Below are 106,331 nucleotides of genomic sequence, written 5' to 3'. Positions count from 1 at the left end.
GATCAAATCTGCTGTAAAACACTAATAATCTAATAGCAATCATAAGTCCAGTATTGCAGGGTCAAAATAAAGCTATTATCCAAGAGTGCTCTGAGCCTACTGCCCCCCACCATCCAGATCAGATCGCATTGCGCAAGATTTGTTTATTTCTGCTGCGCTGTCTTGTTTGTGACGTGACTCATCAGTATAATGTCGTCATGTCTCGCATTTGCAGCAGATGAGCGTGGATACGCAGACGAGCGCGTCTGTCAGGGAAAATGAAACGCGTGCCACTTTGCTGCGCGACTGACGGCTGGATGCGCACTAGTCACATCCCTGTATGTGTAGCCCAGAGCGGAGTGTGGGGGTCCCGTCCATCATGAAGGCGGGGGGACAACGGAAAATCAGAAGTGATGAGTGGGTGAGTGGATGAGTGTCTGCTCCTCATTCTTACGATCTCCAGCTGCCACATCAAACGCCTCCTGCCCGTCTCCGGCTCTTTCTCCCATCAATTAGATTTAATCGCCCCGGTGGGTCACATATTGCCCAGATGCGGGTGATCCTGGGCCCCCAAGATAGTTTTGGTCAAGAAAAGTAGATTACAAAAGATCAAAAGAGCTACCAGGGCCTTTAAGAGCAATTGAGAACGCACCTCACTACTCTTGGTCCATAATAAATATGCCTTGGGTCACATTGGGAAAAAAAAAATGTTGACCTTAAAGGGATAGTTCACCCATAAAATGAAAATTCTCTCAACATTTACTCACGCTCATGCCATCCCAGATGTTTTATTTCTTCTGTAAGCACAAAATATGATTTTTCAGAAGAACATCTCAGCTCTGTAGGTTCATACAGTGCACGTGAATGGTGACCAAACCTTTCAAGCTCCAAAAATCACATAAAGGCAACATAAAAGTAATCCATAAGAGTCCAGTGGTTTAATCCATGTCTTCAGAAGCGATCTGATAAGTGTGGGTGTGAAACAGATCAATATTTCAGTCCTTTTTTTAATATAAATCTTTACTTTCACTTTCACATCCACATTCTTCTTTTGTTTTTTGGTGATTTGCATTCTTCTTGCATATCACCACCTACATGGCTGGTCAATGGTGGGTGTTTATACTAAAAAAGGACTGTAATATTGATCTGTTTCTCAGCCAAACCTATCATATCCCTTTAGAAGACATGGATTTAACCACTGGAGTGTAGGGATTACTTCTATGCTGCCTTTTCGAGCAAAGTTCTGGTCACCATTCACTTGCATTGAAAGGAACTACAGAGCTGAAATATTCTTCTAAAAATCTTTGTTTGAGTTCAGCAGAAGAAAGAAAGTCACACATCTGGGATGGCATGAGGGTGAGTAAATGATGAAAGAATTTTCATTGTTGGGTGAACTATTCCTAACTGTGCTTCATGTGGTAAAATCTAAATTAACTGGTTTTATTCAAGTAAAAAAAACTCATTAAACATTACTGAATCAACCTGAATACATAAGGTTACACCACCAACATATTACCAAGATACCATATGTACTTCCTTGAAAGTGAATAGCTACAAATGAACTACATGTACATTATTTGTAGTTATTTAGTGAAGCTTGTAAATACACTTAGCTACTATTAATGTAGGCCTTATTAACTATAGTAACAGTTAACTATAATAAAAGAAGAAATTATATATTATATTATAATATATTATGAATAAATTATATTTTGCATTAAAAAAAAAATAATAAAAAAAAAACTTTTTTTAGGACCATTATGATTATTTGTAAAATAATTTTCATGACAATTAAGCATAATAATAAAGTGTAATCGTGTCTGGATGTTTTACTTTTGCAAATTCTCAATAGTGATTAGTGCAATATTGCAATAGTTTGTAATTTTCATAGTGATTCTCATAAAAATCTGATTACCGTAAAACAGTAATTCTTTAGATTTATTTTTTCTATACGTAAAATATAATTTCTTTTTTGCTTTTGATTTTGGGGTGAATATATGACTAGGACAAGTTCTTGACAAGTTCCTGAGACCCTAATAGTGAAAATAAAGGGTTCATTGCTGTACAGGAGCACCATTACATACAGTATATTAAGCAACTAACAGCCTCTGCTGGACAATTCCTAAATGTATCCCATGGGAATAGCTTTTGAAAGCACATTTTATGAAGTGCATTTTGTTTACTAAACAAACAGAAGTACACATTTTGACAGCAAAAAAAAAAAAAAAAAAAAAAAAAAAAATCTACACTCTGGTCTAGTACAACTGATGTGCTTTATTTGGCAGTTTACAGCATGTGCGATGATTTGATTATGTGGTCCATCTGAGTCTTAGCTGCGGTATATGCCGTTTTGTGCTTTTCCCAACAGCTATTCAGTTGTGGACAAGACTTTGGCTCTTTACAACAGTAAGAGAAATTTCTCAAGAACCTCTTAACATAGCAGTTACATAGAAGTAACATGAAGAAGAACATAGCCATTACAAATTGCGACTCCAAAAAGGAACAACTGGCGTAACTAGCATGTTAATACACTTTTTAAAACATTACATTCTCATCCTTCAGGTCATAATATGCCCGTCAAGATATCACTCCAATTCTGTTGAATATACCTACAACAATAATAGTCCAGATGGGTGTCCATATACACTAAACATGTAACATTGATATTGGCTTTTCAGGGGTTAGACGCCAGATTTTAACACTGAATAATAAAAAAAATAAAAATAAAATAAAAAAAAACAATCACCATGTTGTCATGTTTTGACTTTATATAGCGCTACTCTTTATTTCCAGAGTCTGTAGGAATAAACCTTGTAGTATGAGCAGTATTGAACTGTCGCATGATCCTGGGGGCTGATCTGTCATTGCAGACTGCTTTCCTGAGACGCACCCCCCTGCGGATGGTCTTCAGCATGTCTCCTCCATCCTGGTCATGCCTTTGATCCTGCTGGTTGTCCTGGCTGGGCTGGAGGTCTGTGGGGATTGGGAACTGGCCTTCACCAAGAGCATTAGCATTAGCAACCAGCTCTCCAATCTTCTCCACCAGACTGTGGCGGTTGGCAGCAAGTATCCGGTCTTCTTCAGAGCTGAAGCCCATAGCTCCAGGTCGCTGGCCATACATGCTCCTCTCTTGCCCACCTCCAGCACCCCAAGCTGGGTTAGACAGGCTCATTCGCTTGGGAGAGGCCTTGTACTCCAGAATGTCCAGCGAGTCGTCATTGTACAGGCTTTCTTCACTTCCATTGTGCTCCGGGGGAGGGCTGGGAAATCTGGGTGAGTCTGGGACAGTGGGGGTCTTTACAGGGATGATAGGTGGTCGAATTGGAATCGGACCACCACTGGAGGGGGTGCGTCTCACATTTGTTTTAGAAGAAGGGGTTCTGCGAATGGTGGCTGTTCCTGAAGATATGACACCACTTCCTCCTTTTCCATTGGTTGTGGGGGCACCCTGGGCACTCAATCCTCCATGCAGCCCAGCAGTGCTGGCAGGTCTCTTGGACTGGATCATACGTCTGTAGTTCTGAGCCAAGTTGCTATGGCGAGGGACGGTGCAGGACTTGTCAAAGTCTGTCTGAGAGTCATTATCAGGATCCCCATTCATAGAGTAACAATCATATTCAGATCCTGCAAAGAGAGAGGGGCAAGAGAGGATGTCATTAAACTACCTAGGCCTTATAAACACTGACTTCAAACAATGGATACTCTTTGTCTGTGTTCTTAAATCTGTTATCATTACAGAAAAGGTGTCCTTCGAATACAGACAATTAAATTAATGAAACTGTGTCTGTTCCAAAATCTGGTGAGCTACCAATGCAGATAGCATTTTAAGGCTTTCTTCTGGGCAACTTATAAGGTTGCACTGCATGTATTCTTTGAGGAGAGGGCAATCTCATAATGCACTGCAACGAGCTCACTGAAAAAATAGGGATGGGCAGATCGATCCTAAAATATCTATACTTCAGATATCGATGTTGTAACGAGAATATCAATCCTCACATAAAAATATTGATTGTAAAGTTGTTGTTTTTTAAACTAGTCATATTATTATTTGATTGCAATAAACATGAACATTAATCATAAGCTTCAAAGTGAAAAAAAGAGAATTATATTAACAAATACTTGCTCAGGATGGTAACTATTTATTCTTCTACTCATCTTAACGTGTATAAATGCTGAAAGACATGAGCAGTCACACAGAAAGCGATTGCGCTAATCAGTCACAGCACTCGTTCAAACAAGAGGAAGAATTGCTTGGTTGAGGTAATAGAAAAACAGAGAAACTGCTTCTGGAGTTATTTCAAGCTAAATAACAACAAATCTAAAGGTGTCATTTGTTATAATAGGTTCATGTGATGTTTGTTACAAGTTTATTTAAATTAAAGGTTGTTAGAACACTGATATTGTTCTGTAATTGTTGTTAATAAATGATACACTTAAGAAAATGAACCTTGGTTTGCAAACACCATGGTTTTACTATAGTAATATTATAGTAACCATGGTTAATTTTGTGGTAAGTATGGTTTAATTAAATACCATGGTTAAACTACGGTTTACTGTCGTAAACCAATGGTTAAGTTTCGTACAGGTAAACAAAACATAAGTTTGATAATTTTCTATTTTAGCCCATAAATGTAAACAAATAATGACTTGAATTATGACTAAAAATAATTTTTAAAATTACCCATTTTATCCCAAGAAATCACAAAAAAATCATAATAGATTTAATAGATGTATCATATTGGTATTGGTATTGTCGATATTAGACTTGAAATTATTGGTATTGGATTGAAAAGAAAATAAGTGATATTGCCCATCCCTAGTGGAAAAACTCCATCCAAGATGTCGGACTAAGTGAGAGAAAACCCCTACTTCCGAATATGCATTCTTTGCTTAATAGTATGTCGATGGAGTAGTATATCCTCACTATTTACAGTGCATTCAGAAAGTATTCAGACCCCTTCATTTTTTCCACATTTTGTTATGTTGCAGTCTTATGCTAAAATGCTTTAAATTATTATTATTTTTTTCACATCAATCTACACTCCATACTCCATAATGACAAAGCAAAAACCAGATTTTTGACAACTTTTCAAATTTATTAAAAAATAAAAAACTGAAATATCACATTGACATAAGTATTTAGACCCTTTACTATGACACTTGAAATGTAGCTCAGGTGCATCCATTTCTCTGGATCATCTTAGAGCTGATTCTGCACTTTGATTGGAGTCCACCTGTGGCAAATTCAATTGATTGGACATGATTTGGAAAGGCACACACCTGTCTATATAAGGTCTTTGGGCTGAAAATGCATATCAGAGCAAAAACCAAGTCATGAGGTCAAAGGAACTGCCCGCAGAGCTCAGAGACAGGATTGTGTCGAGGCACAGATCTGAGGAAGGCTACAAAAAATGTGGCTGCACTGAAGGTTACCAAGAGCACAGTGGCCTCCATAATTCTTAAATGGAAGAAGTCTGAAACAACCAGGACTCTTCCTAGAGCTGGCTGCCTGGCCAAACTGAGCCATCCCAACGGTGAAACATGGTGGTGGTAGCATCATGCTGTGGGGGTGTTTTTCAGCAGCAGGAACTGGGGGACTAGTCAGGGTTGAAGGAAAGCTGAACACAGCAATATATAGAGATATCCTTAATGAAAACCTGGTCCAGAGCGCTCTGGACCTCAGACTTACAACAGGACAATGACCCTAAGCACACAGCCAAGACAACGCAAGCATGGCTTAGGGACAACTCTGTGAATGTCCTTGAGTGGCCCAGCCAGAGCCCGGACTTTAACCCAATCGAACATCTCTGGGGAGACCTGAAAATGGCTGTCCACCGACGGTCTCCATCCAACTTGACAGAGCTTGAGAGGATCTGCAGAGAAGAATGGCAGAAAATCCCCAAAATCCAGGTGTGCAAAGCTTGTTGCATCATACCCAAAAACACTTGAGGCTGTAATCGCTGCCAAAGGTGCTGTAAGTTAAGGGTCTGAATACTTATGTCAATGTGATATTTCAGTTATCAAAACTCTGGTTTTTGCTTTGACATTAAGGGGTATGGAGTGTAGATTGATGTGAAAAAAAAAAAAGTAATTTAAATCATTTTAGCATAAGGCTGCAACATAACAAAATAAGAAAAAATGAAGGGGTCTGAATACTTTCTGAATGCACTGTAAAAACACTAGGCAAGAAACACCTAAATGACCAACTACATCTGGTTAGATTCTGAAGTGCGCATCCACTGAACACTGTACTATCCAATAATGCCTCAGGAGCTGAAGAGATGTCAGATTTAAATAGCTGAATAAAAAAAAAAAAAAATCACTGTGGTTAAGTTGTGCTTGTTTAACAAAAAAAGAGAAAATTATTTTTGCGGACCTACAGAACATACATTTTTACTGGCCAAAAAGTACGTTCTTTATCAAATGCAATACATACTCTAACAGTAAGCAAATTTGGATGCAGCCAAATTGATTATACATATACCTATAATACATTCAGTACCAAGAAATGTTGATGAAAATAGTTAATTCTAATAAACAATATATAATTTTACACACTATTTGAATATTATTTACATATACAAAACTATTGTATAATATTTGTGTGCTATGTATTTTTATGCTTATTGGAGTATCACCTTTTTAGCTTAGCAACATGCTAACGCTAGACTCTGTTGAAATAAATTGTAAGTCAAAACTTACATTCACTACATGCCAGTACTATATGTATGACGCAAGGAGTTGCTGCCTATGTAGAGCATTCCAAATCAGTCACTTATGAGGTTCTATTTCAGTTAGGATGCTAAAGGGAGTAGGCAGTAGACAGCAAGGCAGCTCACTATGTTTGGAAACCGAGCATATGTTTGTAGTTGTCAGTCTTTAAGTCTGTATATATTTTTTTTTTTCTCCAAACGAGATGGACACATATATTGCATTTCTGTAATTTATGGGCACCAGTAGTTAGAGTGTGCATGTGTGTGTTTATGTTTGTCCTTATAGTTTACCCTGTGAGGGGATAGTGTCCTCTGAACAGGATGGAGTAGTGTTCTGTGTACTGTATCCACTGGAGTACTGCAGAGAGTCACAGCTGCTCTTCTGCTGCTGTTCTATACTCAGCCCACGAGTCAGAACCATGGCCAGCTCACTAGCAGCAGATGACATCGGCTTACCATGCTAAGAGAAACAGACAGAAAGACAGAAGCAGGCCAATGGTTAATTAATATTTGATAATAAATAAATATATGATATTTAATGAATTAAAAAATGGCCAAAGGAATAAAGGACCATTTTAAGTCTCAATAATAAGGATGACCCCGGATGGCCTGGGGCCAGTGTGAGGGAGTTTCGGGCCACTTGACGGAACTGTTACTTGCCCAATAGGGCCAGTGATGCATTCTAAGACATCTTTCGTGTTTTTATGCCTTAAACTTATACACACTTAAACATTTGGGTTTCTGTGATGTATTGAATATTGTTACTTTTGCAAATTTAGCTGATTTCAATATTGAACAAAGGTAACTATAAATAAACTAGTTAGGTTAGGATAGTGTCTAAAGGTCAACAGATTAATAGCAAAGAGTAATTTTCTAACCACCTTGGCAGTGATGTCTTTAGAACTCATTCTGACCCTGTAAGGATCCTCAGGGTGAATCATTCCATTCCCTCCCATGCCACCAGAGGGCTCTACAGCCTCAGTCCTGCGTTGCTGGGCAGCAACTGTTTGCTCATAGTGACCTGCCTTTGACCAGTCCTGCTGCAAGAGGAAATTGTCTTCAGAATAATGGAAATATAACCAAAACAGGACAGAACCTGTGTATGGATCTGCAGTTTCGTTTATTTTAGATATGATTTATTTGGAGCAGTTTGTGGAATATTAAACTAGCATATTAGTAAAAATAACAAGCAAACCTGAGCCGGATGTTAGTTCATTATGGAAAGCGGATGATATGGAAATGAAATGGGATGACAAACAAACAATTAATAATGTTTTGCAAGGCATAACAGAGAATAATAAAGCAAAGAAAGGGTGACCAAATGGTCAAAATGAAAAACAAACCTTCCAGTAAGGAACCTTTGATATGGGTGAAGGGGAGTTTGATCCTGGGGATTGGTTATAAGAAGGGGACGCAGGAAGTATGTAAGAGTGAGGCCTGATGGAGTCATTAAAACAGTGAGCAGGGCGAAAGGTAGCAAAGGATGAACCAAACTGTGGAAACGGAATGACAGGTTGGCCCAATCAAAAATGGAAGAACCACAAGACAAAGGCTTCAATGAATACCCCTTACCAAATAACAGAATAATCATATACAAAATAATTTGGATCGCACACTTAACCATTTCATGCATGAATAATAGAAAAAAACCGGATACACCGATAGAGATAAAGAACATTTTTTCTAACATTCCATGTTTCCCAATGTGGTAATCAAAACTTTTAAAGTTAACATGGAATAGAGTTCAAACTTATTTTACTTCCCTAATGTGACATATTTCTGAGTGAGACAGGATATTAAATGGAAAAAAACGTCAATGACTAACCCCTAATGTCATGAGAAAAGGAAAGTCGTTTCAGAGGTGGGGCAAGTTATTGCATTTTGATTAAAGCGATTACTAAGAAAAACAAATTTTGTAAATTAATTGTTCACAAGACCACTATGAATGTGTATTGTGTGTAGCCCTTACCAAAAATCTAAACTAGCCACAAACTTGCCACAAATTTGCAGCAAATTTACCGCTCGTTATTTTCACATGCAAATGAACTTTTAATTTGCCGCAAATGTTTGCCAGAAGTTTGCAGCTCTTCGCCGGTAGTGGTGAACCTCTGGCAAATCTTTGGCAACAATGGACAATTTGCACAAGTTTAGCTCATTTGCATGTGAAAATTATCAGTGGCGAATTTGTGGCAAGTTTGGGGCAAATTTGCCATGAACGCTCGATTTTCGTAAGGGTGTGTATAGTTCACCCAAAAATTAACACACCCTCCTTAAAGGAGAAGGCAGAATTTTTTTCCAGAAATTGTTTTGCGTTGACTCGCAAAAGTTTTGCATTCCCTCGCAATAGTTTTGCGTTTCCTCACAAAAGTTTGCATTCCCTCGCAATAAATTTTGCATTTCCTCACAATAGTTTGCGTACCCTCACAATACATTTACCATGGTTTTACTACAGTAAGCATATTTTAACAATGATATTCATAGTGAAACCATAGTGATAATACAGTAAAACGAAAACAATGGTGGTAAAAATAATAATGTTTTGGTAATTATGGTTTTACTAAGCAAATACCATTAACCTAAGATTTTTATAATAGTAATATTGTAACCATAGTGTTTGGCGGAAATCCTAGTTTTACTATTGTAATATTTTATTAACTATGAAAAGTAAGTTGAATTACCATGTTTTTTTTTTTGGCAGAAACCATGGTTTTTATACAGTATGCTGTATCCGTATAGTAATCATGTTTTTACTATAGATTAACCATGGTTAATATTGTGTATACCATGGTATTTGTAGTAAAACCATAATAACCACAAAATTATGATTTTTATCAATATAGTTTTCATTTTCCTGTATTATTACTATTAGGGATGTCCATTTTTCTGAGAATGATTATGAGTACAGATACATTCTTTGTGATACTCACCAATACCAAGTCCGATGCCTGTTTGTTTTTTTTCTTTTTTTTTTTCTGAGCTCCATATTAACAAATTATTTCAATTTTATCATCAAAATGGTGTTTAAATAAATGAATTAATAAACTTGAAATTGTTTATTTTTTTATCAAATGAAGTGCTTGTATACAGAACCTCACAGCAAAACCCAAAATACAGCATTGGAGTTGTATTTTGTCAAATAAAGTGCTGCATAACATAGCATCACAGATGTGAGATATTCCTTAAATATAATACAATTACCATTGATTTATTATTCTAATTATTATTATTAGTAGTAGTAGTAGTAGTAGTAATACAATGAATATTATATAACTTTACAATAGTGAAATATTTCTGTCATACCTTTTTTTTTTTTCATTTAAATTGAGCATTTATTTTGATGGAGCTTTTATTTTTTAGTATTTCTGTGTAATGACAGTAGCTTTTCAGTCTGAAAAAGCCGGTTGCTACATGACTCAAAGTGATTATTAAACTGCAAAAGCCTGCTATTTAATTAAATAAGTATGTACTCTGTATGTGCCTCCCGCTACAAAGTGAATTTGCAGTCTGTTCACTGTCATCTGCTACAAACAGAGTGCTCGATGCTAATGACAGTGTTTTTCCTGTATGAGCCAAGGAGGAGCTTTAAAAGGTACATGCGGTGTAGCCGGCATTGGCACAAAACTGTCTCCAAACATTCACTAGTGCTCTGCTTACATTTGAAGCGCCCTGCACATGCAAAGTAAACTATATATTTATCTCATTTAACTGCAGCTTTTGCGGTAAAATAATCTCACTAGGACATAACGTGATTAGAATTTGTGCGCTGATTGTTTACGTAATTACATTCGTACGTAAGATGGTATAAGTTTTTGGTATCGGAGCACTTTTATGAGCTTGAGTACGTGTACATGAGTATGGTATCGGACCCGATTCCAATACCAGTATCGGGACATCCCTAATTACTATGGTTTCACTATGAATATAAAGGTTAAAATATGGTTACTGCAGTAAAACCATGGTAAATGTATTGTGAGGGCATGTAAAACTTATTGCGAGGGCACACAAAACTATTTCAGAAATAAAATTCCTGCCCTGTCTTCTAAGGGGCTCTATACCCTCATGCCATCCCAGAAGTGTATGACTTTCTTCCTCCTGCTGAACACAAAGATTTTTAGAAGAATTTCTCAGCTCTGTAGGTCCAAGTGGTTTAATCCATGTCTTCTGAAGCGATATGAAAGGTGTGGGTGAGAAACAGATCAATATTTAAGTCCTTTTTGACTATACAATCTCCTCCCTGCCCAGTAGGTGGTGATATGCACTAAAAATGTGGATCACCAAAAACACAAGAAGAATGTGAAAGTGGAGATAGATAATAAAAAAGGACTTAAATATTGATCTGTTTCTCACCCAAACTTATCATATCACATCTAAAGACATGGATTTAACCACTGGAATCTTATAAATTACTCTTATGTTGCTTTTATCTGCTTTTGGAGCTTCAAAGTTCTGGTACCCATTAATTTGCATTGTATGGACCTACAGAGCTGAAATATTTTGGGTGAATTATTCCTTTAAAAAAAAATTAATAGGGCCCATTTTTATGTTGACTTATACTGTCCTCATATGAGGACACCATGCATGAAAGGGTTAAATCAAAAGGAAAATATACATAAATTACTGTAAGGACAAATTATGGAAAATAAAGAAATACTGGCAAAATGAGTCAGTCAATTTACAAAAGATTGTATAATAGAGCTCATGCATCAACTCTTAACATGCTGTGTGCTAGTAGAGAGATTAATTTATTACTTCAGTCATTTAATTTAATTTCCAGATTGTAAATAACACTTACTACTGTGGGAGAGCCACACTCACTAACTGACTGACAGGTTTCTGAAGCCTCTGAGGATGCAGAACTGGATGACTTCTGTTCACCAGGGGGAGAGTTTAGAAAGCATTAAACAAAAGAGTCGAACAAAAAACACCAGTAAACTAAATGAATTGGCTAATGACCTGGCTTGTGATGTCAGACGGCATAGGGGAGGGAGGTTTGGAGTGCACATCCTGAGAGACAAATCCTGAATCATGAGAGGAGACGCTGCTCAGGCGATGGGTGCCACCTGGTGGCAGATGCACCAGACTGAAAGAAAGGCAAAGAAACATACACAAAACACAATGAAAACTATGTAATAAATGAATTATCACATTGAGATTGCTGAGGAAAACAGTTCACATATCTATAACAGTTATCAATTTGACAAATTGCTAAAACAATAAAACTTTACACTGATCTTAAGTCTTAAAAGGTAAGAACCTGCAAAGGTTGCTCTTTCTGGAGCCGATACTACTGGGAGAAGATGGTGGAGTCTGGTATGACCAGTTGTAGTCAGAACCCTTAAGATCCAATATGGCCTAATGGAAGAAATGAAATGCACTTAAAGAACCAACTGTGTATGTTTTCAAGTCGGTTTTAGGCTGGACTGTCATATGTGGTTTAAGCACCTGTTCACTGGCCTCTGGTAGTTTATGTGGGTCAGTGGTCAATACAGTGAGGTCATCAATAATGGCCTGGAGATGTGTGGCCTCTCCCAGCATGGCAATCTCACCGTTCTGAGAAAGCGGAAATATAAACTCAGATTGATGCACTTTAATGTAACATATCATGTTTTATTCATACATATCATGAATAAAAAACAGAAAACAGCTCAGCTGTGCTCTAAACTGAATACTTTCTTACTACTTACTGTATACTGCACAGTATACACTGTAATCTGCCTTTTATTGTTTTAAAAACAGTATGTGAAACAGTACGTAGTATATAATGATAAACATTTCAAACATTATATAACATTGATCACACTACCTTTGCATGATTAGTTAAGCAGGTGGCATACAGATATAATCTTGGGAATAAATAATGTTATTTTGCTTTTTAAATTCAATTCTGTTTAAAGGATTTTCTTGGCAGTCCAATCAAATAATGATTCAAAAAAGAGATGTTGTGAATCTTGTGAGAATTTTGCATAATTTTGTAGTAACACAACAAAAACATTTTGTATGCATTTTTTTTTTTTGTTAGTACATAGTAATTAAAGACACCTAAAATTAAGTGGGACACAGTATTCCTTCCACAATATGTGCTCAAAATATACCCCATTTGATCATAAAGATACCTTTTTATTTCTAAATGATCACCATTACAAATCATGGGAAGATGTCAAAGCTGAAAGGTATTAAATACATACTTAATAGCAACACAGAAAGATATGTCATCAATATCTGTAAAATAATTAGGCAACTATACTTAAAGGGTTGCAAAAATGAGTACACCCTTGATTAAATTTAACAAACGTGTATAATTCTAGTACTTAGTACGTCCTCCAATTCTTTTAAGCATTGCTCTGACCCTACTTGGCATTGAGTGCACAAGTTCACAACACATTGTCACGTCTATCCTGTTCCACTCCTAGAGGTGCCTTGATGTTTGATGGGGAATGCTTCTCAACTTGCCTCTTCAAAATGTCCCACAGGTGTTCAATAGGGTTGATGTCGGGTTACATACTTGGCCACTGCAGTACTTTCAACTTGTTTTTCCTTAAGAATGCAGCAGTGGCCTTGGAAGAATGTTTAGGGTCATTGTCATGTTGAAAAAGTGCTTGATGACCCAGGGTGTGGAGAGAGGGTAGCATCTTCTCTATCAAGATTTTGCAGTACATCTGAGAATTCAAGATGCCATTGATGAAGTACAATTCCCCCACACTTTTAGCACGCATACATCACCATTAAAGAACTTTACCACCACTGTGCTATACTCTGGGGATCATGCACTTCTCACTGTACTTCTCCCCTTTGCGACGCCATACATTTTGGATGCCATCAGATCCAAAAAGATTGACTTTGGTCTCATCAGACGAGAGTAAAGTTTTGTCAATGCAAAGGCTAAACAGGCTTTCTTGTAATTTGGCTTCAGCAGTGGCTTCCTATATGGATGGCAACCATGCATTCCATTTTTGAGCAGGGTGCGTGTCTTATTGAAGCGTGTCTCCAGTTAGGTTCCCATAGCTTTTGCCAGCTCTCAGGCACGTGTTCGCAATTCTCCTGCCCTGTTCTTAATGAAAATAAATAAATAAATAATAACAATTTGGGGGCCTGGGTAGCTCAGCGAGTATTGGCACTGACCACCACCCCAGGAGTCGCGAGTTCGAATCCAGGGTGTGCTGAGTGACTCCAGCCAGGTCTCCTAAGCAACCAAATTGGCCAGGTTGCTAGGGAGGGTAGAGTCACATGGGGTAACCTCCTAGTGGTCGCGATTAGTGGTTCTCGCTCTTAATGGGGCACATGGTAAGTTGTGCGTGGATCTCGGAGGGTAGCACGAGCCTCCGCGGTGTCATGCACAACAAGCCACGTGATAAGATGTGTGGATTGACGGTCTCAGAAGCGGAGACAACTGAGACTTGTCCTCCACCATCCGGATTGAGGTGAGTAACCGCACCACCACGAGGACCTACTAAGTAGTGGGAATTGGGCATTCCAAATTGGGGAGAAAAAGGGGATAAAAAATAAAAATAAAAATAATAATAATTGTAAAAAATTGCTCATCACGAGATGAAAGCTTAAAGCGACAGCATGAATGTTTCAGGGGGCTTGACTTTTTTTTTAAATATCATTTTTTGCTATTGTGTTCTGACTTTATAACAGTGATTTGCTAATCCTCTTGTACCCTTGCCCTCTTTTCTGCAATGAAATAATGTTCTTTCTCAAGTCTCCGGACAATTCTCCCCAGTGTTGTCAGCATGAAGTCTGAGTGATTCAATGGGTTAAGTTACATTTTTAATTGTTAATTACACCTGTTTGAGTGTGCTGATCAATTGCCCTTAACTAACACCAGAAAACATTTAATTTTTTACTTTCAAGAGGGTGTACTCATTTTTGTAACATTGCCTTTTATCGTTTTGATAAGAAAATCATATTTTCCTGTTCAGTATTGACATGTTTCATTGCTGACTTATAAACCAGAGTTGCCAGAACATTACATGAAATAGAAACCCCAAATATGTCCTATTTGTAAAGAGAGATAGTTGAATTTGTTAGGTTTCTGAGGGGGATCTACTCATTTATGCTGTGTACTGTATATTATATACTGCAGAAATAGTAAGAGTAGAATTGTAGTATGCTATTTCAAACAGAGCCCTTGCTTTCCACTTGTGATGGGCGCTTTCGAAACACTGCTTCATGAAGCTTCAAAACTTTTACGAATAATTTGTTTTGAATCAATGCTTCGGAGCGCGTATAAAACTGGCCAAGTCACGTGATTTTAGCAAACGACATACTGTTTCCAAATGTTTCGTGGTTGGATGCTAGGGGGCATTGATCCCACAGTGAAACCCTGAGTCAGTGTTAAATGCAGGCTGTAAGTGATCTAGATTCAGTTCAGCAATAACTTAGGTCTATTAAATAAGACTGACTCAAACAAGAGTTGCTGATTTGAATTCAGTCATTTTAATTTCCCTGTCGATCACCTTGAGTTGTCTCCCCACCTATCTAGATAGATTGATAGATATTTTATGATATTTAAAAAGATTTATTTTTAACAAAAAAGTGACGGTTGAATTTCAACTATTGTACACGATAACACGCCTTTACTTTCTTTTTTTTATTTATTTTTATAAAGTTACCCAATTTCATATGGTTACAAATGCTGTGTAGTGGATAAAACACTTGCCAATTATTCTCAAGCACTCCATATTTGGGGTGGAATAATAATGAAAATAATTAGCATAATGTTCTGTTCTCATGTTACGTCTAGATATTAAGATGATTTGAAATCTGTCGTAGTCCCTGGGACTAGTCTCGGCATGTCGCAGGAGTGCGCACAATATCCGTTCGTCGTGTGATCTGAGACTTCTCGTCGCAGACCAGTTGCCGACTCAAAACATCAAAAGAAACGAGCTGGAGTCCTGTAGTGTACAATTGGCTTTGCATGCAGTGTTTCGAGTGCTTTCGAAACAGTGAATCCTTTTCCGAAGCAATTGGTTCAATTGATTCGAAGTTCCAGAAAGCTTTGTTTCTCCCATCGCTACTTTCCACTAGATTCCTAAATGTAACCTTTGACCTAGAACCTGAACTCATTCTCACCACAACAGGCTGCAGGAAGTTGATGAAGTTGCAGAAGCGCCCCCTTTCCTCCAGGAGGGCTCGGCGCACCGCCTGCTTTTCAGTCTCTTCCATCAACAGGTACATGTCACTTACATCCTGCATGGCACTATTTAGCTGAGGCTGCAGACCTCCTCGACCTGAGAGGAAGACAATGTGAGAGAGATACAGTGAGAGAGGAGTGAGATAAAAGGCAATAAAAGGGTGGGCGGAAAAGTGCGGAAGGGATAATCAATCCATTATGTAAAATTAAGGCCCTGGCCCAAAAGCCACTCTAAGCCCTTTCTCTAAGTCCACACTTTGTTTACATAATACCCCATAAACCCCATAGTAGTCACGATTACAAAGTAATTATTTACTGTAATCTAATAACTTTTAGTGAAAAAGCAGTGTAACAGATTACATTCTTGTAATCAGTTACTGACTTTCAGGTGGTTTTCACACTGGGCACATCTGATGCGGTCCGAATCCGAGTGCGATTGTTCTCAGCGCCACACGTAGCTTTGGTCTGGTTTCAGACTTTTCAGATTCGGTCGAACTCTGGTCACTATATTTGTGTGTTTTTTAATAATTTGGTGTCATTATGCACACCAGAGTGAAGAACACTTGCGCCTCTGTATGTTGCATGCCATAATTTATCAAATATGCATGTCTGGGAGAAGGCAACTATTTATGATGATTGCAAACTCTCTTTTTGAGGAGACAGCTGATGGTGAGCAATGTATTTGCAGCTCTGCTTAAGTACCCCTGCCACTCATGGTGCATATATGTGTGTGTGTTATTTTAGTTCCTGAACAAGTGCGGACCTGAGTACAGGATGCTTTCTTACTCATGCGATCCCTGCCACAGTTCCACTGCAACTGAGCTCAGACCATCTCCTACAGGTACTCTCGGGTTCGGTACAACTGTCCGCAAAACAGCTTTCATATTACCAACTTTTCATGCGAACCTTGCTCTGTTTTGTACTAAACTGCCAGTGTAAAAGCCCCCTCTGTTATGTTACAATTATATTTCTTGAGTTATGCATATTACTAAAATAACATTTCCGTGCATTTAAAACATGAATTACACTCATGTGTACATCTATTTGCGCTTCTGTGAGAGCTGAAAGGCATGCGCACCATATTGAGTCATTGTACAGTAAGGGGGTAATGCATGGTGCTGAGTGTATGACTTGCATACATCAAAGGACAAGGAGGAAATACAGTATAGACTTTTTGAATTCAATGACAAGTGTGACCGCCCTTTTAGTAGATGTTACAGAAAGTAATTTTAGAGAAGTAATTAGTAATCTGTAGTGGATTACGTTTTGGAGTAATTTACCCAATATTGCTTATGTGCACCCTTTAGAATAATAAAATGACAAATCTGAAACCCTCATAACTCTCATAAACTTCACAGACATGTGAAAACGACAATCATCGCAATTCCGCAAGTATGCATCAAGTGCTTGTGCATTTGGGACAAGGCCATAGTCAAACTCATCATGTGTCATCATGCACTAACTGGATTATGAACTGAAAATGCAAATTTTAGCTATGATGTGACATGAAATGTTTGATGAAGATGTTAACATAGATGTCCCAAGGGTCAGCACAACCACAGACAGATTAGGGTGGATAATGTCAACACAGCAACCAGGCATTCTGTCGGCCTTCATGTAAGTAAACTTTCCCGACCACGATGAAAATAAAGGACAATGACAGAGTTGATGCTTTGTATCTAAACAACCCAAGGTTCAAATATCTCATGATTGTACATTGTGATTTACTTTCACAACACAGATGCTTGTTATGTCTGATGTAAAGAATGACAATGAGATGAGTACACTGTGTGGACAATAGGACTGTATGCAGTGTCTCCCAAGGACAATAAAACACTCCAATGAAACACACGCAAAACATTTCTGATGAAATGAAATTAATTACGAGTTAGTCGGCAAGTCATGCTAATCATGGTGAACATGCTGAAGGAACTCCCTACATACCTGGTAGTTCTACAGTTTATATGCAGAAGCCAAGTGAATCATAGTATGGAGGAGAGAGACAGAGAGAAAGAGAGAAAAAGAGAGAGACAAAGATAAAAAGAGCATTGCCATGAAGAAATTGCAATGGTGTGAGGGAATGGACCTGTTTCAGAGCAACACAATATAACATTTTTGATGGGAATAAAAATTAGGCTGTGAGGGATAGACTTATAGTCTCTTCAATGGGTTGTACTGTTGTTTCTATTTCTATGAAAAAACATCTTTGCAAAAATGTTCAGTATACAAAAAAAAAAAAAAATATATTAGATGTAATCTAGTAATCTAGTTCTACAGCTTTATATAGTTCACGCCATTGAAGAGACTAGGGGCTCTATTTTCGTAAGCGCACAGAGCGCAACACTACGCGCCAAGACCGTGCGCTACGTCTTATCCAATTTTCATGAGAGCGCTAATTCTAAGTGCAATTTTCGTGCCAAGACAAAGGGCAAGTGGACATAATGGGAGTGTTTGCGCAATCTGTGGGTGTATGCGCGCAAACTGTGGTTGTATTGTATGTTAATGAAGTGCCGCAATGTGCAATTTGCTATTTTCCTAAGAAATAGGTCATTGCGCTAAGATGTTTCAATACTATGTCTGTTTTCAGCACAGTCTAAATTCAGTTCCAACATTTGCAGTTTGGAGATTACACCAGAAGGTGGTAATAAAGTTCATGTCCGAACTCTGAAAATAAAGTGGAACATCAAATAATGTCCATGACGATCACTGTTGTAGCCATTTTATTAAACACACATTTATGAGATTTGTGTTAAACGTTTTTTATTTTTCAATTATTATTATTATGTTTATATTTAAAATTGTATATATGATATAATTTGTATTGGTATTTTTCCACCTGTTGTGGTAGAGTGATTTGTAAGTCACTACAAAGGGGCCGGTGGAAGAAGTTGGAGAGGGTAAAATGTTTGGATTTGGTATGTTTTTTATTTATTTATTTTATTTTATTTTTTAAATTTACCACTTCGTGATTATATTTTCATTTCATTTGAAGTTTAATTTGAATTTAGAAATATTTGTGATTTAATTTTTTCATGCTTCAATAAATAAATGAAATTTTTCAAAATTAAAATCAACTGGTAGAAGTGAAGTGTTTTCCGATACAATCACTGTACATACTAGCCATGATTTGTGTGTCAGTAGATGAAAATCATTAATAATACTTACATTCTCTATAATTTAACAGAGCCTACATCCATATCCTGAACCACATTTTCCATGCGTATAAAAGAAGCATGTCCCATTCAACAAGGATGCAGTTAATGCAAAGTCCATATTATTTGTTGAGTGCATTACAGTTATTAACTGCCCGTCTATTATAGCCTCTTTGCAATGCTTGCATGATATTGTGGCAGCATAATAATTAGAGCTGTCAGAATTAATGCATTAATGCATGCGATTAATTAAAAAAGTTTAACGCGTTAATTTTCCTTAATTGCGATTAACGCATTTATCGTTAATGCGGCATTAACACTTGTGTGAAGGGTGGAAACTTTGTAATGTGTCTGCCTGGAGTCATTACACTGACACACACTTCACACAAACAAACACAGCACCAGAGCCCTTCTACCAAGAATAGCCTACAAGTTTAGCATAAAATAGCATAATGCGGCAATCCCATTGACATTCTATGGGTGGTACTGTCGTAATACTCTGCTATGATAGAGCCACGGAGGTTGTTATCACAGTAAATAAAAAAAGCTCTGACAGCACTTCTCTGTCAGTGATAAAATGATGGGGAAAGGAGCTCTTAGCGCTGTATGATGTACAAAACAAGCCCAGATGGGACTTGTAAGGCACATTTTAATTACCACAGAAGCAAGTCAAGTCTTTACCTATCACCAAAACACATAAATGCAGCTTCTTGTTTGCTGTAACAAAGTGGATACCCACAGTCTGCTGGCAAATTAATATTGCGGAGGATGAGATTTTAAGAGACTTAATGCTCATTGCAATGAATATGCAACCTATGGGGAAACTAGTTCTTTCAATTAGTCAAATTCCCACTTACACTGGCGGCCAAAAGTTTGGAATAATGTACAGATTTAGCTGTTTCAGAAGGAAATTGTTACTTTAATTCATCAAAGTGGCATTCAGCTGATCACAATGTATAGTCAGGACATTACTGATGTAAAAACAGCACCATCACTATTTGAAAAAAGTCATTTTGATCAAATCTAGACAGGCCCCATTTCCAGCAGCCATCACTCCAACACCTTATCCTTGAGTAATCATGCTAAATTGCTAATTTGGTACTAGAAATTCACTTGCCATTATATCAAACACAGTTGAAAGCTATCTGGTTCATTAAATTAAGCTTAACATTGTCTTTGTATTTGTTTTTGTTTTTGAGTTGCCACAGTATGCAATAGACTGGCATGTCTTAAGGTCAATATTAGGTAAAAAATGCCAAAAAAGAAACAGCTTTCTCTAGAAACTCGTCAGTCAATCATTGTTTTGAAGAATGAAGGCTATAAAATGCTTGAAGATTTCATACAAAGGTGTACACTACAGTCTTCAAAGACAAAGGACAGCTGGCTCTAACAAGGACAGAAAGAGATGTGGAAGGCCAGATGTACAACTAAACAAGAGGATAAGTACATCAGAATCTCTAGTTTGAGAAACAGACACCTCACATGTCCTCAGCTGACAGCTTCATTGAATTCTACCTGCTCAACACCAGTTTCATGTACAACAGTAAAGAGAAGACTCAGGGGTGCAGGCCTTATGGGAAGAATTACAAAGAAAAGCCACTTTTGAAACAGAAAAACAAAAAGAAAAGGTTAGAGTGGGCAAAGAGACACAGACACTGGACAACAGATAACTGGAAAAGAGTGTTATGGATCTTAACCCCATTGAGCTTTTGTGGGATCAGCTAGACTGTGAGGTGTGTGAGAAGTGCCCGACAAGACAGCCACATCTATGGCAAATGTTACAGGAAGCGTGGAGTGAAATGTCACCTCAGTATCTGGACAAACTGACAGCTAGAATGCCAAGGATCTGCAAAGCTGCCATTGCTGCACGTGGAGGATTTTTTGATGAGAACTCTTTGAAGTAGTTTAAGAAGTTCTGAACATTTCTTTCAAATTGTAATATTAAATTTTCACGTTATTAATGTCCTGACTATACATTGTGATCAGTTGAATGCCACTTTGGTGAATAAAAGTACCAATTTCTTTCCATAAGAGCAGAATCTGTACATTATTCCAAACTTTTGGCCACCAGTGTAGACTTTGGCAAACTTAAATTGGTGCTATTTTAGTGTATTTCTTGTGGCTTTGTTTTGAAAATGTTGGCAAAGCATTATATTGTTACATATTGTTTTGTTTTCTTTCCTAAGATGAAAATAAATGCATTTTGACAAGAAAATAAGTCAATATAGTGTCAAATTTCAGCACTTTCAAAATCTGTGATTAATCGCGATTAACTACAAAAAACTTATGCGATTAATCGCAATTAGTGACAGCACTAATAATAATACAATCTGCACCAAGTTGATTAAATAGGTGTCATTGACGTGTAAATGTGGGAGGGCATTTGTTAATATTTCAGGTTTCTGACTTCAGAAACAAGCCATACAGGTCTGTCTGATAGTGTCTGTGTGCTGATAAAGTTCATTGTCAGCACACAGCGTTCTTGTCCAAGAGCATGCACGTCTCACATACATTTCTCAGAGGCGCTCTAGCGAGGTTCAATGCTACTGGTGTTGAGGCATGACAAACCCATTCCAGGGCAGATTTTATGAAGCTAAATTTAAGACTTTTTTAAGACCATTTTTAAAACCAATTAAAAGAAAAAAAGGAATAAAATATACATTACCACCACAAAAACATGTAAAAATAAGATTTTATTCAAAAACATTTGGTCATTAAATCTATAAACTACAAAAGGAACATTTATGACTTTTTTTTTTTCTTTTGTTATAAAAACCTCCCTATGATTCTGCAATCTAAATCCCTTGTCCTAGTTTAGCCAATAATATATACATTTACAGAAATTTACATACTGTGCCACTCAGTTGACATGATTCATGAACGGCAAAAAGACATGCCAAGGTTGGAGTCAGCACACAAGTGTGGATTATCTTTTGAACTCATGTACGTTCAGGACATGATGTCAATGATGCATACCCAATTTCTTATAAATCTGACAATGCATTCAAAAGATATTTAACTTTTTTATAAAAATAAATTTTCCTGAGAGGCTGATATGGGAAAAATTATATATGGTTTATGCATCCAAACTTTGCATGTACCCTCAGATAATGGTCCTGATGTAGCATACCAAGTTTAGTTTCAATATGACAAACCACTGGCAAGATATAGCCTCACTTCCTGTCGATCTTGTTAAATCTGTGTTAACATAACTTTTTAACATAATCAAAAATCTAAATTTGGTATTATTCATTCTGTGCGGATCAGTCTGGAGATTATTTTGAGCCATTGTTTAGGCAAATCGGGCAAAGCTGGCAGCAATAGTAGCGAATAAACGATAAACATCATAATTCAAGATGTCGGCCACTGTAATGGGATGAGTTTTAATTTAAGTGGTACATTTGTTTCATCAGCAGGAGCCTAATTACATGCAAAAAAAATTCAAGGACAAATGGTTCAAAAGATATGCACAAAAGAAAAGTGCATTTTTGAACTGGTGGTGGCACTATAGAGTTTGTCCTAGAGACCGCAAATTTGGTATGGGGGTATTCATGCACAGAAATTACTCTTCACTTTAAAACGACTTAAACGCAACAAGAAACAAATCCCTCATGCAAAATTTAATACCATGAAAATTGAATGAAGACCTTTTTAAGGCCTTAATTTGCAAAAGGGCAATTTAAGACTTTTTAAGACTTTTTTAAGACCTGCAGAAACCCTGCCATTCCTGAACTGAGTTGTATTTGTATCACATGTTCACACACATGGCTCAGTACTACGTTCACAGCTGTAGTTCAGCTCAAAAATGCAAACCTTTTTATCTCAAGCATACAGAGGTTTTCAGTTCTAAAAGTTACAGTATGTTTTCCTAGTACAATGTACTCCTTAATTTCAAATAATTAAAAAAAAATTATTTTTATGATATGAACCCTGTAAAAGCACGTAATCAGAATAGAAGCCTTCTTACTTAGACTGTGGTATGCTGTATTGGCCATACTACTGCGACCTTTTGACCTCACTCTTGAACCTTTTAATCTGTCTTTGACCTAATTACTCTTGACATCAGAAGTCAGCAAGCAAGAGAGGGGGGAAAGAGCCCAGCACTGACACATATTCACTAATTCTCTAACATACTGAGAGCACTAATCCTTTAAAAACTAAGGTTCTAATCATCGAGAAGTGACAGGGAAAGGGAAAATCATTCTGTTCACAGAAAAAAAGAGAGACAGACCTTTTCTAGCTTTCTTCTGGAGCTTTAAAGTATCAGATGATTTCTTCTTGATCTCCTGCCTAGAGCGCTTGTACTCTGGTGAACAGAAAGAGGTGTGAATTGAGGACAGAGACATTAGTATTGCAGAAAGTGCAAAATGTTTTTCTCAGTCAATCCTACTGTACCTTTGGCGTGGTCTTTATCTAGCAGGGCAGTGGTTTTCTTCCACTCTTCTATCTTGTCTTGGAGTGGGCCGATCATTTTTTCCATAAGAGCACTTATTCAAACAGGGCAAGAATGAAACAACAAAAAGAAAACCAGGGGTCAACATGTGGTCAGCAGCATCATTGTATTATTTAAAAGAAAGAAAATTTGTAACAATTTAAGTTTCAGTCTGTTCATCAAACAAAGCTGTCATATGGCTTTACTTTAAATATAGTGCGCATCTCACATGGTCTACGTTTATGCTAATTTTATCATGCTTTTTTGTTATTTTTGAAGCTTGACAGTGAGAGCCCATTCACTTTCATTGCACCAAAAACTGTGTGAACATTCTGCTTCGTTTCTTGTTCCACTGAAGAAAGAAAGTCATATAGGTTTGAACAACATGAGAATGAGTTAATAATGACAGAATTGTATTTTTAGGTGAACTATTCCGTTAAGGTAAGCATTCAAATACAGTATGTAGTTGCTTATTTGCTCCTACTTTAGTCTGCAAGCTAATTTAGACTGTCTGAAGACAGCACATTAAAGCCTTTGAGCAGGGTGTTTGATTTATGGATGTTTGCTCATCTCCGCAGTGGAAAATCAATGCAGGCACAGACATAAAATTCTATCTCTGCCATCTAACTGGCGGGGTGCAAGGCATGAAAGTAGTCACACCACAGTCAGTTCGATCACTCACTTGGTGAAGTGGCGCAGTTTGGCCTCGATGCTGCGGTGTCGCATGCACATCCGGGTCAAAGCGGAGCCGATATCCCTGGTGGCACCTGACAACAAGAAAAAATGATGTTAACTGAAGTGGTCAATATGAAGAATCAACACTTTTTAGTTTTAAATTGTGTGGCATTAGACAGAAAGAGTCACTACTGTAACTTTCATCTTTGGAAACATTTGACAACCTTGTTTTTCACATGTAAACACAGATACAAAAATGGCCGCAAAGGTGCAGACTAATCAGGAACACAAAGGCAGATCCATTAAAGGAAAAACTATGAGCTTTGTCAGTGAAAATGCAAGATAATTGGACAGTATTCACAAGTGACATAGCTTCAAAAACCACAAACAGTGCACTTCCCATAGTCCATGGCTCTAATCCGTCAAGAAATACTCACTCAATTGGTGACCTTAATTATAATTACATAGCGGTGTTAACTTTCCTCTCCGGCCAAGTGTAATTAAAATGGGGTTTTAAGCTGTAAAGCCCAGTCTGGGCCGTAACACAACCAGTTCAGCCAAGATTTTCCCAATCTCACAGCCATATCTGATGAGATTTAGCCCTGGATGGCAATCGGTGCCAAGGTCTCTGTTCACAGAGTTCAATGGGTGAGCGGATATCAAGGAAAATCTGTTGAATCGATGTTCAGTAGGATATCTGATTCTTCCAATTAAACTTTCTTCAAAAAGTTTAAGAGGAGGTGAAGATGTCATATTGAAAATAAAGGCTCAACAACAATGTTTTAAAGGAATAGTTTAAAAGGTTACGCAAGTAACCATGACGTTCCCTATCTGTCACTCACTCGATGTTGTGTCGATGTAGTGACACTAGTGGTCCATATACAAATCGCCGCAACTGGCTGAACTTTGTTACGTGAACTGGCGGTGTGTGACGGGCAGACAACTGTGTGATCGTAGCCAACGCACCAGGCCGACACGTAACCTCCCCCAACATAGTTATGAGTGTCGAACGGCCCTTTGGGGACAAGTCGACTACCCAAAAGGTAGAGACAGGCTAGCCCAGTCGTGGCCTCTTTTCCCGTTCTTTTTTTTCCACTCCCTAAAAAAAGGGGGGAATATCCGACTGGGCCGACCAGGTCTAGTCGGGGGGTGTCCCTCCCAAGGGGAGGACACCACGGAGACCACACCTCGCCCAGAGAGAGGTGGGGATATTTAAGTGGAAAATATGTCACATGGTCTTGCCAACCATGTGGAAAAGTCTCATGGTAGATCCTACCCAACGGGGGAGGAGTTACTACAAACATGGAAGACGCAGTTTGCCAACAGGGAAACGAATTAGCGGAAGATATACATCGCATGGGGTTACCTTACAGGGATCACCACATGCGGAGCACCTACCCCAGAACAGGGCTCTTAGTTAGAACGTGTACTGGGCCGGCAGCGAGTCTCTCTGAAAACTCGACTGCCACAGTGCTCGGAGGAAGTCAACCAGGGAACATAGTTTGTGAACACTACTGGGAATTAATGGCGCACGTCTTCAGCTCAGAGAAGGTGAAAGGCACTATGTGCAAGCGATACACCCGGCCGGCTATCCCGGGCTTATCCGCTTGTATTGCGTGCCACTACCCGGGACAAAACCACTTCCACCCGGAGGTTGTAGAACCTCGCAAAGGTGTTGGGTGTTGCCCAGCCCGCTGCTCTGCAAATGTCTGTTAGAGAGGCACCCCTGGCCAGGGCCCAGGAGGCCGCTACACCCCTGGTAGAATGGGCTCATAGCCCTACCGGGGGCTGCACGTCCTGGGCGTGATATGCCACAGCTATGGCATCAATGAGCCAGTGGGCGATCCTCTGCTTGGAGACAGCGCTTCCTTTCTGCTGTGCACCAAAGCAGACAAAGAGCTGCTCAGAGATCCTAAAGCACTGTGTGTGATCCAAATAGATGCGTAAAGCGTGCACCGGACACAGCAATGACAGGGCTGGGTCTGCCTCCTCCTGGGGCAGCGCTCGCAGGTTCACCACCTGGTCCCTAAAAGGGGTCGTGGGAACCTTGGGCACATAGCCCAGTCGGGGTCTTAAGATCACGTGAGAGTAGCCCGGACCGAACTCCAGGCACGTTTCGCTGACAGAGAATGCTTGCAGGTCTCCTACCCTCTTGATGGAAGTGAGCGCAGTCAGGAGGGCAGTCTTCAAGGAGTGCCTTAAGCTCAGCTGACTGCAAAGGCTCAAAGGGGGCTCTCTGTAGACCCTGAAGAACTACAGAGAGGTCCCATGCGGGAAGGAGGCGCGGTCTGGAGGGGTTCAGCCTCCTGGCACCTCTCAGGAACCTGATGATCAGGTCGTGCTTCCCTAAGGACTTACCGTCCACTGTGTCGTGGTGTGCTGCTATAGCAGCAACGTACACCTTCAAGGTGGAAGGGGACAGCCGCCCTTCCAACATCTCCTGCAGGAAGGAAATACCGATCCGACTGCGCATCTCTGGGGGTCTTCCCGTCGGGAAGTACACCATTTAGCGAACAGATGCCACTTAAAGGCATACAGGCGCCTCATAGAGGGGGCCCTAGCCTGAGTGATCATGTCTACCACCGCAGGTGGTGACAGCATGTCCGCTGCAGTGTTGAGGTCGCCCGGGATGTGAGTGGCTCGCAGCGACTTGAGGTGCTGCTGACTCCAGAGGAGGAGATGGTGGGTGAGTTGTGACATACAACGAGAGCGCAGCTTTGGTGCTTGGCGGTTGACATATGCTACCATTGCCGTGTTGTCTGTCCGAACTAACACGTGCTTGCCCTGGATGAATGGCTAGAACCTCCGCAGGGCGAGCAGAATTGCCAGCAACTCGAGGCTGTTGATGGCTCGGGCCCGTCCATAAGCCGGTGGTTGCATGCCCATTGCAAACAGCGCCCCAGCCCGTTTTGGAGGCATCTGTCATGACCACGACGCGCCTGGAGACCTGCTCTAGGGGAACACCTGCCCATAGAAACGTGAGGTCGATCCAAGGGCTGAAGAGACGGTGACAGACCGGTGTGATGACCACGCGATGTGTCCCACGGCGCCATGCCCATTTTGGGACTCGAGTCTGAAGCCAGTGCTGAAGCGGTCTCATATGCATCAACCCGAGCGGGGTGGCCACCGCTGAGGATGCCATATGCCCCAGGAGCCTCTGAAAGAGTTTCAGTGGAACCACTGTTTTCTGTTTGAACGTCTTCAAACAGGTCAGCACCGACTGTGCGCGCTCGTTCATGAGGCACGCTGTCAATGAGACAGCCGAGAAAAGAGATGCTCTGAACCTGGAGGAGCTTGCTCTTTTCCCAGTTGACCCGAAGCCCTAATCGGCTGAGGTGCGAGAGCACCAAGTCCCTGCGTGCACGCAACATGTCCCGAGAGTGAGCAAGGATTAGCCAATCGTCGAGATAGTTGAGAATGCGAATTCCCACCTCCCTTAACGGGGCAAGAGCTGCCTCTGCGACCTTCGTGAAGACGCATGGGGACAAGGACAGGCCGAAAGGGAGGACCTTGTACTGATACGCCTGACCCTCGAATGCAAACCGGAGGAAGGGTCTGTGTCGAGGTAGAATCGAGACGTGAAAGTACGCGTCCTTCAGGTCTACCGCCGCAAACCAATCTTGATGCCGGACGCTCACTAGAATGCATTTTTGCATCAGCATCTTGAACGGGAGTCTGCGTAAAGCCCGGTTCAGTACTCGCAGGTCAAAGATTGGCTGCAACCCACCGCCTTTTTTCGGTACGATGAAGTAGGGGCTGTAAAACTCCTTCTTCATCTCGGCCGGAGGGACAGTTTCTATCGCACCCTTCCGTAGGAGGGTGGCAATCTCCGCACGCAAGGTAGCAGCGTTTTCGTCCTTCACCAAGGTGAAGTGGATACCCCTGAACCTGAGCGGACGCCTGACGAACTGAATCGCGTAGCCGAGTCGGACGGTCCGGACCAGCCATCGCAACGGATTGGAAAGCACAAGCCACGCATCCAAGTTCCGCGCGAGGGGGACCAAAGGGACAACCTCGTCAGACGTACCGGCAGGTGGGGCCTTGCGGCGGGGCGGAGCTCGAGGTGCCACACCATGTCGTGGCCATGCTGAGTCTAGGGACATCGAAGCACTTACCTGGCTCCTTGTGACCACCCCCAGAACAGGCTGGGACGGGGGAGGAAGAGGCCTGTCTTCGCATCCCGTGGAGACTGTCATATCGGGGATGGATGTGTGCCACAGCTGGGCGTGCAGGGGCGGGGAGACCACCACTGGAGCGCCAATCCTGCAAGGGTAAAAAGGTGGATGGTGGTCGTGATGACGACCGTGCACACCGGGTATGTGACCCAGGGAAGGAGGAAACCGCTCTTTTGCTGAACTGTTGGGTACCGCAGCCACTTGGGCATGCAGCGAAATCAAATTAAAAGGCAACAAAAGATTCTCCACCCGGCCCTCCACCGGGGGATGGAGTGGTCTTACTACCAGCTCCAATGCAGTGGGTTTCGTCGACCCTGGGTCGCCCGTCTCAGGGGCGCTTTGAAGACCTTCGTGGGTTCTTGATGGTCGGCCGTGAGAAGGGTGGTGTCTGCTTCCTGCGGTGGGCTCCACGCCGGGGCCGGGCCGAAGGGGCGGGCTGCGGCAGAGCCGGTGCAGTCAACGCAGGGGGACGCCCTTGGCGATGATCAGACGGGGTGCTGGATATTGAGCCGCGCCAGGGCAGGATATGCCGGATAGCCTCCATCTGCTGCTTCACCATCAAGAAATGCTGGGCAAAGTCCTCGATGGTATCGCCAAATAGGCCAGCCTGGGAGATAGGGGCAGCAAGGAACCATGTCTTGTCGGCCTCACCCTTCTCAACCAGGTTGAGCCAAAAGTGGCGCTCCTGGACCACTAATGTGGACAACATCCGCCCGAGAGACCACGCCGTGACCTTCGTCACCCGGAGAGCGAGGTCGGTTGCCAAGCGCAGTTCCTGCATCAGATCTGGGGCGGAACTACCCTCATGCAGTTCTTTTAGCGCCTTGGCTTGGTGGACCTGCAGGAGAGCCATGGTGATGAACCAATCATTGAGCCGCGAGGGTTCAGGGGAGAGCGGAGGGTTCCACTCTAGCCCGGGAAAGCATGTCCGTCATTTCCGCATCAGCCTGTGACTCGGCAATCGTCCCCGAAGGGGGGAGCACAGCTGAGGCTTCTGCGTCCGACTGGACAAGCCCGCTCTCCGATGCTGCACTCGAGAGCTCATCAGCTTTGCGGGCTCCGAACAAGAAGTTGAACTCGCCGTGAGACGAGCCGGCGGACTCATCCGGAAGCCCGATCGAGGCAGATGAGCGTGCTGGGGAATGGGAGGTCCGTGGGGGGATACCCGGCGGAGGCGGTCTCATTGGGGTCCCCAAATCGCCCCCAGTGCTAGCCGCGCTGGCCTCAAACCCGTAGGTAGAAGGACCGAGGCGGGGAGCCGCTGGGGTGGCTTGCTTTCTTATGAAAGCATGCCGCGACCGCAACGTTGCCATGGTCATGTTCTCGCAGTGAGAACATGAACCATCCACGAACGCTGCCTCCGTGTGGGTCGCGCCCAGACACGAAAGACAGCGATCGTGACCGTCTGAAGTTGAGAGGTAATGACCGCAACCAGGAATAACACACAAACGGAAAGGCATCTTTAAAAAGATGCGTCTTTAAAAAGACGTTCCGTGTGTGCCGCTCTTTTAGAGAAATATACGCTTTCAGGAAAATATACTCTCTTTTTTCTGCCGAAGCGCCCAGGGGTGTTCTCTGCAGTGCACCATTGCAGAGGAGGGAGAAGCCGCTGAAATGCGCCGTCAGATCCAGCAGATATGAATGAACAATCAGCTCAGTAGACATCGACCATTCGGCTCCGAAGAGAAAATCTGAATGAGTGGTTGCATGCCAGCTCCTTTTATACCCATATGTCCGGGGGAGTGGCATGCAAATACCACTCGCCAATTTTCATTGGCCTTTTATCAAAGACCAGAGGTGTCTCGGGCTCCCAAGAGTGACCCCTAGTGTCACTACATCGACACAACGTAGAGTGAGTGACAGATAGGGAACTGACAATAGGCTTTAGTTCACAACCATGAACCATAATTTGCTACTTGCTGGTTGGTTACATAGGGAGGAACATTCTCATTCTTCAGAGCATTTGATTGGACAAAAATCTGTGTAGTGCATGATGAGTCATCAGTATTTTTGGTCCATTTTCCCAGAGTTGTAAATTGTAAATTCTAAATGCATATAAATGAATTATGTTAACGTTTAAGAGTACACTAGCATACAGGTTTTTTTTAAAGAGCTGGTGGGGTGTAAAATATCACACTGTGTATTTTTGTATGTGTTTTTGTATAAAAAATATAAATCTGTGTGTGTGTTCATTGTGTATGTGCAAGTTGAAACAGGAGCAGACCAGAAGAACAGTCCTGCCACACCTCTCCCATCTCTTCATCCAGCCTGGTCCAAAGGGAAAAGGAGGGAACCCGGTAAAGGGATATCCCTCCATTCTTCTACTCTGTATCTGCCTTTCCTGTCTGCTCATGTTTCCTAAACACTATTATTACAGGAGAGAATGGGAGAGGCCGGCAATAACCTGCCCTACTAAAACCACACACACTCACACAAAGACACACACCCTGACTCCTGAAGCAACTTTCAAAACAAACAGCCTCCTACATGAAAGCCCATCCCAAAAAAGTAAGTTTTTGGGGGGAGACTTAAATATCTGTAAAGTGTATACATTTGAAGATTCAGCTTAAATAGTCCATACACCCAAAAATAACAATTCTGCCATAATTTACACCCCTATGACGTTCTTACTTCTTACACCAACTTAATTTGACTTGACCTAAAAGCATCATAAAAGTAGTTCTTATGACTCATGCACTATATTTCAAGTCTTCTAAAGCCATTTAATAGCTTTGTGTGAGAAAGAGACTGAAATTTAAATAATTATTTACTGAAAATCTTGCTTGACAGCACCATCCACTTTCATTGTATGGAAGAGATCAGCATGAATATTGTTCTATAAATAACTTTTTTTGTGTTCACAGAAGAAAGAAGGTGAAACAGGTTTGGAACAATATGAGGGCGAGTAAATACTTCAAACAATATTTGATTTGCTTTGAAAGCCTCTTTTTCAATAAATTAAAAAAGAACATAAAAACACCAAAGTCTAAATGACAAATGAGTTCCCTTCTTTGAAACTGGAGCAAATATAATCATGTTTTGATACAAAGAAAGTTTCATGACTTCACAAATGCACATTTCACAGTTTGGGGCATTGGGTGGGACGCTGACAGATTGAATGGCTGCCAAAGCAGATGACAGTAGAAAGGCTACAGGTCAGCCAGCTGAGTCCTCGGTCAGATGGGCTGTACTCAGTAAAAGATGTTGAAAAAAATTCCCTGTATCTCCCATTTGGCCCAAACCCACAGGTCTATCTGATAGTGTCTGTTTGCTGATAAAGTTCATTGCCAGCACACGAGCATGCACGTCTCACATCCATTTCCCAGAGGTGCTCTAGCAAGGTTCAATGCTACTGGTGTTGAGACATAACAGACCCATTCTTGAACTGAGTTGTTTTTGTATCACATGTCCACACATATGGCTCAGTACTACGTTTACAGCTGTAGTTTAGCTCAAAAATGTAAACCTTTTTATCTTAAAAACAGACCTTCTCTATGTCACTGCTACATTCAAGATGATACGCTACATACACACACACACCTGCCAGCATCCTCTTTCCTTCCCTTGAGGGATCAGCTGACAGCTCCATCCTGAAAGCATGAAGAAACTTCCTGTATCCAGAGTCCCCTGGCTTCCCACCCTGACCGGACACGTGCGACTCCCACAGCCTTCCCTTTAGATCACATGACTGGCCTCAGATGCTCCATTCAGCTAACTGCTCATTGCCTCCAACACCTGCCCATGACTGGGAAACTATTTATCAGATCTTGGGCTGCGGATGCACCGGAAGCCTTGAGGAATTACTTGTGATCAACGGCTCTCTAAGTTTGAGACATGGAACAGTCCTCCTTTAACCAAAAATATCAATGTTGATCAAAACTGTTGAGATGGAAAAGAATATCGCCATAACATAATGGAGAGATGTTATTATTGTCCGCATACATTAAAGTGCCACTTCTTAGGCCAGAAACATCCTCCATACAACCATGCCAGCACAAACACAAATGCTTGATGAACACATTGCAAACATGCAGTCCTGTTGTACACTTTAACAAACTCTTCAAACTGTTGCTCTGTCATTACAGTGGTTTTCCTGAATGAGAAAACTGACTGTAGGAGACAGTTTGCATTAATATCCACTTTGGCTCCCCTTGTGGCAACTAGGACTGGGTAAAAAATAGTGATTTTTCTTATCCTGATATCGATCCAAAGATCGATTTTTTACTCAATGCACAACCGCACTTCAGTAGCATATGCAATCAAATTTCACAATATGCGACTAAAAATGTCTGTGATTACCAGTGGCTTGTAAATGTTCCGATTTACTTGTCAGTGATTGAGTAGTATAGCGGCAAAGAAGGCTGCACGATTGCAGTAGCAAAGGGAATAGCTACAGTCTGCCGGCTGATTAATATTGTGGAGGATGAGATTTAATGCCCATTGCAATGAAAATGCAACCTATGGTTGCATAGTTCTTTAAATTATTCAACCTCCCACTTAGACTTTGGGTAACATTTAATGTTACCAGAATTGGTGATATTTTAGTGCATTTCTATCTTTATACTGTGGAAGGCTTTGTTTGGAAAATGTTAATAAAGTTATATAAAAAAATTATTGACTGACAGCACTAATAATATATATATATCTATGTATGTATGTATGTATGTATGTACGTATATATGTACATATGCAGTATAATATATGCAATTTCAAATCATCATATTTTTTTATTAAAATGTGACCAAAATGATGAAAAATTAATGATAAAATAAAATTAGTAATATTAATTGTTTCTTAATGTATCCAGTTAGAAGGCCCACTGTATAATTAACAGGATTAGCTGAGAAAGAATTTCTTTCATATGACAGTAAAATGTACATTATAACTGAAATATACTCAAATGAATCGTATCGAATAGAATAGAAACTGAAATCAAAATGCAAGATTGTTAATCGGAATCTAATTATATGAGGAAATCTGTATCAATACCGAGCCCTAGTGGAAACGCAGTAAATGCAACATGCGTAGCATTTTGTTGCTTTGTATGAAAACAAGCAAATAAGGCCTTATTACAGGCATTATTTTAAAGCCCTTTTCCACCAAAGGGCCGAATGATTCTTATTGCAGAATCGTGCCATTCTATATACCAATCCGGGCATGTTGGCACGGTTTCTTTTTCCACTGTGGTGCTGTGAAATCAGAATTAGAATAAAAATAACTGACAAGTGGCCAATCGTGAGTCGCCACGTCGCTACAGACGTTCCACCAGCACAGTTCTTCTCCTGAGCACAGTTAGCTAACCATGCTAAGAAATCTGGGCCAGGAACGATTTGTAATTGTACCATACCGAAATGTGTTCAAGTAAAAATGCTACTGTAACTATTACTCAGCGTGCTCAGAAACGTTTAGCCTGATAGTAGAAAAGTGGCTTTAATCAAAATATCTGATCAAATAATGGCTTTCATAAGCCTTAGCAGGCAAGTGCCTGAAAATGTTGAACTAAGGAGAAGTCCCTAATACTTTCCCTATCTTACTCTGAGTGGGTACATGTGCAGGTGCAGAAGAAGGGCTGGCAAACGCTCTTAACAGAGCCTATGGATGAGTCTGTGAATGGCTGGCACTATAACAGTCACAGTGAGAGAGTCAAACAGAATTATTCATCACTCTTCTCGGTTTCCCCACAGCTCACTGTGAAGGTTCTGCTTCATGCAAACTGCAGTCAAAACAGCAAGGAGATAAAGTAACTGCTTCATACAGTATCACATTTTATTTGACATGTCAAACACCGTGGGAGGGCCAAGGTCTCATAAGTGAAATAAAGATAGAGATGTGAAATACAGTAATTTGTTAAGCAACACAAAGAAATGTCTTTTTGAGCCACTGTAGTATCTCAAATAATGTACCACATAAAACAAAAGGCAGCAGGATATTCAATGATTTCATGTAAATACATCCATGTAACCCAACGGTAACCTCAAACATACATACACACGAGTAAAAACAAACACATCAACTGCTTTTCTTCTTTTCTCACATTTTTAGCCGCCTGAAGGTTTCTGTAAAAGTTTCTGAGGGTTATGTAACAATCTAATAAACTGACAGACTAATAAACAAAAGTAATGAATGTTGAAGACAGTAAGGGGTGTATGTGCCTCCTCATATGCACGTTCAGTCCCACATGAGTATGCAGAGAGAGAGAGACACAGCGAGGAACAGACAGGAAGACCAATGAGAGCAAAGCTGAGCTTGGCCCCCTGCCTTCAGTCTATCTGTTCTCAATTACTCCAGACTTCCCAAGACTCTCTCCTGGCATGGGGAGGGGACAGAAAGAGTGCTCATATGTGTATGGCTTAGTGTACAGTATGTGTGTGTTTACAGCCTTTAAGACTTCCTGTCTAGGGGACTGAGCACTTCTGCTAAAAATACTCCATAGTCCTCTTCTGCAGATGTGCTTCACATTAAAGTTGCAGCAAAAAAACACACAGATTTTTTTACTATGAAGCTCCCTAAAAGACATAGTAGGGAGCTCTCCTCTCTGTCTCTCTCCCTTTCTCTCTGTCCATGACAGTAGTTCAGTCAGTAGGAGAGAGGTGGAGATAACTAGAGGAATATTGATATTAATCAAAATGTGTGTATGGCATTATGTCACTCACACAAAGAGTCAACTTGCTCAAAGCTGAAAAAATTATGGTACTTGGATGTTCTGATTTGACCAAAGGTGGTACTTGTCCTAAAAGTTTGAGAACCACTGCTCTAGCATATTTGTTTATACTTTCTCTGTTCTCTTTCTTTCTGTGTTTTCCTTTTTAACTCTCTTTTCCACAGGATGTAGCTGAACATAGTGTTCTGTTCTGTTCTTTTAATACTTTTTTATTGATTTCATGCCTCTCTTTGTTTGGCTTCAAAAGCTGAATGTAACTGATTCCAAGCGTAATGTGCTAATACTGGAAGCTTTTAAATGCACTCATGCTTTCCTCTCAATTGTGGACAATTTTTGTGGTAAAGGCTGTTATAAGAGTCATTCAGGGATATAAAATGAGAGTTTGCTTTCCTGATCTCAAATAATGTAAAACAGAAGTCAACTTTCATATCTGCCTGAGTGTTGGTTCTTCATTCTGTCTAAGTTTCACACTTAGGATACTATATGTTCAACAATCCTCACAAAACTTAATGTGACAGTACCATGGTACAGTGATGGTATTACCATGGAATATGGAAACTATGGTGCTACATGTGTAAATAAAAAAACACAAATGTAAATGCGAAGGTACATGCCCGAACACCATGGTAGTGTCATGGTATTTTTTTGTTATAATGTTCAGGATCTATCTTTTATATGCTTATAGTTAACTTGTACAAATGTATTAATCTGAATTCATTAACTGTTAATATTTACAGCATTGTTTTGTTATATATAGGCCATAATATGTTAGAAAAAGATAAGGGTCAATACACAATACACTAATACACAAAACCCTATGCTATGCGGTAATCACTTAGTCCCCATGAATAGTTTGGTGACCCATAGACCTGCTAAAAAGAATTGTTTTAATAGAAATGGGTGAAATGTAGCAAGTATGAATCTGACAGTAATCTCCGGTGCCAGGCAAGGCAAATTCATGCCCATGCCCCACAGTCCAGATGGCTGGCACGGATACATGCCATCTGCCAGTCCAAAGCTGCGGGGAAGATTAGCAGCCCACTGCGTCCCACTGACACACACTCGCACTGACATGTACAAATTCAGTCTGTGTGTCAGAACAAGGTAAATTGGATTACATATCTCTGCCTAGCCACTGCAAGCCGGGGAAATCACCTCCAAGCTCCTTCCATGTTTAAACATACTGTACATCCGCATACAGGGAAGAGCATTGTAACACTTTTTGGTTTTGCAGATTTATTCAGAAAATGTTTAGCCAAAACATCAGAAATTTTGCCTCAAACATCTCTGATATATTATCAGTCTGTTATTATCTGTGTTAATTAAATTTACAACCTAATCAAATGGACCAGTGTTACTTTCATACTACCGATGCTGAACAGCCAACTGTAACGGCGGTATGTGATAAATGAAAAAGCTCTATAATGTAAATAATTACGTTTTATGAGTACATACTAATTTTAGTCAATACACAACACATCCTCAAACACATATAGACATATCATAAGATTATGAAATAAGTGCTTTAATAGTGACATCCAACTATACTGTATGCATGCACACAGCAAGCCAGTTGACATGGCAAATACAGTTTTAAATAAACTTTAAACATCAATGCAAAGAACAACAGTGAAATACAACATCAGTTTAAAATCTACCCTTCATCTACATTTTAATCATTCTTCCTGCCTAGAGACAGCTACAGTCATACAGGTAGGAAGAAAGATAGAAGTTTTTGTAATATTGCTATCAAATCAGGCCTGAAAACAACATGACAACTTGTGTAAGGAGAGATAACTGTTTAAAAGTATGCATGATTTGATTTCTTAATACAATTATGACCCTAAAACCAAAAATTACAATATGAACACATCTAATTAATTTGGCCAGGACAGTTTTTTTAAATATTCAAGACAATTATTTTGGAAGGAGGTCTGGAGGATTGAATTATGCTTGCATAGACCTGATATGGCCAATGTTACATTTAATGAGTATTAGAATTGTTCCTGTTCTACTATATATACTGAAAAAAAAATATTTTGTGATTAAGTTAATATAGAAGAAAGGATTAAGTACTTTCTGAAGTTAGTTTAAGTGTAAACTTGAAAATATTAAGTAAATTCTACATTTGTACTCAATTCAAACATGTCAAATTTATGCTCTAGCTTATAAGTAAATATTATTTATAAAAGTAGGAAACCTCGTAATATTTATTCGCTAATTTGAATAAATCTGAATTGCTCCGAGGAGTGGCATAGTCTATTTTGTTTTGTCCCGCACCGGTCAAACCATCCCTGTAAGCTTGAATGTTTGTAACCTTAAAATAAGTAAATTTTACTTAACTTTTCGAAGCTGGTGTTCCCAGGACGCATCAGGCTTGGATAATTAATGAGCTTTCATGGTTTCACTGTTTGCAAGCTTATTTACACTGTTTTTATTGTTGATTTTGTTGTTATGTTTGGTAACTTGTTTTGTTGAGTCTGAAGTTCATTTTCTACCCATTCATGATCAAAAAATTTACTTTTAATTGTTAACATCATCATGTTTTGTGCACCAAGTGTTGAGGTATACGTGTGCAGCTCTGTATCTTATTTCTATCACTAGTAATGCAAGGTGAAATTGACTACATAGCGCGCATTAAGCTTTCCCGTGGAAGTCATAGTATGTCCTGTGGTACATGATCAAACTTACACCAATCAGCCACAACATTAAAACCACCTGCCTAATATTGTGTGGGTCCCACTCATGCCACCAAAACAGCACCAACCCGCATCTCAGAATAGCATTCTGAGATTATATTCTTCTCACCACAATTGTACAGAGTGGTTATCTGAGTTACCGTAGACTAAATTCTAGAGACTGTTGTGTGTGAAAATCCCAGGAGATCAGCAGTTACAGAAACACTCAAACCAGCACGTCTGGCACAACAATCATCATACAGATCAGGAGCTTCAGTTAATGTTCACATCAACCATCAGAATGGGGAAAAATGTGATCTCAGTGATTTTGACCATGGCATGATTGTTGGTGCCAGATGGGCTGGTTTGAGTATTTCTGTAACTGCTGATCTCCTGGGATTTTCACACAAAACAGTCTCTAGAATTTACTCAGAATGGTGCCAAAAACAAAAAACATCCAGTGAGCGGCAGTTCTGTGGACGGAAATGCCTTGTTGAGAGAAAAACACCGTTCACAACAGGGTTGCCACTCCAATCCCATGATAGAGGTTAGTGACATCTCCCGGTGCATTATCTCTCACAACATCAGAAATTACCCACAGAACCAACTATACCAGGGGTCGGCAACCTTTTTCACACAGAGTGCCAGTTTTTATTTTCCTGGTCAATCAGTTGAAATTTATTATTATAACCCAAAAATGATTTATTGTTGTCCAGTTTGTCAGTATAATATGATACCGTATTATTTTTATAACTTTGAGGTTTTGTTGTAGACAATAGTAATATATTTCTGTCTTATTTACTTTTTCACCTGGAGGCTGCAGTGTATTTTTCACCATGTTGCAAAAGGCTGTATTTTATGTAAGCATCATAGGCAACATTAGTTAAAGTAACAGTAAACATACAAGGCATGGCAGCCCCTCAGCACACTAGAGCAGAAGGGAAAAAAACAGTGCTGTTTATCAAGCGCTGAAATTTGCTTGGTGCAGAACAATCTGGAATAATGTTAAACATTGTAACAGTCACCTCTTTGCAACTTGAACTTGTTCAGAATGTTAAATCTTTGTGACACCTGCGCTAAAAACAATCTAGAAGCAGCACAACGAATGAAACAGAGAGCAGGTGTCTCGACATGCGTTTCTGAGACCAGAAGTTCTTTACAACTTGACTCAGTGTCTAAAAATGTGTTATTCCTGTGGTGTAGGAATGACATTCGTCGTTCGTCCAGTGCATATTCTATTGCACAATTTTATCATCAAGATTGTGTTTAAATAAATACATTCATTAAAACTTTAATTAAATGAAAGTATAACAATTAATTTTCAACAAGAAAGTGTATTATTTTTATCAAATGACATTTTGTACAGAACCTCACAGCACAATTCAAAATACAACATTGGAGTTATTTTTGTCAAATAAATTGCTGCATAATAGAGCATCACAGATGTTAAATATTATTTAAATATGATACAGTTACTATTGCTTTATTATTAGTAGTAGTAGTAGTAGTAGCAGTAGTAGTATTACAATGAATATTACATAACTATACAGTAGTGATCTATTTCTGTCATACTTTTTCATTTAAATTGACCTTTTATTTTGGCGGAGCTTTTATTTTGAAGTGTTTCTGTGGAGCTCTGACGTAATGACGGCAGATTCCCAATGCGGAAAAGCAGGTCGCTATGTGAATCACAGTAATTATTAAACTGCAAAAGGCTACTATATAAATAAAAATAAATGTAGTCTGTATATGACTCGTGCTAAAAAGTGAATTAGTGCTCTGTCTGCTGTCATCTGCTACAAACAGTGTATGCGATGCTCATAAATGTTTTCCATGTACACTACCGTTCAAAAGTTTAGGGTCACTTACTCATTATTTATTTTATTTTATTTTTTATTTTATTTGTATTCATTATTTTATATTAATAGTAAATTCATCACAACTATGGAATAATAGAAATGGAAATATGGGAATTATGTTTTGACTAAAAAAATCAAAACTGTGTTATATTTTAACATCTTCAAAGTAGTCACACTTTGCCTAGAATTTGCAGAAATGTACTCTTGACATTTTCTCAACCAACTTCTTGAGGTATCACCCTGAGATGCTTTTTAAACAGTATTGGAGTTCCCATCTATATGTTTAGCACTTAGTGGCTGCTTTTCTTAATTATTCAGTCCAAATCATCCATTTCAAAACCTTTTTTTTTTTTAAATAGAATTTTAGTTTTGTAACTAAATAAATTAATATGTTGGCACAATTGTATTTTTGTCTACAAAACTAATTTCAAATATATAATTATACGCCTTCAGATCAAAAGGTTTTTAAGATCATGAGAAACATTTCAGGCAAGTGACCCCAAACTTTTGAACGGTAGTGTATGAGCCAAGAATCTCTAAAGGTATGAGCAGTTTGTGTCTCTATGCCTGCACAACACCGGGTCCACACATTCACAAGCACTCACATTTAAAATGGTGCATGTGCAAACAATCTATTTATCTCATTTTATCTTTTAATCACCTCACTAGGACATGACGTGATTTTAATCTGTACAATGAATGTTTACCTAATGACATTCATACGTCAGATGGTATCGCTTTTTGGTATCGGAGCATTTTTACGAGTACGAGTACAAGTACATGAGCACAGTATCGGACCCATTCCGATACCAATATCGGTATTGGTACAACCCTAATTAAAACCACCTGCCTAATATCGTGTAGGTCCCCCTCGTGCTGCCAAAACAGCTCTGGCCCATCAAGGCATGGGCTCCACAAGACCTCTGAAGGTGTTCTGTGGTATCTGGCACCAAGAAATTGGCAGCAGATCCTTTAAGTCCTGTAAGTTGCGAGGTGGGGCCACCATGGATCGGACTTGTTTGTCTAGCACATCCCATAGATGCTCAATCGGATTGAGATCTGAGGAATTTGGAGGCCAAGTCAACACCTTGAACTCTTTGTTATGTTCCTCAAACCATTCCTGAACAATTTCTGCAGTGTGGCAGGATGCATTATCCTGCTGAAAGAGGCCACTGACATCAGGGAATACTGTTGCCGTGAAGGGGTGTATGTGGTCTGCAACAACCTTTAGGTAGGTGGTACATCCACATGAATGCTAGAACCCAAGGTTTCCCAGCAGAACATTGCCCAGAGCATCACACTGCCTCCGCCGTCCTGGCTGCCTTCTTCCCATAGTGCATCCTGCTGCCATCTCTTCTCCAGGTAAACGACGCACACGCACCCGGCCGTCCACATGATCTAAAAGAAAACATGATTCATCAGACCAGGCCACCTTCTTCCATTGCTCCATGGTCCAGTTCTGATGCTCACATGCCCATTGTAGGCGCTTTCGGTGGTGGACGTGAGTCAGCATGGGAACTCTGACCGGTCTGTGGCTATGCAGCCCCATATGCTGCAAGCTGCGATACACTGTGTGTTCTGACACCTTTCTATCATGGCCAGGTTTTTTAGCAATATGTGCTACAGTAGCTCTTATGTGGGATCGGACCAGACGGGCTAGCCTTCGCTCCCCACGTGCATCAATGAGCCTTGGACGCCCATGACCCTGTCGCCGGTTCACCGGTTGTCCTTCCTTGGACCACTTTTGGTAGGTACTAACCACTGCATACTGGGAACACCCCACAAGACCTGCCATTTTGGAGATGCTCTGACCCAGTCATCTAGCCATCACAATTTGGCCCTTGTCAAAGTCGCTCAGATCCTTACGCTTGCCCATTTTTCCTGCTTCCAACACATGAAATTCAAGAACTGACTGTTCACTTGCTGCCAAATATATCCCACCCCTTGACAGGTGCCATTGTAATAAGATAATCGATGTTATTCACTTCACCTGTCAGTGGTTTTAATGTTGTGGCTGATCAGTTTAAATACACAATGACTTGGAAGTGTCAATAAAAACCTAGTCGAACAAAGCATGTGTCATTACAACTGACTTGTGTTCTAGTAAACATCCCCCTCTGACATTCATCACTGGAAGTGAATGTAAGCAAATGCAGCTATTCTTAGAGACCACTCTCCCAAACGCAAGTCAAACACAGACATCAAACACTTCCCTGCCTGTCTTACACATGCTCAGATAGACTGCCCTCAAATTCCACATCTGCTCTATAAAAATTCTGACCATGACACCATGACAATAAAGATCACAAACAAGTCAGACAGCTGGAATCCTTTTCTACTTTATAGCTTTAACTGACCTTTCCTTGAGAATATATCATGTCTAAAAGCAAATATAAGAACAAACAACTGACCCTCCACCTACAGTACAATGGTCACAAAAACAGGTAAGATTTGGACAGATAAGTCACACTTAAAAATATATGAATGTCATTGCATTTATTTGAAAGTAAGTCAGCATAAGCAGACTTTTCAAGCAAAACATTTAATTGTAAGGTTTTAAATGATAAAACAATAGATATACTATTAAAAATTAAGACAAAAATAATTTGGACACTTTCTGTTTGTGCAGCTTTGTGGAACATCTCCATATTAATGTGATGAACTTCTAGTGTGATTTGTTTCTAAATGACATTTGGTTTGATATTTTGTTGTCTAATGCAATTACATTAATACTTAAATGGACATAAATAATTAAAATTAAAATTTTAGGTGAAATTTAATTTGTGCGATATAGAATGCAAAAATAATGAAAGGTTCTCCAAACACTCCTGCCGTCTGCCATCTGGTTGGACAAAAAGGTTGTCCTGCCCCAAATTCACACCATTGATTGAGCTGATGTTTCTGTGTCAGGCTGGTTGGGATGCTCAAACAGATGCCCAAACTAAACTGTACAGTTATACATCCATGAAGATGAATTTGAAAATTAACCAAAGATCAAACACTTTACATGTGCAACCATTATAGGGTCATGGTCATCTGTTAATGTGAAAGTCCAAAGCAGTAACACCAGTGACTGTGAGTGATTATAGGGCTCCTAACTAGGGTGATGAAGAAAGAATGTGTCACTGGAAGCCAGTGAGATGAGAATCTGTCTGATGTTGGTATTTTAGTGAGATTTCCAGCTGCGCCAGTGCCCCTAGCCTGTCTCTAATTCAAAGAGAATGCATGCCTACTGTTGCTGACACTTAATACCAGGGATTATATACTGCACTCTCATTGGTGGATAGGTGAAGATATCATTTCAATGTGGCATTACAAAAAAAACAAGGCCATTTTGTCCACACAAAATGAGTAAAAAAAACTGATTAAAAAAAAAAAAAATAGGGAAAAGGTCACTGCCCAAAGTTCCTTCGATACAATACAGTCATAGTGTAACTACTTTTATAACAATGCAAAGTCATAAACAATGGTCTCTTCACAGTCAGACAAGGTCAGAGGTTAAAATACTCAGATGACAGGCATCCACTTAAAGTATTGACAGTTCACCAAACTAATTTATGGCAGTGCTGTGTGTTTGGAGTCCAGTTCAGAACAAAGCATTCCCCCAGGACAAATGGAATCAATCTGGTTCACTGACATATGGTAATGATTCTGGACCGGGCAAAAGGGTGAAGGTGGATAGGTGGCTGTATTTTAGTTTAAGACTTTGCATTGGCCTTGACTTGAAACTATGAAATGTGCAGCGTGTCTCTTAGGCCACGTCCACACTAATACATTTTTGTTTGAAAACGCATCTTTTTCTCTAAGTTTTGGCCTTCCCTCTACACTGAGATGTGGGTTTTTGACAGCAAAAGCGGCCACCGTTACAAGTGGGTACATTTGAAAATGGCATCTTGGCACTGGGGAGTGTGAACAGGGGAAACAGAGATATCTGAAAAAGATGAAGTATTTGTTGTCATGTGATCCATGTAACCCAAAACAATCAAGATGGCGGCCCATGTTGTAGCACCATTGTTGTACCTGCGATCCACTTTGATACCATTGTTAAAGATAAATGTAACTTTAATTTACTGGGAATTGCCGTTCGGCGACAGAATAAGAGGATAATTGCGTTTCAGACCATATGGAACGGCCATTAAATATGTTTCGTGTGGATGAGCAACTTTTGGAAAATGCTTGAAAATGGCAGTGTGGATGGAGAGCGTTTCAAAAATGAAAACGCAGTTTTCAAATGTATCTGGATTAATGTGGACATATAGCCTTTATTTGCTTTCACTGCAAGTGTTGTGATTTAACCAGCTGCAATAAAGCTATTGGTCACTCAAAAACTGCAGTGATTGGCAGAGCGAACAAGGTTGAGAGTGAAGTTAAACCAGGCTACCACACTGGATTTTGGGGTAAAAATGGTCCTAGCACTGATTTAACCTCTCTGCCGAGCACAAACCAATGTCTCTGAGTCTGATTACACCTTGTATAAACATTGTTTTTGGGTGATCCAATCACAGTCAACAGCACTAAATACAATGTAAAAGTGGTACAAAATACTGAAAATGCATGCAACACATTGCATTTCAAGTGTAAATGCTAATCTGTCCTGATGCTTCCTGGAAGACATTGAAGGACCACCTACTCACATTTCAATCAACAATTGAAAAAGTTCTACATGTTGCCAATTAGATACTGTTTTAAAAGAAACTAACTATCCGATCCAAAAAGAAAAAAAAGGAAAAGCCCATATATATATATATTTATATACACTATATTGCCAAAAGTATTCGCTCATCTGCTTTTAGACACATATGAACTTAAGTGACATCCCATTCTTAATCCATAGGGTTTAATATGACGTCGGCCCACCCTTTGCAGCTATAACAGCTTCAACTCTTCTGGGAAGGCTTTCCACAATGTTTAGGAGTGTGTTTATGGGAATTTCTGACCATTCTTCCAGAAGCGCATTTGTGAGGTCAAACACTGATGTTGGACGAGAAGGCCTGGCTCGCAGTCTTCGCTCTAATTCATCCCAAAGGTGCTCTATCGGGTTGAGGTCAGGACTCTGTGCAGGCCAGTCAAGTTCTTCCACACCAAACTCGCTCATCCATGTCTTTATGGACCTTGCTTTGTGCACTGGTGAGCAGTCATGTTGGAACAGGAAGGGGCCATCCCCAAACTGTTCCCACAAAGTTGGGAGCATGGAATTGTCCAAAATCTCTTGGTATGCTGAAGCATTCAGAGTTCCTTTCACTGGAACTAAGGGGCCAAGCCCAACTCCTGAAAAACAACCACACACCATAATCCCCCCTCCACCAAACTTCACAGTTGGCACAATGCAGCCAGACAAGTACCGTTCTCCTGGCAACCGCCAAACCCAGACTCGTCCATCAGATTGCCAGATGGAGAAGCGTGATTCGTCACTCCAGAGAACGCTTCTCCACTGCTCTAGAGTCCAGTGGCGGCATGCTTTACACCACTGCATCCGACGCTTTGCATTGCACTTGGTGATGTATGGCTTGGATGCAGCTGCTCGGTCATGGAAACCCATTCCATGAAGCTCTCTACGCACTGTTCTTGAGCTAATCTGAAGGCCACATGAACTTTGGAGGTCTGTAGCGATTGACTCTGCAGAAAGTTGGCGACCTCTGCGCACTATGCGCCTCAGCATCCGCTGACCCCGTTCTGTAATTTTACGTGACCTACCACTTCGTGGCTGAGTTGCTGTCATTCCCAATCACTTCCACATTGTTATAATACCACTGACAGTTGACTGTGGAATATTTAGTAGCAAGGAAATTTCATGACTGGACTTGTTGCACAGGTGGCATCCTATCACAGTACCACGCTGGAATTCACTGAGCTCCTGAGAGCGGCCCATTCTTTCACAAATGTTTGTAGAAGCAGTCTGCATGCCTAGGTGCTACATTTTATACACCTGTGGCCATGGAAGTGATTGGAACACCTGAATTCAATTATTTGGATGGGTGAGCGAATACTTTTGGCAATATAGTGTATATACAGACTTCATTATACCATTAGTACTAGGTGTAAACAAGGCCTCTGACCCAAACCCACCACCAAAAAACTTGTATGTGCATAATTAATGTTTAAAATAAACTATTCCATCATAATTTCTCTCCTATGGAAAACAAATATACACTTTTCATGTATATGTGGTCTCTGTAAGGTATCTAAGCAATTTAATTCCAGTGCAAGCTGTAGCCTGGCAGATTTTGGTAGCCAATAGCAACCGGGACCTTTGTCTAATGTGGTTGGAAACACCCTAGTACACACAAGCGCACATGCAATACATGGGATATTAAGATTAAGTTCCAGTACATTTTGCACTTGTGTACATGTGATGCAATTTACCAGACAGATATAAATGAGTAATTCTGCGGTAGCCTGTCAGCTATGTCTGACCCACATACTATGACTTGTTGATGAAGACTAGATTTGTTTGGCCTTGTCTGGTCCCTGCAGGCAGTAACAAAAGGACTGTAATGGCACAGGAAGGATTCGGTTTCAGATATCCAATGGTTGCTTGGTAGAAGCACATTTAAACAGTGAGGAAATATGACTCTGAGTCATTTCCTAGTTATCAGTCCTAAAAGCAAATGAAAATGGGAGATATAAAGCAACAAAAAACGAATTAATACCCAAAGAGACCTTTCTGCTGTAATATGATTGAAGGATGACTCTCCGCCTCCTTCCAATGGCATTTAATAGACTAAATTTGGCACTGTTGACAATCTTAAGTCATAGGCTGATATAGTCACCATCAACCCTGCCTGCACCACAAAAACCTTGGTTCGTCACTGTGACCTCATTATTTCAATTGTAATTCTCCAGCTCATTGGAAAGACTTACCTTTCGTGTTGGTTGCCATGTCTGCCACCTTCTGAAAGGCATCAAGGAAAGCCGAAGCTGCCAAAACTGTAGTTCTGTGAAGGGAACAAACATCAAAACATTTACAAAAAACATTTATCACCAGTTTAGGAACAGCAAGCAAGGAAGAAAGAAAAAAACTAATGAATATCAATTTGATTCCCATCCTGAGACTGCAGATTATGATGAACATAAAAATGTGTAATGGACACATATTTTACAAAAACCATTAAATTAAAATTGGACTTTTGTGGCATTTTGTCCATGTGTGTTTGCATTGAGGCCAACACTGGAAAGAAAACTGTGCTTGTCAAGCCAATTAATTTCTTTAAAAAAATAAAATAAAATAATGAAGGAAAGAACTTGTGAACTGTTAGGGTATCACCTTAGCTGAGAGTGTAGTTTTGTGGCCTTTGCAATGAAGTCTTCCCACACTGGATAGGAGTACTACAGAAGAGGAAGAAGAAACAGACATGTAAGAAAGTTAGTATAGACATAAACCTCAACACCATACTGCATACACACAGGTAAACCAAAACAGACACATGTAGAACCCCATGTACCACAGAGACAGAGCAAAACACTTCAGATGAGGACCAGATGTCTCTTTAAGTACAAACAGTCATGACACTCTTGCATCTGTTTTGGATGAACATTCTCTACGGAACCATCAGCACAATATTGTCCAGTTGTGCAGAACCTGTCTGTCACCATGGCTTAACAGTTCTCAGTTAATAACAGTAAAGTGATAACAGAGTGACTGAGATTAAAGATTTTCATCTTTAAAAGTATGATGTATTATCAAAATACAAATGAAAACCTGCTGTTCATAGGCCTACAGCTTAACTAACACTGGATCAATTCAAGAGAATGTCTGTCTTTAGAAAACCAACATTTCTATGGACTGGAAAAGTCTTTCTGAAATGGTGCTGTAAGCCCTTTTTAAAGGGAAAGTACACCCAAAAATAAAAATTCTGTCACCATTTACTCACCCTCATGCTGGTCCAAACCCGTATGACTTTCTCCCGTGGAACACAAAAGGAGATGTTGGGCAGAATGTTAGCCTCAGACACCATTCACTTTCAGTGCATATTTTTTTCCATACAATGAAAGTGAATGGTGACTGAGGCTCACATCCTGCCTGACTTTTCCTTTTGTGTTCCACTAGAGAAAAAAAGTCATATAGTTAGGCAGAATGTTAGCCTCATAAACCATTCACTTTCATTGCATCTTTTTTTTCCGTACAGTAAAAGTCAGTGGTGACTGAGGCTCACATCTTGCCTGACTTTTCCTTTTGTGTTCCGCTAAAGAAAGAAATATAGTTAGTCAGAATGTTGGCCTCAGTCACCATTCACTTTCAGTGCATATTTTTTTCTGTACAATGAAAGTGAATGGTGACTAAGGCTCACATATTGCCTGACTTTTCCTTTTGTGTTCCACTAAAGAAAGAAAGTCATATAATTTGGCAGAATGTTAGCCTCAGTCACGATTCACTTTCAGTGCATATTTTTTTCCACACAATGTAAGTAAAAAGTTAACTGAGGCTCACATCCTGCCTGACTTTTCATTTTGTGTTCCACTAAGGAAAGTAATATAGGTTTGAAACGACATGAGGGTGAGTAAATAATGACAAAATGTTCATTTTGGGTGAACTAACCCAAAATGCTTAACAGACTTAACACTAAACCATCGGTAGGTTGCAGTTTGTCTGTTTGACAAGTCATGGTCTCGAGTCTCAGAACAGATTTGACCTGTGTGTTTTAAAAGTGCATTTCAACCAGAAACTGATATTCATCAGATTCAAATTCCAAATGAAGGTCAACTGCATTCTTAAAGCTTATTTGTGTTAAAAGTTGGACAGAAGGGAATAGTGGTAGTCAAAAACTGTTGCATGTGTGGCTTCTGAAACCAGATTTGCTGACACAACCACCAAATGTAGGGAAAAACACAAGGCACATGCTTGAACACCTGAGATACATACATTCTGAACAATATACAGTGGTTTCTTATTATTTAATACAACTTCTTTCAAAGCACGGATCTGTGCTTTTCACTCCCTGCGAAAAAAGAGCCTGATTGTTTAGTTTGTTGACATTGGAATTAAGGTGTTGTGTTATTATGTGTGTAACTTGTGAGTAATTCAACACCACAGTCCACTGTGCAATTAAAATGAAGGATTTTTGTGCTTAGTGATTTCAATTTCTAAAACTGCCTTAAACATAATCGTAGTTTAACTAACAAAAACTCATAGGTTCAATATATCTTTTAGACTCTAGCACTAACTCTAACTTTGACATCTCTATCTCACAGGTGGTTAATTAGCTTTCTGGTAGCAAGGGCATGAAGGACAGGAGGAGATTGAGACTGTGACAGATAAACCAAAAAGGTCGTTGCAGGTTAAGAACATACCTCAGAACCTCAAATCCAGGAGGATCCCCCATTTAGTATCAGCCAGCTTTTAACTTTAATACGTCTTGATCAGCCTGTGCACTTTAGCTGATACTGTGACCAATTCACTTATACTGCAAGGAAGCAGTAGATTTGAGTTTATTTACTTAGCTTATTTTATGTCATCATCTTATATATATATTTTTTCAAAGTAGATTTAATGGATGTTAAAAATGTTCTTAGTCTCTCCTTACTATGACAGGTGCAGACATACGCTACAAGAGTCCAAAATGAATAAAATCCCAGATGCAATTGATTGTGCAACCAAAATTTCAATAATAACCAGGAAGAAGAAAAAAATCAAGATCTGGTGCATAACATGGGACTTTTAACTATAAACAAGCCCGAAATTCAAAGAGGACTCTTATTTTGAATGACAGATACTTGGCTCCATTATAATGCTCTATTTTTAAGTATTTACCAAATCAAGCTTTTTATAGCCTATATATTCACGAGATAATGGATTTGTATGCATACATATTTCAACTGATGAGGTTTTACATTATTATTGACAAGATATGAAAGATACGTTTCCATATATTTGTTTTATTTTTTATTTTTTTATTTATTTATTTATTTATTTTGCATGCCCTCAATTCAATTTAGAACACTAAATATGCAGTGAGGATAAAAATATGGATGAATATTGCCAATGATGAAAGTTTAAGATCCAGCAAATGTATTGTGCAGAAGAGGTAGGATATGTCAAATAAATATAAATGGAATATATATATGAATGAATAGTTGAATATGCACATGATTGTATTGCCATAATGAAGAGTATTGAGGGCAGGTTTAACTGTTCATAAGGTTAATGGCCTGAGGGAAGAAACTGTTCTTGTGCCTGACTGTTCTGGTGCTCAGTGCTCTGTAGCTGGGTGAATGGGGTTTTTCTAGACCTTTTCCTCACTCTGGAGGTGTACAGATCTTGAATGGTGGGAAGGTGAGAACCAATAATCTGTTCAGCTGTCCGGACTATCCTTTGAAGTCTTCTGATGTCTGACATGGTAGCTGAACCAAACCAGACAATTATTGAAGTGCAGAGGACAGACTCAATGACTGCTGAGTAGACCTGGATCAGCAGCACCTGTGGCAGGCTGAACTTCCTTAGCTGGTGAAGGAAGTACAACCTCTGCTGGGCCTTTTTCATAATGGAGTCAATGTGGGTCTCCCACTTCAGTAGTGACCAGGAAACTGAATGACTCCACTGCTGCCAGAGTGCTGTTTAGAATGGTAAGCGGGATCGATGCTGGGGTGTTCCTAAAGTCCACTATCATCTCAACTGTTTTGAGCGTGTTCAGCTCCAGGTTGTTTTGACTGAACCAGTGTGCCAGCTGTTCAATCTCCCTTCTGTATGCAGACTCGTCGTCATCTTGGATGAGGCTGATGACTGTAGTGTCATCTGCAAACTTCAGGAGATTGACAGAGGGGTCCTTGGCAGTGCAGTCGTTGGAAGAAGAGTAACGGTGAGAGCACACATCCCTGGGGGGCACCAGTGCTGATTGTACATGTGCTGGAAGTGAATTTCCCCAGTCTCACTAACTGCTGCTTATCTGTCAGAAAGCTAGTGATCCACTGACAGATAGAGGTGGGAACCAAGAGCTGGGTTAATTTATTCCATCGGAGAGCAGGGATGATGATGATGTTGAAAGCGGAACTAAAGTCCACAAATAGGATCCTTGCATAAGTCACTGGTCTGTCTAGATGTTGCAGTATGTAATGCAGTCCAATATTGACTGCATCATCTACCGATCTGTCAGCTCAATAGGCAAACTGCAGAGGATCCAGAAAGGGTCCACTGATGTCCTTCAGGTGGGCCAACACCAGTCTCTCAAATGACTTCATGACCACAGATATCAGGGTGACAGGTCTGTAGTCATTAAGTCCTGAAATCTTGGGTTTCTTTGGGACATGGATGATGGTGGAGCGTTTGAAGCAGCTGGGAACTTCACAGTGCTCCAGTGATGTGTTGAAGATCTGTGTGAAAATGGGGGCCAGCTGGTCAGCACAGGCTTTTAAACAAGTGGGTGAAACACCATCTGGGCCCTGTGCTTTCCTTGTCTTCTGTTTCTGGAAGACCCGGCACACATCCTCTTCACAGATCTTAAGTGCAGGTTGAGTAGCAGGAGGGGGGAGGAGGGGGGTTGCAGGAGGTGTTGGTGTTTGTGTGAAGTGAATGTCAGAGCAGGTGTGGGGTGTGAGACTGGGCTTTTCAAATCTACAGTAAAACACATTCAGGTCATCAGCCAGTTGTTGATTCCCTACAGTGTTGGGGGATGGTGTCTTGTAGTTGGCAATGTCTTTCAGGCCACTCCACACTGATGCAGGTCATTAGCTGAAAACTTGTTTTCCAGCTTTTCAGAGTAAATGTTAAATATGTCCTAGTAGGAATGCACATGTCCTCACAGAAACTGATACTGTATTTGTGAGCTCATCCAGGTCGGTGGCTGTAGCTTCAAAAACACTCCAATCAGTGCAGTCAAAACAGGCTTGTAGTTCCAGCTCTGATTCACTGGTCCACCTCTTTATAGTCTTAACTATAGGTTTAGGTGATTTTAGTTTCTGCCTGTAGGTTGGAAAAAGATTAATCGGACAGTGATCAGAGAGTCCCAAAGCTGCTCTAGGGACAGAACGATATGCAACCTTTAATGTAGTGTAACAGTGATCCAGTATATTTCTGTCTCTGGTTGGGCATGTAATGTGCTGCTTTTATTTGGGCAGTTCACGTGTGAGGTTTTCTTTGTTAAAATCCCCAAGAATAATAATAAGTGAGTCCGAGTGTTGTTGCTCCGTGTCTGTGATGTGATGAGTCAGCTGTTGCAGCGCTGCATTCATGCATGCTTGTGGAGGAATGTAAACACTCACCAGAATAAACAAGGAAAACTCCTGTAGCGAGTAGAAAGGCTTACAGTTGAGGAAGAGCGCTTCTAAATTAGGGCAGCACATCTTCTTCAAAGCTGTTACATCTGTACACCAATTTGCATTGATATAAAAGCATGTTCCACTGCCTCTCGTTTTCCCTGATAACTCTGTGATGCGATATGCTCTGAACAGCTGAAAGCCCAGCAGATGTAACGCGCTGTCCATAATGGTTTCACTCAGCCAGGTTTCCGTGAAGCACAGAGCAGCAGAGTTAGCAAAGTCCTTATTTGTATGGGTTAGAAGTAGTTCATCCATTTTGTTAGGAAGAGAGCGGAGATTCGCTAGATGTATGCTTGGCAGTGCGGTTTGGAAGCCGCGTTGATGCAGTTTGACCAGCGTGCCGGCTCGCTTCCCTCGCTTGCGTCTTTTAGCTTGCTTGTACAGCACACAACTCCTCCGACTAAAATGTGCAACAAAATGTCAGAATAATCAAATACCGGTAAAAAATTATCTGGTGTTTGCTGCCGAATATATAACAGTTCGTCTCTGGTGAAACTGATCAAAAAGACATTACTAAACACTGGACAAACAAACAAAAACAGCAAAAGAACTGAAGAGCTCCACACCGAGGCGGCCATCTGCGGTGCCATCGTAGATTGTTATCCAATCGTTTGCTAACCCTAACCCTAAACCGATATACTGGTTTATCTCTACTTTAAAGGAGACCCCCCAAATCCTAACAAAAGTCTGATTAACCCTAAAATATGTTGTCAGTTCCAATTAGACTGCATACTACTCTTTTTAAGGTAACCTATAGCCCCTGTGGCCAAAAAACACACCAAACAGCGTAAGTGTAAAGACGTAACACACTAAATCAAAATTAAACTATGACCTTCAGCCACTGAGATTATCTATTTTCATGAAGGCTCTGTTTATCACCGACACCATCACCACCTAAAAGTTTGCAAACATCAAAGATGTTGACCTTATTGCAAAATAATATAAAAAAATATAAAAAATAAAGAATGCTATTCACTATATGTACAGATAAAACATTTTTTATTTTTTATTTATAAGGCAGGAGGGGAAGACATTTAAAGTACAAGCATTATATGTATTTACTTTATGTATATGTTTATACAGTATATGTTTTACATAGTTTATTAAAGTTATGACTATCATGAGAAAATTTACCGAAATAATTTTTTTTAAAACAATTCACAATTAAACAAATATAATTAAAACATTTTTTTGATCACATAATTTATTAAATGGACTGTTATGAAGTCCTGATTATAATTAGGTTTATCGAATTTAAATTAATAATAGTTTTGTTCCATTTAATTTCATTTTTGTAGGAAAAGCACCATATGTTTCCTGTGTTTTATTTCATACAGTTGAAAGAAAACCTTGGCCTTGACTGTAAACCTTTTTATAGATTTTGGTTTTTGCTGAAGGCACCGAGTACAGAAAGATATGAGAATTTTTGAAGAGCAGTTTGCCCTACCTACACATATAATTTCTGACATTACAAAACTCTCAGGCTGTGCCCTCTTTACAAGTGTTGATATACTGCATGTCAAACACGCTGAGCATTGCAAGGATTGGTCCTAAGCCAAGTCTGGAGCCTTTCACAATATATGAACATCAGATCTGGCATCTGGCATCTGAACTTCACTCAAACACCAACTTTCAGTAATAACATTCACTACAGGAGCCACATGAGAACATGGAAACCATTTGTGGAACGGTACATGCAGCCACAGGGTTCTGCTCCAGCAAAGCAACAGGCTGGAAAGTACTCCAGAAAACTTTAAAATAGCAGAAGGAAACAAGATCATATCTGAGAGATGGCCATAAAAGGCTGCGAAATGTAACTGTGTTACAGGAGCGATTATATCCAATTTATGACGTAAATGTACAAAGACCTTAGCTCCCACCTTCAATAAAATACTGCATCCTGATTAGTGGTGAACTGCTATGTTTTGTTGTTTTGTTTTTTTATGGCGATGCCGATACTGATATGTATAGTGCAGGATGGCTGATATAAATGCCGATGACCATAATACAATTTAACAACAGCAAATCAGTACACAACATTTCTAAAGAAAAACAAACACTTTATGCAATATTGTCTCAAATTTGCATAAACGTGAAAAGAAAAAACTTGAAAACTTCTGAAGATTATCCATAGACAAATCTACTGGTAGATTTTGGAACTGACACAAGGGAAAGTTAACACTTCTGTAAATCTCCCAAACAAACACGGTTATTGATACCGATGATCGCAAAATGGCCAAATATCGGCAGATTAATCGGCATGGCCGATATTTTGGTCTATCACTAATCCTAATTTTAATGACATCACACATTTCCCACAAAAACATTTATTTTAAAAACACTTTTGGTTAATTATGGCATGTTCTACGATGGTCTTTCTTAACATAAATATATGGATAAAGCAAATTGTGCTAAATGTAGAGAAATAATTTACATGCCATGTTATATTGTCTCTCTTACTGATATTTGGAAGGCTATATTGAACCAGACTGAGCAACTGTGATCACAAAATGTATCAATCCCAACATTACCCGCAGTTGAGCATCAATATATTTATATCCTTTTTCTAAAATAAATATTCACTGTATTTTCATGCAAAAAGCTCTATTTAAATAGTTGAGTCAAAACAGAGTTCTGAAGAAGTGAGAGTGCAACTGAGGTCCAGGTTTAAACTGAATCTGATGCGAATGCATTCATATCACTTTATGAGTGAATATTTTTTATTGCCTGCGCATCAACATTGCTTTCAGAAATCATCTATATGAAAGTGGGTCCACCTGAGTGATATTTTGACTGGAGTCCAAAATAGTGGTTAATGTCTTTTGCTTATCAGACAACCGATAGCTGGGCAGACTTGTTAGTGCACCATTACCAAAGCAGTAACATCTAGTGGTATGGCATATTACATTTTGGTGCCTCTGGCACATGCCGCTGGAAGTTGTGGCACATCCCATGGCATATCCGCTTGTGAGTGGCATGTGCCACTAGAAGTTTTGGCACATGCCACTGGATTTTGTGGCACATACAGTGGTGTTTCTGGTTTTTAGTGGCACGTTCCACTGAATTTTGTGGCATTTCCAGTCGTTAGAGGCATGTGCCACTGAAATTTGTGGCACGTCTGGTCGACTGACACATGCCACTGTATTTCAAGGCATATTGTAGACGCTGTCAACAATACGTGCCAGTTTAGTCAACCATAGACAGGGTTACTTTTGAATGTATTCCACTTCAGATTACAGAATGCATGCTGTAAAATGTAATTTGTAAAGTATTCCGTTAAATTACTCAAGGTCAGTAACGTATTCTAAATACTTTGGATTACTTCTTCAGCACTGGTAGATTTTTTCACTTGTTTTGACTATAAAAATTCTGCCAGTACAGTAAGACAAATACACATGTTAAAAATACATTCTCTGAAAAACCTAAATATCTTATGCAGTGTTGCTTCTGAAACAAGAGAAATCTAACTGATCTTGTTTTAAGGATTTTTTTATATTTTACAGGAAAACAATAAAAAAATTATTATCAAGAATACGATTTTTGCCCAAATATCAAAGATCTTATAGAAAAAAGAAATTATGATCCAACGTGAATTTTCTTGATAAAAAATATGATCGTGCCTGGTAACATGTGCATGTAAAATTGCTAGAAATAGCATTTTATCTTAGCGTAAAGCTGACAATTTACACAAGGATTATTTCTATTTCTTCTGCTCCAAACTTACTTCAAACTTACTCCTCTGTCTGCTCGTATGAATGTAACACGTCATAAGAAAGTGTTTCACCGTTGTTCAAATACACTTTGGATCACATCATTTATATGTATAAATGTTTTCCATCTGAAAGGACTAAATATTAAATGAAACAAATGACAATAAAATGCAAAGTAATCTCTTCAGTAATCAAAATACTTTTTGAATGTAACTGTAATCTAAATACCAATGATTTAAATTGTAACTGTAGTGGAATACAGTTATTTATATTTTGTATTTTAAATATGTAATCCCGTTATATGTGTTTCGTTACTCCCCAACCCTGACCGTAGTGCTGGTGTGCGGACATACTGTATAAAGCATGTTGCATCCAAACATTAGCTTTTAGCAGGCTACCCGCACCTAAATTTAATAGATAAGCAAAGATTGTTTTACATTGTATTTCAGGTCTGTCTCGTGTTCCGCTGTAATACACATTATGCCATTGTAATAAAGCCATTGTCATTTCATAACACATGTTGGCCTTTTATTACTTTGCTTAAACAACATTTTATTTATTTTTTTGAAAATATGCTCTGACAGATTAAATATTTAAAGGGCTTAAGGTTTCATTATATTTGTGTGGTTAAGAGATGTCATTGTGATCACCAATGTGTGACTGTATTCTTCTGAGTCTATGTAGAGTGGTGGCTACAACTGTCAAATTTAAAGAAAGAAAAAGGTAAATTGCCACCAAGAATTTACAATCAGGTTTGGCTTAGATCATTTGTAGACAAGCAATGTGGAATATGACAAGATTATACAGTGGCACCTTTTGTCCTTTGTCTGGAATTACATATGAAAGGCACCTACAGTTGAAATCACAAGTGTCCTGGACATCTATGAACTGGCACCTCACAATTTTATGTAAACATAGGTCTAGATATGCCATCTATAACCAAAAGGCAGTCCATCATAATGTGAATACGGTATGACAAAAATATTCATATCCATTTGTTAACACATTATGTCAAGCAAATTAATGCATACTTTTTAATGTATACTTCCATTTGTCTCACTGTAAAAAAGAATAGCAAAAGAGAAATATATATCTTAATCCATCATTCCTCCAAATTGTTTGCATAAATGATATTTAAAGCCACCAATATTTAAACACATATTAATTATCTTCGATTTATCTGTATTTTAAATTAACTTGTAATCGTTCCTACATTGAGACTTCTCCATTTAGCCAACAGTAATTCCATTACTATATACAGTATAACCTAGCCAGCATACATGGAACAGGCACAAGAAATGTACATGTAAAATAATACATCACTGTGTGTCAATAAGAACAGAGTACCAGTTTTCTGGGGGTCAAGTTTGTGGAGAAGAGAAGAAAGTGGGAGACCAAGTTTGGGACACATGTATTTATTTATCTTCATCAGATCACACAAAGAGAGATTATGTGTCTTCACACACATAGATGTTATATGTGTGCCTTTGTCAAATTCTTAAGAGAGGATGAGTGCTTAAATACACAGATGTATGTATACTATTGCAAAAACATGCAATGGACATACAAGGTAGACATTGTTGCAGGGAGACATTAGTGCCTTTCCAAATACAGAATTGCACCTTTCACCTCTCCCTAACTGTAAGCAGTGTCTAAACCATCAACACAACATCAAATAAAGTGTTCTCTACAAGAGGAAAACAAAGTGCCATCATGTCCATGTCAGCAGAGGTCTCACAGTGGTACCCTAGAAAATACAGATAAATTAAAAATGGTTCAACTCATTAAAAAAAAAAAAAATACATACAGTGCACATGACAGCATCCCTTATATTCTGAACAGCATTGGAAAAACCTGCTTCTAGAAGAGGTCTTGAATGTTGACAGCACAGCTGGTGGTGTGAGGAAGGCTACTTTCTGGATCTCATAGATCACAGCATGTCCTCACAGATCAAATCTATGTAAAAAAAAAAAACATAACTTAAAGAAATAATCATTTGTATCTTGAAATTTCATTGCATTCATATTTACCTTTCACATAGAGTAAGTGAACCTTTTACATCCTTAACCTTACTCTTACAATAGCTGTGAATTTGAAGAGACTGTGAATGTTTTAAAGTGAATTAAGTTGAATTCTTTCAGGTTGAAACCATTCATTTATTAGTTTTATAGATAATGGAGCTGTCTGTTCTTTCAGATGGTAGAGCCATACAGTACAGAAGTATGTTTTGTTTCAGACGTTAATTCCATAAACCATTAGAATGTACCTCTAGGAGCATCACTCTCTCACACACACACATGATATCAAACAAGCCACTTACATTGTTTCCCCTAACTTAATAGCCTGTCTAGGCTGCCGACTCAACAAGTGTCATTTATTTTAACCAGACAAAACATAAATGCATGCAAAGAATGCTGCATTGACCAAAATCTATTTACAGTAAACTCTCTCGACTAGTCACTAGTTGAGCTTTAAAGAAGTACAGATAAAACTTTCATACTGTATGGATCCAGAAACTGAAAGAACAGACAGCATTGTGCCACTAACAACTGGACATGCCACTAAGTTCAGTGGCATGTGCAAAGTAATGAAAGAACAGATTTACAACATAACTAAAGCCAATTAGAACTCTGGCAGGAAAATGGCAGATTTTAAGGTTTCTAAGCTAGACCATGATCTAAAACCCATGCTGTACAATTAATGTTGCCATCATCATTGTAGGGTTACATCTTACTCTCAGTAACTCCAGCAGAATCAGAGTGCAGCCAACTTAAACATGCATCACACTACATCCTTGCAACACTTGGATACAATTACCTGTTAATGCGAGATAAAAAAACAAAAAAAAACAAAAAAAAACAGTTAAAAGTGAATTACCTTAAAATCCCAGAGTGCTCTTGGTCCACTTTCTAGAAACATCATGCATGCCAGTCACTAGTGATGCACTTTAATAACTTTTCCCAGTTTCTTCATGTCCTACGAGGTAAATTGTTAAAAGTTAATGAACTTACAGGTACTATTACAAATGATACACATTAGATAATTAGTTAAAGTTAATTAACATTTACCTGCTTTTACATGAACATGCAATTAGACTTGCAATAAGAGCCAGACTAAATTATACAGTATACATTTCAAACCTCTTTGTTGCATCTCATTATTTTACACTTACCACAAAATGAAGTGGTCCCCAGCCAGGCTCAGGGCTCTCATGCTGACTGACATGTCAAGGAAAAAATCCAGTGTCTTCAGATTTAAGGTCATTTTAAGAATAAATCAGGTATTGCCACGAAATACTCCAATAAAAGAGGTAACTTTAAATTTACAACCATTATTTTTTTTAGCAATACACTATCAAACATGATAAGTTTCAAGGGGAGATATTTTTGAATGATCCGTTTTCTCCACCTGGAAAAAATGCTGGGAGAATGACAAGCTTTGAAACAGTGTTAAAGGTGCACTCAGTAAATTTTTCCTCATTAAAAAAGTTTAACTCCTAAAGACATGAAATGTATTTTTGCAATATATGTAGGAAATCATGAGCACTCACATTAAAATGAAGACTTCAGTCATATCAGTAACCTTATAAAAGCTGTTTTATTCTACATGGAGAGGGTCCACACATGGGGGCTGCCATGTTAGAATCACATGACCAGCTGAATACTATTTGCTTAATCTCAGTAACCATCCTGTTATTTGACACTTTCACTCATTTATTAAAGTAATCATGGCCGTCTGTGAATACTAAATTTCTACAATAGCGTCTGAAACTGAAAACTATTGATTTTAAAAGATGCTGCATCCAAGCCACTAGGTGTCAGTGTAAGTCCAAGATGACATAAAGAAAAAGGTTACTGAGTGCACCTTTAAGACTGATTTTAAATACATTCTGGATGCATCAATCACATGGGTTCACTATAATCCAGCAATACTTCTTTCAATGGCTAATAGCTAATCCGATTAGTTAAAACAACACTGACAGTAGCAACTTCAAACAAGCCACTTTTCATTTCCTTAATTCTTCTTACAGCACAGTAAAGTTTTGTGTATGTGCTGCTGACTTCTCAAGTGTCTCTTAAATGAACGCGTTCCAAAACGGATTATCGACGGTATCAAAATGCAGCAGCATGTGTCAGTGCCACAAAATCACTGACATGTGCCACAACTTCCAGTGGCACATACCATCTCACAACCGGATGTGGCACAACTTCCAACGGCATGTGCCAGAGGCATCAAAACGTAAGATGCCATCCCACAAAATGTTAATGGGTAAATGTTAAGTGCTATATCAGGTATAATTCATTAGGTTAAAATATGATTATATGCTCCATTTAAAACTAGAACTATATCTCAATATTACCCTAAACATACTAAATCAGACACCGGCACTTATGAAAAAACAGATGACTTTCAAAACATAATTTTACATATCTATTAAAGCTATATCTGTATATATTTTTTAAAATATAAGGTGCTTCTAAGCCTATATCTTGGCTTATATTATTTGAAAATGATTTTACCTCTTATACTAAGCACATTCTTTTAAATTATCTCAAATATTACAAACGGAAAAGGAATGAAAGACATGCTTTAACATATTGTATGACCTTACATCTACAAAAGGGGTCCAGTTTTCATTTCACAACAAAGCCCTCCATACTGAGACCCCCATACCATTAATCACAGCATCAGTGGTGCAGGCAGCTGGAGCTCTAATGAAAACAAAGGCAGTAAAACACAGCCATCCGTTTTGCTACATATTGGATACTTTGCATCAATTAAACAGCGCTGGTACCTTCATATCATTGACGATAGCCTGGAATAATCCACCCAAAGCTCCGCACTCCTTCTCCACACTCTCCATCACGTCACCAAGTCCTTGATTCTTGTTCTACTCTCAATGAATTAAATAAAATATATCAAATATTCTGATCCAAAGGAATTAATTTCTTCTTCAGGTATGAAAGTGGTGCATCATCTCCTAATACGGTCGGCTTGTTGCTTTGGATGCAAATGTAAACAACATGCAGCAGATGCCAGCAAAAAAGAAAACAACAACTGAGGCTGTCGGGTGGCTCTGTGCCCGTTATCCAGGGAATGATGCAGCTGGGGTCAAAAGATCTGGTTATCCCCTCCCAACCCCCAGTCTAGGCTCCGCCAAAAGAAACAGAAGACGGCTGGTGTTTCATACTAATAATATGCGCAGTCTAATCCGTATGAATAATCTTAGGCGACCGGCAACAAGAGGTTCCGCTCAAACACTGCCAGAGAAACAGCGATTTTTAGGATGAAATACTGAGACGAATGGTGCAGCGCGAGACGGATGCGATATTAGATCCTCCAGGTTGGTGGGCGGTCCCTTAGGGACTGAGGGGCGGGGCTTAAGGGTAGACATATAGCAAGTTGGGAGAGGACAGTTGAATGTTGGTCCCTTTTATGTAGCTATAGTTACTGAAAGTTATTGTTGTGCGTGAAAATCCCAGGAGATCAGCAGTTAAAGAAATATAATATATAGACATAGACACATATTTTATAGACGAAGTTTATTTCCAAGTTTAATTTGCTCACATTTCATAGTGCTCTGTGATATTCTTTTTGTCTGACAATAACAATACAATAAACAACATTTCAATAACTAGCCATAGACGGTTGTCCGTTTCTGAAAACAGTAACATAAGTTTCACCTAAAACTGAATTTCAGCAACAACAAAATAATCAGCTGACAACTGAATAAATGTCTGGTGAACCATTAAAAAGCTGGTTTGATATACACGTATTATACTGTATGAGCCAACTGCATTTAACTGACCACAGTGAAACAGCGACCACAGTTTCCTGGACTACTGCTAAAGAAATATAAAAACCCCCCAGAACATTTCCAAACGAGTATGATGTTGTTTTGTTCTTGTAACAACACAACCAGGAACATTCTGTTCTTTAAAGCAGCTAAATTCCTTCTAAAGATAAAGGCAAGAAGCCACCTCTGACCTTCACAGTGTCCAAGCAGCTGTATACCTCATAACTTTGACATGTTTACTCTCGAGCCAAGATGGAAGCTTAATGTTTTTCAATCAAGTGCAGCCCTTGCATATACAGTTGTGGCCAAAAATATTGGCACCCTTGGTAAATACGAGCAAAGAAAGCTGTGAAAAATATGTCTTTATTGTTTATCCTTTTGATCTTTCAATCAAATTATTCAAAAAAATCTATCCTCTAATGGATATCAAACAATTGCAAACACAACACAAGTTTTATTAAAAAAAAAAAAAAAAATGTTTGTGGTCAAATATATGTGTGGCACAATTATTAGCACCCTTTTATTGCATACTTTGTGCAACCTACCCTTGCCAAGATAACAGCTCTGAGTCTTCTCCTAAAATGCCTAATGAGGTTGGAGAACACCTGGCAAGGGATCTGAGACCATTCCTCAATACTGAATCTCTCCAGATCCTTCAAATTCCGAGGTCCACACTGGTGGATTCTCCTCTTCAGTTTACCCCACAGGTTTTCTATAAGGTTCAGGTCAGGGGACTGGGATGGCCATGGCAGAACCTTGATTTTGTGGTCAGTGAACCATATTTGTGTTGATTTTGATGTGTGTTTTGGATCATTGTCCTGCTGGAACCATGGCCCAGGTTTAGATTTTTTATCTGTTGGTATTTGATAGAGTCCATGATGCCATGTATCCGAACAAGATGCCCAGGACCTCTGGAATAAAAACAGCCCCAAATCATTAAACACCACCATTTTTAACCATGGGCATGAGGTACTTTTTCATATGGCCATCTCTGGTGTTTGCTACCAAAAATCTCTATTTGTGTTTCATCTGACCATAGAACCCGGTCCCATTTGAAGTTCCAGTAGTGTCTAGCAAACTGAAGATGCTTGAGTTTGTTGTTGGATGAGAGCAGAGGCTATTTTCTTGAAACCCCCTAAACAACTTGTGGTGATGTAGGTGAATTCTGATTGTAGCTTTGTAGACTTTCTGTCCCCCAAGTCCCAACTAATTTCTGCAATTCTGCAGCTGTGATCCTTGGAGAATTTTTGGTCACTCAAACCATCCTCCTCACTGTGCGTGGAGACAATACAGACACACGTGCTCTTCCAGTCCGATTCTTAAGATCTCCAGTTGATTGGAACTTCTTAATTATTGCCATGATGGTGGAAATTGGCATTTTCAATGCTTTGGCTATTTTCTTATAGCCACTTCCCATTTTGTAAAGCTCAACAACCTTTCGCTGCACATCATAACTTTATTCTTTGGTCTAACCCATTGTGATGGATGACTAAGAGAATTTGGCTTGTTTCCTCATATTTATACTCCTGTGAAACAGGAAGTCATGGCTGAACAATTCATTTTCCTAGTCACCCAGGTGTGCTAAATTTTTAAAAATATGAATGGGGACATACTTCAGATATATTTTTAGAAATTTTTTAAAATTAATTATGAGATTTTCCACCCCTTTCAGTTAGTTTACTTCAATTAAAGGTTAGATTAATGTGAATATTTTGAATGAAAGAGCAAAAGGATAAACAATAAAGACATATTTTTCACAGCATTCTTTGCTCATATTTACCAAGGGTGCTAATATTTTTTGCCACAACTGTATGAAAGCATTCTTGGGCATCTTGGATGAAACAGTACCACCACACACACAGTCGATCAGACAACCCCTATGAACCTTGTGGGAGAAAAAGACTGAATAGAGAGCATTTTTTGCAACGTAAATCTCTGAAAACTGTCCTGATACATTTTAATCCATACAAGTAATAAAGGCACTCTCACACTTAATTCAAGATATTCTCTGAATACAAATCTTAAAGGAATAATTGACCTAAAAATGAAAATTCTGGCATCTATTAGTCACCCTCATGTTGCTTCAACCCATATGACTTTCTTTCTTATGTAGAACATAAAAGGAGATGTTAGGCAGAATGACAACAGCAGTCACCAATCACTTTCATTGCATCTTTTTTCCATATAACGAATTCATTGTCATTGTGTTCCATGGAAGAAAGAAAGTCACACAGGTTTTGAACATTATGAGAGTGAGTAAATGATGACAGATTTAAAATTTTGGGTGAACTGTTTCTTTAATGTATCACACAGTTTTGCATCTCAAGTAAATTTATCTTGTTTAAGGACGGTGAGATTTTGTTTTTTCACTTGAAATAAGAAAATGCTTTTTGCAGTGTATCTTCATCAAACACACAATTATGATGTGACAACAGAAAGGAACCTAATGGAAGTATGATTCTGTGTTCAACTCTTATATTCTTAACCCTTGTGCGACCTTCGTGACATTTTTATCTTTTTCATTTTTGTTTTTTCGATCATTTTGGCTGTGTTAATGCCAACGGCATAAATATTGCCAAAGGTGTGTATTTTTTGGGGAATTTTGGTATTTCAACCTAATTTCCTATAATACATCTATAATACACTGTGTACACAAAATAGTTACACTCAGGGCCTTAAGGACAAAAATGTTCCCATTGAAACCCATTAAAACTGCAATATTTGATCCCAGTGCCATTAAAGCATAAAATCATGAATTCTATGATTATTGATGAAGCCCTAGCTTCAAAATTAAAGATTTTAATATTTTCCACCAGCTGGTGCCATTTTTCTTATGTCTAGCCTATGGAGCAAATACATGCTTTTTTCCTATTTTCTGTTTGCTGTATTATAGAGCACTGCAGGCCAGCTGAATAAATGATCCAGCTAAAATTGTGTGGGTGTGTTGGTATGGATGTCAGAGTGTGTTTTGTAAGTTTGTATTGAGAAATGTGTGTGTGTGTGTGTGTGTGTAAAACAACAGTGGCATTATGTAAACAAAATGGCATTTAAAGGGTTAAAATCCTGAAAATGAATGAATGAGGTAGTTATGATCAGGACTGATGCTGGTTAAAAGATCTAAGTCAGTAAAAGTGGAAAATAATATTAATATATAATATTTTTATGGCAGTTTTTTGACGTGGACATTTTTGTCCTCTAAGGTACTGAGTGCGAGTTTTTAAATCTGACACTGCACAAAAAATAATAATGCATCAAAATCAATGTTGTTGCTAACAATTGACATATCCCAGACTGTGATAATAAAAAATAAAATAAAAATGCCCCTTAGCATTTAGTATATGGAAAATAAGTCTTTTTTTTTTCTTTCATAAAAAAACAACAGTGCCTTAATATAAACAAACTGGCATTTTAAAGGGTTAAAATCCTGAAAATGAATGAATATTTGGTAGTTATGATCAGGACTGAGGTTGGTTAAAAAAATTAACTCATTGAAAGTGGAAAATAATATTAATATATAATATTATTATGGCAGTTTTTTGACACAGGCTTTTTTTTGTCCTCTAAGGACCTCTGAGTAACTTCTTTAAATTGACACAAGGGATAAGATGCACATATGTTTGAGGAACAGTTCTTTTTTTATGATAATGGTGATACTTAAAATACCTTTCTAACCATAGTTTGTCTGCTGACTGGAGAAGAATCATCTGTGGTACAGACAAGTCCATTCATCCTGGCCCCCTCGCTGCCCTTGCATGCAGAGGAGTTGGTGGGATCCTGGGTTCTTGATCCACACTGGGGCTTTCACTGAGAACATTTGAGCCTGTGGAATTTCCTCTTGCACAGCATACTAAGCCAAAGGATTCCTCAAGACCTGCTAAACAGCACAGAGGCACGTGCATCTCCTTGTGCATGTGCAAGAGACAGAGAGAGTGAGGGAGAGAAAGAAATTTGACAGGGAGCAAAATATGCAGAGAGAGCATGAAGCAGAGTATATTTAAAGCAAGTATGATGGACAGGATTTTAATGTAAGCAAAAATAGGTGGAGGATGGTATATTTGAAATAATTTTAGTTAAAAAAATTAAATGCAGAAAATCATGCTGGAGTAATATATGGACATAATATACTCAGTGTAAGGAGATATCTGTGAAATTGTGTGCATGTGCATATATACACTAGCGGCCAAAAGTTTGGAATAATGTACAGATTTTGTTCTTATGGAAAGAAATTGGTATTTTTATTCACCAAAGTGGCATTCAGCTGATCACAATGTATAGTCAGGACATAAATAATGTAAAAAAAAAAAATACTATTACAATTAGAATAAATGTTCAGAACTTCTTAAACTACTTCAAAGAGTTCTCATCAAAAAATCCTCCACGTGCAGCAATGACAACTTTGCAGATCCTTGGCATTCTAGCAGTCAGTTTGTCCAGATACTGAGGTGACATTTCACCCCACGCTTCCTGTAGCACTTGCCATAGATGTGACTGTCTTGTCGGGCACTTCTCATGCACTTTACAGTCTAGCTGATCCCACAAAAGTTCAATGGGGTTAAGCTTTTATAACACTCTTTTCCAAATATCTGTTGTCCAATGTCTGTGTTTCTTTACCCACTCTAATCTTTTCTTTTTGTTTTTCCATTTCAAGTGGCTTTTTCTTTGCAATTCTTCCCATAAGGCCTGCACCCCTGAGTCTTCTCTTTACTGTTGTACATGAAACTGGTGTTGAGCGGGTAGAATTCAATGAAGCTGTCAGCTGAGGACATGTGAGGCGTCTATTTCTCAATCTAGAGACTCTGATGTACTTATCCTCTTGTTTAGTTGTACATCTGGCCTTCAACATCTCTTTCTGTCCTTGTTAGAGCCAGTTGTCCTCTGTCTTTGAAGACTGTAGTATACACCTTTGTATGAAATCTTCAGTTTTTTTTGGCAATTTCAAGCATTGTATAGCCTTCATTTCTCAAAACAATGATTGACTGACGAGTTTTACGAGTTTTCCATTTTTTACCTAATATTGACCTTAAGACATGCCAGTCTATTGCATACTGTGGCAACTCAAGACAATGTTAAGCTTAATTTAATGAACCAGATAGCTTTCAACTGTGTTTGATATAATGGCAAGTGATTTTCTAGTACCAAATTAGCACTTTATCATGATTACTCAAGGATAAGGTGTTGGAGTGATGGCTGCTGGAAATGGGGCGTGTCTAGATTTGATCAAAAATGACTTTTTTCAAATAGTGATGGTGCTGTTTTTTACATCAGTAATGTTCTTATTATATTTTGTGATCAGCTGAATGCCACTTTGGTGAATTAAAGTACCAATTTCCAATGTCCAAACTTTTGGACACCAGTGTGTGTGTGTGTGTGTGTGTGTGTGTGTGTGTATATATATATATATATATATATATATATATATATATATATATATATATATATCTATCTATCTATCTATCTATCTATCTATATCTATCTATCTATCTATATATATATATATATATATATATATATATATATATATATATATATATACAGGGTTGGGAGGGTTTCTTTTGAAATGTATAATGTATTATAGTAGAAATCTTATTATACTTTGTGATCAGCTGAATGCCACTTTGGTGAATTAAAGTACCAATTTCCAATGTCCAAACTTTTGGACACCAGTGTGTGTGTGTGTGTGTGTGTGTATGTGTGTGTATATTATATATATATATATATATATATATATATATATATATATACATACAGGGTTGGGAGGGTTTCTTTTGAAATGTATTCCACTACAGATTACAGAATACATGCTGCAAGGTCAGTAACGTATTCTAAATACTTTGGATTACTTCTTTTCACTTGTTTTGACTATAAAAACTCTGCCAGTACAGTAAGACAAAATACACATGTTAAAAATACATTCTCTGAAAAACTTAAATATCTTATGCAGTGTTGTTTCTAAAACAAGATAAATCAAACTGATCTTGTTTTAAGGATTTTTAGATATTTTTACAGGAAAACAATACAAAAATTTTTACCAAGAATAAGATTTTTGCCCTAATATCAAAGGTCTTACTAGAAAAAAGAAATTATGATCCAACATGAATTTTCTTGATAAAAAAATATGACCGTGTCTGGTAACATGTGCATGTAAAATTGCTAGAAATAGCATTTTATCTTAGCGTAAAGCTGGCAGTTTACACAAGGTTTATTTCTGTTTCTTCTGCTCCAAACTTACTTCAGACTTAATTCTCTGTCTGCTTGTATGAATGTAACACGTCATAAGAAAGTGATTCACCGCTGTTCAAATGCACTTTGGATCACATCATTTATATGTATAAATGTTTTCCATCTGAAAGGACTAAATATTAAATGAAACAAATGACAATAAAATACAAAGTAATCTCTTCAGTAATCAAAATACTTTTTGAATGTAACTGTATTCTAATTACCAATGATTTAAATTGTAAATGTAGTGGAATACAGTTACTTATCTTTTGTATTTTAAATACGTAATCCTGTTACTTGTTTTTCGTTACTTCCCAACCCTGTATATATGTGTGTGTGTGTGGTGAATGTTAAGGAAAATGACCAAACATCCAGTAAAAATAACATGAACACCAGTTGGTTCACAATTAACTGCATAAATAGCTCAAAAAAGGGAAATTAATTCTTAAATATGGTCTAGAATCATTTGTTACCAGATCCTATTTCATTTGATATTATGACATTCATTCAGTTTTAAGTGTGACAAAGGGATAGTTCACCCAATAATGAAAATTCTCTCATCATTTACTCACCCTCATGCCATCACAGATGTGTATGACTTTCTTTCTTCTACTGAACACAAACAGAGATTTTTAGAAGAATATTTCAGCTCTGTAGGTCCATACAATGCAAGTGAATGGTGGACAGAACTTTGAAGGTCCAAAATGCATATAAAGGCAGCATAGTAATTCCTACCAATCCTGGGGTTGAATCAATATCTTCATTAGCTATATAAGTGTGGGTGAGAAACAGATATATTTTTATGTCCCTTTTTTTAATATAATTCTGCACTTTCACATTCTTCTTCTTTTGTTTTGACGATTTGTATTCTGTGCATATCGCCACATACTGGGAAGAGAGGAGAATTTATTGTAAAAAAAAGGACTTAAATATTGATCTGTTTCTCACCCACACCTATCAAATCGCTTCAGAAAACATGAATTTAACCAATGAAGTCGTATTGATTACTTTTATGCTGCCTTTATGTGCTTTTTTGGGTCTTCAAAGTTTTGGTCACCATTCACTTGCATTGTATGGAACTACAGAGCTGAGATAAAAATATTAATGGGTGTTCAGCAGAAGAAAGTAAGTCATACACATCTGGGATGGCATGAGGGTGAGTAAAGCATGAGAGAATTTTCATTTTTGGGTGAGCTATTTAAGTGCCAAAATACTTTTTGGAGCCACTATATATTTGGGGGTATGAAAGAAATGCAAACATTTAAATTACAATTGAAACATTGTGCCCCAACCGCTCAATTTTACCTAAAGCACCAAAATTCAAGGCTAAATTTAACAGTATGATCTGTCCTGAGTTTCTAAAGTGAAAATGGGCTTGAGATTAAGTGACTGAAACACTTAAAATCCCATACTGTAAAACTTCCTTCTTGAAATGGCCCTAGACTTCAGTAACTTTTTACATACACCTTTACAATACTCTAACCAACCTCTGCACTGTAAAGCCACTTGTTCTAGCAATCACCAAAAATATCTGTCACAAAATCAATTGTTTAAAAAAAACTCTGCAGGATTGGCCTGCGATCTGTCTCTCTTCCCCTTTCATTCTGTCATTACATCAGTGTGTCAAGAGGAAAGCAGGAAGACTAATGCATTTTTCCTCACTCTGTTTTCCTTTGGAAAGAACACACTCTGACATACACACAAACCATACAAGGTCTCTTAACAGAGGCCAAAAAAGGCCAGGTATCAAAGACTGGGCTGCAGGAACGGAGAAAGCTTCCCATGGGACAGGGACCCAAGGTCTACATGGATATGAGTGCCTAGTATAATACTGCAGCTTTCTGAAAATGCATTACAGTGAAATGTTATTGGGAGAACTCGGGAAGTGCAAAGAAAGTGTAAATGTTGCCCTCTGCAGGAATTCATGAGAACAGAATTCTACTAGAATCAAGTGCCAGAAGCCATTAAATAGATCATTCGTAAATACACTTGAATACGAAGAAATAAATGTACTATTGAGGATTAGAAATAGAATCATAAATCAGAAAAAATATTTTAAAACTATTTTAATCACTCTACTTTTGCTTTCGCGTAAGAATTTTAAAATATACAACAAATGTTTAATGTGATCAAAAAAATTGGCTCAAAATGTACACTTGTCATTTTCCTCTGGATTAAAAAAAAAAAAAAAAAAAAAAAAAAAAAATCCTGTATTCTCTGCAGCTGTGACTGTGGCAAGGTTGACAAACTGTTTTTAATTAAGTTAATACTGTTGCAAATACTGTTGTATTTGCCTGTGGGGTTTTACAAAACATTTTTTTTTTTTCTCCTAAAGGTCGATAAGCCATTTTGCCATTTAAGAGGACACATACACAAAGAGATGTATAGGCATACAGACATTTACATTACCGTACTCAAACGCAATTACAGAATTAATTTGAATAATAACTTGTACTTTGCCTGATGGGATTCTCTCCACAGAAAAAGCTTTGTATTACAGTCACATATTTGCCCAGATTTATGCTCTCAAGTTCTTCAGCAGGTTAGCTGCAGGTCTGTCTAATTCAAGTTGGTGATTTAACTGTACCAACAATGGAGCAAAACAAGTTGAAACGCTGAATAAAACAGCACACAACTCACTTTGTGGACACAATAACAGTACAAAGGAAACACAAGTCTGTATATGACAAATGGTACAAAGAAAATTGATTATGTAAAAATATTGGGGTGTTCAGTATAAGCAATCTCAAAGAGCTGTCTCTTTAGACTCCGTCCCTGCTGGCCCTGGCTGGAAGGTCAAAATTTCAGTGAAGGTGAGTCCTAGAAAGAACAGAGATGGACAAATGGAGGAAAAAATTTAGTGAAAATTTAAAAAACTGGATATTTCTTATATCACTAGAATAAACCTGTGACTTTAAACAAACCAAATAGTTTAATTTAAGAACTATTTACCAGTCAATAAAATATAACATTTTTGCATTTAGCAGATGCTTTTTTATTCAAAGTGGCTTACAGTCCATTCAAGGTAGACCCTGCCATTCCTAGTTTTGCCATTTCAATTACAAGGACACAGTAAATTCCCATAAAAGAGTAAATGAGTAAAGCAGAAACATTTATTTTCCCCAGAATACTGTCTAATTAACCCATAAGAACTACAAATCTCATAAACGTGAATCAAGCTTCACTCTTATCATGCTTTCAAGTTCATGTGTAGAACACACTGTTCCCCAGTCCTACTTTTCCACTGGTCCACTGACTGGTCAGCCTCATCCAATGAATGATCATACGGTGGGGCCTCGGTCTCCTCATCTGGTTCACGGAATTCAGAGAAGAAAGGAAGAGCCAGTCCTTCTGCCGCTGTTACTCTACTTTCAGGGTCCAAGAGTAACATGCAGTCTAAAACATGAATCGCTGAGACAGAGAGCAACAAGAGTCATAGCAGACAGACTTACTGTATGTGAAATTCAAACTTGTTTTCAGCAAAGACATGCATGGCAGTATGCTTTATTTTAACATGAGCTTCTGGACGTGAAAATTCCCTGGACTTTTTTTTTTAATCAACATCAAGATTTCAGTTTAAAATGTATATGAATGTATAAGGGAAAGTTTCCTTTATGTTTTTCACAATTTTAAGCACCTTTCTGCCTTCATAGTTCATTTTAAATGGTCCTACAGAGTGACAGTGTGAAAAATAATAAGGAAAAAAAATACAAATATTCCATGTAGTCTCTTAATTAATGAGGTCTGAACACAAGTTATTTTATAAATGCTTTTTGAACTATTTTTATATAGCATGTCACACTGCAGGACATGTCAACTACCCAACACATATGATAATAATAATGAAAAACATAAAACATGCATGCTTTCCTTTTTTGCATTTTATCAAGTTAATATAAGAAAACAATATTTGTTTTCAAAATGGTCTTACCTTGCTGGTTAACATTTGGTAACAATGCCCGAAGATCTCTCTTTCTAAGTTTTGGTAACTTCGCAACATAGTTTCTAGCCTAGAAAAAACATATCACATTATTTTGGATATTCATGTCTCTAAAGTTTGCATGATGTACAGTACTGTGCAAAGGTTTTAGGTGCATGTGAAAAATGTTGCATAGTGTGGATTTCTTCAAAAATAATGTCATAAATAGTTTCCATTTATCAATTAATGTCATACAAAGTCCAGTAAACATAAAAAAACAAAAAACAAGCTAAAATCACTATTTGGTGCGACAACCTTTGCCTTCAAAACAACACCAGTTCTCCTAGGTACCACCTGGACAAATTTTTTCTTGGTTGTTGGCAGATAGGATGTTCCAGACTTCTTGGTGAATTCAACACAGTTCTTCTGTCTATTTAGGCTGTCTCAATTGCTTCTGTCTCTTTATGTAATCTCAGACTGACACGATGTTCAGTGGAAGGCTTTGTGAGGCAATGGCATCTGTTGCACGGCTCCCTGTTCTTCTAATCTTTCTATTTGCAAAAGGAATGTTTGGGGGTCTATATTTCCTATTGACACACTAAAGCTGTAGATATAAATAACCATCTTAAGACAAATGTTTTTGTGAAACATTTGCACAATACTGTATCTGGTGAGAATTCTGCAGATGGAAACACACATCTTCAGATTGTAGTTTGGCAGTAAACTCTTTTGTGGGGGTCCCAGTAATCTTCATGATCTCCATCAACTGATCCAGGTCTACAGGAATGGGGTCAAGGATTACAATAAAATCAAAAAACAAATTGAAAATCTTGAGAGTTGCAATTTGAACATTAAAATCACAGATTTGCTGCAAGGAAGGATACGGTCATTTCCTTTGAACAGTGGTTTCCCTAGCAGCATCTCTGCCATGATGCAACCAACCGACCAGATGTCCACTGAAGAGAATTTTAATCAAATAAAACATGTATTTGCATTATCATCAGTTTAAATATCAATTGTTCAATTCTATGGGTATCTCATTAATCAAGCAGCTTCTTTTGCCTTTATGAGGGCAATAAAATAGATTAGCATCTTCAGCCTAATTAAAGATCTTTATTAGATCCTCTTTAGTTCATCCAAAGCTACAACAATAGAGTAATTCCAAGTACAGTCTTCCAGGAGCAACCTGAGCTCAGTAGAGTGAAAAAGAAATTAAATGCCACGAGTTTCTTACCAGTCTGTGTGTAATGCATCCAGCTGAGTATGACCTCTGGTGCTCTGTACCAGCGAGTCACAACGTAGCCCGTCATTTCACTGTCTGCTTGCCTTGCTAGGCCAAAATCCAAGATCTATTGCATAAGACACAAGGCTTTATTTACACTCAGAGCTGGCTTGAGGCACAAAGCATAAAAGTGGAGGATGCTACCAGATACAACAATACATACAGTGGCAGTATGTGAACACTTAGAAATGTACTGCATTAATGTATAAATTTGTCTTAAAATCTGGTTTGAACTTCATCCAAGTTACAATAATGAACAAACACAATCTGTTTTAAATAATAACATACAAATTATTGTATTGTTCTTGTACATAATGAATACATCATTCAAACATTCACAGTGTAGGTTGGAAGAAGTATGTGAACCCCTAGTCTAATGATGTCAACAAAAAGGAATTAAGAGTCTGGAGTTAACAAACCTGGCAACCAATTAATGAAACAAGAAAAAAGCACTCAAATATTTGGAGTTTGCTATGCACAAGAAGCATCTGCTGACATGGACCATGCTTCACAAAAATGAGATCTCAGAAGACCTAAGATCATGAATTGTTGCTTTGCATAAAGCTGGAAAGGGTTACAAAGTTATCTCGTAGAGCTTAGATATTCATATGTCTACGGTTAAAAAATTGTCTATAAATGGAGACGATTTAGTACTGTGGCTACTCTTCCTAGAAGTGGCCGTTCAGCCAAGATGACTCAAAGGACACGCCGCAGAATGCTCAATGAGGTAAAAAATAACCCTAGAATGACAGATAAAGACTTGAAGGAATCACTGTAACTAGTTAACATCTCTGTTCATGAGTCTAATATATGGAAAACATTAAACAGGCATGGTGTCCATGGCAGGACACCACAAAGGAAGATGCTATTTTCCAAAAATACCATTGCTGCACGCCTGAAGTTTGCCAAAGACCACCTTGACACTCCACAACGCTACTGGGAAATGTTTTGTGGACTGATGAAACTAAGGTTGAATTTTTTTGGGAAGAACATGCAGCACTGCGAATGCCGTAAAAAGGGCACTGCATACCAACATGAATTCATCATCCCAACGGTGAAGTACGGTGGAGGGAGCATCGTGATTTGAGGCTGGTTTGCTGCTTTGGGGCCTGGACCGCTTGCAATCATCGAGGGAAAAATTTATTCCCAAGTTCGTCCAGATAACCTACAGGATAATGTCAGGGTGGCTGTGTGCCAGCTAAAGCGCAGTAGAAGTTTTGTGATGCAGCAGGACAATGACCCTAAACATTGAAGTAAATCCACTACAGAATGGCTTAGAAAAAGAAAATCCACCTTTTGAAGTGGCCCAGTCAGAGCCCAAACCTTAACCCAATAGAGATGCTGTGGAATGACCTCAAGAGAGCCGTTTACACCAGACATCCTAAGAATATGGCTGAGCTGAAGCAGTTCTGTAAGGAAGAATGGTCCAAAATTCCTTCTTGAAATGGCCCTAGACTTCAGTAACTTTTTACATACACCTTTACAATACTCTAACGAACCTTCCATTGAGGTTATTGCTGCCAAAGGAGGATCGACACGTTATTAAATCCAAGGGTTCACTTATTTTTTCCACAGCACTGTGAATGTTTAATGGGATGAGTTCAATAAAGACATGAAAGTTCATAACTGTTGTGTGTTGTTAGCTTAAGCACATTTTTTGTCTATTGTTGTGACTTTGATGAAGATGAGATCACATTTTATGACCAATTAATGCAGAAAACCAGCTAATTCAAAAGGGTTCACATACTGTTTCTTGTCACTGTAAACTACATTCATACATCCACATGGTGAGATACCTTGAGCTCACATTCTTCATTTATTGCCAGATTGCCTGGTTTGAGATCCTGCAAGTTTAAAGAGATAAAGTCAGTGGTTTGTAGAAATAAATACAAGTATATGGATAGGACAAAATGAAGCATACTCACCCTGTGTATGATCCCAGCAGCATGAATATACTGTTAACATAAACATATCCGTGAAAATATGCTTGAACGAACATGAGCATGTTTTAATAAGGGCTTAAAATACTCACTTTGAGCCCTCTTAACATTTGGTAAACCAAATACTGAACCCTGTCCTCTGACATTCTCTCCATTTTCATCAACTTTCCAAGATCAGTACCCATGAAAGGCATGACCAAGTAACTGCACAATTGGATGGGAGAAGGGGAGAGAGAGAGAGAGTATAAAGCTTATTTTAGGGAAAAATCATAAATCTAAGGATACCTATGCATTCATCAACATGCAGCAACACACTGACATATTGAGTGATGTATGTAGTCACAAAATCAGAGGCATACAATGACAGGTGGTCACAGGAGGTGTATTGTTACTACTAGGTATAAACAGTAATCCGTCTCGTCGTCTGATGACTTGTGAATGAATCACCTGAGACGGATGTTAATACCAGGTATACACAGGGCCCAAGACAAGCTGACACAGTGAGTTGGGTTTTAGAACAAAATGTCTAATTACAGAGGTTTAGGATAGTTAAATGCTCACAAGTCGTGGAATTTGTCGAGAGATAGGTCTGCGGTGAAAACATCCAGGAGTCCAATAACCTGTACCAATAACAACAAAAAGGTGCTTGTCAAAAAGAGCATTGCATAAAGCAGGCAAATCTGCTCATTCAAGTGAGATGAGAAAGCTTGAACATTGAGTGTCCGTCTTTGGTTTCCTACATTTTCATGCTTCATGTGTTTAAGCAGCCTGAGTTCCCGATAAGCTCTTTTAGCAAACAGGTCAGACTGGAACGGACGATGGAGTTTCTTGATGGCCACCTTTGCCCCCATCCTCCGGTCAAATGCATAGCTGAGGGATAGATCAGTTGTAAATCCTTAAAAGCATTTAGAATTAGAATAATTGGTAACACTTCACAATAAGGTTGTATTTGTTAACATTAGTTAACTACATTAGTTAATATGAACCAACAATGTACAATACTTTTTCAATACTTATTAATCTTGACTGCTGTTAATTTAAAAATATATATATATATATATATGTTAACATTAATGAATTATAAACTAACAATAAACGATTGTATTTTTATAAATTAACATGAACAAAGATTAATAAATGGTGTAAAAATATTGTAAGTTCATGATACCTACAGTAATGCATTTACTAATGTAAAAAAATAAAACCTAATTGTAAAGCGCTACAGAATTACTTTGTACACAACTACAACAGGATTGCTGCAGAGTTTCAAATGTAATATTTTAAGACCTTTTTAAAGACCTGAACAAATAAAATTAATACCGTATCCCCATTCCAAAACAAACCCACACAATCTCACAATAAATCATGTATCACAGACTCTTACTTAAACAGGCAGGGGCACACATTCAACATGGCCTTAACATTGCTTATCAGTAAAACAGGGTAGGATATATGCAAGTTTCAAATACTCAATACGTGTTTTCCACATATTGCATATATAAAATTAAAATTGGTTTATGTAGCATTATTTAAAAATAATACAAATTAGAGGTCGACCGATACTGGATTGTGCTGATTCGATAATGTGTTGAAAGAAAGCCAGTTAGTCTGCCAATAGATTTTTTTTTAAATTGATAGCCTATATTAAATGTTCTTAGTCTTTCTTTCCTGTGATGGGGAGGGCCAGACAGATGCTACAAGAGTCCAAATTGAATTAAATTCCAGATGCACTATAAAGGCACTTTAACGTTGAAATACACCTGGGACTCTTATTTTGAAATGTTTGCGCTTCACTGCTTCCAGCTGCTCATTCAAACAGGTAAGGGACATAAAATGTGCACACCTACAATAATCTATAACGTATTACAGTATAAACAGTTAAAAGTAAACAATGTCATATTTCATCAACACTATATCATCAACAGTTGATCTTTAGTGATAGCTTGTCATAACTACCCGATATAGCTTAATGATTGTGAACTGCTGTGCAACAGCTGTAAACACTCATAAGCCGCCGTGTTCTTGGAGAAAATACAACAATGCCGCATTTTAACTTTGAAGGTCGCAACGCATGCATTTAAATAATATTCTTTTGAAGTTTGATAATCACATTAGGACAGGACTCACAATTCCTGTCTTTCCGCCCCCAAATTTAAGACTTTTGTTGCATCATTAAGATATTTAAGACTTTTTTTTGGAAAACTGAATTTAAGACCTTTTAAGGATCTGCGAGAACCCTGTACAAATACAGATGAATTTGCCTTGATTATAAGGCCAGAAGGAATCTTTCAGAACTCCAAAGATTTCCGCTGAATCGCAAAATCTATAATTCGTAAGTTTTACCCATTACTCACCCCTTTCGTGTTATACATTATTGAATTAATTATTTAGGCTAATTTCATGATGTATCCTGCTACCGATATGAGTGCAGAGAATTACGCAGATTTTCCCTCAAAATCAGTGCAGAAAATGCTGCAGAGAAAAGCACATTACAGTAAAACAACACATGGTAGAATAACAGTCCCCAATCCATGTTGGATGCAGTACACAGATACAGTACATGAAACTATACATTACATGACAGATTTGACAGACAACTGACAACTGATGTTCACAACTAAGTAGCATTTGCAAAACATCAGATGCACTTTCATATACATACTGTTGTTAAAGACTCAAGAATGCACTGACATAGAACCCTTACGAAACAAGTACTGTTACATGTAGGCTACACGCCCAAAAAAATTTTTTGCTGCTTGTTCAATTTAAATAAAAGAAACTAAAGCAACACAATTCTAGAACATTGTCACAACTTGATTTCATTGCGTTCTATCCATTTAAATTTATAAAATGGAAGTTTACTTAATCCATTAGAGTTGGGACTACAAAAATATTAATGTAGTGTTAAAGTAGCTTTGATGAAACTAGTGTTGGGTTCAAGTCAACCTTAGTCGAGTCCGTGTAAAGTCTGAGTCTTTAAACAATCGAGTCAGAAAGGGGCCGAATCGGACTCAAGACCGAGTCCATAACAGGCCAAGTCCAAGTCAAGTCCGAATGAATCTGAATTAAAATTGTAACCGTAAACTCAACATCAATATTTTAAGCTTATTTTAAACTTCACAACTAAGAAAAACAGTTTGTCAATATAAATGCAACAAAAACACCTGTTGCATTTCATATATATTTTATGATTAGTATCCTGCTGAACAAATTTCAAAGTGGTTTCAGAATGAAAGCATATGCTTTAGGTGTATGTCAAAACTGTCCTTCAACACAAATTCTTATTGCGTTCTGTTGACCTTTCAATTATTTGTTGCTTTTCGCTCTACTCATAGACTAAAGAAAGTGAAAACTGCATTAGTCATTACAACCAGAGTTATTTCTAATTTTGTTTTTATTTCTATTTCATTTTCATTTTGTCAGTTCAATTTAATTTAGTTGTATTTAAAATTATCCCTATCTAAAGAAATAATAGTCTATACTGAGATTTCTTTCTGAATCTTTTTTCTCTATCTGCCGACTGATTTGGGAAATACAGTGCATACAAATGAGTCAACACAGTAGTAATTAGCACTCACTGAGAAGTTACGTCTCATGATTTGACTGCAAATGTTACATCCAAAAACACTGGAAAAGTCCACTGATAATATTAGTGCCATGTCATCACGGACATGATTTTCTAGTTAATTTGCGGGAAACCACACAATGCAGGGCAGTTCTGTGTGCTGCTCATATACCTAAACCCCCGATGTGTCCATGTGCGTCTCGCAGCAGCTGCCGCAGAAGATTAAAAAAAAAAAAAAAAACTGATATTTGCTTGAGCGGCAACAGCACTGTTCTGCAATCAGTCTGAAATCTTTAAATACCAACCAAAGAAAATTTCATTGAGCTCTTCTTTAACTGCAAAAACATGGAGAATAATTTTGAGTCATAAATTTAACAGAATTGTCCTTCAAAAGTGTCAGTGATATAGGCTTAAAAAAGACGTGCATAAGTTACCATACAATTTGTTTACAATAAAAATAAAATAGACATTTAAATAAAAATGTCATAACCAACTAAATTCATCTCGTAACATGAAGTTCAGCTTCATACACAAACTCTGTCATCGAATATACATTTATTTTATAGTCTATAATTAAATTATAAACAAAACATTCCACTGCCCAAAATATTCTTATATTTACTGTGCATGGTTGAATGATGTGAATGGTGGACAAATGCTGTAAAAGAATGTATTTAAAGCAGCTTTGAAAATAGTCAATCTGTAATAATTAGGTGCTGTTTATCCGAGTTGCTGTCTGCTTTAGCAATAACGCTATTTAAAAAGTTACACAGTTAATTCATCAAGCTATTATGGAACAGTTCAAGCTTACAACACTGCGTGGACCACAAGAGACTACAGAAACCTACATGTGTAGATACATTTTACCTAAAAAGACTTAATATCCAATATTAATACTATTTTTATTTCGATATGCTATTTTTAGTAAACTGTGAGAGACATGATGTGGGTGACTTGACTCAATGAAGTTCTTGATTTTAAGTTTTTAACCACAGCAAAACTGCAATGTGAGCACCATCTTAGCTGCACAAACGGCAAACGCAATTTTACCAGTTGTCAGGTCCCGTGTCGTGAGAAACTGCCTTGTTTAGTTTCTATTACATTGGATACATACCCGTCTTTGTTTTCATCGTGGGAGCCACCACGGTAGTCTATGTTATACAGTAGTCTCTGTAGTCTACTTAGTCAAGCATATTGGTTGACTGATGAGTGTGTCTGTGCACGTGCGTATGTGTGTTTGCTTAAACACGGTGAAACAACTCTGGCTATGTCTACGACTTCAGGGGCTAATACAGCTGCATACAAACAGAGATGTGTTCATTCATTTATGTTTTGTTATTAATTTTTTTTTCCCCATTGCATCACAAATGTCACAGACTCGGCTGGACTCTGAACAAAATCCAGAGTCCCAAAGGCTCGAGTCCGAGTAAAATGCATCCGAGTCCGTGACATGTCCAAGTCCATTAAAATTGGACTCGTCACTCAGACGCGAGTTGGAGTCCAAACTCGAGTACCCCAAATCTAGATGAAACTGGACCAGGGATTTCCATTTCTCAGCATGCTTTACATTAGACTCAATGGGGAGAGTACATTTTAAGTGTTATTTTTTTGCGTTTGTGCAAAATTAATTTAAATGCGGATACTTGTTTATTGTTTAATGATTTGTTATGATGACATTTATAATAGTTTGTTATGTTGGAGATTTAGGGGTTAACATTATGGTGAAGAGTCGAGCTTGAGCTAATGTTGAAGACAGGTTAGATGTCGCACATGAAATTGATCACTCCCTTTGTTCAGCAATTGCTGTGCTAACCATAGCATAGTTACTAAACTACACTCTGTAGTGCTTCCAACCAGCATGTTAAAGGAAAGGTTCAATACAAGTTAAGCTCAATCGACAGCATTTGTGGCATAATGTTGATTACGACAAAAACTAATTTCGACTCGTCCCTCCTTTTCTTTTTTAAAAAAAAAAAAAAAAAAAGCAAATAGATGTTACAGCCAGGCACTTACCATGGAAGTGAATGGACAATTTTTGGAGGGTTTAAAACCAGAAATGTGAAACTTATAATAGATAACATAATTTTAAGAAAACTAATTTCAAACACATGGATCCACCGTGGTACACTGAATACAAAAAACATGGTAGCACCATGGTATTTATGGTACTTTTTTTATTAATAGAAAAGATGAGGAATGACAAGGAAAATAGTAGCCTATAGTTTTAACCCAAAAAAATAAATAAATAAAAATTGGATTATCTGTTTACTCCTATATATAGTAACACTTGTGTGTGTAACATATAAATCGTTTTAATAGCAAAAACAATCATATGTACATTTTACTCACGATATCTTCCATGTAAAGCTGGGTGTGAGAGAGAGAGATGCTGTAACAAACAAAAATCAGCGCACGCTCTGAAGAACGCTTATAGTTCAAAGAAAGTGAACGGACAACTGACATGCAATTAACCATTATCACCCGACCACAGACAGCATTCGTCAACAGCTGCCATCTTTAATTATTAACCAAATACTTACGTCGAATAAGCAGTGTAGTGCATTTACACGGAATTATCTATTGAAAACCTACTCTCAGTTTTTTGTGACTTAAGTGTACATTTATAAAAACACAAGCATACACCCGAAACAGAGAGGAATACATAGATACCTTATTCCCAACTGCATAACTGAATCAAAACTTTGAATCAAAAATTGGTCATCTTGTATCTTACTTTCACTTGTGCTTAACAATCTCTGTTCACATCATTTGCTTTGAATACAATCTTGCCACATGGATCGACCTCTATTGACGGCATGTATTCATTGTTTTTAAAAGAGAAGACACCATATAAACCATGGTTAATTTCAGGAAGTAGTGAAATGAGACGCACTCACCATACTGTACCATATGCCCCTGTCCCCACCTGTTTCAGATCTCTATATCTCTCAGGCACCTCCCAAACTGTTTTATTCACTTCCTGGCGATAATAGCCAGGTCTTGAGCGGACTGACATAATGGTGAATACGCTTTTAAACCTGTTACTTCGAGTCCAGCGGCTGTGATTTCCAAGTTTACTTGAGCACTGATGATGGTAGTCTACCTGTGCGCGTACACGGACTGTGCGTGTGCGTGTGCGTGTGCGCGTGACCGCTCCCTCTCCAGCGTGGCCGTGTTACGTCACTGAGATAAAACATCCAAGAACTTGGTCCTTCAATGCATTTGAGAACTGCTGCCCGCTTATTCTTCCACAGCACTGAATGTAATAAATCAAGGGCTTTTGAAAATGGTGTTTTACAGTATAAACAAAGAGTGTTTCACCCTCCGTGTGAGAATTGTTCCTGTCTGCAAATACTTGACACTGTTTAGAATAGATTTGCCATACTTTTTAAGTGCACACCTGAACCTGTATTAACATGTTCCCAAACTATTGGGCCCCCAGCACAGACATTCCTCACCAAATAAGCACAATGAACGCTTTTTCCTCAACACTCACTATTAAAAGGTTTTAAGCCTATTTTACAAGTGTAAAACGTTGACTTTACAAAAATAATACTGGTTAACAACAATAGAGCACAGATATGTGATATGTTTATTATGTTACTTTATCTTGGAAAAACTGTATATTACTCAGGGCAGTTCATAAAAGGCTTACAAAATAAAACTGTAAACCATGTCTGAAAACTGAAAATCATCTGTTAAGTTCTGTTAATCATATTTTAAACAAAACTGAAAGAGTATTTCAGGAATGGGCACAAAGGATATAAAAATACTCCCTCGGCTGACCCCAAAATAAAAATGTGTAATTACGAGGTCCCCTCCCAATGATTTATGATGCATTTAGCAATTACATTTTTAAAAAATATGATTCAGTTTTGCCAAAGACAGTAGGTAAACTTGGAAAATATGCTTATTTATAGTCACTTTTGCCAAGTATCACTAGCTGTTGACTGTTGTAAACTAGTACAGAAGGATCAAGGACTAAATCAGTGCTACATACTAACTATATGATTCAAAGTGAGATAGATGTCCATTAAAGGATTACACCTGTTTGTGCGTTTAAGCTTCATTGCTCAATGGCTTGTGCGTTTAACTACGAACACCCTTCTACATTCAAATCCAGTCATTTTACTGTATATATACTGTATATTGAGGCAAAACTTCTGTCTTTCAGACCGAGACCTGTCATTGTGAGACTGGTGATCTATGTCTTCATAACCAGTTTAACAAACAGAGATAAATGTGCAGGACTGTAGTATGAATACTGAAGATAACAACAAGATTATCATTTAGCCTTTACACATGATCTTACTGCATGTTTTTGACTGGTGGACAGGAGTTTAATGCCTCTTTTAATGCCTTCACTGACACCCAACCAGCTTCTGCAGGATTATTCTGCATTAAGGAACAGGTTAGTTGTCATGAAGGTTTTATGATGATCAGGTGACACAGATCTCATTGGCCCAGGTAGGGGGCCTGCTGTCATATGGGACAAGTCCTCGAGCCTCTGCTCTTGATCCTATGCCCTCTCTTGAAGTATTCCCGTCTTCTCCCGCCTCATCTCTCTCTCCTGGATCCTCCACTTCTCCTCTACCCATCCAGCTTGGCTGTTCAAGTCCTTCCTGCATAGAGAATGGCTTTTCCAACACTTTCAGAACTCTCTGGACCTAATGGATTTGAGAAGATGAGAAGTTGTAAAAATGGACAGAAGAAATGCACATTTCTAACACTTAGAATTTCGATTATATGGAACAATACAAATACATCACAAGAGATACGTAAATTAATGCAGATCACAAAGAACTGTTTATGACAAGCATAAAGTGCAACTAATCACCTCTGAAAAGTCACCATTTTCAGCTGCCTCTATTGCATTCTGGGCGATGTAGTTTCTGAGTACCACACGTGGGTTGGTGCTGTTCATCACATGAACTCTCTCCTCCTGTACAGCTTTGACATCAACTGCTGACTCACACTCACGAGCAAGCCTCTGCCTTTTGAGTTGAATAGACAACATATGCAGTACATTAAATTGAGTTTCAGGTCAATAATTGTAGTATCGGTAAGGAAAATAAATCAAATAAATTAAAAAGGGCTACTTGGTGAAAAAGTCTCTCACTAAAAGTCAAAACGTCTAGTGCTTCTACTGTATGCTGCTTCAGTTCTTTTCAGTTTCAGATAAACAATGCTTCATGAAAAAATAGTTCAAAAGTCTCTTTACCAACCACTCAAAACCACCTTACTGTACCTGTATTTCTGGATCCAGCAGGTCCAGTCTTCACTCTGCTTGGCCCTCAACTGTTCCTCACTGGCGTCCATCAGTTCCTTCAATCTCGAGAGTCTCTCCAGCTGCCGGGCCAGTGTTTTCCTGTCCGACAACATCTGGAACAGTGCAGGGTTACTCTGAGCCATGGACAGCAGCATTGCAAGCTCACTATGGGGAAGGAAAGGAGACATTGCAACAGAATGGCACAAATACAAGATATATTTTAGGCTAGGAACATTTATGCTACCGTGGGTCCATGGTAGGTCTGTTTGCGGCTTTCAGCTCCTCTAGAGAGGCACACTGCTGTAGGAGCAGCTCTGTGGCTTGTCTAATAGCCTCATTGTCATCCTCTCCCTCCTCCTGTGTAGGGCAGGAAATTTGACTCAAACTGCGGAAAGTATTGGTAAAGTCCGCACCTGAGAGGAGGAAGGGGTGAGGCGGCAATCAGAGATAGAAAGAGGGTCTACTACCACAAAACATTCATTTTTCGGTTTTGACATCCCAGGTTGTGATAAATCAAAAAATCTTCATACCAGTGTTATGCATGGTCTGCATAAGTTCTGTAATGAGCATCTCATCCTCTGGTTCCTCCTTCCTTAGCAGACCCAGTTTCTTTCTCATGTTGCTCAGGTAGAAGGCATTATAAAGAGGCAGGTATTCATCCAGCACCTGCTCGGCCCGGTCAGGCGGTAGGTCAGGGACTAGGGCTTCTGCTAGCCGAGCTAAATTCCAGCGGCAGATGGCCGGCTGTGCCTGGTAAGAGTACCGCCCCGAGTTATCAGAAGCATTGCAGATGAAATCTGGGTCAAAACTAGAGAAAACGATTAGTTCACGTTCAAATTATGAATACACTTTGTGGAATACAAAACTGAAGAATTAACTGAATGAGGTATTAACTTGAAGAACTGAATAAAGCAATGTCATAATTGACAGTCATTGACCACCAGGTTATTAAAGCCATGATTGTGTGTGAGGGTTTTACCGGTCCATGAAGCCAAAAGGGCCATAGTCCAAAGTGATGCCCAGGATGCTCATGTTATCAGTATTGAGGACTCCATGACAGAAACCCACACACTGCCACTGTGCCACCAGCCTAGCTGTTCGTACAGTCACCTAGGAATGAAGATACACATACCTGTACATTCATGTAAATCTAAACACAATAAAGTTGCACAAATATAATATATCTGATATTCAATTTATTTATTTAAAAAACTTTTTAAATGAAATCTAGGAAGCAGTCTGCACAAGTGCCACTAAAAATGATAGTCAACCTACTAGGTTGGGTTATACAATATATATTCAGTCAAACCTTGAACTTTAACTGAGATTACAAAAGTATATAAAAATGAATACTTTTATAGAAGAAAAGAATTAAGAAATAAAAATGACTTGTGGTCATATTTAATTTGGTCATATTACGAATACAACTTTTTTTTTTTAATTGGTTAGCCTCATCACTGATTAAAGCTAACACAATCTTATATACAGAAGTTCTAGTGCATGAGAAGCTAATCTGTTGACGGCTGCCTGCCAAATACAGTCAATTAGGATAATAAGGTGACTGGAGACTTAAAACACACAACTACAGTAGAGCTGGGTGATATGCAAGAAATACATTCACAATATCCGATTACATCGTTAACCCCCCTGCCCCCACTGCCGAGGGATCGCAGAATATTTTTGCTTTAAAAATGAATGTATTGAAACACGAAAAACTTAAACTAAAGATATTTCTACATTCAAATTGCACTTCAAATGAAATGGAAAAGCAATTAAAATAACGAACTGGTCAAAAAAAAATCTTATATACAACAACAGGTGGATAATACTAATACAAATTAAGGTCTAAAGAAAATTATAAATGCAACATATAATTCTGATAATAATAATTTAAATATACCTCTAGAAAGTTTAACACAACCCACATTATTTCTACTTTCATAAAATGTCTACAACAGTTTGTTACTTCACATAGTTTGTGCTTAAAATAATAGAAAACACCAGTTTTCCTATTAGGTGTAAGTCTATTAAATCCTCTTGTGTTCCCAAATGATTGCTTCCCAATAATTTCCACTGTGTTCTTATTGAATTTGTATTGCATTTCATTAATGCAGTTAATGCTGCCTAAAGAAAATGAAATAGAACTCAATTGTAGGTTCAATGTGAACGTGTTTTTGTATTATTTTATGATTTAATCACTTTCATCTTTGTTTCTTAAATACAAAGATTTATATATATATATATATATATATATATATATAAGTGAACCTGCAGAGTGTTGTTCACAATGCATGTTAAGCGTGAACTGCTCCATGGAAATAAAGCAAACTAAACTCAGAGCACCTCCTGAGATGGTCTTAGGTCATTAGACGACACTGTACTTGGCAACTGTTTTTAGACACCTGAAACAGAAAAGAAAGAGTGAGAACTCTTTACATAAGCATGTTCCACGAGACACGCTCACGCTATTGAACCTCTGAACAAACAATGAATCAGACGGCTTTTCTTTCGTCTGTTCTTCAAAATATAATGAAGTCTGTTTCTTCAAGCACGTGTTTTGTGTCTAACAGCGTTTCTTGTCCTGTATCACTCCGAGACGTTTTACAGGTTGCCCGTCACAGTGTCGGATAGATGAGCAAAATTACCCACCACTGCGTTCCCGCTTTTGGCGGGTGCTAATTTCATATCTTGTGATACCATTTCATATCTCCATGGTTTTGTCATTTCCCGATATTGTCGATCATCGTCTGTCAATGAATGTAGAAATCTGCATGGGGATATTTGATTTCCGATTACATCGTCCTATCGCCCAGCCCTAAACTACAGGAACTTATTAGTGCAGCAAAATATGACATTTATTTTTCAGGTGACTTGGTGTAAGGTGCCAATACCACAACCACAGCACTGATACTATTAAGAGAAATATTTTAATCTTAGTCTACCTCTCTAAAGAAGGCAGTGATCCTCTCTACACGGTCTGAGTGACTCTGCTGGATCTCGGGGAAGAAGTTCTCAATTACATAATCCAGCATCTGGGTTCTGATCTCATCATAGCCATAGCTGGGACCTTGACGCCCTGTAAACTCATCAGCTCGCTTGAAGATTTCAAATGATCCAAATCTGCAAGAGAATCAGGAAAGGAGCTTCTTCACAGTTCAGTTCAGATATAATCATAAAAACAAATGGACATGTAGTGTTCATAATTCAAGTAAGTCAAGTAGAAACAAATAATGCATAGTTTCAGTATCTCTAAATTCAGAATGAATAAGTCCATTTATGAATAACATAAACAACTAAGGTCACCTGATGAAGCTGGGAGCAATGCGCAAGACTACAGAGCATCTTTCCATCCGTGGATTCCCGTCGTAGTGGATATCCCTCATGACCCGCGAATCTGAGGTCACTACTGATCCTGCTCTTGTGGTTGGCACTCCCAAGAAAAAACCGCCTCACTGCAAAGGAACTCGCGGATGCTGGAGCGCAAAACTTTCCGGCCATCTGCCTGCCTGAAGAAAGCAAGAGACAAAAAACAAAACACAAAAGTTTAACATATCTATGCCCTTAAGTGAAAATGGTTCTTCTGTCTCAGCACCTGGAAATAATGAAGCCATTTGTTTACTCTGTTCCAGTCATTTACTTTCTTTTGTATAATTTAAAATGAGTACCATATAAGGTATAAACAAGAATTGAAGGCAAATCAGGATTGAAAAGGTATATTATATTGTTCATGAATTACCCAGCCAAGAACCAGATCAGTACATGCCAGGTCAATGTCAACATAATATGCTGCTATATCTACTCACAAAAGGCCTACCTAGAATATGGTGTCAGCCCAGCACCTTTCACCTGGATCTCCCAGCGACCAGTGGGATTCTCGTGCAGTAACTCAGGGCACTGATCCACTGGGGCTTTCACCTCTCCCAGATAGCATGCAGCTCCATCACCCAGCTGTCCTGCAAACTGTCCAAACTGGTGCCCGCAGTAGCAATGGGCAGCAGGCTCTGATCCAGGCATCACTTTAGACCCACTGAGATACTCTGGGCCGAGTGGATCCTTCAGAACCTCATCAGCATTAAGACCCAGAAGTGCAAGAGCTGGCCCCGAAACTGCCACAAACTTTGGGTTATTGAGAGGTGTTGGTAGTACTCTAGAGAAGCACGCTCCCCGTACCTGTCGGACTCCCGGTTCTGTGGACGGATCCAGCGGGAGTTTTTTAAGAGCAACATTATCAAACTCCAGCCGCTCAAGACAGGAACGGCTCATGCCGATGCCCATGTCGTCCATTCCTACATGTGAAAAAGATCTACGTAAAATAACACCGGAACATAAGATATAAAGCCGTGTTAAACGAGCTCCAGTAAAAGCCATTCATATCATAGTAACGTCTATAAGCTATATAAGTTGTTGAATCCTTACGTAAAGCATAAATGTCCATGAAACTCCGGTCCGTTCTTGTTTTTGTTCCCCCTAGAAACAAACGCATCCGGAACGAATAGTTGTTTATCTCTTCGACAAATGTCGTATATTGGAAAATGTATTTTACATATTATTTTAGAAGATTGGTGTATTTTTAAATATAATAATAATAATAATAATAATAATAATAATAATAATAATAATAATATATATATATATATATATATATATATATATATATATATATATATACATACACACACACACACACACACACTCACCGACCACTTTATTGTGTACATCTGTACACCTAATTATTATTGCAGTTATCTAATCAGCCAATCGTGTGGTAGCAGTGTAATGTACAAAATCAGGCAGATATGGGTCAGGAGCTTCAGCTAATTTTCACATCAACCATCAGAATGGTGAAAAAATTTAATCTCAGTGATTTTGACCGTGCCATGATTGTTAGTGCCAGATGGGCCGGTTTGAGTATTTCTGTAACTGCTGATCTCCTGAGATTTTCACACACAACAGTCTCTAGAGTGTAAAGAGAATGGTGCGAAAAACAAAAAACAACCAGTGAGCAGCAGTTTTGTGGGCGAAAATGCCTTGTTGATACGAGAGTTCAGAGGAGAATGGCCAGACTGGTTTGAGCTGACAGAAAGGTTACAGTAACTCAGATAACCTCTCTGTACAATTGTAGTGAGCAGAATAGCATCTCAGAATGCACAACATGTTGAACCTTTAGGCGGATGGGCTACAACAGAAGAAGACCATGTTGGGTTCCACTTCTGTCAGCCTAAACAAAAAACTGAAGCTGCAGTGGGCCTACCATTTGTGTACCTCAGCAGATCCAGATTTGTCAGGCCAGGCAATGTTTTTACAATCATCTACTGTCCAGTTTTGGTGAGCCTGTGCCCACTGCAGCCTCAGTTTCCTGTTCTAAGCAGTATCCTGATCTGACAGTAGTGGTACTCAGAGGGGTCTTCTACTGCTGTATCCCATCCGCCTCAATGTTCAACGTGTTGTATGTTCAGAAATGCTATTCTGCATAGCACTGTTGTAACGCGTGTTTATTTGGGTTACTGTAACATTCCTGTTAGCTTGAACCAGTCTGGCCATTCTCCTCTGACCTCTGTCATTAACAAACCGTTTTTGCCCAGAGAACTGCCACTCACTGGATGTTTTTTGTTTTTCACACCATTCTCTTTACACTCTAGAGACTGCTGTGCACGAAATCACAGGAGATCAGCGGTTACAGAAATACTCAAACCAGCCCATCTAGCACCAACAATCATGCCACGGCCACATTTTTTCCCCATTCTGATGGTTGATGTGAACATTAACTGAAGTTCCTGAACCATCTCTATATGATTTTATACATTACACTGCTGCCACGTGATTGGCTGATTAGATAATCGCATGAATAAGTAGATGTACAGGTGTACTTAATAAAGTGGCTGGTGAGTGTGTGTGTGTGTGTGTGTGTGTATATATAGTTGAAGTCAGAAGTTTACATACACTTAGATTGAAGTCATTAAAACACATTTTTTAACCACTCCACAGATTTAGTATTAGCAAACTATAGTTTTGGCAAGTCATTTAGGGTATCTACTTTGTGCATGACATGAGTAATTTTTCCAACAATTGTTTACAGACAGATTGTTTCACTTTTAACTGACTATATTACAACTCCAGTGGGTCAGAAGTTTACATACACTAAGTTAACTGTGCCTTTAAGCAGCCTGCAAAATTTCAGAAAATGATGTCAAGCCTTTAGACAATTAGCCAATAGCTTCTGATAGGAGGTGTACTGAACTGGAGGTGTACCTGTGGATGTATTTTAAGACCTACCTTCAAACTCAGTGCCTCTTTGCTTGACATCATGGGAAAATCAAAAGAAATCAACCAAGACCTCAGAAAAAAAGTGTGGACCTCCACAAGTCTGTTTCATCCTTGGGAGCAATTTTCAAATACCTGAAGGTACCACGTCCATCTGTACGAAATAGAGCGCAAGTATAATCACCATGGGACAACGCAGCCATCATACTGCTCAGGAAAGAGACGCATTCTATCTCCTAGAGATGAATGTAGTTTGGTGTGAAAAGTGCAAATCAATCCCAGAACAACAGCAAAAGACCTTGTAAAGATGCTGGAGGAAACAGGTAGACAAGTATCTATATCCACAGTAAAATGTGTCCTATATTGACATAACCTGAAAGGCTGTTCAGCAAGGTAGAAGCCACTGCTCCAAAACTGCCATAAAAAAAGACAGACTACAGTTTGCAAGTGCACATGGGGACAAAGATCTTACTTTTTGGAGAAATGTCCTCTGGTCTGATGAAACAAAAATTGAACTTTTTGGCCATAATGACCATCGTTATGTTTGGAGGAAAAAGAGTTAGGCTTGCAAGCTGAAGAACACCATCCCAACTGTGAAGCATGGGGGTGGCAACATCATGTTGTTGGGGTGCTTTGCTGCAGGAGGGACTGGTGCACTTCACAAAATAGATGGCATAATGAGGAAGGAAAATTATGTGGATATATTGAAGCAAAATCTCAAGACATCAGCCAGGAAGTTAAAGCTCGGTCGCAAATGGGTCTTCCAAATGGCCAATGACCCCCAAGCGTACCTCCAAAGTTGTGGCAAAATGGCTTAAGGACAACAAAGGTTGTCAAGGTATTGGAGTGTCCATCACATAGCCCTGACCTCAGTCTGATAGAAAATTTGTAGGCAGAACTGAAACAGCGTGTGTGAGCACACCTGGAGTCTGGAGGAATGGGCCAAAATTCCAGCAACTTATTGTGAGAAGCTTGTGGAAGGCTACCCAAAACGTTTGACCCAAGTTACAGTGCATCCAGAAAGTATTCACAGCACTTCACTTTTTCCACATTTTGTTATGTTACAGCCTTATTCCAAAATGGATTAAATTCATTATTTTCCTCAAAATTCTACAAACAATACCCCATAATAACAACGTGAAAGTAGTTTGTTTGAAATCTTTGCAGATTTATTAAAAATAAAAAAACGAAACAAATCACATGTACATAAGTATTCACAGCCTTTGCCATGACACTCAAAATTGAGCTCAGGTGCATCCTGTTTCCACTGATCATCCTTGAGATGTTTCTACAACTTGACTGGAGTCCACCTGTGGTAAATTCAGCTGATTGGACATGCTTTGGAAAGGCACACACCTGTCAATATAAGGTCCCACAGTTAACAGTGCATGTCAGAGCATAAACCAAGCCATGAAGTCCAAGGAATTGTCTGTAGACCTCTGAGACAGGATTGTATTGAGGCACAGATCTGGGGAAGGGTACAGAAAAATTTCTGCAGCATTGAAGGTCCCAATGAGCATATTGGCCTCCATCATCTGTAAATGGAAGAAGTTTGGAACCACCAGGACTCTTCCTAGAGCTGGCCGCCTGGCCAAACTGAGCGATCGTGGGAGAAGGGCCTTAGTCAGGGAGGTGACCAAGAACCCGATGGTCACTCTGACAGAGCTCCAGCATTTTTCTGTGGAGCGAGGAGAACCTTCCAGAAGAACAACCATCTCTGCAGCACTCCACCAATCAGGCCTGTATGGTAGAGTGGCCAGACGGAAGACACTCCTCAGTAAAAGGCACATGACAGCCCGCCTGGAGTTTGCCAAAAGGCACCCGAAGGACTCTCAGACCATGAGAAACAAAGACTGAACTCTTTGGCCTGAATGGCAAGCGTCATGTCTGGCGGAAACCAGGCATCGCTCATCACCTGGCCAATACCATCCCTACAGTGACGCATGGTGGTGGCAGCATCATGCTGTGGAGGAACTGAGAGACTAGTCAGGATCGAGGGAAAGATGAATGCAGCAATGTACAGAGACATCCTTAATGAAAACCTGCTCCAGAGTGCTCTGGACCTCAGACTGGGGTGAAGGTTCATCTTTCAACAGGACAATGACCCTAAGCACACAGCCAAGATAACAAAGGAGTGGCTCCGGGACAACTCTGTGAATGTCCTTGAGTGGCCCAGCCAGAGCCCAGACTTGAACCCGATTGAACATCTCTGGAGAGATCTGAAAATGGCTGTGCACCGATGCTCCCCGTCCAACCTGATGGAGCTTGAGAGGTCCTGCAAAGAAGAATGAGAGAAACTGCCCAAAAATAGGTGTGCCAAGCTTGTAACATCATACTCAAAAAGACTTGAGGCTGTAATTGGTGCCAAAGGTGCTTCAAAGTATTGAGCAAAGGCTCTGAATACTTATGTACATGTGAATATTTTGTTGTGTGTGGGTTTTTTTTTTTTTTTTCCGTTTTTTATTTTTAATACATTTGCAAAGATTTCAAACAAACTTCTTTCACGTTGTCATTATGGGGTATTATTTGTAGACTTTTGGAGGAAAATAATGAATTTAATCTATTTTGGAATAGGGCTGTAACATAACAAAATGTGAAAGTGAAGTGCTGTGAATACTTTCCGGATGCACTGTAAACAATGTAAAGGCGATGCTACCAAATACTAACAAAATGTATGTAAACTTCTGACCCACTGGGAATGTGATGAAAGAAATAAAATCTTAAACCATTCTCTCTACTATTATTCTGATATTTTACATTCTTAAAATAAAGTAATGATCCTAACTGACTTAAGACAGGGAATGTTTTCTATGATTAAATGTCAGGAATTGTGAAAAACTGAGATTAAATGTATTTGGCTAAGGTGTATGTAAACTTCTGACTTCGACTGTATATCCACAGTGTATATATATATATATATATATTTTTTTTAGGGAAAATGTATATTACAATAGGCTATTGATTAGTAGAATGAGCATTTGTATGCTGACAATGACAAAAAGACATCTGTAAAATAGCATGTATGATTATTTTATTCCCCTTTCCATACAGTTAACAATGGTTAGAAACAATTTTATTTGTAGCAGAAAAGTTAAAGGATTTACAATAATGGTGTATCAAGTATATCTTGCCCATGCCCTTTCTCACCATATGCATTGGATCTATGATATCAAGAGTAGTACTGCATAAAGTTCACAGGAAGACTAAAGTAGAAATGCAAAGTTTTTTTAGTTTACAGGAAGACAGCAGCATTTTGAGACCAACCTTAGGGGAACAATGGGGTCATTTAGTACTTTTTTAAAACATTAGGTCAAAATCTAATCAATCCAATAAAAAGTTAAATGCAGGGGGCAGTTGCTCTACTGATATCAGTACTCGACATTATTATGCACAAGGGCCACTGACAAATACCTCAGAATGCTATTATACATTTCAAACCACCACAATATTGTGTACAGATTGTTTAAACTGGGAGTATATGACAATAAGCCATCTACATTTAAAATTCATGCCGATACATTAGACCTTTTTTCTCATTCCTTGCATAAACACACATGGTTAATATGCAAAATTTAAAACTGTTGAAACTTAATCTGAGCCTCTTCATGATCCAAAACCGATTCCCTTTAAAACAATCTAGAGTTCTGGCAAACTAGCCACAAATTTTACACATTATTTTCACATGCAAATGAGCTTGTAATTCGCAATGTTTGTAGTGGTGAACCTGTAGCAAACTTTTGGCAACTATGGACAATTTTGTTGCAAGTTTGCCACAAAGAAAATTTGCATGTGAAAATATTAAGTGGTAAATTTGCCAAGAACTCTCGATATTTGTAAGGGTTGGTTTCAATTAAGGGCAATGTAAAAATTAAAAAGAACAAAGAAAGGCAGCTTTTTGGTATGACTCATTCCCCCAACACTTTTATAGTCACACAAACATTAGTATTGTGCTTAGAATGTCCATGTGACCAAGTTGACACCTCTGAAATTTATTTTCAATCTACCTGTGCGCGTACACGGACTGTGCGTGTGCGCGTGACCGCTCCCTCTCCAGCGTGGCCGTGTTACGTCACTGAGATAAAACATCCAAGAACTTGGTCCTTCAATGCATTTGAGAACTGCTGCCCGCTTATTCTTCCACAGCACTGAATGTAATAAATCAAGGGCTTTTGAAAATGGTGTTTTACAGTATAAACAAAGAGTGTTTCACCCTCCGTGTGAGAATTGTTCCTGTCTGCAAATACTTGACACTGTTTAGAATAGATTTGCCATACTTTTTAAGTGCACACCTGAACCTGTATTAACATGTTCCCAAACTATTGGGCCCCCAGCACAGACATTCCTCACCAAATAAGCACAATGAACGCTTTTTCCTCAACACTCACTATTAAAAGGTTTTAAGCCTATTTTACAAGTGTAAAACGTTGACTTTACAAAAATAATACTGGTTAACAACAATAGAGCACAGATATGTGATATGTTTATCATGTTACTTTATCTTGGAAATACTGTATATTACTCAGGGCAGTTCATAAAAGGCTTACAAAATAAAACTGTAAACCATGTCTGAAAACTGAAAATCATCTGTTAAGTTCTGTTAATCATATTTTAAACAAAACTGAAAGAGTATTTCAGGAATGGGCACAAAGGATATAAAAATACTCCCTCGGCTGACCCCAAAATAAAAATGTGTAATTACGAGGTCCCCTCCCAATGATTTATGATGCATTTAGCAATTACATTTTTAAAAAATATGATTCAGTTTTGCCAAAGACAGTAGGTAAACTTGGAAAATATGCTTATTTATAGTCACTTTTGCCAAGTATCACTAGCTGTTGACTGTTGTAAACTAGTACAGAAGGATCAAGGACTAAATCAGTGCTACATACTAACTATATGATTCAAAGTGAGATAGATGTCCATTAAAGGATTACACCTGTTTGTGCGTTTAAGCTTCATTGCTCAATGGCTTGTGCGTTTAACTACGAACACCCTTCTACATTCAAATCCAGTCATTTTACTGTATATATACTGTATATTGAGGCAAAACTTCTGTCTTTCAGACCGAGACCTGTCATTGTGAGACTGGTGATCTATGTCTTCATAACCAGTTTAACAAACAGAGATAAATGTGCAGGACTGTAGTATGAATACTGAAGATAACAACAAGATTATCATTTAGCCTTTACACATGATCTTACTGCATGTTTTTGACTGGTGGACAGGAGTTTAATGCCTCTTTTAATGCCTTCACTGACACCCAACCAGCTTCTGCAGGATTATTCTGCATTAAGGAACAGGTTAGTTGTCATGAAGGTTTTATGATGATCAGGTGACACAGATCTCATTGGCCCAGGTAGGGGGCCTGCTGTCATATGGGACAAGTCCTCGAGCCTCTGCTCTTGATCCTATGCCCTCTCTTGAAGTATTCCCGTCTTCTCCCGCCTCATCTCTCTCTCCTGGATCCTCCACTTCTCCTCTACCCATCCAGCTTGGCTGTTCAAGTCCTTCCTGCATAGAGAATGGCTTTTCCAACACTTTCAGAACTCTCTGGACCTAATGGATTTGAGAAGATGAGAAGTTGTAAAAATGGACAGAAGAAATGCACATTTCTAACACTTAGAATTTCGATTATATGGAACAATACAAATACATCACAAGAGATACGTAAATTAATGCAGATCACAAAGAACTGTTTATGACAAGCATAAAGTGCAACTAATCACCTCTGAAAAGTCACCATTTTCAGCTGCCTCTATTGCATTCTGGGCGATGTAGTTTCTGAGTACCACACGTGGGTTGGTGCTGTTCATCACATGAACTCTCTCCTCCTGTACAGCTTTGACATCAACTGCTGACTCACACTCACGAGCAAGCCTCTGCCTTTTGAGTTGAATAGACAACATATGCAGTACATTAAATTGAGTTTCAGGTCAATAATTGTAGTATCGGTAAGGAAAATAAATCAAATAAATTAAAAAGGGCTACTTGGTGAAAAAGTCTCTCACTAAAAGTCAAAACGTCTAGTGCTTCTACTGTATGCTGCTTCAGTTCTTTTCAGTTTCAGATAAACAATGCTTCATGAAAAAATAGTTCAAAAGTCTCTTTACCAACCACTCAAAACCACCTTACTGTACCTGTATTTCTGGATCCAGCAGGTCCAGTCTTCACTCTGCTTGGCCCTCAACTGTTCCTCACTGGCGTCCATCAGTTCCTTCAATCTCGAGAGTCTCTCCAGCTGCCGGGCCAGTGTTTTCCTGTCCGACAACATCTGGAACAGTGCAGGGTTACTCTGAGCCATGGACAGCAGCATTGCAAGCTCACTATGGGGAAGGAAAGGAGACATTGCAACAGAATGGCACAAATACAAGATATATTTTAGGCTAGGAACATTTATGCTACCGTGGGTCCATGGTAGGTCTGTTTGCGGCTTTCAGCTCCTCTAGAGAGGCACACTGCTGTAGGAGCAGCTCTGTGGCTTGTCTAATAGCCTCATTGTCATCCTCTCCCTCCTCCTGTGTAGGGCAGGAAATTTGACTCAAACTGCGGAAAGTATTGGTAAAGTCCGCACCTGAGAGGAGGAAGGGGTGAGGCGGCAATCAGAGATAGAAAGAGGGTCTACTACCACAAAACATTCATTTTTCGGTTTTGACATCCCAGGTTGTGATAAATCAAAAAATCTTCATACCAGTGTTATGCATGGTCTGCATAAGTTCTGTAATGAGCATCTCATCCTCTGGTTCCTCCTTCCTTAGCAGACCCAGTTTCTTTCTCATGTTGCTCAGGTAGAAGGCATTATAAAGAGGCAGGTATTCATCCAGCACCTGCTCGGCCCGGTCAGGCGGTAGGTCAGGGACTAGGGCTTCTGCTAGCCGAGCTAAATTCCAGCGGCAGATGGCCGGCTGTGCCTGGTAAGAGTACCGCCCCGAGTTATCAGAAGCATTGCAGATGAAATCTGGGTCAAAACTAGAGAAAACGATTAGTTCACGTTCAAATTATGAATACACTTTGTGGAATACAAAACTGAAGAATTAACTGAATGAGGTATTAACTTGAAGAACTGAATAAAGCAATGTCATAATTGACAGTCATTGACCACCAGGTTATTAAAGCCATGATTGTGTGTGAGGGTTTTACCGGTCCATGAAGCCAAAAGGGCCATAGTCCAAAGTGATGCCCAGGATGCTCATGTTATCAGTATTGAGGACTCCATGACAGAAACCCACACACTGCCACTGTGCCACCAGCCTAGCTGTTCGTACAGTCACCTAGGAATGAAGATACACATACCTGTACATTCATGTAAATCTAAACACAATAAAGTTGCACAAATATAATATATCTGATATTCAATTTATTTATTTAAAAAACTTTTTAAATGAAATCTAGGAAGCAGTCTGCACAAGTGCCACTAAAAATGATAGTCAACCTACTAGGTTGGGTTATACAATATATATTCAGTCAAACCTTGAACTTTAACTGAGATTACAAAAGTATATAAAAATGAATACTTTTATAGAAGAAAAGAATTAAGAAATAAAAATGACTTGTGGTCATATTTAATTTGGTCATATTACGAATACAACTTTTTTTTTTAATTGGTTAGCCTCATCACTGATTAAAGCTAACACAATCTTATATACAGAAGTTCTAGTGCATGAGAAGCTAATCTGTTGACGGCTGCCTGCCAAATACAGTCAATTAGGATAATAAGGTGACTGGAGACTTAAAACACACAACTACAGTAGAGCTGGGTGATATGCAAGAAATACATTCACAATATCCGATTACATCGTTAACCCCCCTGCCCCCACTGCCGAGGGATCGCTGAATATTTTTGCTTTAAAAATGAATGTATTGAAACACGAAAAACTTAAACTAAAGATATTTCTACATTCAAATTGCACTTCAAATGAAATGGAAAAGCAATTAAAATAACGAACTGGTCAAAAAAAATCTTATATACAACAACAGGTGGATAATACTAATACAAATTAAGGTCTAAAGAAAATTATAAATGCAACATATAATTCTGATAATAATAATTTAAATATACCTCTAGAAAGTTTAACACAACCCACATTATTTCTACTTTCATAAAATGTCTACAACAGTTTGTTACTTCACATAGTTTGTGCTTAAAATAATAGAAAACACCAGTTTTCCTATTAGGTGTAAGTCTATTAAATCCTCTTGTGTTCCCAAATGATTGCTTCCCAATAATTTCCACTGTGTTCTTATTGAATTTGTATTGCATTTCATTAATGCAGTTAATGCTGCCTAAAGAAAATGAAATAGAACTCAATTGTAGGTTCAATGTGAACGTGTTTTTGTATTATTTTATGATTTAATCACTTTCATCTTTGTTTCTTAAATACAAAGATTTATATATATATATATATATATATATATAAATATACATATACATGGCCCTGTGTGAAAAAGTGTTTGCCCCACCTGTTAAAACATAACTGTGGTTTATCACACCTGAGTTCAATTTCTCTAGCCACACCCAGGCCTGATTACTGCCACACCTGTTCTCAATCAAGAAATCACTTAAATAGGACCTGCCTGACAAAGTGAAGTAGACCAAAAGATCTTCAAAAGCTAGACATCATGCCGAGATCCAAAGAAATTCAGGAACAAATGAGAAAGAAAGTAATTGAGATCTATCAGTCTGGAAAAGGTTATAAAGCCATTTCTAAAGCTTTGGGTCTCCAGAGAACCACAGTGAGAGCCATTATCCACAAATGGCAAAAACATGGAACAGTGGTGAACCTTCCCAGGAGTGGCCGGCCGACCAAAATTACCCCAAGAGCGCAGCGACGACTCATCCAAGAGGTCACAAAAGACCCCACAACAACATCCAAAGAACTGCAGGCCTCACTTGCCTCAGTTAAGGTCAGTGTTCATGACTCAAAAATGGCCTGCATGGCAGAGTTCCAAGACGAAAACCACTGCTGAGCAAAAAGAACATTAAGGCTCGTCTCATTTTTGCCAGGAAACATTTTGATGATCCCCAAGACTTTTGGGAAAATACTCTGTGGACTGACGAGACAAAAGTTGAACTTTTTGGAAGGTGTGTGTCCCATTACATCTGGTGTAAAAGTAACACCGCATTTCAGAAAAAGAACATCATACCAACAGTAAAATATGGTGGTGGTAGTGTGATGGTCTGGGGCTGTTTTGCTGCTTCAGGACCTGGAAGACTTGCTGTGATAATTGGAACCATGAATTCTGCTGTCTACCAAAAAATCCTGAAGGAGAATGTCCGGCCATCTGTTCGTGACCTCAAGCTGAAGCGAACTTGGGTTCTGCAGCAGGACAATGATCCAAAACACGCCAGCAAGTCCACCTCTGAATGGCTGAAGAAAAACAAAATGAAGACTTTGGAGTGGCCTAGTCAAAGTCCTGACCTGAATCCTATTGAGATGCTGTGGCATGACCTTAAAAAGGCAGTTCATGCTCGAAAACCCTCCAATGTGGCTGAATTACAACAATTCTGCAAAGATGAGTAGGCCAAAATTCCTCCACAGCGCTGTAAAAGACTCATTGCAAGTTATTGCAAACGCTTGATTGCAGTTGTTGCTGCTAAGGGTGGCCCAACCAGTTATTAGGTTTAGGGGGCAATCACTTTTTCACACCACTGTAAGTGAACCTGCAGAGTGTTGTTCACAATGCATGTTAAGCGTGAACTGCTCCATGGAAATAAAGCAAACTAAACTCAGAGCACCTCCTGAGATGGTCTTAGGTCATTAGACGACACTGTACTTGGCAACTGTTTTTAGACACCTGAAACAGAAAAGAAAGAGTGAGAACTCTTTACATAAGCATGTTCCACGAGACACGCTCACGCTATTGAACCTCTGAACAAACAATGAATCAGACGGCTTTTCTTTCGTCTGTTCTTCAAAATATAATGAAGTCTGTTTCTTCAAGCACGTGTTTTGTGTCTAACAGCGTTTCTTGTCCTGTATCACTCCGAGACGTTTTACAGGTTGCCCGTCACAGTGTCGGATAGATGAGCAAAATTACCCACCACTGCGTTCCCGCTTTTGGCGGGTGCTAATTTCATATCTTGTGATACCATTTCATATCTCCATGGTTTTGTCATTTCCCGATATTGTCGATCATCGTCTGTCAATGAATGTAGAAATCTGCATGGGGATATTTGATTTCCGATTACATCGTCCTATCGCCCAGCCCTAAACTACAGGAACTTATTAGTGCAGCAAAATATGACATTTATTTTTCAGGTGACTTGGTGTAAGGTGCCAATACCACAACCACAGCACTGATACTATTAAGAGAAATATTTTAATCTTAGTCTACCTCTCTAAAGAAGGCAGTGATCCTCTCTACACGGTCTGAGTGACTCTGCTGGATCTCGGGGAAGAAGTTCTCAATTACATAATCCAGCATCTGGGTTCTGATCTCATCATAGCCATAGCTGGGACCTTGACGCCCTGTAAACTCATCAGCTCGCTTGAAGATTTCAAATGATCCAAATCTGCAAGAGAATCAGGAAAGGAGCTTCTTCACAGTTCAGTTCAGATATAATCATAAAAACAAATGGACATGTAGTGTTCATAATTCAAGTAAGTCAAGTAGAAACAAATAATGCATAGTTTCAGTATCTCTAAATTCAGAATGAATAAGTCCATTTATGAATAACATAAACAACTAAGGTCACCTGATGAAGCTGGGAGCAATGCGCAAGACTACAGAGCATCTTTCCATCCGTGGATTCCCGTCGTAGTGGATATCCCTCATGACCCGCGAATCTGAGGTCACTACTGATCCTGCTCTTGTGGTTGGCACTCCCAAGAAAAAAACCGCCTCACTGCAAAGGAACTCGCGGATGCTGGAGCGCAAAACTTTCCGGCCATCTGCCTGCCTGAAGAAAGCAAGAGACAAAAAACAAAACACAAAAGTTTAACATATCTATGCCCTTAAGTGAAAATGGTTCTTCTGTCTCAGCACCTGGAAATAATGAAGCCATTTGTTTACTCTGTTCCAGTCATTTACTTTCTTTTGTATAATTTAAAATGAGTACCATATAAGGTATAAACAAGAATTAAAGGCAAATCAGGATTGAAAAGGTATATTATATTGTTCATGAATTACCCAGCCAAGAACCAGATCAGTACATGCCAGGTCAATGTCAACATAATATGCTGCTATATCTACTCACAAAAGGCCTACCTAGAATATGGTGTCAGCCCAGCACCTTTCACCTGGATCTCCCAGCGACCAGTGGGATTCTCGTGCAGTAACTCAGGGCACTGATCCACTGGGGCTTTCACCTCTCCCAGATAGCATGCAGCTCCATCACCCAGCTGTCCTGCAAACTGTCCAAACTGGTGCCCGCAGTAGCAATGGGCAGCAGGCTCTGATCCAGGCATCACTTTAGACCCACTGAGATACTCTGGGCCGAGTGGATCCTTCAGAACCTCATCAGCATTAAGACCCAGAAGTGCAAGAGCTGGCCCCGAAACTGCCACAAACTTTGGGTTATTGAGAGGTGTTGGTAGTACTCTAGAGAAGCACGCTCCCCGTACCTGTCGGACTCCCGGTTCTGTGGACGGATCCAGCGGGAGTTTTTTAAGAGCAACATTATCAAACTCCAGCCGCTCAAGACAGGAACGGCTCATGCCGATGCCCATGTCGTCCATTCCTACATGTGAAAAAGATCTACGTAAAATAACACCGGAACATAAGATATAAAGCCGTGTTAAACGAGCTCCAGTAAAAGCCATTCATATCATAGTAACGTCTATAAGCTATATAAGTTGTTGAATCCTTACGTAAAGCATAAATGTCCATGAAACTCCGGTCCGTTCTTGTTTTTGTTCCCCCTAGAAACAAACGCATCCGGAACGAATAGTTGTTTATCTCTTCGACAAATGTCGTATATTGGGAAATGTATTTTACATATTATTTTAGAAGATTGGTGTATTTTTAAATATTATTATAATATATGTGTGTGTGTGTACGCTCCGACCGGAGGTTAAGTTAGATTTGTTTTTGATGTTCCAGACACATTCAGCGATAAACGGCAATAACTCTTAAACGGCTTAGAAAATATTTTCCAAAATAGTATTACTGTAAAACATGGAAAGCTATTAATATTCTTCAAGCTTGTTTTCATTATTTTCACTCGATATTATGAGCATTTCCCTGCGAAAGCCTTCGCATTGTTAGTTACCCCGGAGAGATGTCCTACTGTCGCAGCGGCAAGTAAGGGACCGTGGAGAAAGTACAATTCCCCTAGTGGTTGAATAGAGAACTGCATGTCCAAAATCACCTTTCTTTTTGTAATAGCTTTTTTGTTGAAAACCATAGAGGCACGAAACCAACGCCATTCAATAGAGGAGGACAGTGCGCAACTTTCACAACCATTCGTTTTATCCCTAGTGGTTGAATAGGGAACTGCATGTCCAAAATCAACTTTCTTTTTGTAATAGCTTTTTTTGTTGAAGGAGATAGAGGCACAAAACCAACGTATCTATCACAACGTCTTGTAACTTTCACCTTAACCAATGTTTCTATCTCCTTCACCAAAAAAGCTATTACGAAAAGAAAGGTGATTTTGGACATGCAGTTCCCTATTCAACCACTAGGGATAAAACGAATGGTTGTGAATGTTGCGCACTGTCCTCCTCTATTTAATGATTTTGGTTTTGTCTCTGTCTCCAACATAAAAGCTATTATAAAAAGAAAGGTGATTTTGGGCGTGCAGTTCCCTATTCAACCACTAGGGATAAAATGAATGGTTGTGAAAGTTGCGCACTGTCCTCCTCTATTGAATGACGTTGGTTTCCTGTCTGTATCTCCTTCAACAAAAAAGCTATTACAGAAAGAATTGTGATTTTGGACATGCAGTTCCCTATTCAACCACTGTGAAAGTTGTGCACTGTCCTACTCTATTGAATGGTTTTGTGTTTCTATGTTTTTCAACAAAAAAACTATTATAAATAGAATGTTTATATTGGACATGCAGTTCACACACCAAGGGAAGAAAAAAAAGTAAAACAAAAAAAAAAGAATTGCATTTTCTCCACGGTCCCTTACTTGCCGCTGCTACAGGAGGACATCCTTCTAGCGTAACTCACATTGCGACGGCTTTTGCAGGCAAATGCTCATAATATCGAGTGAAAATAATGAAAATCATCTTGAAGAACATTATTAGCTTTCCAAGTTTTACAGTAATACTATTTTGGAAAATATTTTCTAAGACATTTAAGGGTTATTGCCTTTTATCGCTGAATGTGTCTGGAATGTCAATAACAAACTAACTTAACCTCGCTCCATTTTATTGTTTACACCTAATTATTAATGCGATTATCTAATCAGTCAATCATGTGGCAAGTGTAATGTATAAAATCATGCAGATATGGGTCAGGAGCTTCAGCTAATGTTCACATCAACCATCAGAACGGGGAAAAAATGTGATCTCAGTGATTTTGACTGTGCCATGATTGTTGGTGCCAGACGGGCTGGTTTGAATATCTGTAACTGCTGATCTCCTGGAATTTTCACACACAACAGTCTCTAGAGTGTAAAGCAAAAAACAACCAGTGGGTGGCAGTTCTGTGGGTGAAAACGCCTTGTTAATGAGAGAGGTCAACGGAGAATGGCCAGACTGGTTTGAGCTGACAGAAAGGCTACTGTAACTCAGATAACCTCTCTGTACAATTGTAGTGAGCAGAATAGCATCTCAGAATGCACAACATGTCAAACCTTGTGGCGGATAGGCTACAACAGAAGAAGCCCATGTCGGGTTCCACTTCTGTCAGCCAAGAACAGAAAACTAAGATTGCAGTGGGCCTACCATTTGTGTACCTCAGCAGAAATCCAGATTTGTCCATTCTCTTTACACTCTAGAGATCATTGTGTGTGAAAATCTCAGGAGATCAGCAGTTACAGAAATACTCAAACCAGCCCTTCTGGCACCAACAATCATCCATGTGATTATCTAATCAGCCAATCGTGTGGCAGCATTGGAGTGCATAAAATCATGCAGATACGGGTCAGGAGCTTCAGTTAATGTTCACATCAACCATCAGAATGGGGAAAAATGTGATCTCAGTGATTTGGACCATGGCATGATTGTTGGTGCCAGATGGGTTGGTTTGAATATTTCTGTGACTGCTGATATCCTGGGATTTTCAAGCACAACAGTCTCTAGAATTTTCTCAGAATGGTGCCAAAAACCAAAAACATCCAGTGAACGGCAGTTCTGTGGATGGAAATTTAATAAAAGTTTAATAAAAACTCAACATAAAAACATAAAACAAACACGAACACACATGCAGCGCGGCCACGTACGTCTCTCTCTCTAACCGGCGTTTCCAGCTGCCCCTTATTTCGCTCTCCCGCTGATCAGCTGATTCAGCGCCGGCCATGCTCCATTATGGCCCGGCCACGCCCTCCTCCTCGTAGCACTCCTCCCCTGTCCGATTCAGGCCGGGGCGCCACCGGTCTGACTAATCTGGACGCGCTGTTGCCCGGTCCTCAACCACTCCTCCACCCTCTGGCAGACGCCAGCTCGCTCCTCCCCCGGCGGACAGCAGCGAGTCCTCCGGCCCCTGGCGGATGAAACCACTCCTCCCCTTCTTGGTAGATGGCCGCGGTTCCTCCAGCTCTTGGCGGCTGGCAGCGACTCCTCCGTCCCCAGGCAGACGGCCGCGGCAGCTCCCCTGGAGGATGGCAGCGGCGAGGACATCCCTCCTCCTTCCCGGGTTTCGACACCACTGTGACAGAGTAAAGAATGGGCAAGGAGGAGGCGGGAACCAGCTGAACAGTAAACATAAAATTTAACAAAAACTCAACATAAAAAAAAACACAGACACATATGCAATGCGGCCGCATACATCTCTCTCTCGAACCGGCATCTCCAGCTGCCCCTTATCTCGCTCTCCTGCTGATCAGCTGATTCAGCGCCGGCCGTGCTCCATCACGGCCCGGCCATGCCCTCCTCCTCATCACAATATATAAACTCAGCAAAAAAAGAAACGTCCCTTTTTCAGGACACTATGTTTTAAAGATAATTTCGTAAAACTCCAAATAACTTTACAGATCTTTATTGTAAAGGGTTTAAACAATGTTTCCCCTGCTTGTTCAATGAACCATAAACAATGAATGAACATGCACCTGTGGAACGGTCGTTAAGACACTAGCAGCTTACAGACGGTAGGTAATTAAGGTCACAGTTATAAAAACTTAGGACACTAAAGAGACCTTTCTACTGACTCTGAAAAACACCAAAAGAAAGATGTCCAGGGTCCCTGCTCATCTGCGTGAACATGCCTTAGGCATGCTGCATGGAGGCATGAGGACTGCAGATGTGGCCAGGGCAATAAATTGCAATGTCCGTACTGTTAGACGCCTAAGACAGCACTACAGGGAGACAGGAAGGACAGCTGATCATCCTTACAGTGGCAGACAATGTGTAACAACACCTGCACAGGATTGGTACATCCGAATATCACACCTGCAGGACAGGTACAGGATGGCAACAACAACAGCCTGAGTTACACCAGGAACGCACAATCCCTCCATCAGTGCTCAGACTGTCAGCAATAGGCTGAGAGAGGCTGGATTAAGGGCTTGTAGGCCTGTTGTAAGGCAGGTCCTTACCAGACATCACAGGCAACTATGGGCACAAACCCACCTTCACTGGACCAGATAGGACTGGCAAAAATTGCTCTTTACTGACAAGTCACGGTTTTGTCTCACCAGGGGTGATGGTTGGACTCATGTTTATTGTCGAAGGAATGAGCGTTACACTGAGGCCTGTACTCTGGAGCGGTATCGATTTGGAGATGGAGGGTCCGTCATGGTCTGGGGCAGTGTGTCACAGCATCATCGGACTGAGCTTGTTGTCATTGCAGGCAATCTCATTGCTGTGCGTTACAGGGAAGACATCCTCCTCCCTCATGTGGTACCCTTCCTGCAGGATCATCCTGACATGACCCTCCAGCATCCAGGGTTGGAAGGGTTACTTTTGAAATGTATTCCACTACAGATTACAGAATACATGCTGTGAAATGTCATTTGTAATGTATTCCGTTAGATTACTCAAGGTCAGTAACGTATTCTAAATACTTTGGATTACTTCTTCAGCACTGGTAGATTTTTTCACTTGTTAAGACTATAAAAACTCTGCCAGTACAGTAAGACAAAATACACATGTTAAAAATACATTCTCTGAAAAACCTAAATATCTTATGCAGTGTTGTTTCTAAAACAAGAGAAATCAAATTGATCTTGTTTTAAGGATTTTTAGATATTTTTACAGGAAAACAATACAAAAATTATCATCAAGAATACGATTTTTGCCCTAATATCAAAGGTCTTACTAGAAAAAAGAAATTATGATCCAACGTGAATTTTCTTGATAAACAAATATGATTGTGCCTGGTAACGTGCATGTAAAATGGCTAGAAATAGCATTTTATTTTAGCGTAAAGCTGACAATTTACACAAGGTTTATTTCTATTTCTTCTGCTCCAAACTTACTTCTCTGTCTGCTCGTATCAATGTAACACATCATAAGAAAGTGTTTCACTGCTGTTCAAATGCACTTTGGATCGCATCATTTATATGTATAAATGTTTTCCATCTGAAAGGACTAAATATTAAATGAAACAAATGA

General features: G+C 38.9%; 3 protein-coding genes and 1 pseudogene across 11 annotated transcripts; all 4 read right to left on the bottom strand.

The window, feature by feature from the left end:
• Positions 1–2,233: 2,233 nt before the first annotated feature.
• LOC127455891 (protein MTSS 2-like) lies at positions 2,234–60,742 on the bottom strand. 7 transcript variants are annotated; one of them, XM_051724060.1, is made up of 18 exons: positions 60,188–60,742; positions 58,592–58,637; positions 58,297–58,395; positions 57,227–57,375; positions 46,725–46,786; positions 46,322–46,395; positions 24,095–24,179; positions 23,376–23,467; positions 23,212–23,286; positions 15,768–15,925; positions 12,135–12,242; positions 11,947–12,044; positions 11,646–11,772; positions 11,485–11,559; positions 8,036–8,185; positions 7,574–7,732; positions 6,984–7,152; positions 2,234–3,603 (listed from the first exon to the last, which is right to left on the bottom strand). In XM_051724060.1, exons 4-18 carry the CDS (start codon positions 57,233–57,235, stop codon positions 2,756–2,758), a joined length of 2,289 nt encoding a protein of 762 aa, XP_051580020.1. In that variant the 5' UTR covers positions 57,236–57,375; positions 58,297–58,395; positions 58,592–58,637; positions 60,188–60,742; the 3' UTR covers positions 2,234–2,755. The 7 variants fall into 7 exon arrangements, with proteins under 7 accessions (XP_051580020.1, XP_051580021.1, XP_051580022.1 ...); XM_051724061.1 differs by having other exon boundaries at positions 58,592–58,633; XM_051724062.1 differs by having other exon boundaries at positions 60,215–60,742.
• An 8,744-nt stretch (positions 60,743–69,486) lies between these two features.
• LOC127455912 (mitogen-activated protein kinase 12) lies at positions 69,487–81,557 on the bottom strand. The gene is made up of 12 exons (XM_051724092.1): positions 81,039–81,557; positions 75,317–75,446; positions 75,138–75,196; positions 74,669–74,780; positions 74,562–74,591; positions 74,433–74,480; positions 72,589–72,703; positions 72,239–72,310; positions 72,052–72,131; positions 71,367–71,445; positions 70,673–70,846; positions 69,487–70,255 (listed from the first exon to the last, which is right to left on the bottom strand). Exons 1-12 carry the CDS (start codon positions 81,155–81,157, stop codon positions 70,182–70,184), a joined length of 1,092 nt encoding a protein of 363 aa, XP_051580052.1. The 5' UTR covers positions 81,158–81,557; the 3' UTR covers positions 69,487–70,181.
• A 155-nt stretch (positions 81,558–81,712) lies between these two features.
• Positions 81,713–101,617, bottom strand: LOC127455896 (protein adenylyltransferase SelO-1, mitochondrial-like; annotated as a pseudogene).
• Positions 92,689–101,894, bottom strand: LOC127455894 (protein adenylyltransferase SelO-1, mitochondrial-like). 3 transcript variants are annotated; one of them, XM_051724066.1, is made up of 11 exons: positions 101,880–101,894; positions 101,479–101,529; positions 100,877–101,348; positions 100,365–100,568; positions 100,004–100,181; positions 96,809–96,939; positions 96,360–96,637; positions 96,074–96,242; positions 95,809–95,994; positions 95,398–95,554; positions 92,689–95,227 (listed from the first exon to the last, which is right to left on the bottom strand). In XM_051724066.1, the coding sequence occupies exons 2-11, from the start codon at positions 101,495–101,497 to the stop codon at positions 94,991–94,993; spliced, it is 2,031 nt and encodes a 676-aa protein (XP_051580026.1). In that variant the 5' UTR covers positions 101,498–101,529; positions 101,880–101,894; the 3' UTR covers positions 92,689–94,990. The 3 variants fall into 3 exon arrangements, with proteins under 3 accessions (XP_051580026.1, XP_051580027.1, XP_051580025.1); XM_051724067.1 differs by lacking the exon at positions 101,880–101,894 and having other exon boundaries at positions 100,877–101,365; positions 101,479–101,621; XM_051724065.1 differs by lacking the exon at positions 101,880–101,894 and having other exon boundaries at positions 100,877–101,567.
• Between the last annotated feature and the right edge of the window lie 4,437 nt (positions 101,895–106,331).

Source organism: Myxocyprinus asiaticus, chromosome 18, assembly GCF_019703515.2.
Source record: "Myxocyprinus asiaticus isolate MX2 ecotype Aquarium Trade chromosome 18, UBuf_Myxa_2, whole genome shotgun sequence".
Lineage (NCBI taxonomy): Eukaryota > Metazoa > Chordata > Actinopteri > Cypriniformes > Catostomidae > Myxocyprinus > Myxocyprinus asiaticus.
Note: the sequence above shows the minus strand (reverse complement) of the source record. Positions and strands in the feature narration are given on the sequence as shown.

Coding starts and splice junctions, on each gene's coding strand:
- LOC127455891 (XM_051724057.1), bottom strand. CDS start 60,283: ATGGAGAGTGTGGAGAAGGAGTGCGGAGCTTTGGGTGGATTATTCCAG. Junction 23,468..24,094: donor AAACTGCGCCACTTCACCAA/GTGAGTGATCGA, acceptor TGTTTGAATAAG/TGCTCTTATGGAAAAAATGA. Junction 12,045..12,134: donor TACCAGAGGCCAGTGAACAG/GTGCTTAAACCA, acceptor TTCTTCCATTAG/GCCATATTGGATCTTAAGGG.
- LOC127455912 (XM_051724092.1), bottom strand. CDS start 81,157: ATGTCAGTCCGCTCAAGACCTGGCTATTATCGCCAGGAAGTGAATAAA. Junction 74,592..74,668: donor AAATGTTAAGAGGGCTCAAA/GTGAGTATTTTA, acceptor TTATGTTAACAG/TATATTCATGCTGCTGGGAT. Junction 72,132..72,238: donor ACTGTTCAAAGGAAATGACC/GTATCCTTCCTT, acceptor CCATTCCTGTAG/ACCTGGATCAGTTGATGGAG.